Below are 133,927 nucleotides of genomic sequence, written 5' to 3'. Positions count from 1 at the left end.
TGTGCTATGTACTCCCTTGTATCATATAATGCCAATAAAGGTTTCTAAGAATGAATGAAGGTAGCCCATTAATAAGAATTCTCTCCCCAGAGCTCTGCAATAAAATATCTGTTTCTATAAGAAAGCACTGCACGACTCTTGCTTGTGGCAGATCAGAATTTTCTGTCACACTAGTTGCCATGGAGACAGAACCATTGTTACAGGTGCCTTCAGTGGGTTCCATTGGTTTTATGCAGTAAACCTCCATGTTCTGGCTATCATTTTTTCCATTTTTATTGTTATTGTTTTGCATACATTTTGACCAAACATCCAAATTCACTGCAATTATAGCATCATTTATAAGTTCTTTGATCATACTGAGGAAATCTATCAAACTTTTCCTCAGGATTCATTCGCTTCTGCGGAGTAGGCCCTGACAACTTAGGTGTGGTACTAAGCTGGCCAACTTTCCCTGACGTTTTACTGTGGTAATTTTTATTGAATGATTTCTTACTGTTGTCCTAGCTCTGCCTGTAAAATTTTACCTCAGAAAACTTAGATCCCACTGATAAAATCTGCGATTTCTGAAGCCTGTTGAATATTTTTAAGCTCTTTCTCTTTAACTAAATACCTCAGTTCTCCTGGTAACACAGAATAAAACTGTTCTAACCCAATTACATTCTTCATTTGCTCTCATGTGGTTACACATTCCTACTCCAACCACCTATTCAAAAACTGAGCCGTACATGCCCCTAATTGATCAAATGATTCATCAGATTTCTTATTAATTGACCTGAATTTTCTTCTGAGATGTTCAGCATCAATCCCAAATCTAGAGTGCACAAGCTTTTTATATGCATCAAAGTCTCTAGCTTCTTCTCTAGGCATTTAAGAATAAATTTCTTCAAGAGCACCCCCAATGAGATCTTAAAATTATCATTTTCTCATCTCTCCCTCCAAAGTCCCAGGAAGCTCTTTCAAATGAGATAAGAAAGGAATCTGGATTATCTCCCTGTTTGTACTGAGGGAATTTCATCAGATCTACTGTGGATGGAATAGTACCCTCATTAGAATTACTATTGTTATTATCATTTTGAGCAGCAAATTTCAGTTTTTTCATCTCTATTTGAAATTGCATTTCTCTTTGTCTGTTTTCTACTCTGGCCCTTTCTACATTTCAAGATCTATTTCCTTTTCTCTAAGCCTGAATTCCTGTTCCAACTTCCATTTTTCAAAATCCTGGGAGCCTAGAACATTTTGTCTTTCTGAGGCATCTTCATCCGTTTCCTCCTGCTCCACTAGAGCTAGAGGGTCTCTATTTCCCTCCACTTCCTGAGGCAAACTTTGTGCCTCCTGACTCCCTTTCTGGCTTTGTTTGGATGGCATGTTTAAGTTTGAGTGAATTAGTCTTTAATGTCTGTACTGCTTTTTAAAAGAACCTGTCTTTCTGCTGTTTATTCCAGTAACTATGTTGTTCTTGCTTCACTCAGCAGCTCTCTCTGCTGCTCCAGCTCACAACATTTCAGTTACTGTGTGTCTCTGAGCTATTCTTGCTCTCAGAAACCAAAATGATGTTATTTTCAAGCATCTGCTTTTATTTCCTCTCACCTCAGATCTGCACTGATTCTGGCTTCCACTCTTACTCACCACTGCTCCCTTTTCTCTCAGAGCCTTGGACTATTCACTCCTTAAACTCTCTCTCTGCCTCAAAACCCAAACTAACTACCTTTCTCTTCAAACCTTTCTTCCTTATCTGCTCTCAAAACTCTTATCTCTCTCACACTCTGCTACAGCCCTCCTTCTATATAGCTGGCTGCAACTCCCAACAGCTTCCTATTGGTTCATGCAAATGCAGTGCTGAATATGCATGTCAGGGTGACCACTACAGAGGGCAAAAATCTACCTTAGGAGAGCAGATTGAAAGAAATAGGTGGTTAAGCCTAGAAGCCTAGGAAAATAGGAATGCCTGTTTGATCAGGTTCTTGCTTAACTATTGCCTATTTCCCTTATCTTTTCCCCAATTACAGGCAAGAATGCATTCTGCCACAACAATTATTTTTAATTTCTGTAGGTCCAACATGACCATGCTCTGGCCCTCCTGGGCCAAATGTCTTTAAACTTGGGAGTGAGAAAAGAGTTCACCAATGTGGGTTCACCCCAAACCTCTCGTGATTCATTGGTTTCCTCAACAGTTCCCTTAGACTGTGGTAAATAGTCCCACAAGAGGGATGATGGGCCCATTCCCCTTCAGTGAGTGTCTTGGGATGGGAGGTTGGCTCCAGTTGCTCCTCCCTCTTCCAGAGACCTCCTTTCTTTGGATAAATGTATACAATCCATTCTATGGGCTCTGGTCCCTCTAACTAGACTGCTGTTCTCCCCCACTTTTTTGTTCCCTCTTCTCGTGATCCTCCCAGTATGATGGCTTACGAGCTGGCTCCCTGCTTTCCCTCCTCTCTATTTCATCCAAAGGGAGCTTCATCTTCACCCATTTGTGGGTCCAAGGGTCTTCCACCTCCAGCCACCCCCATCCTAATTGAATATCTTCTTCCTTAGCCTCTCTTTTCTTCTCCTCCCTCTCTCATTCTATCTCTTCTCTCCTTATCTCTTCCTCTATCACTACTCCCTCTCATCCTGTCATTAGATAGCCCTCTACTATTGGAGGATCCTCCTCGACCATTAGTTTCTTGCGCTTTTCCTTTCCACCTTTCCAACTCTCTTGTTCCTGCATTTTCATCTGAGCATTGCCTCATAACCCTCTGTAGCAGGCAATCAAAGGGACAGCTCCCTGCCATCTGCCTTAGCTATGGGCTGCTCCTTCTCACAGCCTAACAGTTTATCTATGGTAGCATATATGTTCCAGAACCTAGGAAATTATGAATTTATAGTGAACAAGTAATACTACTAGTGAACAGTAAGTATTTGTTTTTACTGATTTATTAACTTTTTAAAGACAGGTACTGTGCCCAAAGAATAGAATCGTCCAGGAATTATGCCATGTAAACCAGTAATCACATAACTTATTCTCATAACATGTTCGTTGCTTGTTGCACACACAGGAATGGCTGCGGTTGCACATTCAGTAGCCTACCAGATGGTCAAAAAAATACATAAAGCTCTTAATGCTGTTGCTGTTTATGCTCCTGGTATTTTGCAGTGGGATATGGGCCAGTATCCCTAATATCAATCAGATAAAATAATGGATGGATAAAATTGGCCTATTTTAGGAATATTACTTTGAATTTACCTTTCAGAGTTGAATGGGGAAACCTCCCAGTAGCCCCAAGGTAATTTGTCTGATGGCCAGATCCCAAGTGCATTGTAAGAATAGAAAGGTAGTTTAAATAGATGTTACCTAAGATAGGTAGGTAACATCCATAGGCCTGGCCCTATGGATTGCTGCCTTGTCGTGGCGAGGGGGCTTGAGTAACTCAGAGAAGCTATGGGCTATGCCATGCAGGGCCACCCAAGACAGACAGGTCATAGTGGAGAGTTCTGACTAAACGCAATCCACCTGGGGTAGGAACCGGCAATTCCACTCCAGTATCTTTGCCAAGAATGCCCCATGATCAGAAACAAAAGGCTAAAAGATATGACGCTGGAAGATGGGACCCTCAGGTCAAAAGGCGTCCAACATGCTACTGAGGAAGAGCGGAGGACAAGTACAAGTAGCTCCAGAGCTGATGAAGTGGATGGGCCAAAGCCGAAAGGACGCTCAGCTGTGGACGTGCCTGGAAGTGAAAGGAAAGTCCGATGCTGGAAAGAAAAATACTGCATAGGAACCTGGAATGTAAGATCTATGAACCTTGGGAAGCTGGAGGTGGTCAAACAGGAGATGGCAAGAATAAACATCGACATTCTGGGCATCAGTGAACTAAAATGGATGGGAATGGGTGATTTCAACTCAGATGATTATCATGTCTACTATTGTGGGCAAGAATCCCGTAGAAGGAATGGAGTAGCCCTCATAGTCAACAAAAGAGTGGGAAAAGCCGTAATGGGATATAATCTCAAAAATGATAGAATGATGTCAATACGTATCCAAGGCAGACCTTTCAACATCACAATAATCCAAGTTTATGCACCAACCTCCATTGCTGAGGAGACTGAAATTGAACAATTTTATGAAGATTTACAACACCTTCTAGAACTGACACCGAAGAAGGATGTTCTTCTCATTCTGGGGGACTGGAATGCTAAGGTAGGGAGTCAAGAGATAAAAGGAACAACAGGGAAGTTTGGCCTTGGAGTTCAAAACGAAGCAGGGCAAAGGCTAATAGAGTTTTGTCAAGAGAACAAGCTGGTCATCACAAACACCCTTTTCCAACAACACAAGAGGCGACTCTACACATGGAAATCACCAGATGTGCAACATCGAAATCAGATTGATTATATTCTCTGCAGCCAGAGATGGAGAAGCTCTATACAGTCAGCAAAAACAAGACCTGGAGCTGATTGTGGCTCTGATCATCAGCTTCTCATAGCAAAATTCAAGCTTAAACTGAAGAGAGTAGGAAAAACCACTGGGCCACTCAGGTATAATCTAAACCAAATCCCTTACGAATACACAGTAGAAGTGAAGAACAGATTTAAGGAACTAGATTTGGTGGACAGAGTGCCTGAAGAACTTTGGATAGAGGCTCATAACATTGTACAGGAGGCAGCAACAAAAACCATCCCAAAGAAAAGGAAATGCAAGAAAGCAAAGTGGCTGTCCAACGAGGCCTTACAAATAGCAGAAAAGAGAAGGGAAACAAAATGCAGGGGAGATAGGGAAAGTTACAGAAAATTGAATGCAGACTTCCAAAGAATAGCAAGGAGAGACAAGAGGGCCTTCTTAAATGAACAATGCAAAGAAATAGAGGAAAATAACAGAAAAGGAAAAACCAGAGATCTGTTCAGGAAAATTGGAGATATTAGAGGAAAATTTTGTGCAAAGATGGACATGATAAAAGACAAAAATGGAAGGGACCTCACAGAAGCAGAAGACATCAAGAAGAGGTGGCAAGAATACACAGAGGAATTATATCAGAAAGTTTTGGATATCCCAGACAACCCAGACAATATAGTTGCTGACCTAGAGCCAGACATCCTGGAGAGCGAGGTCAAGTGGGCCTTAGAAAGCCTGGCTAACAACAAGGCCAGTGGAGGTGATGGCATTCCAGTTGAACTATTTAAAATCTTAAAGGATGTTGCTGTTAAGGTGCTACATTCAATATGCCAACAAGTTTGGAAAACTCAACAGTGGCCAGAGGACTGGAAAAGATCAGTCTACATCCCAATCCCAAAGAAGGGCAGTGCCAAAGAATGCTCCAACTACCGTACAATTGCACTCATCTCACACGCCAGCAAGGTTATGCTCAAAATCATACAAGGTAGGCTTCAGCAGTATGTGGACCGAGAACTCCCAGAAGTACAAGCGGGATTCCGAAGGGGCAGAGGAACTCGAGACCAAATTGCCAACATGCGCTGAATTATGGAGAAAGCCAGAGAGTTCCAGAAAAACATCTACTTCTGCTTCATTGACTATGCAAAAGCCTTTGACTGTGTGGACCACAGCAAACTATGGCAAGTCCTAAAAGAAATGGGCGTGCCTGACCACCTTATCCATCTCCTGAGAAACCTATATGTGGGACAGGAAGCAACAGTTAGAACTGGTCATGGAACAACGGATTGGTTCAAAATTGGGAAAGGAGTACGACAAGGCTGTATATTGTCACCCTGCTTATTTAACTTATATGCAGAATACATCATGCGGAAGGCTGGACTGGAGGAATCCCAAACTGGAATTAAGATTGCCAGAAGAAATATCAACAACCTCCGATATGCAGATGATACCACTCTGATGGCGGAAAGTGAGGAGGAACTAAAGAACCTTGTAATGAGGGTGAAAGACGAGAGTGCAAAAAATGGTCTGAAACCCAACATCAAAAAAACTAAGATCATGGCCACTGGTCCCATCACCTCCTGGGAAATAGAAGGGGAAGATATGGAGGCAGTGACAGATTTTACTTTCCTGGGCTCCATGATCACTGCAGATGGAGACAGCAGCCCCAAAATTAAAAGACGCCTGCTTCTTGGGAGGAAAGCAATGACAAACCTTGACAGCATCTTAAAAAGCAGAGACATCACCTTGCCAACAAAAGTCCAAATAGTCAAAGCTATGTTTTTTCCTGTATGAAAGTGAGAGCTGGACCATAAAGAAAGCTGACCGCCGAAGAATTGATGCCTTTGAATTGTGGTGCTGGAGGAGACTCTTGAGAGTTCCCTGGACTGCAAAGAGAACAAACCTATCAATTCTAAAGGAAATCAACCCCGAGTGCTCATTGGAAGGACAGATCCTGAAGCTGAGGCTCCAGTACTTTGGCCATCTCATGAGAAGAGAAGACTCCTTGGAAAAGACTTTGATGTTGGGAAAGTGTGAAGGGGACGACCGAGGATGAGATGGTTGGACAATGTCATCGAAGCAACCAACATGAATTTGACACAACTCCGGGAGGCGGTGGAAGATAGGAGGGCTTGGCGTGTTCTGGTCCATGGGGTCACGAAGAGTCGGACACGACTAAACCACTGAACAAACAAACAAACAAGATATATTGAATACAGAGAACACAACAGATACAAAGCTGCCTTTGGGTATCTTAATATGTTTTTATTTTAACTCTTCATAGGAAGAAAAGCTTAAAGTTGAGTTAGTTTATTTATTTGATTGAGATTTAAGGCATCTTACATTTAAATGCAAAAATTAAAATATAAGAATTTTTTAAAAATTAAAGTGCAACATGAAAATTACATCAGCAAAAGGAAATTTTATATCCACCCAGTTAAAACCCCTTTTGCAGCAAGCAAGGTAAATTATCAAGGGATCAGTTGAATAAAAAGATTTTTGCCTGGTGGTTGAATGGATGCAAAGACCTAGGCATGGAAAGTTTTCTGTTCCTTTCAGAAAATGTAGGAATTAGTCACTCCCTTGTTCATAGTGCACATGCTGCTATCTTTTCCCAACCTTCTTGGAAAATAAATAAGGCATGCTTATGTTTAGAAGCAGTGTAGCTTTCAAGTATCACTTGTTTGGGAGAAGAAGGCAGGCAGGGTATGCATGACTAAACATGACTGTTTTGTCTACATTGTATATAGGATATAAATCAATCCTGCTTTACAGCAATCATCTATTATAACAAAACAATGGCCAGCTTAATTATAACTTCCAGACTGTCAGGAAACTATAGCTTCTCAAATTTGTGCTTCGTTAGCCCTTCACATAATGCTGTATGTCTAAAAGCTAAAATAGAGCTCTACACCTGCTCAGAGGCATAGTTGTTTTTATTAAATCAACCAGGACTGATCTGTGGTATTTGGATATTCTTGGTCTGAGCCTTGGGGGAATGCTAGCTCAAATTAAGGCTATTCACATAAAAGGATTGTTTTTTTTAAAAAAAAGTGACACCTTCTGGTGGAAATCCAATTGGTGTGATCTGGATACAAGGTGATGGGACACATCTTGGCTGTGCAGTTGGGTATATGGCCAGGCACATAAATGAGATGTGCCTGAGAATTTAGCTGCAGCAAGTTATGCAAACGAAGTGGATTCTGGCTTTTCCTACTGAGGTGACTGATTCTGCATAGTATCAGAGGAATAAAAGAAGCTCTGTTGCAGAACTGACAATGCCAACAAATCTCCAATAATATTTTATATTCAGAATTCCAGCAAAAATCAGAAAGGAAACAAACTCTCATGGGAAATAGAAAAACTGCATACACATGCAATTAAATCACTGAACATAAGTGCACCCAAGGGCAATTAGATCTAACGCTGATAGTACAAAAAAGTTATTTGGTTTGCTGAAAAGGGAAATAAGACTAATGAACTCCTTGTATACCGATTGAGGGGAAATGTCAACTGTTACCAGTGAAGAATACAGCGGGAAAGTTCCCATTTCAACGTGAAAATCACAAGACTTCCTACCCATATATAATGTGTACAAAATTTGATTTGGGGGTCACAGGCTAGAGGAGAGATAGGGCAGCTATAACCAGTAAGCAAAAGTTTCTTAGTTCAATTTGGTATGGAAAATAATTCTTTAGGCTGAGAATGTGCTCAAAAGCACTCTGTTCTTTAATTATAGTTGTGTTTTTAGCAGTTTGCTCTGGAAGGTCGATCCCGTGGAACTAGCAAGAGACCGGTTGATTGAAGAAGCCTGAATTTTGTTCACCACAATCTATAGCATTTCCTGGTTGTTATTAATGCTGGGCTCTAGGCATTTAACTTACTCAATCTTGCTGCTTTAGTTCTGAGCGGTGGGATCTGGAGATAGACTGAAGTTGTTGCTCTTTTCTGCTCTGCCTCTTGACAGTCAGACATGTCTTCACTGATGTCTGGGACATCATGCCCAAGTGTCCCATTAGAATGAATCTCCCGCTGCTCTTGTCTGCTTTTATATTTAGCCTTTGACATCTGTTTCCCTTGTCTTCCCTCTTCATCAGTCTTTCAGCCACTGCTGTCATCCCATATGAGGAACCTGGCCAGTCAGTCGTCAGAGCAAAGATTTCACTACCTTGACGCTGACCCAGGATGTTGCACACAATGCTGTTTCTCTCCAAAATGGAAGAATATGAAGGGGGAAAAACTGCTTCAAAAAGAAGCTAAAATGTGTCAGTTCTCTCTTTAGGAGCTGACAGATCAGTAGACATTTATGAATAAATTGTTTATAAAACAGTATATATATCCAAGATAAGTCATATCCTTGTACAACGGATAGACCCATTTCCCTGGTCGAATCTTGACACAACAAAGCTTTGGGATAAGAGTATGAAGCAGAAGCAGCAGGAGCTGTTTCATTCTTGATTGGTATTTATACAGAGCAGGAGGCAAATGTTATGCTTTTGGACCTCCCAAGGCCACACAGACCGTTCCCCCGTGCCCCGAAACGCAATAAACAAAATTCGGCATGTCTGGAAGTCCACTCCCCATTTTTTGGGGGAAAAAGATGTTTGTTTGTCTGTTTGTTTTAAAACAGTACAGCAGGTGGGGTTCTGAAACATTTGGAAGGTTAATGACAGCTCCTGGAGGCTTTTGACTTTATTTGCCAGAAAGGGAGTTGCAAAAACAGCGGTGAGGGACACGTGATGGCAGGGATCACATTGCCCACCCCCGATCTAAAGAAATAAAGAAGAGGGGTTAAGGAGACAAAGCCTCCCAGTGCACAGTTCTGTGGCACCATGTTTAAACAACTGCAAATTGAAATAGTATCTTTGCGTTCCAATACTGTACAGTTACAAATAAGCTGTAAAGGGAGTACTTCAGAAACTGCTGAACAGAAATTTCATGCCATGGACCACAACATGTGATTGGAATTTTAAGTCAATTTATATTCAATGATTTTGCAAGTGCTGATTTCCCCAGACAGTGAACGAAGTAGATATAAAAACAATACTAAAGGTACAAAAAAGGCAAAGTTATTTCACAGCTAAGGCTCCGTGCCTTGAAAGTATGTAAGAACACTCACATACATCACTCGGAGACATTCTTGCTCCAGGAGTAGACTGGATCCATTGGCTTGCATTGTATGGGTATTCTGTGGACTTGTGTGCAAATAATTTTCTCCAGTTTCCTGCCTTAGCAGCTCCCAGGTTAAGAGCATAAAGTAAAGCAGAGGCATGGCAGATGGGTGGAGTGGGTTTGTTTTTAACTACATGTGTAGGCTTTTGAAAGGGAACACCATGATTTGTAGGGATCTGACAGTATGGAGAAGAATTTGGTAAACAGGAGATCTACTGCTGCTGAGTTAATAAATGCATCTGTGCCTCACAAAATGGAAGTTAGTCAGAGAATCCAGACAATGGAGAGCTGGTCAGGCATTGCGGTTAAAACACTGAATGATGGATTGGGAAGCATCTGGTTTGAATATCACCATGAAATTATTGAGTGGTTCGCTTCCTCAGCTCCCGTCTGCAACATGAGGATACAAATGCTGACCATTCTGATACAGTTGTAAGAATTAAGACAGATTGTATATGTGAAATCTTCAAGAGTATAAATATTATAGTATTAAATGCTAGGTATAATTTTAATTTGTCTCTCAATTTAAAAAAAAAAACCTTGACTCCACAAAATAGATTAAAGCAAAGTACAAACTCCTAATTGTTTGTTTAATATACAGTACCACCCCATTAGTGACACAATGGGCTGTTTACAGGTTAAAACATGAGCCCTACAAATCCCACATAATACATCCAACAATATGGTGATCTAACAGTGCAGGTCTAAAATTCATACAATTATTTTTAACACTGACATTAATAGGATCCAGGAGAATCAGTTCTTGAAAGCAGCTTCGAATAATTCTGTTTTCACCTGTTTTCTGAACATAAGGATGGAAGGAGCCTGGCATATCTCTGTTGGTAAGTTTAGGGGCCAACACTGAAAAGGTCTGATTCCTTGTCATTGCCTTTTTGGCTTCACTCGATGTTGCCATTTTAGAATCATGAACAGAGAGGAGTGAGTGACAAAGGTAGCTGATTTCTGGGAGAGACGTTCCAACAAATATCAAAGTTCTAAACCATTAAGGACTTTATAGGTCCTAACCAGCACCTTGCATTGTGCACAGGAACTAACGGAGCCAATGAAGGCATGCCAAGACTCTGGATATATAACTGAATTTACTAGTCCAGAAATCTGTCTGGATGTTGTATTTTGGATCTGCTGAAGTTTCTGTGCTGTTTTCAAGGGCATCCCTATGTAGAGAGCGTTACCGTAGCCTGTTTTTGAGATCGCCAATGCATAAACCACTGTTACTAAGACTTTTTTATCCAGGTAGGGGCACAACTGTTCAATCAACAAGACTTGACAAAAGACATTCTTGGCCACAGTCTATGTTTGAGCTTCCATGAAAAGTGCCAAGTCCAGGAGTACCCCCAACTATGGACTCAGCTCCTCAGGGGGAGTGTAACCCCTCAAGGCCAGGTAAGTTCCTCCTAACCAGTCCAATGATCCTCCTAACCGTATGATCTCCATCTTATCTTGATTCACTTTCAATGTATTGGCCCTCATCCAGTCCATTACTGATGCTAGGCAGTGTTCAAGGACCTGTACATCATCACCTGCAAATGAAGCAAAGGAGAGATAGAGCTGCGTGTCATCAGCATACTGGTGACAGTGAAACCCAAACTACTGTATGACATCTCCCCCAGCAGTTTCATGTAGCTGTTAGAAAGCATTGGGGAAAGCAGGATCACAGGGCTGGAGACAGCATCCCCAAGCTGTAACATCTGGAATGACCCCCAAAGAAGTACTGGAATCAGTGAAGAATGGAGCTCCTGCTCCTTAAATTCTATTACCAGAAGAGTACCGTAGTTAATGGTATCAAAGGCCACAGAGAAATCCAGGAGGACCAGTACAATGCTGTTACCATTTTCATACAAGCAACTGACAGAACAAGTCTATTAAATCCATCTAGGAAGCAAATTCCAGAAGATGATGGCCACAACTGGAAATGCTCTCTGCATCTGTGTTCTGAGTTTCACAGGGGGAAAATGAGTACATCCAAACTTCTGCCTGTGTGAGCAATAACCACATCTGTGGGAAGGAGTCCACATACGGCTTAAGCGCTTCCCTTGGTCTATAGAAAACTGTGTATAAGGCTATGTGGACTGCAGTATGCCTTGCTTTTACCCCTTGTGTGGTTTGTAATCAGACTGAACCAACTTACCCTGATGTACAAGTGGTAATCACACAGACAAGGCCTCCAGAAGTCACAGAATGTTTTGGCAAACTTCCCACTCCAGGAAAGAATGAAATTTGCTGCTGTGTAACTCAGCACTGCTTGTATGTAGTTGACAAGAAATTACAGGGTTTAATTAAATTTAAGAGATTATATATTTCGAATACTAAGATAACTGCTGGAAAAATTATAGGCAACTGGAATGTTTTGTATATACAGCAGGCTCTGTCCAAATAATATGCACCATAAGGAAAGGATTCAAATTGACTTTTCAAATCACACACATTACTTGACTGATAGAACTAAATGTGTTGCTACAGAATCCCTACAAATCATAAAAAGAGCCAGTTATATCTTGTCCTAGTGGAATAATATATTACAGTGTCTAGGAAAAGAAGGGATTCCAGCTCATATAGCTTGGAGGCATAAAATGTGGCCGATCATTTTAGTGGAAAAGTTAGTAGCTGCAAAGGGGTCCAGACAATTTTAATTTCTCACTGCCAAGTTGTACATTCAAATACATGGAAAATTACACTACTTGATTTTCTCAACCTTATGCACTGCCGTTAATTGGAATGAACAGTCTTTTAAAATGCCAGACATTGGACTGAGGGTGTGACCTAAGCTTTGGTCTATTTTATTCCCTGGTTTTCATCAACATTTGGCCAACATTTTGCACATTTCGAGCAGGTTCTAACTCTGCTTCCTTATCACATCTTTGAGAAGAGGGGCATTGTGTGACTTTGTTTTCACTGTTCTTCTGAAAGCATCACTTGTTTCTTTGCTTGTTTTACCCCACCTTTCTCCTTGAAAAGGACCCAATACCATGGCATAAGATTTTGAGGAGTGATTTTCAAAAAAGCCAAAATCATATGGCTATCTATACTGAACAATCAGAATTTTCTGCTAGGGCAGAGTATGGGGAAACAGAATCATTTCCTATAGGCAAAGGTGTCAGACAAGGGTGCATTTTATCTCCTTATTTGTTCAATGTGTATGCATAACATTTATGGAAAGCCAGACTAGAGTCAGAAGAAGGAGAAGTCAAAATTGGTGGAAGAAACATCGATAATTTAAGATATGCAGATGATACCATCTTACTGGCAGAAAGCAGCAGTGAGTTGAAACAACTTCAGATGAAAGTGAAAGAAGTGCAAAAGCAGGGCTGCAGCTGAACATGGAGAACTACACAACTTTAATGTTCACAATGAAGAAATTGAAATAGAGGTTTTTCTATAATTTGGTTCAATAATCAATCCAAATGGAGACTGCAGCCATGACATCAGAAGACTGAGATGTAGAAGGGCAACAATGAAGAAATTAGAAAAGATCATCAAGTGTAAGGATGTGTCATTGAAGATGAAGATCAAGATCCTCTACCCTCTTGTATTTCTAATCACCAGGTATGGGTGTGAAAGCTGGATAGGAAAAAAAAGCTGAAAGGGAAAAAATTACTCATTTGAAATGTGCGGCTGGAGGAAAACTTTGCAGATACCCCGAACCTCCAGAAGGATGAATCAGTTGGTCCTAAATCAAATCAAGCCTGAACTGTCTCTGGAGGCAAAATATTGAAACTGAGGTTTGGGCACATCATGAGAAGGAGGAGTTCTCTGAAAAAAAAACCAATAATGCTGGGAAAGATGGAAGTCAACAGGAAAAGGGGAAGACCAAATAAGAGAGAAATTTTACTTCTTAAAGGAAGCTATAGGCTTGAGTTTCCAAGAGCTGAGCAGGGCTGTTGAGGACAGGACATTTTAGAGATTGCTCATTTGTGAAGTTGCCATTGGTCAGTGGCAACTTGACAGCACATAATAATGTTACACATACAAGCATTAAAAATTACAGAAGAGATGGAAGAATTGTTGGCCCTTTTATATTTACATATTTAGTATGTACCATTTTTTTCAAACTAACTGAAATAAAGACAATATTTAAAATAGGCATGACCTTTGTGAAGCAATAACAAGTAAGCAAGTTTTCTAAGGTTTCATGTGATGAGTGGGTTCTAGGGTTTAGGACAAGAAGAGTAAAGAATCCTGCCTTTGAGCCATTTTTATTGTCCTCCTGACCAGTAGTCAAGACAGCATTGGCAAGGGTGTCTGCTAACTTGACCTCAGCAAACTCATACAGGAAGAGGTGGGCTTTGAGGAATGAAGTTTGCTGGCTGTGAAAAGCTTTAAGGACTTCAGTGTTCTTTCTGATCCAAAATGGAATAACTAACCACTCATAGGCACTTCTTTTTAAAGACTGTGAAATTAGATATAAATTTTAGGCTCTTATGTGTTTAAATGTTGGCTGCTCTGCACTGATCGTAAATACATAAACCACCATTCCAGTAAGGCCCCCTGAGGCCCTTCAGCACAAAATCTCTGGCTGAAGGGCCATGTTCTGTTTGGCTTCCTTCCTTTGAGTATTTCTCCTGAAACAGATTTTTGTGAGGCATTGATTCATAACATTCTCATTTTTTAGAGTGGCTGTTACCTGTCCCTTTCATAAGGGTGATCTCTTCTTTTGCAGGCTTCCCTCAAATGGTGACATCTGGGATGAAGAGAATCCTGTAAGATCTAATTTCAGTCTCACTGAAGAAAGCCTAGGGGAAAGTACCTTCAGAAGATGTGTTTGCTATGTGACGATGACAGGCAGAGATTATTTTGTATGTCAAAAATGGATAGGAGGCTTGGACTGTAATCTCTTCAGACTGGAAGAGAGGCGGAGTGCTCTGAAGAAAATTGCTTTCTCCCTCCCCACATTTTGGTACTGTTGTTTTCAAAAATAATATGTATAGTCTGTTTTCTTCAGATTTCAGACTCATCTGGTAAAGTAATTATCTGTGAGGCAGACGAGAGAGGAAGAAATCACATCTGGACAAGACAGGATGACCGGGACAGTACAGTGGGAGGAACTGTGGAGGCAATCCCCATGAGAATCGCGGCTGCCCACCATACATAGGGACAGAGGTTGCTAAGAATATTCAAGCTGATTTAGGGGGGAAAGTCTGAGGAAGCCATTTAGCTTCCAATAACTTGGATTCGTTTAAAAACTGGAGGACAGAAATTTAAAATGGACAGGGCTCTAAACAATATGTCATTCAATTTATTTTATGTCACTCCAACAGCTGTAACAAATTAGTTTCCTGTCATGGTAGTACCTGCTGGCGCTTTTATTAAAAAGGATCAAGGGAATGGATCACAAAACATCATTTAGATTAGCCACTCTCAACCTTTTTTTTTTTTTTTTTGGCCACAGCCCTGTTAGGAACTCTCCTGCCTTTCCAGGACCCCCTGTCAAACAAGGAAAGGGATACAAATACAACACAAACAGATGAATCTATGCCCCTCTTCAAATGTGCAAAGGCTCCCATTAAGAATGGCCGATTTAGTTGGTCTAGGGATAGTGTGACCAGACAGGACTCTGGGAGGTTATGGGGAGCATATGACTCCACTAGCCTATCAGTCTGTATTTCATCACAATGAAGTCTGGATCTTTATCCACAAAGTCTTACACTACTTGGCACCTGGCTATTGGAATGGCTGGATCCTTCCACATGAGCCTCTGCACAACTCTTTCTTCAGTCATGCTCTTTTCAGAGGCCTGTTTGGTGTGGATGTGCTGTTTCCCCTACTCTGGAACTCCCTGCCAAGGGGGAGTAGGTTGTTTCCTTCCCTGTTGTCCTGCCAGTAGGCAGAAATGTTTCTGTGCGCGCACACATGTGCACACACACACACACATGTGCATGTATGCACGCACACACATACACACAGAGAGAGGCATACATACGTAGCAACAGGGCTGCAAACATAATGAAAGATCCATATATTGAAAGACTAATTGCCTGTAATGGGAATTGCTGCATTTGTGGGGCAATGTCATGGGACAGATACACAGCAGCTGTGGGTTACTCAAGCAGCAGCTAATTTAGCAAGCTGAACTTAAAACATATTTCCCAGAACAACAAAAGAATGAATAGCAGCATTGTTTAAGATCACTGTGCAGGGTTTACATCCTTCTCTGAGTGGAGGCAGAGGGAAGAGGGCTTTTTCTGTCCTTCTGGGGCAAAAGTGCATGATTCCTGGCTAGTCTATCAGAGGCAGTCCCCAGCGGGAAGGAGCAGAGGACTGAGGGAGGGAGGGAGGGAGGAAGGAAGGATAGACAGAAAAAGTGCCTCAGGAAAGCATTTCAGATGGGTAGAGGAGGCAAAGAAGGCAACATTAACCAGTTTTAAAAAGAAATAATAACTAAAAAAAACGTAAGCAGGCCAGTCTAGTCTAAAAGTATTTCCCAAATATGCTGGCTTTATAGTCTATATATTTAAAGGAAATGTTAATTGTGTTGATTATAGATAGAATGTTTGCAGAGCATGTGGATTCAGGCTTCGTTTATCAATGCTTAATCAGTGTTAAAAGTTTAGAAGAGAAAGATGTGATGGAAACCTAAGAGGCCTTGGAGAGCTGGTGCAATGTACCGTAGTGACTAAATGTGTGAGTTGAGGCAGGAAGCCCTTGGTTTGAATCTCACTTCAACCATTAACTCACTAGGTAGTCATAGTCATGCTGCCGTTTATTACAGCCACAAACAGATCATTTGGTCAGGTTTGGAGGCCAATTCATGGCTTCAGAATGTATCCCAGTTTTGTCTAGAGTGATTTGGGCTCCATCTTATTCAGTTTAGAACCTGGATTTTGTAAATCTGTAAAGTCAATGCAAAACCAAGACAGCTATAAAATGTGGTTTTGCACTGGCGTAACATGAAATTTGGAGACATGACAGAACACCAAGAGGAAAATAAAACTGCCATATTTCAAACAGGTAGCTTTGGAAAAGTGTAGACCATGCATCTTTAAAAAATGATACTTTAAAGCAACCCCCGCCTCAAAAAAACCTAGGAGGCTGAAACAATGTGTGCCCCATCTAATTTGATTTGAGCCTTCGATCTGAACAAATCTGTACATTCCCTTTTGTACATTGTACATCTGTACGTTGCCCTGGAACTGACTCTAGCCATCCAAACCTTGTATAAACAAACATCAATCAATTAGGTTTGGAATGTACAGGTTCGTACAGACACCCCCCCACACACACATACAATATTAAGGTTGTGATTAAATGTTGTGTTTGTACATTATTGATTTTATTGGGATGCACTCTGGTGTAGGGTGCAAAAGAATGAATGAATGAATGAATGAATGAATGAATGAATGAATGAATGAATGAATGAATGAATGAATGAATGAATGAATGAATGAATGAATGAATGAATGTTGTGTAGGATTTGTGAAAATCCAGTGCACAGCCCCAGCAGGTATATCTTACTAATTTTTTTTTCTTGAGAACTGAAGTAGGAAAGCATTCCTGTCAACGTGATAGTTATTTGAGGATGAGAGGATTTCCTGCCCATACAATACATGCCACTTGTAGTGTAGGGGGTCTAAACACATGCTCATCTTAAATCCCACACATTGCAATTCACTTTCTGGCTCCTCACATTTCAGGGTGTTGAGGTGGGAGTTGGGGCAAGGCCATGGTAGGCAGCCTAATGTGATACAAGCTGGCAGACTGTCAGCTGCCACTTCTGGCTCCCACCCAATATCCAGTCTGCACAGGACACAAGGATGTTTGCTCTCTTGGCAACAAGACCAATGTCAACGTGGGACACAGTCACTAGGCCCTTCAGCTGTAGGAGGCTCTGCAGTCTGAACAAAAAGAAGGTCCCCAAGTCATAACTAGGACTGTAATAGGAGGTGAGTGGCAGGCCTATGACAGAAGGCTCTAGATATTCTCATAGTCCAGGCAAGGAATGCTCATTCAAGTTCCAACTTGGTCCTCACAAACTTCCCTTTATGGTTAACCCAATGGTGAGAGAAATTACTGCACAGTTGAGCTGTGAAGTTGTAATTGCACGGGGGGGGGGGGCTAATGTATGTCGAACACAAATGGCTCCAGTGAGCAACCGTTGTTCTCTTCCTTTCTAATCCTTTTAAATACGAGAAAGCTGGAAATCTGAGACAATGTCTGCAAAACATCAACCAGTGCTCTTTAGACTCCAAGATTCCACATAAGAACATAAAATATGCAGAGTTTTGATATCTGTCCCACAGTCCAGTCAGAGCAGCTTGTGGAGGAGGAGGGGGAGGACACCTCCTGCTCTGGCTACGAGCCATTCCTGAGTCCGGTGTTCTCAGATTCTCAGATTTTCTTTCTTTTCTTTTTAAATAATGTCTCAATCTTCTGACTGCGAAGAGGAACTTTCAAGTTTGTGCATAATAAGAAGTGGACTCTTTAACACCTTCAGTTCCCTGTGCAGCGCCTTGTCGAGAATTAGCAAACTAGCGGAATCATACCATATGGAAACATGTAAACGCATGTTGGTTTTGCATAATCCGCAGCAGCAGGGAAGGAGTCCTGGGGCTCTTGGGGCTCTCAGTCAAGCAACCCTGGGTTCCCACAATGACCTTGAACCTTTCTACCCGAGACCTTATTTGGTGGTTCAGGATTCCCAGCTTTCGTATTATTTTCTCCCCATTCTTAAAGGTGCAAATGCCATGCTACTGGCAATAATTTTATAGACTTGCAGATTTTTTTTGGGGGGGGTAATTTCTTCTTAGGACAGTATATAGTTTTCTTTTAAACAATTCGGTATTGACAGAAATACAGTGCTATTTCCCAGCTTATCTTAGTGTGAAATTGGCCAAGTGCTAATCAATTAAAGGGCACGGTGCCATTTTTGCACATCTTTCTGCAACTTTTCCTGTGCATCATGGAAATGGCTACTAACTGGCATTGCACCCACGTTTGTTGTAGGCTTTGTATGTGCAAACAAGAGAGGGTTGGCAGACAATTAAATCAGTTCCAAATATCTCCTTTGGATGTTAGCTCTAAAATAAAACAAACAGGAAAGCAGAACACGGGTATTTTAAACGCGTGCTGCTTTCAGTGTAATTAAGGACAGACTGTAAAAACAATATTGTTGCCGACATGGGAGTGAGTTGTTTTAGAGGCTTTCCAACTTTCCTCCTCTGCCTCTCTTCCTGTAAATACTGTATGGTTCTTCATTACTGTGCAGGTGAGATCATGTCAGAGCCTCTGTGGCACATTGGTTAGAACAACAGGCATGTACAGGGGAGACAAATCATCTTCCATGGGGAAGGGCAAGCTACAGTTTTCCAGCTTAGCCTATCTCATAGCACTGTCACAAGGAGAAAACAGAGCAGCCCCAGAGAACATTGTCTGGAACAAGTCCAGAACACGTGCGGGATAAATAAATGAAAATAACGGACAAATTCCCAAGAGGTTGCTGTGTAAGTAAACACAATTTTTTTTTAAAAAAAAAATCTCCACACCTTAAAGACAAATTTATTGGGGCATATGTTTAGTAACTAATATCTGACTTGGTCTGACACCTTAAGTAGAATCCTCAGTTGGGAGATATGAAGAGACATAATGTATGCATGCTTAAGCATCTGTGTCTTCTCTTTTCACCACAACAGGAAAACAGTGTCTAGCTCTTTTAATTCCTCCTCCCCCTCCCCCCAGCAAAACTGGACAAGACTTGCATGTATTGTAGCTTCTTCTGGTGAGCTAAATCCTGCCAAATTTTAGACAAAAAGATAGAAGGAGTTTTGCTCTATAGGCCTTTAAAATGTAAGATTTCTTTTTGATGTCCTTTCTGTGGTTGTGTAGTGAATCTGCATGAATGTAACTTACGATATCCAGTTACCATTTTGGCAGGTTTGTTTCTGAGGTTAGAAAGGGAGAAATAAACACCAACTATAGTATCTGAAGTTTCAATAAAGTTGATATATTATTTTAAGATTAGATTGTGTATGTGTGTGTGTATCCGCTGATAGACATGCTGTAATTATGTACTTTCATTTGTTGATTTATTTTTTATATACAGAATAACATAAAGTAGTATCTAGTGCAGCTAGTATACATGCGACTGCAATAGCGTGATACTGAGCATTTATATTTTTAGAATAAATGTACATTTGTCAGATGTTTCGTCCCTATCCAGTCTGATAACAAAACAGAACTGAAGCATGTGTCTTTATTATTTATAAAATTATTTATATAATTTGCACAATGTTATGTCTAGAATACTTTGCAGCTGGGAATTCCAAAATAGTGTGTACATCAACCATATAAAGAGGGGGAAATGTATTGAAACCAGTAACTACAGTAGGTATTCTTCAGTCTCGAGAGACTATGGTAACGTGCTCTGAATAAAGGTCTTGGAACAGCATCTAGTGTGGCTGAGAATGCCAGTTCAAGAGTGACAATCCCTTCCACACTGAAGACAAATACAATCTGTCCCCTGTGCAGCTCCCTGATTTTGCTGGGTTTGGGACTGCCTCTTTGTCTCGGCCTGCTGAACAAGTGTCTCTTAAAATTGGGAGAGGTCATTCTGCACTGCCTGCCTCCAGGCGGAACACTCAGATGTCAAGTTTACCCATCTGTTGATGTTCATTCCTAAGGCCTTCAGATCCCGCTTATATCCTTGTATCGCAGCTATGATCTCCCTCTGGGGATCTTTCCCTGCACTAATTCTCCATACAGAAGATTTTTTGGAATCAAACTGTCAGCCATTCTCACAATGGGCCCAAGTCAACGTAAACGTCACTGTTTCAGTAATGTATACATTCTAAAAATTCCAATTCCTTCTTTGTTGTTGTTTAGTCGTTAAGTTGTGTCTGACTCTTTGTGACCCCATGGACAAGAGCACACCAGGCACTCCTGTCTTCCACTGCCTCCAGGAGTTGGGTCAAATTCATGCTGGTAGCTTCGGTGACACTGTCCATCCATCTCATCCTCGGTTGTCCCCTTCTCCTCTTGCCTTCACACTTTCCCAACATCAGGATCTTTTCCAGGGAGTCTTCTCTTCTCATGAGATGGCCAAAGTTTTGGAGCCTCAGCTTCAGGATCTGTCCTTCCAGTGAGCACTCAGGGTTGATTTCCTTCAGAATGGATAGGTTTGTTCTCCTTGCAGTCCAGGGGACTCTCAGCAGTATCCTCCAACACCACAATTCAAAAGCATCAATTCTTTGGCCTTCTTTATGGTCCAGCTGTCCCTTCCATACATCACTACTGGAAAAACCATAACTTTGACTATGCGGACCTTTGGCGGCAAGGTGATGTCTCTGCTTTTTAAGATGCTGTCTAGGTTTGTTATCGCTTTCCTCCTAAGAAGCAGGCATCTTTTAGTTTCGTGGCTGCTGTCACCATCTGCAGTGATCATGGAGTCCAAGAAAGTAAAATCTGTTACTGCCTCCATATCCTACCCTTCTATTTACCAGGCGGTGATGGGATCAGTGGCCATGATCTTAGTTTTTTTACGTTGAGCTTCAGACCATTTTTTGCACATTTTTGGACCAACTTTTGCTGTGGTCCACACAGTCAAAGGCTTTTGCGTAGTCAATGAAGCAGAAGTAGATGTTTTTCTGGAACTCTTTTGCTTTCTCCATAATCCAGCACATGTTAACAATTTGGTCTCTAGTTTTTCTGCCCCTTTGAAATCCAGCTTGCACTTCTGGGAGTTCTCGGTCCACATACTGCTGAAGCCTACCTTGGAGGATTTTGAGCATAACCTTGCTAGGGTGTGAAATGAGTGCAATTGTATGGTAGTTGGAGCACTCTTTGGCACTGCCCTTCTTTGGGATTGGGATATAGACTGATCTTATCCAGTCTTCTGGCCACTGTTGAGTTTTCCAAACTTGCTGGCATATTGAATGTAGCACCTTAACAGCATCATCTTTTAAGATTTTAAATAGTTCCACTGGAATGCCATCACCTCCACTGGCCTTGTCGTTAGCCATGCTTTCTAAGGCCCACTTGACTTCACTCTCCAGGACATCTGGGTCAAGGTCAGCAAACACACTATCTGGGTTGTCTGGGACATCCAGATCTTTCTGGTATAATTCCTTTGTGTATTCTTGCCCCCTCTTCTTGATGTCTTCTGCTTCTGTAAGGTCCCTACCATTTTTGTCCTTTATCATGTCCATCTTTGCACAAAATGTTCCTTTAATATCTCCAATTTCTGGTTTTTCCCTTTCTATTGTTTTCCTCTATTTCTTTGCACTGTTCATTTAAGAAGGCCATCTTGTCTTTCCTTGCTATTCTGTGGAAGACTCCATTCAATTTTCTGTATATTTCCCTATTTTCTTTGCATTTTGTCTCCCTTCTCTTCTCTGCTATTTGTAAGGCCTTGTTGGACAGCCACTTTGCTTTCTTGCATTTCCTTTTCTTTGGGATGGTTTTTGTTGCTGCCTCCTGTACAATGTTATGAGCCTCTATCCAAAGTTCTTCAGGCACTCTGTCCACCAAATCTAGTTCCTTAAATCTGTTCTTCACTTCCACTGTGTATTCATAAGGGATACGGTTCAGGTTATACCTGACTAGCCTAGTGGTTTTTCCTACTTTCTTCAGTTTAAGCTTGAGTTTTGGTATAAGAAGCTGATGATCAGAGCCACAATCAGCTCCAGGTCTTGTTTTTGCTGACTGTATAGAGCTTCTCCATCTTTGGCTGCAGAGAACATAATCAATCTGATTTCGGTATTGCCCATCCGGTTATGTCTATGTGTTGAGTCACTTCTTGTGTTGTTGGAAAAGAGTGTTTGTGATGACCAGCTTGTTCTCTTGACAAAACTCTATTAGCCTTTGTCCTGCTTCGTTTTGAACTCCAAGGCCAAACTTACCTGTTGTCCCTTTTATCTCTTGACTCCCTGCTTTAGCATTCCAATCCTCTAGAATGAGAAGAACATCTTTCTTTGGTGACAGTTCTAGAAGATGTTGTAAGTCTTCATAGAATTGGTCAATTTCAGCCTCTTCAGCATCGGTGGTTGGTGCTTAAACCTGGATTACTGTGATGTTGAAAGGTCTGCCTTGGATTCATACTGAAATCATTCTATCATTTTTTAGATTGTATCACAGTACAGCTTTTCCCACTCTTTTGTTGACTATGAGAGCTACTCCATTTCTTCTACGGGATTCTTGCCCACAATAGTAGATATAATTGTCTGAATTGAATTCGCCCATTCCCATCCATTTTAATTTATTCTTGCCATCTCCTGTTTGACCATGGCCAGCTTCCCAAGGTTATAGATCTTACCTTCCAGGTTCCTATGCAGTATTTTTCTTTGCAGCATCGCACTTTCCTTTCACTTCCAGGCACGTCCGCAGCTGAATGTCCTTCCGGTTTTGGCCCAACCACTTCATTAGCTTTGGAGCTACTTGTCCTTGTCCTCCGCTCTTCCTCAGTAGCATGTTGAACTCCTTCCGACCTGAGGGGCTCGTCTTCGAGCATCATATCTTTTAGCCTTTTGTTTTTGTCCATGGAGTTTTCTTGGCAAAGATACTGGAGTGGCTTGCTAGTTCCTCCTCCAGGTGGATCGCGTTTAGTCAGAACTCTCCACTATGACCTGTCTGTCTTGGGTGTTCCTGCATGGCATAGCCCATAGCTTTTCTGAATTACTCAAGCCTCTTCGTAACCGTGAAGGGTCCAGTTCATTCTAGAACTTCTCTATTTGGAACGTTGTCCTGCCAGGTGATACCAAAAATGTATTAGAGATAACACACATGGAATGTGTTCAGCTTCCTCTCCTGCACTGCAGTACAGGAGTGTAACTGCGCAATAAGAAACTAATATTCCTGTTGGCGTTAAAACATCTAGCACACTACCAATAGCAGCAGGGCATGGGAGGGAGCAATCTTGAAAACAAGTCCACAAAATACTTCCCTGTCTCACTTGCATTTACCTGTCTTAGATATTACAGAGAGATTCAAATTAACCTTTGTCACCTCTTGTTTCAAAGTAATAAAAATGTCAATAGTTTACAGTAGATACGTTAGTATAGGTGTGGTCTCCACTTGATGAATAATAGGTACAAAACTAGATACCAATATGTACAATTTGTGGTCCCCCCCCTTAATTTATTCATTCTGAGGACTATCCATAAAGGAAGCATTGGTTGTTTGACCTCAGCAAGGCTAAAATAAATCCAACATTTCTGAGAGCAGGAATCTTGAAGCAGAAAATGGGTGCCGTTGATGATCGATAAGCCAAATCAGCCTGTTGTGATATGAACTGCATAGCAAAGGGCAGATTATGACTTAGTTTCACAGGCAGCTATTTTGCAGTCAGCGTAAGGAGTAACCACAAATAGAAAATAGCAGACAAGACACAAATTACAGCATTGACTAACAGAAGAATGCAGATCATGTGGTCCTTAAAAAGGCAGAACAGATGTCTTGAGAGATGTATTCGGTAGTTTACTCAGTTTTTTTTTTTTCACCAGAGTGGGGATTGCAATGGGATACACTTTCAAGACAGCTTCATGTTGACATTACGTAGCTAAATGAAAGGAGTGTGGGTGAGATCTGACACCCAGTGAATGTTTGTGGCACCACTGGGCTGATAGGGAACCTTTTAATTGTTTGGACTACAGATCCTATCTTGCCTGGCAGTTTGTCACTGTAGTTGGTTCTGAAAGCAATTATATTCCAAAAACCATCCAGAGGTCACCATATTGACCGGTCGGTGTTTGGTACGATGTTTCTGTGGGTACATGCCATGGCATAGCATTCACATTATAGTTTTGCAACTGAGGCTGAAAGGGGCAGGAGATGTGGATGGGAGTGCCCATAGTCTCATATCCATAGCTCCATATGATGGTGAGCACCTTGGCCAGATCTTATTAGATAGATGTCAGAGAAATTAATAGGAGCTTTTCGTCAGATTGAGCCTGCTTGTTGGCAGAGGGGAGCAGGGAGGGAAGGAGTCCTGGAACTACCAGTGCTCTTTCCCGCTTTCTAGAGGGAGACTGTAAAAAACCTAGCAGATCTCTCCTCTGCTCCAGATCTTCACAGCCACCCTCTTTGAGGGGGAATAGAAGTTGGAATGGAGCAACTGCAACAACTCTGGGTGAAGAAGCACTATTTCTCTCAGAAATACTGGCTGCTGAGCTGAAAACTGGCAGGAATTTCTAGGAAAGAGCCATTTTGTTCATTAATTCTGTGTTCTTTCTCCTACTTCCTCTCACTAAGTTTAATAAATCTACTGTTCATCTTAACTAGTGGCTCATAGAGGTGGCAGAAAGCATGCAGCTTTCACTTGTCTTCCCAATAGAAGGATACACCCATTTCTGCTTGAAAATTTAGGTATCCAGGATTTGCCAAAGTAGCAGGCCATCAAAAAGTCAGCAGTTTTGAAGTTTCCTGGTCTCAAGGCACCAGCTGAAGTCTCAAAGAATTGGTGTACTTCCCTGGGACTCCAGGTGGGGCAGCAAATCTCAAGGTGAGTGGGAGTTCACAAGGAGAAACTTGGATCTATTGCTTGATTCTATTGCTTGGTTAACCCGATGATTTACAGAGCTCAGAATATTATGTTTTAGGATTGATTAGTTAAACCTTGCAAATCAGGGAAATTGACAAGTTGGTACTAATATTTAAAATGCTAAAATATAACTTGTTAATCTGGCATTCTTGATGAATTAATTTAGCCATTAGTTTAATGGATTCTTTGTAGAGAGTATATGTTATTCACACATCCTCTCCTGAAAGGGGAGAACACCTATGCATTCTGTTAGAAATTGGCTTATATTGGTGAAATTAAAAAGAAGAAAAGAGGAGAAGAGAGAGAGAGAGAAAACAAACTATTTTAGCGCTTTAAGGACTAGCAGATTTATTTCAGTGTGAATTTTCTTGGGCCAATCTTCACTTCTTCAGACATGGGGAAGTGCCTATACATATCCTCTATATTTGCAGATATCCCCATGACCAAGTGAGGATATGTGTGATAGACAAAGTGACAATGGTTCACACAGGCTTGGTCTGCTAATGCAAGTAATTAACAGCTTGGCAGCCCAATTGGTATGTTAATGAATGTTGACTTGGACCATTGAACAGCTGCTTCCCTTTGCTCCCCCTTGGCCCTGCCAGACTGGTATGCCTGTGATTGACACCTTGACTGGAAAACGGAGTTGTGTGTGCTGCCCAACCTCCTGCTACCCTCAGACTTTGCCTCCTGCTTGCCTTGGCGGTGGGGGTGGTTGATTCAGTCAGCTGGAGTGGGGAGGGGCTGCCATCTTGCCTTTCCTCTTACAGGCAGAGATAAGATATGGCAGGCATAGCATATGATAGAAATGTCATTTCGTATTGAATGAAAGAGGCAGTGATAACCGCTGGGAAGAAAACTGTCAATAATTATTGAAATGTTTAAGCATAAACTAATGCTGTCTTAGTCAGTAAAAATTTCAGTGGCATATTTATGGTAGGTATAAATCCTAAAATAAAAAAAAACACCAGAGGCCTCTGAATTCACTCTTGTCATTCAGAGAACTCTCTGATGGCCTAAGAATATATTTTACCTCACTCACCAAACCATCTAATCAACATTCCAAAGGTTTAGGGCTCTGTGGGAATTCCTGGTATCCCAACAACAGCAAGCTTAAGGAGAGGGCTTATTCCTCTTTCCTCAAGAACATTTTCAATTCAATAGGATAAAGTGCTTCATGAAGAGCACACTGCTTGGTACTGTACCCAGTGTGGTGTAGTAAAAAAGAATGATGGACTAGGGCTCAGGAGACCAAGTTCAAAGACCTGCTTGGATGTGGAATTTCAGGACGTCATGGTGGGCTGCCACGGGTAAAGCTGCCCCTTAAATATTTTGCTTGCCTTGAAAACCTTGTTAGGGACACTATAAGTTAGTTCTGATTCGATATGCACTTCACAAACAGTACCTGGCTACCTTTTACAGCTGGACTGAACAAACATCAGGCTTGCGTGATCAACTTTCGTTCCCCTAGAACCATGAGATTGGCCAACCAGAGCCACATGCAAGAGACAGAAGCAGTATTCAAGCTATGGGTTTATTTGCAAGAAATCATGGTTGGGGTGGTGGGCCATATTAAAATAGGATACAGAAAATAATTTTATTATTAAAACTGGGCATAAATATTCAAAAGGTTGGTTTGCCTAAACATCCTAGCAATTATAGTCACTTACTCTGAATCTTTATGAACAGCATTAATAATACAATTGTCATTTTCTGTACAGTATCTCATTTTGTATCCCCTTCCCCTCCGTCCTATCCCTGTAACTGTAACTTCCTGAAGGTTGGATAGTGTGCTCCATGTCTTTGAAGGGGGTGAAAAGTAATCCACCTGATAACTATTATTATGTGCCAACACATGTGCTAAAGAGCATGGGAAGTGGTGAAACTGGTGAATATCACCTTCTCCCCTGTTTAGATGGTGGAGAAGATCTGATGGATCACAGTTCTCTACCTCAGTGGTTCTTAACCTTTGTTACTCGGGTGCTTTTGAACTGCAACTCCCAGAAACCCCAGTCAGGACAGCTGGTGGTGAAGGCTTCTGGGAGTTGCAGTCCAAAACCCCTGAGTAACCCAAGGTTAAGAACCAGTGCTCTACCTAATGGAGGGAACCCTTCCATTCACAGAGGTCTGGTAGCATCCAACCCACCATCACCACTGCAGATGGGGTTTTCATGAACGTTATCACTGCTCGATATTCCGGTTTATCCAAGTCTAGTATATTAGAAGCGGATTATAGGATTTTTGGCTGCCTCAGGCTGATAAATAGGTCAACATGGATAAATGGTGGCTAGCTCTTGTATTTGCTCAGCATAGTATTGGCTCTTGGATAAAAACTGAGGGTGTCCCACCCAAAATGCACTTTTAATAAGGCGAGTATGATGAAGCAATTCTGGAGATGGAATCTGCTTTGCCAATGAGATGTGGCACACTAAAAAACATGTACAAGGACATCAGTATCACTTATATCAAGGTATTGTTAACCCAGTTGTGATGTTCCATTTGTCATGATACCTCTTCAATGGATTGCTACAACTTGGATAGAAACACTCTGGGAGGTCAATATAAGAGGGTGGAACCAGGCAAGAGGCAGACAGACGGGAGCAAGAACCAAGCGGGAGAAAAAGAAGGAGAGAACTTTTCTGTCGAGTCTAGGTTAATCTTTCATATGTATGAAGAATTATTTGTTAAGCAACCTATCACATGGGAACAGGAGTATGGAGGCTGCAGAACAACTTAACCCCAGCTTTAAAATAAGAAGCTGCAACTAAAAAGAGTGGAGCATTTAATACTATTTCCAGCTGTGGACTATATGTAGTAATGTAGCACAAAGCAGGAGAACAAGGCAGAACACCTTAAAGCAAGTCTTTGACCTCTACTCAATGGCTGGTGGAGAAGCAGAAATGGAAGATGGACAAAGAGGTTCCATTTTTTCTTTCTTTCTTGGCACCTCATCAGCTTGCTGCAGTAGCTTCTGTCGTTCATGTCCTCAGCATTCTGTGCATTGAACAGGATACTGGCTTGCGTTTATATTTATGTGAGGCCAGTTTTGGCGAAAACAAATAATAAGCTCATAGTCTTGAATGCACTAAAGGGCTTGGCGGATAGGTTTTCCCCCTGCCTGCTGCCCTCCCATGTTACAAAGCCTATTTCTGTTCCTTTTGGAGGAATAAATTCATCTAAAAAAAGTAAATGACCTAAAATTTGGAAGGAAACCCCCATACTAAAGCCCTCCATAGCATTTTTGCTCCTCAAAAGGAATGAAGAATATTATTTGTAATGCATTACTTTTGAACTCTGGCTCTGCTTTGGGAAGGTGAAATGGCACACATTCTGCAGTATAGCCAACCGGTCTTTGTGTTTACACAAAGACTAGGGTGATACCAATGTGTGGCTGCGGAGTATGTGTCAGCTTTCAAGTATCAGTAACTCCACTCTTTCTTTTCTAAATTAAATACTTTGCTTTTCCTTGTTTGATTTATTAAGGTCACCTCTCTCAACACTTGGTCATCAGGCACAAGGTTTCTCAACTGTAGAAGAGTCTTTTCAAAGCAAGATGCTCTGAGAGATACAGGTCATGCTATGAAGCAAAAAATGGGAAGAATGGAAGGTGACTGAGAGAGGAAGTAGGAGCTGTGGCATGGAAATGATAGTTGCTGGATGCTCATTCCAACTTGGAAAAGAGTGTGTTTTAAACACCCAGTGCCACCAAGCTTATTTTTGAAACCTGCAGTACTGTGAAATTATTAATTAGACTGTAATCTAAATTAATTTACTTCATTAAACAACACTGTGCATTTAAATAAAACAATCACTTTCAGATCTGTGCTCCTATATGCTTTGAACAAGAGTTGATCATTGCATTACAAACTGAAATAGTATTTTAGCATGTATACGACCCCCCCAATGTATAAAATGACCCCCTAATTTTGACCCTTTATGGAGGCGGAGGAGCAGCTAATGGGCAATGCTCCTCCACCTCTGTCTCCTCCTCCTGCTGCTGCATCCACTGCCTGCCCGATCACCTTCTCCAGTGCGACTGCTGGGGCTCACCTCCAGCTCACATCACTGCCTTGTCCCTTGCCCTAAGGAGATCGTGGGAGGAGGTGATATGGCGGCGGCGGCAGGAAGAGGCACCAGAGCGCACACGAATGCTTGTTTGCCTGTGCGTCCTCCTGCCTCCACCACCGGATGGGACAAGGCAGCAACATGAGCTGAGTGGGCCAGTCCCAGTGGAGGTGGTGATCGGGCGGGCGGGGAAGGCAGGAGCAAGAGGCGCCCGAGCCCGTGTGAATGCTTCTCTACCTCAGCCTCCTGCTGCTGCCGCCTCGGGACCAGCAGAGGGGACCAGTGTGAGGTCTGGAAGAGGCAATTGGGCAGCGGCAGTGGCAGCAAGAGGCGCCCAAGTGCGTGCCTAACTGCTTCCTTCCGTGTATAAAATGACACTCAATTTTTCCTCTAATTATTTTGGGGGAAAGTGTCATTTTATACACAGAATAATACGGTAATAAGAGATAGCCATTGGGCTATCTGTTGATAGAGAAGATGACGGATATCAGCCCAAGTACTGAGATCTCCTGCTGGACCCTCCTTTATTTTGCACCAAGGGAAGTAATAAAATACGTGGCGCCATGAGAGTGGGCCTTCTCAGCTGTGGCACCATAATTGTTGACCGCCACCACCCAGTTGAGCCTCCCAGTGATTAGCACATTTGCCTTATACATTTTTAAATGATCTTAAAATATTAAGTTAATATATTTTAAACTGTTTTCTGATGCTTCTTGTTGTAACCTGTGCTGCAATATAATTCCGTGCCCCCCCCCTTTGAACATAAACAGAACACTTTCAGAAGTCCCCACACCACAAGAGAAAACTGCTTTAAAGGACTTCAGCCAGCCTTGGATGGCAATCTTGCAGTAATTATTAGTCCTTTTGGAGCCGTGGTTCCCAATCTTGGGTCCCCAGATGTCCTTAGATGGAAACTTCCAGAAATCCTGGCCAGTGCAGCTGGTGGTGAAGGCTTCTGGGAGTTGTACAGTAATCTCAGAACATCTAGGGGCCCAGGTTGGGAACCACTGTTTTGGAGGAAAGGTTTGTCTGTGGAAGGGGAGGCATATATTTTTCTTCATTCTGAGGCCTTTCCCCAGCCATATTATAGATAGCACTGGGGAACTCAGGTCTGGGGCTCTTATATAGTGTGTGGGATGTTCTAGAGATTGGGAAAAGGTCCTTCCTTCTTTCCTGAAACGTCTCTGTGAAGGGTGATGGGACTTTGGTAAGTTACTCTACAATATACTATATCCTCAACATTGTGTTAAGAACCAGGAAGCTGACTGGGGATTTCATTTTAATTACAAACATCTCTCTTTCTGCTTGTTTAGGAAGTTGTCTGTGCATGTGGAAATCACTTTTTTCTATCCTCTTCCAAAGACATTTGATTCCCCTCCCACCCAGTTTTCCAGTTAGAAGGAAAATAATAAAGAAACATAAACTTGATGGAAACAAGAGCAAAGGTAATTAGGTTGACTACAAGAACCCTGGGTGGGTTTTGTTTTCAGAAGGTGTAGAACACCTCAAAGTACAGATATGCAATCCCTGTGGTGAAATGTTTGCCACGTAAAAGTGATAGAAAGGAAAGCAGATTACAGGCCTCATTTTACAAAAGAAAGTCTAAATGGCTTGCCCATAGTTTCACAATGTGATCTATTAACGAATTTAGTTGTTCCATCTTTGGAATCACAGTGATGGTGTCTGAGAGTCAGTCCGGCCAGGCTTTGCCATTTTGTTCAAAAGCTCATATGCAAGCAAGGACTGACAAAATCAGATGAGTGGTGGCGCCTTAATGTCCAGCAATGCAGGGTGCGGAAGGTCTAAAAATTCTGAGAGATGCAAAGCCAGCGCACCAGAAATACACACAGAGCTTTCACCCTTTAGACTATCTTGCTCCTGGTCAGAGGCCAAGCATTTTTATATTTATTTTCCCTCGTGCCATCAAGGCAATTATGAAACATGATGGCATCACAGCTGAGATATGTTTATGTTATGGTTTCCCAATGTTAATCAGAGGTAAGGAGAGTTATGCTAACTTTTTAATTGTCATGTGCTAAGTTGCGCAGAATGGCTGGTGGTGCCACTGTCTTTCTCTTTAGGAGCAAGGTCTGCTAGCTACATGGTTTGCAAGAAAGTCGTCAAAAATACAGAAGATCTTGAAGTGAGGTTTAATGGACAGCTCAGGAGAACAAGACATTTGCTTAACTTGCCAGTGTCAGAGACCTTAAACCCTACATGTGAGGACATGTGATCTGGCTTTTTTACCTTACCTTCTTAATTTTTGCTCTGTATCCAGAGAATTGGCCATCAGGAGCATATTTTCATTATTTCCCTCCCACAATGCTTGACTTTGGAAATGTCAAAATTAAAGTTAAGATTAATTTAAGGCTGACTAGATAATTTAGCTGGCTATATAGCCAAGGATTGGGAGTTTGATATCCCACTCTGCGTCTCAGAAGAGCCAACCTGTGTGGCCTTGGGAATGCAAGAAAGGAATGGTAAACCACTCCTGATTACTCTCCTTAGAAAACCCTGAAAAGAGTTTGACTTGATTGCACATTTATTATTATTATTATTATTATTATTATTATTATTATTATTATTATTATTATTATTATTATTATTATTATTATTATTATTATTATTATTATTATTATTATTATTATAAACACCAGGCACAGTCAATCAACATTATTAAAACACTGACCGGTATTATATATGAGATATATATTTTAACCAAAAAACTAAGTATTTGTTAAATATTGGTGTAGTATGTGTGCTGTTCCTAATATTGCAGTTTTTTGTTGCTCTGATTGTTACTTTTGAGATCTGCAACTGCTTTTAGTACTGTGTGAAATTTCTTGATATTGTTCCCAAAGCCCTGATGATGACAGGAGCCACCAAAGTGTGTTTCATTCACAAGTGAGATGATGATGACTGAGAATTGACTTGATGGAACATCATCATCATCATACCAGAGTCCTTATTATATAGCAGTGTTGCAGATACTTTATAAGCAACAGTAATTATTTCTCCACCATACATAAAGGCTCTTGATTAAATGTTGAAGTACTGTGGTTCTCTGTGTTCTTCTCTGTACAGTGTATAGTGAAGCTGTTGACGTAACAGGTCAGGAAGAAAATGTATCTAATTATACACTTGAATCCTGGCTCACTACTTATTTAATAGTTCCCAGTGGAAACATGTTTAATTTTAGTGATAGAGACATGTGCACAGGGAAAAGGACTTTCCTAACTTCTGCTACCACACCACTGAACTCAGGCCCTTGAATTCAACCACTATATATTCAAATAACAGACCAAAGACTGCAGAATGCCATCTTAGAATGCAGCTGTCACAGCCCATATGTTAACTAAAATGTGGTTATATATTGCCTGAAATCCTGTTGCCTAGTGTACTAAGTTACAACTAGAATAAACCAATTCGAATGAATGAAACTTGAAGTTGGTTCACCAAATCCCCACAGAGCAAATTGGTCTACTCTTGTGCAACTTGCTATGCTAAGCACCAGAATTTTCTGCAAGCATGATCCCCGCCAGGACACCTGTGCTGCCTGCAACCGCATCTGTACCAGCAAGAACATCTACGCAGAGGAAGCACAGAGATCTCTCCACCTTCTGACCAAACAGTCAAGTTCACTGGTGTGACCAAAACTGAACAATTGTCTGGCTTAAAAAGAAGGCTGCTGGGGGGAGGGTCTATAACCTTCATTTCCTTCTACCCCCCCCCCCCAAAAAAAAGAAAAGAAAAAGAAACAGGAAAGGTATCAACCTATATCTGAGAGTTATATGAAGACAAAGGAGGACCACAGAAGAGTATCTGATATTAAAACTGAAATCCTAAAGAGCACATTTGATAAGCTCATCCTTTTGAATTTAAACAACTATCATATGGCCATTTGAAAACCAGCAACTATATCTTGTCATAAGCTTCAAAAGATGCTGTCTAAATCATCAGATACAATGTATTAACCTGATTTAGGCATATTTATACAGTATACATGTTATATTGCAGTGAGGAAGGATTGTGAACACTGAAGTCAGAAGGAATTGAAATAAAGGCAATAAAGATAGTGATATATGTTCCTTCTCACTACAAAACTTAGGTGGGCAATAACATTGATATTGCATGCATGAACTGATTAAATGATTAAGGTATAAATCTTGGTTCTTGTTTAGGTTACATGAGATTCAAATCACGCAGGCCAGTGTCCTGTTGGGCATTTCAGTTAACCCTGTGCAGTGTATTTGTGCAGGCAGCTTTTGCATTGTGTACCATCAATTGCGCAAGGCATCTCACCACATAGAGCAATTGCCTGCACAATGGTAGTTGTGCATACGAAGTCCCCAACAGGATATTGCCATTGATAAACAGGAATTACTCATGTTGCATTCATATCCACCTTTGACGTTTCCTTTGTTGAAGGCCATCTTAAGGTTCAACACTGTTTCTGGGAGATTGAAGGGTTCTCCATGGATGTTTGAATACAGTCATTTCTAATACAGTGGTGCCCCGCATAGCGACGTTAATCTGTTCCAGGAAAAACGTCGCTATCCGGAAACAAACCCTAAACGGAACGTAAAACCCCATAGGAACGCATTAAACTCCATTTAATGCGTTCCTATGGGGGGAAAACTCACCAGTAAGCGAAGATTCTCAATCTGGCCGCCATTTTCGCCGCCTTGGTGAGGGCAGGGCGTGAAAACGCTGCGGGTGGCCATTTTCTTGATCCAGCAGCCATTTTGGAACCGCCAATCAGCTGTTTCCCTAACATCGCAAAAAACGCGTCGCTATGCGGATTCATCGTTAAACGGTGCACTCGTTATGCGAGGCACCACTGTATCAGATTTATGTCTCTATGCTATTTTCCAGACGGCCTTGCATGTTCTACATAGAAGATGGTTGGCAAAATATCACACTGGAAGAGGAGGTGTATGAACCTCCCTGATCATGGCAATAACATTACAGGGTCCTGTAATAGTGCTGCTAGAGTAGATCAGGAGACAAATTTGACCTTCAGGCTAACAATTTCAAGCTAACCAAGCATCACTGTACCACTCATATCAAAGGCCACTATGATAAACAGAAACCAAACGCCTCTGTATTGGAAACCTTTCTCTTAATTTTCCTAGCCTTAGAGACATACTATACTTTCAAACTCTGGTAATAATTTGAGGTGCTAATTTTTTTTTTAAATAATGAAAATGGGTTTTAAAAGAGCATGGTGCTCTGATACTAGAAATGTGGAAACAGTTTCCTTCTTGCAACATGAAACTTCAAAAGATCAGACTGGTGTCTGATGAAGTAGACTTGTCCATAAAAGCTCACATTAAAAAAGTATAAAAGTTATTTTTAAGGTGCCACCATGTTTTTTTGTTTGTGTCTTTTTCTTTATTTCTATTTTGTGTTTATCTATCATGCTTGCACCGACTAACATGACTGCCCCTTCTACAACTTCAAAAGATCAGATACTGTGGATGAAGTCTGTGTTGTTCACTCAAGAAATTAAAACTAACTTCTTGGCCATCAGAAGACTCTTCATCTAGACTCTTCAGAATTCAGCCTACTGTGAAAGTATTTAATAATTGGGGGGGGGGGAAAGGATCCTTAGAACTCAAGAACAGAAAATAAACAGAATAGGAAATCTGTTCAAAAAAGTACAAGGGGTAGTGTTCTTCAGAATGTAAAACTTTTTACCAGAGACGAATTGAAAATAAGCAATTAACAAGATCAGAATAGTTTTTGAGACTTCAGTTCTATAATGAAGTCTCAGTAAGCAATTTTTTTCCAAAACAAAAAATTACCATCATTATAGTTGAATGTTGTTTCTTCCCATTGGACAGAGAATGCCAACACTAGATGTGTCAGTTTTAACACACGAGCAGCCTGACCCTGTCGTTTATTAAAATGTAAGTCCAACAATACTCCCTGGGACTTCCCATGTAATTGTGCATAAAACTTGACCAATGATGCTTATGCAACCACCACGTCACACAGTACTCACAAAAGCAAGTGAAAAATAGTGAAAAATTACAGGCATGTTACTCTTTAAATATTGGGAGTCTGTGTTACTCACTAATGAAGCACAGCCTTGATTTTAAAAAAATCAAATTTTCATGAATTAGAGTATACACAATACATGCCCACGCCCCCCGCTTTTGCACCTGCTTCAGTCAAAGTAGGCTGAAAGCATCCCGGTGGACTTGTTTGTGCGGTTGCCTAGAAATTTTTAGATCTTTGTACATTGAAGCCCCCCACAAACTCTAACATTTCTGAGGTGACCTTGAAGCCACTCATTCCCATCCTGGGGACACTGTGAGGATCAAGTGGGAAAAAGAGCCACCACAAGTTCAGTGGAGGAAAGGTGGGATATATATAAAATTAATGAAATAAAGGGATAGGTCATGGCTACACCTCCCACCTGTTTCACAGTAAGATTCATTTGCACTGCAAAATGACTGCAGAAATTGTATGTGGGGGACCATTTAGCAACCAGGTACATAGCATATGGGCTAATCACTCAGCTTTGAGTTTTAAGACTACCGAAGCATGCAACACAATTTTGTTTTGATATGATGTATTTCTATTTACATGGTACATTTTTAAAGCAATAGCTACACTGATCATACATATTAGAAACAATAAAAAAGAAGTTAAGAACTAAAATGTACATCATACACTTGTATATATATTCTTTACACAGAGGTAAAAAGGCTTATAAAAATCAATACAACAGAGTTTTTAACTTTTAGTATACAGATACATAATGGAAGTCTGCTTCAGGCACTTAAATCTGTTAATGTGAGCAACAGCTTGAAAATAAAGTCACGACTGGAAAAAAGAAACGCCACGTTTTGGTTACTGGATTGTTACCACAGATACAAAAATAAAATCTGGAATAATTTCTCAGATGATTAATGTCAGTACTGAAAAGCTGACGGGGGTGGGGGAGAAATGTCACACACTGTTCATCTGCAGTGTGGAGATCCATGGGAAATATTTACAAATTAATTTCCCCCTCTCAATCCCCAATTTCTCCCTTGTGCCCGTTTTGCTGCTCCTTTCATAAACAAACAAGCAAGCGAACAAACAAACAAAACATCCCAACCACTCACACGCAGGGAAAGAGAAGAACAAATGCAGAAGAACTTAACAATGAAATTCAAACAAAGCCGGGGGGGGGGGAGAGAAGGGGAATTTAGAGAAGAAGACATACAATAAGGCTTGAAATACGTCTGCTTTAACAAAATAAATATGGGCACCTGAACGGAGAAGCTTGACAATCCGGAGAAGCTTGACAATCATTAAGATCTCTTCTGTAGTGTTGTGCTTTGTCAAGGGTAAATCTTAGAGGAATTCAGAGAGTGGAACAAACAGACAAACACACAAACGAACATTGTTCCATCACTTTTTGAGGCTGGGTTGCTGTTTGCTAGTCACCCTTTTAGAGATTTGTCATTTGCTATCAGGCACAAAAATATTTTTTTCCCATGAGTCTATCAAAACATTTAAACGAAACAAAGCAAAATTAAGAGTTTCCCTTACCTTTTAGCATTGTTTTCACAAATGCTGAACCTAACAATGGCTATAATATTAAAGTCTACATTATATAGGTGTATGCACCTTACAGACAAATCCCAGATCTTGAATATCAAAGATGAAAAATAAACATGATCGATCCAGTCTGCTCATCATGTAGAATTCTGGAGTGCTATCACTGTAAACTGCAGCAGGGGGGAATGCTATTTTTAATGCTTAATATACAGCATACTAGCACACCAATGCTTCCGATTTACTTGCCTACTTCAAGTGAGCCTGGAACTTCTTAGACAGGGGAGATCTACTTGGCTTCTTATTGGAACCCTGAGATCTACTTGCTGAAGGCAGTGCAAAACAATGACTCAGCTGTATGGACGTATGTATGCTCAGTTACATAACAGGTTGCTTGTCCAGCATGTGTTTGGCCCAGAAGCACCAGATCCCAAACACACAAGACAAAAATCCACTCTTGGTTTTCCTCCAAGTGTTCTTCAGCAACCCTACTTTAGGAGGAATGGGGAAAGCGTTGTTTCTTTGTTTGTTTTAAGGAAAATTGGGAGGAAGAAACATTTCTCAGCGTTCTACAGATCACCCAGAGATCCACCAGATCTGGATCTGTCTTCTGCTGAACCTGGTGTAAATGGGTTGGGTCTAGCTCTCTCTCTCTCTGCTTTATCCTTTGGACATGGGAGTACTGAAAGGTTTTCTCCAGCTACTCCCAGACGGAACAATAATAATACTGGCATGGGACAAAGCTTCAGCACAGATCCTTCTCTGCTGCCCTGAAGATGATGACAGTCTCTCTCTGCAATGTGGGCATGGGCCACGCTGCAGCAGCTCCTATGATACAGGAGCAGAATGAGGAGGGATCCACAATGGACCTTCTGTGGAGTGTGAATGTGTTTTCATTGCAGGTTTTCCTGCTCTGTACCTTCAAAGACTACTCCCAAAGGTTCCAGAGTTTCAAGAGCTGTCAGTTGTGGGTTCTGCTTCTGGAAGCAGGTCTCAAGAACCGTTTACTGCCAGCCAGCTAAAACCTTGTTCTTTCTGGATTGGCCTGTACCTCTGGTAATGGGCCCGGAAGGGGGGGGGGAGAGAGTTACAAAAAAGGAAGGGTGATGGTGGATGTGCTCCAATGACTCATAAAACCAATGCCTGAGCATAACTGGAAGTACTCAAGTTCTAGGATTTGACTCTAATTTCATACACGCACTTTCTTTCATACACTGTGTTGCATATGTAGTCAAATGTCACAAAAGCTATGAGATTCCCCGAAGGAGCTTGCTGGCCCACTTCACATGGAAGAGGGGTGACAAGCCTGTCACTATCTGTTATCTCTATTTGGCAAAAAATAAAAAATGCAGTTCCTTTTTTCCTTTTAAGACTCATGTCAATGTGCAAGAAGGAGGGAGGAGGGGGCAAGGGCATGGACTCACTGGCAGTCGACTGCAGAAAAGAAAACTATGGCAGGAACAGCAATGCCAGTTCTCACAAGCCAGTGCCTAGCTGCCTCGGAATATTCAGATTGTACTATGCTATATTATAGCTAAACGGCTCTACATTATTCCTTTGAATAAAAACTCATTTTGCTATTCCATGTCATATATTAGAAAAATATTTTTCCCCAGCTAATTACAAGCCTTGGACACAAGACATGGCTTATTTTTAAAAAACAAAACAAAACAAGAAAACCAAAACTCAAACCTACACCAAACCATTTCACCCCACGGTATGCATTTCAGAGCAAAATAAAGAGGCCTGTTCGGTACAGAGCCTGCAAAGCCTACACATCGACACACTGCCATGTTTCGACTGAAATCAACTTTGTTGTCCCGAATGTTAATGTACCCTGTGATCTCTGCTATTTCTTCCCACAGGGTTGGAAAAATACTTCCCATGTTCCTAGTGTCCTGGTTTCAAGGCAGGAGGGTGACCAGGCGCCTGGGGTTTACCCAGCTCTGATCCAAGGCATGTTGACTCTGGATTCTCTGCAGATCCTGAATAGGTTGGTTCAGTGCATTTGAGAGTGGGCAATACCCCACAAGACCCTACGCAGGCCTCTAGTGGATCCTGTAGTCTGGATGGGGCCAGTTCATGCCACACAACAGAAAGCCATGGAAAACCAGAGTACATTCCCCCCCCCCCTTTGCTGCTTCCTATCTGTGCGTTTCACACCAGTGAACTGGGAACATGGGAAGTTGTAATATTTATTTATTTATTTATTTAACTTATATGCCGCCCACTCTATGGTCTTAACCTCGCTAGTAAGTATGCATGTTTACAGTGCAAGAGCATCTGCTTTGCAGGTCCTAGGACTTGGAGAGGAAAGGAAGAGATTTGCTTGCTACCCAGATTTTTTTTGGGGGAGGGGGGAGTTTTATCAGTCAATTAAGCTCATCAATCGAACCCACCCACAGTGGGTGAGTCAGAGATGCCGGAAGTGCTCATTATCATTAAAAGCACTGGGGAAATGGGACTTGCCCCTCCCACTCCACATATTTTTGTAGCAGGTCTAAAGAGGACCTGGACTAATGGCTGGCTTGGAGTCTTGGCTAGTCCCACTATCATCCTCTCGTGGAGAGGGAGGGACACCAGAGCAGTCAAGTTCACTGGTACATTAAACATAATATTGTGCACTTCTGCAAAGGGAAAGGCAATAATATTTTTTTAAAAAGAAAAGGCTGTGCTCTTCCTGCCTACAGCCAAGCAACTATCAAAGGCTGTGCTGACGGGTTACCTTTAGCCCAACCCTGCTGGTGTGGCGGGCTCAGACTGACATCTGCCAGTCTGAGAGGAAAGCAGTGGCACTATCTGTGGAGGGGAAAAAAAAAAAGAAAGTTCAAAGCACTCTCACATGTTCAAAGGCCTTCAAGGCAGGGAGAATTGTAGGCAAAAAAATGAAAACAACCTCCCGAAAACAGGCAAAAAAAGAAAAAAAAAGAAATACACCTCCTGGCAATGGAGGCTTCCCTGTATTTCTGGATTGATCTGGAATGCACCTGAACGCTTAAGGCCCCTGGATCCATTCCAGAAATGCTCCCACCCTGGACTGGGTTGGGGGAAAAATTCTCCCCTTCCTTTGTATACACACTGGGGTCATGATTTTTTTAAAGTTCCCTCTTTTATTTTTCAAGATAACACCACAAGTACATGGGTATACATGTTAATGTAGTAACATGTAAAATCCCCCTGTTTCAGATCAAAACACTGCAGGTCACATCTGTTTTGACTCTGAGGAGCATTAATACCAACACTGTATAGTTTAATATCATTTGGAGGAGAAAAGACATTTGGAAAGTGGGATGGGGGGATGAGGGAGAGAAGACACTTGTTTAAAATTTCCCTTTTCCATGAAAAATAGAAACAAGAATTCTCACATTCTCAGTGATACTAAGGCTTGTTTCCCACATTCCACTTAAAATGTTCGAAGGTCAGAGACATCATTCAAAGTGGCTTTCAAAAGAAACTGTGGACCCTTAAGAAACTGCAGTTCACATGGATTCATTCAATAAAGATTGTCAGCAATACTGGGTCATGGTGCACATCTGTAACCAGCACACTTTCTGTGTGTACACACATGCACGCACACACACATACTGACTGACCAACGTACACACGCACGCACACACACACACACACACTCTGCAACTGGCTGCAAGCTGAAGCCACTCAAAAGTGGGATTTCATTCCACTATACTGTACTTCCACATTATTCTTATAGTTAGTTTAAATACAGACACAACTGTGAGATGTCCTGAATTCCACCACACTCAACTGTTCCTATCACAGTCTCCTTTTGAGGGGAGGATTGGAGAGGGAAGATGTCAACATGTACAAGACATTCTGTCTGATTACAGATCAATAATACAAAAGTCTATGCTGCACATTAGTCTGTTAGCACGTAATGAGCCATCGATGCATAGCAGCAGAGTGGGAGGGGAAAATACCACGCCGATGGGTTTCTGGATTCCACCAGGCTCCCTTGGCCACGTGAAGAAGGTACATACAATCCGAGAATGCTCCAGGACCAAGTTGCTCCTTGGCCAAAGGGGAAAGGCAGAAGAGTCCTTCGCAGGTTTTGAGCGCTATCATCCAGCTGCTTTGTGTTTCCCGCCACAGCATCGGCACATGACCCCACAGTGATAACAAGCCCGGAGGGGCAAGTAACAGCACATACAAGGAGCAATAAAAGACAAGGCGATAAGGGCCAACCACCGGAGGCAAAACTTTTCGTCACTGGTATCGCAAGAACAAGGGTCTGTATAATCTCCTTCAGGATCAGACATGCAGTGGTAGAGCATACTGTCCGCGCACCACATGCAGCTGACTCGGCGGATGCAGCTTCGTACTCTATCTGGAGCATCCTGGCACTGCCCTCGCCTATTTTCCTCGTGGTTAAAGATGTCCCTGCAATAGACACACCGTGACCTCTCCCCGTCTTCTTTCCGCCGCCGAGATTTGCACCTGGAGGGTTGAGTCTTTATCACAGGGCTCTTGATGTTTTCACCCGGATCGAAGTCAGAGTTGCCTACGTAAGGGTAATTGTAATCATGCTTCGAGCCCACACTTTTGGCAAACCGCACATACGAATCCCCGTCGTCTGGATCAATGTACTTTCCCCGCATAGGGGTGTGGCGGTAGTCCTCGTAGCCTGTCACCCAGATCTTTTCCCGTGGATTAATCCGCACAATTTCCTCATCATCGTCAGGGAAGCTAACATGTCGATATGGCCGTGTAATTGACTGTTGGAGGAAGATTATAAGAAGCACACATTTTTCAGCAGGTAGAGAGTACACAGAATTTTAATACAATGTATGATAACATATGGATTTGCAACTTGGTTTTCTAGTTAATAAAGCTGTAAAGGGCATCTGTAGGTGCATCTACAAAAAATCCTTTATGCATTTGAAAAGCTAAAAACATGCTATAAAATGAAATATAGCCAACAATCTGTTGTCATTTCTCTCTCATACTGCCTGACTCTCTCTCTCTCTCTCTCTCTCTCTCTCTCTGCATCTGTCTGGGGAGCCAGAGGTTGGGAGTTCGATTCAATGATCCATACGTTCCCTTCCAGCTCTGTAGTTCTAAGATTATTATTATTACTACTCAATCTCCCCACTCTGTCCAGAAAGAGATGTAATGTGAACAAGACTGTAACTGGATACAGCTAGCAGTCATTCCCACGATTGCTGCAGATGAACTAAAGAATGTGCCAGTGCAATTTTTGGTGGTTACTGGCTGTATTCTGATAGAGAGAGAGAGAGGTCTCTGTTGATGCTACTCCTGACAACTCTTACTGCAGAAACACATAGGAAATGCACACAGGAAGTACAGTGTTGGAAAGCTGCTGATTTGTGTGTGTAAACCTTTGCTTCAAATGTATAATCACAGAAAGGTAAATGACACACACCTATCTTGTATAAGTCATGAACTATTTGCTGAAGACCAGCTGAACACACTCATCCTTGGAAGACCTAGATGACTAAGCATTCTCATCAAAGGAGCCCCTACCCATCCTCTCCTGCTGGTAACATACATATGGACAATTCGTTATGGTAATCTACTGCCAAAGCGAGGTGAGTTTGACACATCCAGCCTCCTGAAGACTTAAGCATGTCAAAATAGAACTCTGAAATAAAAAGAGGACTCACTTGTTCTAGATGGTAGTGGTCAGGACTTAACTGGTCATGCATGTGACCTTGGGTGCAAATCCTGTGATGCTCGCAGGATGGAGGAGATGCTAGTGTTCGCAAAGGCTGTTCCCTCTTCTGGGAAGAATTGGAGGAACTGTCTGTAGCATTCTGTTAGGAACAACAAAGAAAAGCCAAGGTCAATGCTACAAATGCTATTTCTGCAAAACCCCAGACATACAGTATGCCACAAATGTCTTTCAGAGCAGGACTATGGTATCTTCCCCTCTACATGCTGAACTCTCCATATCTTTGAAAATTAAGATTCACAGAGCTAAACATTAGTTTAATAATTAATTTAATGTCCTAATGGTGGAATAGTTGTGCTGTTCTTCCAGTGTTGTCCCTCTCATTCAACACCACCTCCCCCCCCACAGCATTTTCCAATGTGCATAGCCCCATAAACTGACATACTCTTTCTTATTATGTTGAGATACACATCTTAGAATGATCACTTAAGATACTTTGCCCTTGGTTGAAGTTCTCATCTTTTCCCCATAATGTTTTGGGTCACATAAACTATTCTCCAACTCCAGGTGCACACCCACAACCCATGCACACCTCCCCAAAGGCAAATCTATAGGACTCAGATCCCTATATGCCATAAGATCAAACCATACCCATTGCTTAACATTTGCATCCTGACTTCCTCCAAGCTGCTCGCACTGATGTCAGAGTTTCTCAGTACTGCCATTAGGCTCAGAGGCAGTGATCTGATTTTCTGATGAAGTTTTCCCAAGCAAAGATTATGCCTCTGAGCCTAATTTCTACAGAACATAATCACCATCTAAACTTGTTCCCTCACTTCAACTTTAACTGATCTACAATGCTGAGAACCACAATAAGAGTTCCTAGGTTACTACATGCGCTGTCAACAAACAACTACGCTGTGGATGCCATTCTTAATTTCCAAAGCAGTTCTAAATTTCCTTTCCTTCTATTAAAGGGTTGGTTTTTCATGAGAATTTTTAGCATGAAGTACTTAATACAACACATACCATGGTGCACAATAGAAAAGGGTGCTGCACATGTTTAGCCCAGTTTTGAAACAAACAGAATGCGATCTGTGCCTGACCACAGCTTCCATGAGAGAGCCTCATGGCACAGTGGTTAAGTGCGGTACTGCAGTCAAGATGTTGCTCATGATGTGAGTTCATTCCCAACTGATTCAGGTAGGATTTCCATCCTTCTGGAGTTGGTAAATTGAGTGCCTAGACTGGGGTTGGGGAAGCAATGTGTAGCCTGCATAATTAAATTGCAATCAGCAGAGAGAGTGCGTTAAGAGAGTCCATTACTATGGGGCGGTATACCAGCAGTATACTTTTGCTTTCCTTGTTGCCATAAAATGTAAAATGGGGATAAAAAGACATCTTTGCTTCCTCATTTGATGCTGTGTGATTATCTTGTATTCACGTCCAACTTCAGCAGCCCTTAGAACTTGAACAAAATACACCTCCTATGTAGTTTTGCATGACAAACATGAAGACAAAGATGCTACGCGGACACAATCAAGCCATGGTTTTAAATCTTGGTGTGTCATGTGCTGTATGCCAGCCTGAACTTTGAGGCAGCATCCCTTCAGGAGAAAAAAAAAGCATCTTTACCTGTCTCAGGCCAGAGACCTAACACTTCTGTGAACCACCTGCCCTCTGAAATGAACCCCTTTCTTGCCCTCTGGCCCTGCACACAACCAGGAATGCGATAAGGCACAGTTCTGATGGAACGTTCTAAAATAATTCATGCATAGCTTCATTTGGCTCTGTTCTCTTCCTCTCAGCCTTCTTCTGCAAAAGGAGAAACTGGAGATGGACAGACATTATATTACTTTTATACAAAGCCTGACATATTTTGTAAGAATATTTTGAACGTTTTAGTTGCATCAGCTGTTGGGGTCTATTCTGGGGGCAGATACAAACCAAAATAAATATGGACGGTCATAACTGCAAATAAGTGACCCCATCTGACTTCTTAAAATATCATTTGTCTGCTCTAAGAAGTCTCTGCTTGCCATAACCTTCCTTTTAACTCTTAAGCATAAGCTTATGAATGCGCAGCTGAAGTCGGGAGGAATCTTTAAAAGCTGTAAATAGCAAAGTATGAATGCAGAGCATGTAGTTCTGCACAAAATATTTCCAATGCAGATTTTGAACTCAAAATGATTCTGTTTCCAACAAATATAAATGTTTCACCTGTCATCTTATTCATCTCTGTATATAAATGGAGGAGGGTGGGAACAGGACAGACATCTGTTCCTGAAAACATTCACCCTGGCTTTCCTTTTTCAAGGCTGCCCTTCATCCCCTGCACCACCTCCCCCTTCTTGCATTTATTTAAATATAACAAGGATATAACAATGTCCCAGGATTTTATAGAGCTGTGCGAACAAACCATTGCTTAAAGGGCCAGAACTGTTGCGATTCCCTACATCTAGTAAAAAAATGGCTGGTTATCTCCTGTTACCAAGCTCGCGCCACCTTACACCATACGAACCATGCTTGCTGGGAATACTGAAAGTTCTCAGGATGGCAAGAGGCTGGGAAACCCTCTGCTATATAAGCCTGGGCAACCTTATCCAGAGTCCCTCACAGTCAAGCGGCCTACCTCCAGGAAGACTGCAGGAACATTAACCAAGTAGGCGAGGGACCCTGTCACTTGAAGGATCCTACGCCTGGGACCTCCAGTAGAGAAAGAGGCGGCTTCTCCTTCCTTAGCCCTCCATTTTGCCACTGTTCCAGTCTGCCTGTCGCAGGGCCGACTATTGCCTTTTTGTTTCAAATGTAATGAGGTGAGAAAGAACTTTAATAAAACATATTACACTAACTTAGCATGCTTCCTACATTTTTCCAATATACTAGAATAGGAAAGAGCTCAAAACCAGAACTGAGTGCATCTAAACAGTGTTAAGGAATTTACAGATTAGTAATTTGGCACTGACTTGCCCTTTGGCCTTGTATCAGCCCCCCATCCACATCAGTCCTGGGAAGAAATTTCTCACCCTTTAAGGGGACAGAGAAGCCAGAAACAACTTCAGATATTTGCTCCAGATCCTCTTTCCCCTCAGGATTCCCACCAGCCTGGCTAATGTCTGGCATCATAGGCTGCAAGGCAATTTTCTAATCCTGCTTTATGTTGTTTAACAGGAAGTTGACAATCATCTCCTTGTCTGGCTGCCAAGGAGCTCTTTCTCCAGCTATGTTTACATGCCAGGCATGGCCTGTCCAGAGTGTCACCACTTTCAAAGGCAAAATACAACACTGTTCAGGGTTTTCCCCATCACTTCTTGTGACCCCCATAAATCCCCCCCATGGCCATTATTGAATAAAGTCCCTTTCTCATCTCTAGCCAAATCACCGGTTGATTGATTGATTGCCACAGATTGGTGGACTGCCATTCTGCAAAAACACAAACTATCTCCATCATACTAGCTGCAGGCATCATGATTGTGAAGCTCAAAGACACTGAGCTGCAACTGTGACCAGGAATGTTTACATGTACAGTGGTGCCTCGCACAACGAGTGCCTCACACAACGATGAATTCACACAACGATGCCTTTTTCTGTTAAATTTGCTGCCTCACACAGCGATGTTTCCTATGGGGGATTTTCACACAACGATCTCCATTTTCGCTCCTGTAAAAGTGTCTTACAATGTTTGGACGCTGTTTTAAATGATTGCAATGGTTAGTCCACCTCCTGAAACCTATGCAAACTGATTTTGGTGTTGTTCTGACACTTCGTTAATTTATGATGATTTTTTGTTTTTTCCATTGGAAACCATTAGACAGACCATCCAATGGTTTCCTATGGAGAAAAAACAAAAAATCATCATAAATTAACGAAGTGTCAGAACAACACCAAAATCAGTTTTGCATAGGTTTCAGGAGGTGGACTAACCATTGCAATCATTTAAAACAGCGTCCAAACATTGTAAGACACTTTTACAGGAGCGAAAAAGGACTTCGCAAAGGCATTGAGTCGGCTTCAATACATTCCAATATAGGAAACATCGTTTCACTCAATGATGTTTCCTATGGGGATTTTCACTGAACGATGGCAATCCGTTCCAATTGGAACGGATTAACCGGTTTTCAATGCATTCCTATGTGAAATGGTGTTTCACAGAACGATGTTTCACACAACGTTGATTTTTTTGGAACCAATTAACATCGTTGTGTGAGGCACCACTGTATATTTAAGTGACTGTATAAAGCCAATGGTAAATTCCCCTTCACGGATTGCTGCCTTGTCGTTGTGAAGGGGCTTGAGTAATTCAGAGAAGCTATGGGCTATGCCATGCAGGGACACCCAAGATGGACAGGTCATAGTGGAGAGTTCTGACTAAACGCGATCCACCTGGAGCAGGAATTGGCAAGTTTCTGCACCAACCACCAATGCTGAAGAGGCTGAAGGCAAAGGCTAATAGAGTTTTGTCAAGAGAACAAGCTGGTCATCACAAACACTCTCTTCCAACAATACAAGAGGCGACTCTACACATGGAGATCACCAGATGGGCAATACCGAAATCAGATTGATGATGTTCTCTGCAGCCAAAAACAAGACCTGGATCTGATAGTGGCTCTGATCATCACCTTCTTATAGCAAAATTCAAGCTTAAACTGAAGAAAGTAGGAAAAACCACTGGACTAGTCAGGTATAATCTAAACTAAATTCCTTATGAATACACAGTGGAAGTGAACAGATTTAAGGAACTAGATTTGGTGGGCCTTAGAAAGCATGGCTAACAAAAAGGCCAGTGGAGGTGATGGCATTCCAGTTGAACTATTTAAAATCTTAAAAGATGATGCTGCTACACTCAATATGCCAGCAAGTTTGGAAAAGTCAGCAGTGGCCAGAGGATTGGAAAAGATCACTCTACAACCCAATCCCAAAGAAGGGCAGTCCCAAAGAATGTTCCAACTACCGTACAAATGCACTCATTTCACAGGCTAGCAAGGTTATGTTCAAAATCTTACAAGGTAGGCTTCAGTAGTATGTGGACTGAGAATTCCCAGAAGTACAAGCTGGATTTCAAAGGCGCAGAGGAACTAGAGACCAAATTGCTAACATGCGCTGGATTATGGAGAAATCCAAAGAGCTCCAGAAAAACATCTACTTCTGCTTCATTGACTATGCAAAAGCCTTTGACTATGCGGACCACGACAAACTATGGCACGTTCTTAAAGAAATGGGAGTGCCTGACCACCTTATCTATCTCCTGAGAAATTTATATGTGGAACAGAAAGCAACAGTTAGAACTGGATATGGAACAACTGATTGGTTCAAAATTGGGAAAGGAGTATGACAAGGCTGTATATTGTCCCCCAGCTTATTTAACTTATATGCAGAATCCATCATGCGAAAGGCCGGACTGGAGGAATCCCAAGCTGGAATTAAGACTGCCGGAATAAATATCAACAACCTCAGATATGCAGACGATACCTCTCTGATGGCAGAAAGTGAGGAGGAATTAAAGAACCTCTTAATGAGGGTGAAAGAGGAGAATGCAAAAAATGGTCTGAAGCTCAACACCAAACAAACTAAGATCATGGCCACTGATCCCATCACCTCCTGGCAAATAGAAGGGAAAGATATGGAGGCAGTGACAGATTTTACTTTCTTTGGCTCAGATTGATCACTTCAGATGGTGACAGCAGTCACGAAATTAAAAGACGCCTGTTTCTTGGGAGGAAAGTGATGACAAACCTAGACAGCATCTTAAAAAGCAGAGACATCACCTTGCCAACAAAGGTCCGTATAGTCAAAGCTATGGTTTTTCCAGTAGCAATGTATGGAAGTGAGAGTTGGACCATAAAGAAAGCTAACTGCCAAAGAATTGATGCTTTTGAATTGTGGTGCTGGAGGAGGCTCCTGAGAGTCCCCTGGACTGCAAGGAGAACAAACCTAACCATCTTGAAGGAAATCAACCTTGAGTGCTCACTGGAAGGACAGATCCTGAACTGAGGCTTAACGACTAAACAACAACATAACCCCAAGCTTGTATGGTTAAGTAACAGAGCACAATGATTCATTATAAAATTAAATTGCATCAGTAAACTTACTGAGGCAGTGTACAGACGGGAAAGTAAAGCATCTCCAAAGAACAGACAAAGGAATTACTTGGAACATTTGTGGGAAACTAGAAAGAGAGATGGTACATATTTACACCTGAAAGTTATCTCTTGATATTGCATTTAAAAATAATGCACGTAGCTTACAGACATGTGGTACTTAGCCCAGTCGCAGAAACTAAGGCATCAGAGGATAAATAGAAGATAAATACTATCAATATCCAAGCCGTGTGCTACAAGGAAATCTAAAAGTGAAAACTGCATTGAAACATAGTTTGCTACCGTACTGGATCCATCCAGAATTCTTTTTAAAATTAGTGGGGACCCTTCATGTGCAGCACAGATAAATGCCTCTCTCCCAAATGATGAGCAGTAGGATCTCTTGCAGAATAGGAAGATGCATCCCAGCTGTCCCAATGTGTGCTATGGCTGAGTGGTACAAACTGATCTCTGAAAAATAACCATGGTCAAAAACTGTGGTTTCTTGCAAACAGTACTGGCATTCCTGCTGATCTGCTGAAGAACAGTACAATTTATGAACATGCAGAAGTGGCAAACCTACTTTTCTGGACTTCAAGTCCCAGAATCCCATGGCCAGCGAAGCCATTCAGATTCCGGCAACTGTAGTCCAAAGAAAGAATGTTTCCTGTCTCTGGGAATGAGCACTTGCTCCAGCTCAGCCATATTCTTCATAGAAGCGCTGCGTGAAGGGTAAAGCCCAGACAGAATTAACTTTCAGCAAAACCAAACTAAATGCTAATAGAAAATAGGCCCCATCCCCAGATCATAAATCCGTTTGATTTGGTAATAACACAATTTTGCAGGCAAGTACAATAGCTCAGTGAGTTAGGTTTCTGGTTGTGGAGCCAGAGATTGAAAGTTTAATTCCCTACTGTGCATCCTAGAGGAGCCAGCTTGCATGGCCTCGAGCAAGCTGCACAGTTCCAGGGTGCTCCCAGAAGAAGAAGAATCATAAACCACTTCAGAGTATTCTCTACCTGTAAAACCCTGAAGAGGGTCTTCATATATCAGCACTGATCTGATTGCACATAACAACAACAAAGTAAATGTATTACTTTATTACTACTACTCATTTTTCAGTGCTCCCAGCACTGAAAAATGCAGCCTGCCAAAGATCAATGAACTCTAACCAGCCACAAGGACCGGTGATCATTGCACACAAAAGACCAGCTAACGACACCCATCAATCACAGTGACAGATGATCTCTCTCCCTTATCACAACAATACAGTTGTGCCTCAACTTATGTACGTCCATTCTTACCACCATTTCGACTTATGACCAGCTCCAGCAGAAAAATTTTGCTTCGACTTGTGGCCGGAGCTTCCACTTACGAACAGAAAAAGGCAGGGGGAAAAGGCAGGGAATTCAAATTGTTAACCGTTGGTGGCGAAGAGGCTGCTTCTTTGTACATTGGCTCTTTCGCCCCAACAGTTAGAGGAGGAGTTAGGGAACTTTTTTAGGATCGACATTACCCCCTTGATCTGAAAGGAAAGGAGCGGCCGCCGCAGCCCCAGGCTAGGTTCAGCCTCCCGGTGCCGGGATGCCACTGCCTCACGCCCCGTCCCCGTTTGGTGTGTGAGAGAAAGAGAGAAAGACTAGATGACGGCCCAAGAAAAGATGGCGCAGGGAGAGGAATAACCTAGATATGGATTATTATTATTTTTTGGTTAAAGCTTGGTGAGTTCTTTGGAGGGAAAACTGAATTTGTATCAATCAAAACTGAATAATATATATATTTTTAAACTTCTAGAAGAGGGAAGGAAGAACTTGGAGGAAAGAAAGCGGGAAGTTTTTTTAAATTTTTTTGGTAAATCCATATATGTTAACAAGCATCTGCTCCCCCACAGTGCACTGAGGTGGAGAAAGCAGCTGGGAAAAACCCCTCGTGATTTTTGCTAGTGTAAAAATAAAAAGGGACCGCTTGCTTGCGACTGTGTGCTCTTCTGAAGAAATGGGGGTGAGGTGGGGTTGAGTGCAGAGAGCGTCTTTTGAAAATGGGAACCTTCTCTATCTGGATTTCTTGGCCTGGGCAGACGTTAGGGTTTCAGTGCGGACCTCACATTTAACTGTTCTCCCCCCCCCCACCCAGTGAACCTAGTTTTCATTTGGGGTAGTGGTTTCATGAGGTTTTTTCTTTTCTTTTTTGGAGGGGGTGGCTCTCTGCCTTACACCCTTTTTGTTTTAACACTTGCAACCATGTACACGGCAGAGTTTCCGAATGTAAATAAAATATGTGATTTGAAAGGAAGGGAACGGCTGCTGCAGTCCCGGGCCAGACTCAGCCTCCCGGCGACGGGCTGCTCCCGCTGCCCCATGCCCTGTCCCCGGAGGAGCTTCCTTTGGTGCCTCTTCCTGCTCCGGCACTGGCTCCGGTGGTGAGAGGCTCCGCCAGGCCTGACTGGCTGGTGCGGAAGTGACGCCGAAGGAAGCCGCACCACTGCTGCCTGATGGGCTCCAACAGGGACAGGGCATGGGGTGACAGCGGCGGCAGCCTGGTGCCGGGAGGCTGAGTCTGGCCCGGGACTGCAGCAGCCGTTCCCTTCCTTTCCTACCATGGTTGCGCCCGTCCCCCTCTGCCGTGATCAACCTCTCCAGAAGCTGGAAGGAGAGGCTCCTCCTGGCTGGGGCGCTCCGGCCGCTCGCCCTGGCCTTGCCCAGCCCTGCCGCCTTGGCTGCAGCTGGGGAGTGAGTGCGATTGGAAGAGGCTTGGGACTGCCTGGTAAGGTAAAGTGTAGCTTTTTGCTTTTAAAAAAACTGTTCTGGGTGGGGTTTGCAGGGTGGGTTTGGGCTGGGGGGGTTATGTTTCTGTGCTGTGTTGTTTTGTTTTTTGGTGATTTTTTTTGCAGTCGCAGTGTGGGGCTTGCTCCAATGTTTATTTTGGGGTTCTGGTTTTTTTTCCAGTGCCTTTGGGGCTTGCTCTGTTTATTTTGTTTGTTTGTTTGTTTTTCGCAGCCCCTGTGCGTTCCTATTGGACTTGCAGTGTTTTATTTTTATTCTATTTTTGGAGGCTTTTTTTTTTTTTGCTGGAATAGGTTAATTATGTTCCAATGCATTCCTGTGGGAAATGGTGCTTCGACTTACGACCATTTCGAGTTACGTCCATCTTCTGGAACGGATTATGGTCATAAGTCGAGGCACCACTGTATATCCGTGGCGATTCAGGTGTTTGTATTTCTAATCGCTCAGCATTCTCCTCAGCTACAGTTAGCCCTTCAGGTTCCAGATATTCGGCTACACTCATGACACCCACAAAACTGCACCAGAGCACAGACAAGAGTTCTGACTCCTGTCCTCTGAAGATGCCAGCCACAGAGACTGGTTGCTAGGAAGAACAACCTTCAGAACACAGCCAAACAGCCTGAAAAACCTACAAGAACCATTGGATGCCAGCCGTGAAAGCCTTCAAGAATACATTAAATCTATTAGATTCAGTTATTGCTCTTCACACTGCTATCAAAATTCTTCCAAACAAGGAAACTAAATGTAGAATAGATTTAATTCTTTGTAACTCTAATGTACCAAAAAAACAAAAACCACACAAAACAAAACTAAAAAAATCCACACCCTTTTTTTTAAAAGCAATGTCTTGCAGTTAGCTATTCAGAATCCTGAGGTGAGAGAGGAAAGAAATATACTTGTTCCGTCACTTAAGCCTCTAGCATAAGCAAGAGTATTAGTAAACAGCTTGTCTTCGCCTGCAGTACACTTGCAGGCAAAGACAAGCTGTTAACTAATGCTCTTCTACAAGACAGGCATTCAGAAATGGGTACACTTTGGCTTGATATTCAGAGAAGCCAAATTAAGGAAGCATATGATAAAATCCATTCAAATCTGCAGCTATTCTAAGTGAGCAATTTTGCACCAACATTTTCAACCGAAGTTTCAGGAGACTTCCAGTAAGTTGCTAATTCAATCATTAGCAACCTATTTTTTAGAATGCAAGTACCACTTCAAAGTAACTGACACTATTATGTCAAGACAGCCTTTTGCTGAGATCTCAGTCCTTAAAGCTTCTTTTTTAAAGGCAGGAAGTTTATCTGTATGAAAGTTGCTGCTTTGAAAGACACATCAGTGGGGGACGATTTCCCATCTTCCGTAGTGCTGTACAGAAATGGACAAAGCTTGTGATGGCCTGCCAACTGTCCTGATAGAAAAGCAAACAGAATGTCACTGATGCATTCTGGATTTTTTGGGGGGAGAGAAAAAGGCATCTTTCCCCTCTTTCCAGGCTTAGGTACAAACATGAAACAAAGTGACTAAATTAATAGTTTTTAAGGAGTTAATTTACATGTTTAGAACTGTCAAAACACAGCTGTGGGTCCACATCTTTGTACAATGCACTTATACTTAGTATAAGTATAAGTGAGAAGAAGAGTTTTAAGGCAAATGAATGCTAGTGGAGCTACAAAACTAGCAAACAAAATACGTCAACTACTTTTTCTTTTCTGTAACTTTTTTTTACTGCAGCATCTGAAAAAAAGAGAACCAATTGCTGATTAGGTGTTATGAACTTTCCTTACTCCCATTCCATACTAATTACACCTAACTTGAACTAAATACATCAACTGAGTCCTGAGAAAAAATGGGGGCCAGAACATCTCAAGCTCAGTCTTGTAGCCAGATTTAATGAGAATGGTTCTGAAGTCTACAAGTACTTGGAATGTCACGTTGGACTGTCATGTCGTAGTCCTTCCCCGGAACAGCAAAAACTACATCGCATTTTAGCTAAAAGTGTGAGAAGTGATCTAGATTCAACCAAATATTAATCCCAATGGATCAGCTTCTGTGATTCTATCAGATAATTACCCCTCGGACTGGGTGGCAGCCATTAAAGATAAATTTTTAACTTATGGCTTCAGACTGCCAGTTCTGCTAAAACACGGGCTCTTGAAAGCGAATGAAAACCTTAAACAATGGACACTGAATGTTGGGTCTCCAGATGGACAAAGCTCAAGTCCTGCATTATCCAGTGGCTAGGAATCATAGTGAAATCTTTGTTCTGGAAGATTATCTTGAAATACCAACAACCAAGAGACTGAAACTTTGCATCTAGGAAGCTTTCATGGACTGCAGCTAACTTCACCCAGATGTACTCCATGCATCAGAAGAAGTCAACTACAGCCCAAGAAAGCTTATGCCAAATAAAACTTGCTACTCTTGCTACAAAACTCTCCACAGCTATTTCTACCTCTCAAGAAATTCTGCTGAGCTTTTAAGGAATGCTGGAACACAGAATGAATGCCGCTAATACAGGAGAAGCCACAAAGTGATCTTTGCCTTCAGACCTGGGGAACTAGACAAGACTTACTCAAAATAAGTAATGTCCCCAAGTTCCACCTTATCCACCACTTCTGGCACACCAGCAGAGGAAAAAACCAGCATGGACAATTTTCTTACCCGTTGTTCTATCAAGAGATTTTGCAGCTTTCAACATTAAGTTATCGGAGTGTCTTTTTTTTTAAGTAGGCGTTAAAAGTCTTTTATTATTTTATTACAATGCTTGTCCTACTCTGGCCAATCTGCCTTGACTTGCCAGCACATTACAATTAAAATGTCTTCGAGAACCTGGCCAAAGTTGTTGTTTAGCAAGAAAAGAAAAAGTGGCAAAGAGGGGCAGGAATGAGATGTAAACTGGCCAATAACAAGGAAAAAAAATCAAATGGCAGACTCTCTCATGCACACATTTTAACAGTGTGACTGTTAACATACTTGACATCCACTGGGGAGTCAAAAGTAGGCCAAAGGTTTCATGCAGAAATCAGTGGGAAGAGATCTGGTTTCTCAGTTTTTGTTTGTAGGGGGGGATGGAAAGGGAAGAAAGAGAACACCGGGCATGTCTCTGCCTTTTACATTATTTACACCAACTGTGCAGACAAAGGAGCTTGATTTTGTTAACAGGATCCAAATGTCAAGATAAATCTTACCCACATGCTCTATACGAGACCAAGCAATTAGGCATATATAAAGTGAATGGGAAAACAATCATTCAAGATATACCTATGGCTGACTTAACTAAGTGTTCTATTTGCTGACCGAAAGCCATATATAAAGCTAGGAAGAACTTCTTTTAAACAAGGCTAGATTTTGCAAAACTTCACAACCTTGTATCCATCTTGCACATGGGGACAAGGAGAGGCATAGTCCAGCAGTCTCAGAAAAGGGAGCATTCTTAGATCAGTTTTACCCATGTCCTGCAGAAACACTCTCCATCTAAGTAGAGATGGGCATGAACTGCCAGGGGCAACACTTGGAGGAGGAAGCCAGGACACTGCCTCCCGAGTAGGTGCCTGCTGGATGGGGTGGGGCACTGAACTGCAAACACCTGTTGTGGCAGTAAATGAACCAGGCTAAATGACCAAACCAGTGGTTCATGCCCATCTCTATATCTGAGTAATGAGTATGGCAATATCCCTACATCAAAGGATTGTAGTATTGTGGACAGTCATTACGCCCCAACCGTTCTGGCATGCCCCAAGCTGGATATGCCCCACCCTCTTTTCCTTAGCCCATATTAAGCTTCTAGTGCCCACCCTCCCTTGGTCTCTGCAGCCTTCTTCTCCTTGATGACTCCTTTGAGCCCCACTCTCCACTTGTCTTTTTTCAGGCTTCCTCTACGTTTGTTATGGGCCATCAAATGAGAACTGAGTCACAGTGACCCTAACAGGGGTTTTCAAGATAAGTGAGATATTTAAGGGGTGGTCTTAACAGTTCCATAACACCAGTGAGTTTCCATGAATGAGGAGGAGTTTGACCCCAGGCCAGTCAACTCGATCCACTGTATCATAGTATCTATCAAGCAGGCTCTACTGTCTAAGAAGTATTGTGTGCATTTCCTGAGTGCATTAGATTGCTCTTCAAATGGGATTTTTTAAAAAAGATTGCAGTTTTAATGCTAGTATTTATAGCAATGTCAGAGAACTGTATCTCTATAGAAGGCTCAGCTGCAGTGCCTTTGCGCAAAATATTGCAATGTTTCCAGACGTCAACTTGCACCCTGACACAATTGTAATTATGTGGATCTAAGGGGCTGTCCACAGGTGCCTTGCCTGCCATGTTACTGTAATGAGCATTTTTTAAAAATCGTTTGGAATTGTGCATGTATTAGAATGAACTCCCTGTTGGCCATCTGGAACTATGACAGTTTGTAAGTGTAAAACAGCCTGGATGCTAGCCAGGGGATGAAGACTCTGATGCAGCTGCAAAATGATGATGACAATGTTATAAACCTAGGTTGCTTCAAAAGAAGGGCAACACACAGATCACGTGGAGCAATAGTTTCTAGTCTGCTCTGTAATACTGGAGTATTGTATCCAATTCTGGGCACTGTATTTTGAAAAATGTCAGCAAATGGAGCCCCCCCCCCCAAGCAGAGTGTGACCAAGGTGGTGAGGAGTCTGAAACCAAGTCCTGTGAGGAACAGTTAAGAGAACACCAATGGGAGACCTGAGAGCTTTCTAATATTCAAAGGGGAGTATAGCTGTTTCTTCCAGAAAGCAAGACTAGAATCAGTGGATGGAAAAGCAGATTTTACCTGTAGAGCAGACATTTCCTTGTCTATCACTGAGAAGGAAGTGATGCCGGTGTTAGGCATTCCTTATGTCAGTCATTCCAACTGACAGGTCTCTCCCTCTGTTACCTGCCTGCTGAATCTCCTTTGGTGGAGACAGGAGCACCTCCGAAAGTAACTTAGTACTCCAGGCAGGCACAGGTGGACACAAAGTATCCTTGAGATACTTGTTGTTATGTGCTGTCAACTGAAAACTGATTTATATCATCTCTAAAAGGGTTTTTCAAGGTAAGTGAGGTATTTAAGGAGTGGTTTTACCAGTTCTTCCCTCCCCCAGTGAGGTTCCATGACAGAGCCTGGGAATCAAACCCAGGTCTCCGGAGTCCTTAGTTCATTACTCTGCCCACTGCACCACACTGGGTACCCCTGGGATACTCTGGCCACAGGCATTTAAATATGCTGAATGGGACCCATTTTAGATTGAAACAAGCAAATCATATTAGGAATGTCCTAGGAAAAGCAACTGGGAATGGATTGTAGATCTGTAAATGGAGACCTAGATATAGAGAAGTAGATACGTCCTTGGATTTTTCTGTCCATCTTTACCTTTTTCTCACGACAGTGGTTAATGAATCACCTGTCCTAAAAAACTTTCATATCCACAGGGGGCATAACGCAACAGCATTGATCAATATCAATGCATTCCAAGTATGGGTCCAGGAAGAAAAATGCTACTTGCCAAAAAACTACTCTGGATGGGGTCACCCAGAGAACTGCAACGTACAGACCTGTTCCATTTTCCCTTCTGGCTCTTGCAGAGTGTGGGCGGCATACAAATTGAATGGATAGATAAATTTTCTGCATTCTTCCTTCCAGTTCTTCCTAGTATAGTTGCTGCACCACATTGTAATTGTCTACTCTACTGACTGAAAATTTAGTGTATTCAGGGTGGCAAAGTTACTGAAAAAATGTTTTTTAATGGCTCAAGAAGGATACTTCAAGTACTAGAGGATGCAACTATGATAAAGACTATTTTTATAGGCATTTTGTCTTATGGTGGAAGAAGTTACCATTCAAACAGATATGGAGTTCGTTCACAACAGATCAGGCAACATCCAAAGAAACAAAACAAGCCAAAATCATGTGGCACCTTAAAGACTATTTAATTTTAATGTACGCTTTTGTCCACTTTGTCAAACATGGAAACAGAATGAAAAGTTGGATGAAATATCAGTTTAACAAGTAAAAGATTCTCAATATTCATTGGCTCTTGGTATAGTACAACTACATAGAGTAATTTATGGCCCGTGTTGTTTTAGGGTACTGTTGTAAATGGAGATGGGATATTCGTATTTGTCTCCCTCGGGAGACAAATACAAATACTGCCACCATAGGCTGTGCGTGCTGCAAGTGGTAAGTGGACCGTCCGGTTCTGGGGGTGGTGGTGGGTCTAAAGGGCTTGACTATTTGTGGTGGCGATATGCATATTTCCCATCAATACAAATATTCCATCACTAGTTGTAAACTATCCTTCAGGAGACAGAAAACAGACATCAAACTGAGCAAAGATGAGGACATAACATTTTCTCATTGGGTTTGCTCCATTCTTTGCATTATTTCCATGATCTAACATCTCAATGCTTTGAGAAATAATAGTTACAGTTTTCTAAAATATCACCAAGAAGTATGCAATCCACTGGCCTGCTAAAATCAGTGCCTGTATATTTCTGCAAAGCATTATATTCCATATTGTCAGGTTTTTCTTTGCTTCTAGAGACCAATTTCTAGCAGGTCATCTTGAAAAGGTTTTGGGCAGGAACTATTCTAAATTCTAACACTTGCGATTTATGAATATATTACAACAACAACCGCACATGTGATCATTGCAAGCTTCTTCTGCCAGAGCCCTCCTTCACAGGTGCACAGCAGGAATGAGCGGCTGTGGATGACTGGAACGTGTCATGTCATGACTCAGTATTACTTCTCAGTGGATGTACATTTACCCAGAAGGGATAGTATCTGAGTGAAGAAAGTAGATCAACTAAATGGAGGTAAAGCCCAATTTCAGGTGGCTGGCAAGCTGATACAGTCTCAACAGAGGTCCTCCCCCCGCCTCAAATGTCTGACATTATTCAGGCTGTCTTGAGAGAAGCAAGAACTAGCATTCTGTGTCCAGACGCTGGAGAAATTTATTTCCAACCATATGGAAAACATTCAGAGAATATAATGGGGCTCTGGAGTTACAGTAATGGTACATTACACAGCAGAGACACCTCCTAATGGGAAGTTTCTTCTTTGGAAAAATAAAAGTACCTAATGCAGCCATAGTGAAGCCTTACTCGTCCCTTTGATTTTACACTGGGAAAAAGAAAAATATTAAATACATCCCTAACTTTTCTACAGAAATTAATAGGACTTTAAAATACACTCCTCTTACTGTCTTTCAACAATAGATTTGCTGCCCTTTCTGAGGTGACTGGACTTGTCCATTTGGGACAGCAGAAAAGAGCTTGACCTAGATTAATAAGGCAATGGCACCACACCACACATATTGCTATTTTTGTTACTAGGTATGTTTCACAGGACAAATACATGCCAAGGTATTTAATGTTCAAAAGCACCACCAATCAGGACACAGATCTGTAAATGGGTGTATATATACAGAGATTCTCTCAAGGCACATCACAGCTTACGTAGTTGCTTTGCCAGATCAGGGAATTCTGGGAACTGCAGCCCAAAATACAACTTTTTAAAGCGTTGAGGCACATTGCTGGGAAACTGCTACAGATGAGTAAGTCATTCCAGCTCCAGTCCAGCCTTCCCTGCCTCCCTCCCTCCCCTGGCCCCACCTTTTCCCTCTCCCTCACGGAACCTATAAATCAGTTCTGTCAGGTAGCTGGGAAGCAGCTGCTAATGATAGTTTTGCTCTGGAGGAGAGGAAGTCACCTTTTAACCCTGCCTGCTGTTGTTTGTCTTATAACTATGACAAGAGAACAGACGAAAACAACATGCCAACTGTCACAAGAGGCTCTGGTCACAATTGTGCAGGAAACCCATCTCAGACCTACAGCCTCTCAGGTGACAGTTAATGAAAAGAGGGGACTGGGTCCATTGTTTTCCCATTGCTTTTCCCAAGCAGCTTCTCTTTATGTAAAAAAATATAAATAAACAAAATGCTCCATGAAAAATCACTAAACAAAGAATGTTGTGCATTGCAGCTATTTCCTTTAAAAAAAAAAAAAAGAGAAAGAGAGAGAATTATGACATTTTCACTGTGCGGTGCAGCCCATGCGTATTTATGATCATACAAAAGTTCTTACAAATAAGAGTTTCTTGCTCACACATTCACACTGTGCCAATGCGCACATTCCAATTTTGTTTTTATCCATTCTCAATGCAGAGATTCAACAACCCATACTGAACAGCATTTGCTCCACCTACTTCATCCATTTTGTAATCTTTGAAATGATTTTAAAAATATACTACTACTACTACTACAGTACTACAGTACTACTACTACTACTACTGAGTCCTTGCCCCAAGGAGCTTAAAATCAAAAGTTCAGCATAGGGAACAGAAGAGAAGAGACATGGGGGGGGGGAAGAAACAGCTAAACAGTTTTGGGTGTTTTTCCCCAGTTGCATGTGCTTCTGTTTTGTTTCAACAGGATTGGGCTAGCAATTTCCAGAGATGAAGGAGCTGCCCCTAGACTCCAAGCTCTTAGAGAGCTGTACCTCCCATTTTCCCCCGAAATCCCCTGTGCCGCCCTTCTCCCCAATGTTTTGGCCCTTTAAAAAAAAAAGCCAACTATACTTCTCTCTCAGAAGCCCCTGGCTTTGGGCGAAAGGACCAAATTTGTTTTTGTCCCCTTCAAACAGAAGAGATATTCTAAAACTGGGCTTCATTTTTCCTATCTCTGTAGTAGGATGCAAGAAGAAACAAGATAGAACAAATTGTAAGCGAAAACTACGAGATGTTGGGTTTTTAAACAGTCTGAAAACAGCCTGAGGGTTATATGTAAAAGGGAGGATATTTTGTATGCTGTTTTAGCCTCCTTGGAGAAAACATGGGATATAAATGCAATAATAAAGGGCTCCAAGCACTGCAGAAAGCATAGGGTTATGGGAACGATATGTGTATCAATTAAAAGAATTATATAAGACACTGTAACAGAATCCGGTAGTCACGAAGTCAGTTTTTACAGATGCATGCCCGTTTCTGAATCCTGGGGATGCAGACAAGATCTCTGGTATGATAAAGTCTCTCAAGTGCTCTTTGGACCCATGCCTGACACAGCTGATTAAATCTGCCAGGGCAGAGTTGAGTGAGGAGGGTCAATGAGGTGGGAGATGCCTGCATGAAAGAATGTGAGGCTCTGGTTCCTCCTAAGGAGGCTGTCGTGAAAAACCTTCTAAAGAAAACATCACTTAACTAAGATGTGGGTCTTTAAAGCCAAATGGCTCTCTCATCTAGAGGGACCTGCTGAATTAATAGGGTTTGTACAAGCACTGACTTGCTATTCAGCAACTGGTCAATGGGTTTAACTTTTGTTCATCTGAACTACAGCTGGCCTACTGAATCAGTGAGATTGACAAGAGCACTGATTTACCTTTGAATGATTAATAATTATTAATTCAACTGGTCCAACTTTAATTAATTCAGCTGGTCTAAATTGAGGTAAAACTTAGTAACAGGATTTAGGCCAGACTTTTAAAATGTGACAATGAACATTTCTGATAGATTCTGATACATTTTGTTGTAAGCCGCCTAGAGTGGTCTTAATTGACTAGATAGGCGGGATATAAATAAAATTAATAAAATTAATAATAATAATAATAATAATAATAATAATAATAATAATAATAATAATAATAATAATAATAATAATAATAATAATAATAATAATAATAATAATAATAATAATAAGAAGAAGAAGAAGAAGAAGAAGAAGAAGAAGAAGAATAAGAATAATAAGAATAAGAATAAGAACACGACTGTCGAGCATATGGTGGCCAGTTACATGAGGTTTTGGGTAAACTATATTACGATAATGAGCTCCACCCTTTCATAAGCAAAAATGTTGGTTGCAATTGAAACTACAGTACTGCCTGTGAAGTTAGTTGTAAGTAGGCCTTTTTCTTTTATTTTAGTTAGAGCCTCTGCTAATCTATTTAACACCCTGCTTTTTATGAGGCTTCTACATGTGTTGCCTTTATATTGTTCTGGTGCTGTTTCATTGCTGCTCTTTGTATTTTTGTAGTGTGATTTTATAAGCCACTTTGAGTATGAATTTTTCACAAGCCCTGACATTAACATTAATATCAAAACAATTATTTTCACATATAGATTGCCACATAAGTTTAGATTCTTTGGATGCTTTTGCTCAGACGGATTATAACCAGAATTAAAATGCACCACAGTGTTTGTCAAAAACAAGTCACCCAGAAGGCACAAAGAGCAATTCCCAGTAAAAGATACTTACTGTAAAGACATCATCATCTCCAACTTCAGTCTCATTGTGGATTGTTGAGGATGAAGTTGTAGATCCTGTAAAGATATTTAAAATGCATGCCATTTCAGTACAAATCACCACAATCTAGCAAGCCTTCCACCTGGGTGCAAGTACACATTTGGGACGTCAGTTTCTGACAGTGTGTCTCATAAGCCACACTTTTAAGGTTGCCTGCACTTCAAAAGCCAACTGGTGACAGGAGGGGGTTGTACACGGGGGAGGGAAAAATACCTAAACAATGAGCCGAGCTGCATGCTTAGAACTGACGTATACACTATTCTGGACTGTAGCCCACATTTTTTTTTGTTTTTTGTTTTTTTGTTTTTACAGAAGCAATGAATTTGGTCTTAATATTGGGATGAGCTCCTAAACAGATCTTTCAAAATAGGAAAGAGTCATCTTAGATAGGTTAGAAAAAGTGACTACAAAAGCTGTTTAACATTTCAAAGTTTAACTTGGTCTCTATTTTAAAGTATTTTATTTTATTTCATTTATTTAATTTATACCCCACCTATCTGGTGGGTGAGGAAGGATTGTTTTTAAAAATGAAAGGACAAGGGATTTTTAAAAATAATATATATAACTGCTTAATGCCGGGGTGTAAAATTCAAGGGGAAAAAAAAACAATCACGGGAAAAATTCGCAGAATGCAAATAGAGATGGGCACTAACCGCAGGTTCATGCCAGTTCAAACTTCATCCAAACAGGTGTTTGGCATTTCCCAGCCCTGCCTCCTCTGGCGGGTGCCCAATCAGAGGCACTGCCTGGAGGATGTGGGGCAGGGAAGCCAGGGCACTGCTTCTGAGTGGGTGCTTTCAGTTTGTGCTCATCTCTAAATGCAAATAAAGGACACTGTTGCTTCAAACCTATCAATATGAGAATGGAAAGTTAAGCAATGTTGTGCTGCACTTGGACTCCAACTCCCAGAAATCCTGGCCAGTATTAGTGGTGAAGGTTTCTGGGAGGTTTAGTCCAGTGCTGTAGAGAGGTGGTCCCCAACCTTGGGCCTCCAGATGTTCTTAGACTACAACTCCCAGAAGCCTTCACCACCTCTGCTGGCCAGAATTTCTGGGACGAAGTTCAAGAACATCTGGAGGCCCACAGTTGGGGACCACTGCTGTAGAGGACTTAAACTGCATTCTCCTAATATATGGCAAGTCTGAGCCTTTGATTGAAGGAATAGCCAATTTGAGTGAAAGGTGTGCAGAAATTAGCTTTCAAGTTCTCACCCCCCCAAAACAGAGCCAGCTGGGTAAAAAAAAAAAAAAAGGAAACTGCTAATTACTGTTCAGTACCTTCCATGAGGTCTTCAATGGCTTTCCTCACACCCCTATCAAATGCACGTGCATCTGCAGGGCTTAAAAAAGTGAGTCCAAACTTTCTGTTGTCAACTTTCCAGTGGTGAAATGTAGGGTTTGCTTTAGTGTAGACAAGGTCCTTCTTCACATAGCATTCCAATACCACCTGTGGTTTAAAAGTGAAAAGACATGAAATGATATTCATTATGTGAAGAACATTGGGTTTTTTTTTCATATGGTTCACCGCTTCCTTTCTCACACTAAAAAAAACTAAAGAAGACATTTATATCTGTTTTCTTTGCCACTGCTCTCTCTCTCTCTCTCTTCACGTAGGGAGTTATTGGAAATAGCCAGTGAGTGAAACCAAAAGTTTTTTCTTCTTGACTGAGGAACACATTCCAGATCATACACAACATTGCATTTCAGTCCACAACAGAGCTTCAAATTCTCCGCACAAAGTATATTCTTAATGTGTTCACTGTAACAGGGACCTGTTTGTTTTCACAAATGCTGACTCTAAAATAAAATAAAATAAATCGTAACATATAGTTTTACTGCCTTTCTATTCTCAACAAAATTAAATGTACACAGCAGGAGACAGACATTCCTTGCTCCAATGGCAAACTGATTAAACCATCCAGTCCATGTAGAACAAAACCTGGTCCATTTTTCTTCTCAGTTAACTAGAGATATCTGAAGAATACACTGATTTGTTGGGTAGTGTCTAAAACTTGGAGAGTTCTGCTCAACAGAAGGATTCAGCAAAGGCACTTGGTGAGTCTGAGCTAGGGATGCAGTCAAACTTAACCTGTAAGGTTTTTATGAGGATGAAATGGCCTAATCCCATGTAGAATACTCAAGAGATTCTTGGAAGAAGGAGCTCATCTTAAAACAGGTGACATCTATTCTTCAAACATCTTGGTAGTAGAGTACATTTCATTATTTCTGCTAATGACATGTTTTATAGTCACTCTATAGGTCATTGCAAAGACAGTCAGTGTCTCTATTCTCAATAGCCATGTACTGAACAAAGTGATCCAAGGAGTGTACTTCCCCTATCTCCCCTCCCCCCCCACGGTATAATCAAGGAGGACAAGGCTGGCAGGCAGCTGGACAGGAACACTTCACATGGCTCTGTTCCCTATTGGAGCACCTCCCCCCCCCCGTCCAAACCACTCCTCTAAGGCCACATTACTGGGGGTGCCTACCCTGAGACAAAAGAAATATAATACTAGGACTTGGACTTTTTCAGCAGTGGAACCCTCACTGTGGCATAAACTTCCACCAGAAACTAGAAAGACCTCCTCCCTAAAAGTCTTTAGAACATTCATTAAAAACAGAACTGTTTAAGGAGGCCTTTGGCAACATCTTAGGCTAATTTTCAAGACCTGTACACCACTGTCACCGCTGATTATTTTTTATTGTACTACTGTATATTTTGTTTATTATGTTACAATTTATGTAACTTGGTTTACTTTAAGTTACAGTATCAGGAGTCAATATTACGTTGCCATTCCTGTTTTAGTTTGTGGTGTCTTGCATTCTGATTTCTTTTTATCATATTAGTTGTATGTTTTGCCTAGTTATGTAAACTGCACCTGAGTAGTGTTCTCACTAAGTTGTGCAGTCTATAAGCAAGCAAGCAAGCAAGCAAGCAAGCAAGCAAGCAAGCAAGCAAGCAAGCAAGCAAGCAAGCAAGCAAGCAAGCAAGCAAGCAAGCAAGCAAGCAAACGTTTTGTAGCAATTTATCACTTGAAACACATGAAACCCAAAGCGTCAACATTCAGGTGTGCTCTATGAAACTCCCCAATTATCCTTTTAGCATGTTTTGATTTTTTTGGGGTGGTGGTGGAATATAGTTCAGTGCTGTCCATCCACAGGTTATTTTGTTGGCGGGTCCCCATCTGTAGATGAAACCTCTATTTGGCAGGGAGCTGCCTCCTTCAGTGTCACGATTTACAAACCTCTCTTCTCTTCCCTTCCCTTCTGGTTTTATTTTGTGCAAAGAAGCAGGAACTCTAGGTTCTATAAACAGCAATGGTAAAGGAGGCCAGTGTCAATCTGCAAGACAAATGACCCTGGCCTTTTTCACTCCGCCAGCCTATATACATCAAACAGGAGGCAGCATCAATAATTCATTGCTGTTTTAAAAGCTTGAATTACTCCAGGCAATGTGACTGGCTTTGTCAATTCTTTAGCTTTAACTTGCTATGCTACAGGATTTGGAGGTGTGTGGGTGGGTGGGGAGTGTCAGTTTCCTTTCTTCAAGAAATAACTAAATAAACTATATGAAAATACTTGGTGCATCTTATATTTTGGGGAGGTGATAGATAATGCTCTTGTGAATTGGGAGGACTTTTTCTTTCTTTCTTTCTTGTTCTTTTTCCTCTTTGGAAAAAGGTGTCACAAATGGTCTAAAGAAATGTGAGGAAAGAGACTGTTCTGGTGGCAGCAGGAAAATGAATGGGAAGCAGATTCTGCAAGAGATTTAAGTTACCAGTTTGTCTTTCTGCCGTTCTCCATGGATCAGAAACCCGCTTCTTCCATTGCCCTCTGGGCACATGACCTTGCAGACACCAACTCTACTAAGACCGCCTCCTTCTTGTGGCAACCATCCTCCACTGGAGTCATCTCGGGTCATAACCACAGCTTTGACTCTCACAATATAGCTGTCACTGTAACAGACAACAAGAACAAGAGGCCATTACATCAGAGAGCACGTTTCACAGATTGCAACATCTCCTTATCTAAATGTAGAGGAAAAACCAGCCGGGTCCCTGCAGATGGGGAGAGAAAGGTAGCAATAGTTTCTCTACTGTCATACAAACAAAACACGGCTGATAATAATAAGAGATATTAGTGTTGTTCCAAACAGCCCGAGGAACCAGACATAAAACCACATTAGGAAAGTCTGAGATAGCCAGTGTGAGGCTGTAGGCTACACTCAGGACAGATGGGTTCAAATCCTCTCCAAACCACAAAGCTCACTGGTGTCCTTGGGCCAGTCATAGTCTCTCAGCCCAATAGTTCTTACAGAGCTATTGTGAGAACACAGTGTGGTGGGAGAACCATGGACACCACCTTGCCTTCACTGAGGATCTAAATGAATGCAATCAATCAATCAATCAATCAATCAATCAATCAGAAAGATAGTTTTTATTCTGAACACAAAACCTACTAAAATTCTTTAAGTTAACACAAGAATTCATACACAGAAGGTGTATTTGTGTGTTTGTCAGAAATGTTTTGTGGCTTTGGAAACATAAGTTGGAAGTGATTATGAAAACCTGATGTTGTGATGGAAGCCTGAGCTAAAACAACAAGATGATGGTGTCCAGTTTTATCTCTGTCTAGTGTACACCAAGTTAAAAAAATGGGACTCGTTAGTCAACAATAATGCAAGACTGATTTTCTTGTGTCTACTCTATTTGGGATGAAAAATAGATTTAGCCCAAGGTGCACAAGCACAACACAGGAGACCTTTGGCATAAATGGTTTGATCAAGAAAAGACAAGGATAACAGGTCCTAATTCTGTGCCTGCTGTCTAACATTTTGCTATGTCCTGAATCCTGGAGTCTCATCTGCCTTTATGGTTTTTATATAGAGAAAAATTTACAGCCGGTTTCTCTCTGCCACAATTTATACAAGCAAACAGTGCCCTTTGCACTCCGTTTTCTTTCTTTCAAAGACCCAACCATGAGACCACTGGGAGATATTGCTTTTAACCCTATTTCACACAGGCTTCAGACTTGTAAGGGAAACAGTTTAAATTCTTTGCAGACTGGCACCAGCCTTCCTGACTGAAGATGTGTGACTTCAGCTATGATGTGTTTAAGAATTTCCATCAGTACGATGAACATTTCCCTGTGTATCACAGCAAATCAACCAGCTTGGACCAAAGAAAAAAACAAGGAACATTCAGAAACCACTCTACTCTCAGTCACTAAACATTCAGACTCAGGTAATGCTCAACATCTGTATCTGTAATGGCCAACCAGGCAACTTGAGACCAAATGAACAGCTGACCAAGATTATTTTTCTAAAAGCTAGCAAGTATTCTGGCAAAGCCAACAAATCAACAACCCCTGGTTTTCCAGGGTTCCAACTCATGTGGGGAACCTCCATGGTCAATGGAAGCTTTCCATTTGAACCTTCCAGCTTCTAAATGGGAAATAACAATGGAAACATGTTGGGCTAGCAAGCTTCTCCTTCTCACATTTATGCTACATGCGAAACATATGCTCACATGGAGCTTCACTCAGTCTCAGATTTGCAACATGGAGAGGTTCATGCTGTTTCGAACCCCCTACTGCATTCATGCATGAACCTTCTGCAACTTCACACAGCATTAAAATGTGTTTCTTCTTCAAAATATATTTTTGAATATATTTACACTGATGCAAGTCCGGTACTCAACTGCTTCAACAAATATGAGCAAGGTATTACAAGGGTACACAAATATTTTCTACCTGTTTTCTGGGCTCACAGTTTTCTAGAATGTTCTTCTCTACCTGCAGAGGCACAACAGGAAAATGCAGTTCAAATTTCTTGAATTTTGACACCTGAAACAGGTGTTAAACTATTGGTAGAATTACTGCAGGGAAGGTACATTTACATTACTCACTACTGATTCTCTGTAAGAACTGAACTACGGGTGTGAAACTACTTCAGAATGAAAGCAGCTGTTGAGTGCCTCAAAATAACACAACCATTGTACTGTACTGTAACCAATCAAGGGAAGTTCTCCACGGTGTCTCAAATGGGCTAACGGAACAACTTAGCAATGACCAAGGCCAGAAATGGATATTAGAGGAAGCCCGTAATTAGCGCTCAAGGGGCATTAAAGGAGTGTATCGGAGTGACTGAAGCAATCTTGCCACATTTGTGCAAGCAGATGTAAAGAAATCCCATGCTTAAATCCTGAAGACCAAGCAGCAAACAAAGCAAACTGATCTGCACAATCTTAAAGGCAAGAGAAAGATGTTCACATCAGTTAAGAATTGCCCTCTTTCAACTCTCGAACATCTGTCTCTTGCCTGAGATGGCCACGTGTGCCATGTTACTCCTCAAAATGAAAAGACACAAAACTACATCAAAACAGACAGCAGGGTCCAGTTCTATACTGAAGTGACAGGACGCAGGATGCTTCTGCTGATCGTTTCATGCACCCTCTCTTCTGACACAAGAGAACTACCAGGGTTATAAAGACCCTTGAATGTGTCAACTTCTTGACTTTGCTACTTTTGCTCAACTGATAGTTCAGCAAAAGTGGCAAGAGCTTTGGGAAAATGCAAAGTAAGTGAGGAACGTGCTTTTGGCAAAAAATATGCGAGGCACAGAAGAAATAAATCATCCTAAACTCATCATGATGTTATAAAAAGTGTGCATTTCATAAGCCCCCCTCAGTAATTTCTTAACCCAATAAGCTTACCACGCATAGAGGGAAGTAAATGGATCCTCCCCTCTACACTGTCCCCTTCTCCATGGGGAAAGCCACATGTCTGCAAGGGAACCTTTCTGAGAACAGGGTAGCCTCTACAGGTGAGCAAGGCCCATGGTTATCCCTTCCTCACTCTCTCCACTCTTCCCCAGGAGAAGCAAAAAGCAAGGAGTGCAGAGAGTTGAGGGGACATGCTCTCAGGGACAAAACTGGCTTGTTACAAATCTACAAGAGAAACCATTGCTTTTAACTGCAATATGGGTAGCCTCATGTTCACCAGAAGAAAATGAAACAGGACTTCCCTGTAGTTAAGTTTACAGTATTTCTGGGGGCAAAATGTGAGAGAAAGAAAGCCATATGAATATCTCCAGCTCTATGCACCTCTTCATGAACACCCACCAAGAACATCTTCTCAATATAGCATTCTGTGATGGTAGTCTGAGGAAAGCTCTCATAAATGCCAGATAACGATCTATCGAGTAACACAAAATACATTTTATCTCATATTACTGTGGAGCCATCTTTACTCCCCAAAAAAGGCAGGATATAAATCAAAATAAATAAACAGATATTTATACTGAATTTGTAAGGCTTCAAGCAAGAACAGTTCCACAGAGCACAATACTACAGATGCTGGAATCAAACATATGTCTGAAGACCCAATAATGAGAGTATGGGTGGGAAGAGGGAAGGACAGAAATATTTCCTTTCTCTTCCATGTTCTAAGGTGAAAACAGTGGCTTGCAAAACTGTATATTCACTGTGCAATGAAGACACAGATGGATTTCCATTGAAGCCACACATTTCTACACAATGGTTCAATATTTTTTTTTCTAAATTTACTATTTAGACATCCAAGACTGAGGATGTATTTCCATTCATAGTTACCCAATATAGTATTTGCTATTGTTGTCCAACACAGTCAGAAAAAAAAACAGATTTTAAAAATTAATTTGCACTGTCGTATCTGACTCTGTCTCAAACATTGAACTATTCTTCTGAAGGGTCTAAAATCCTCAAATACTTTGTCCAGACGGATACTGCATATTTGCAGCAGCCTACAGTGTTTAACTGACAAGGTATTGGGCATATGCAAAGCCTGTACAGTACTAGATGTGTAGTCTGGCATGTCACTGACATGCAACTGGCATCTAGTCAATGAGTCGCTTTGGACATTCATTGTTACTCTTTCACACATGTACATAACATATCCAATGGTGTTTGGCCTTTTTGAAACATTTAGGTAAATTTTTAGGTATTCCTTGGCACTCACAGGATGTTTTAAAAGAGCAAGGCATATACTTTAATAGAGAAAACTGCTGCTTCTAAACACATATGTAGTTAACATTCCTCTAACCCTTCAAGTGTTAGCTGTGTTTTCGTTTTACTTGCAAAGAAACAAAGGAGATGGCTCCAATTCAGCAGACAAAGGAGAGCTAAAGAAGAATAATTTTAAAATTCCCTGCTGACATGATTAAACGATGCCTAAATTTCTACACCCAAGAGTACTGCTCATATTTAGAATCTACACAGCATTTCCAAGGGGTTCAGAATTTACACGCATTGCTCTTATACCGGATGTTAGCAATATTTTATTTCCACACTGTCTTATACTTATATCCTACTATTTATGTATGTATGTATGTATGTATGTATGTATGTATGTATGTATGTATGTATGTATGTATGTATGTATGTATGTATGTATGTATTGCATTTATATCCCACCCATCTAGACATAGTCTACTCTGGGCGGCTCACAACATACAAGATACAAACAATTCAAAATATATATTAACAGTTTTTCAACAGTACTATACACTACAATATACAATATGATACACGCCCACTCTGAAGCAAGTCCCACTGAGTTCAATAAGACTTACTCCAAATTAAGTATTGGACTAAGACTCCAGAGAGCAGGGTTCAAATCTCTACTTGGGTATGGAAACGCACCTCTTGATAAAACCATTCCTTATCTTGAAAACTCTATTAAGGTCACTGTAAGTTTGTTTCAACATGAGGACATGTAACAAAAACCAAGTGAGTACAGGGCTGTGGCCTGAAGCAGGGATGAGACGGGTATAGGTTTACACTGCTAATGAGCTAATGGCAAGCCAAAATCTCAAATCTGGGCTAAAGCTCCCAACTAGGTTTACCTTTACTATGAATTAGTCCTACCAAGGTTAACGGGGCTTGCAACCAAAAGTATAGGAAACCATAAATGACAAAATCCAACAATTCGTAAAACAAATCACTAGTCTATTTTAAATAACGTAATTAATCCAGGTGAACATTTTAAGATATGAGATATTATCTATAAAGCTATTATGGTGGGAACAGAATCAAAATTATTCTTCAAAGGAATTGATCTATCTAAAGCTTGAGGAAGAGGCTAACCAAACACAGGCAAGAGTGATTGATCACGCTCACTTCTGCTGGGTACAGTGTGAAAATATTCTGAGCTCCATCTTCTCCCATTTGCCATTCCCTTCTTAAAGTTAAAACAACTGCAGTGAAACACTGGCATCTTAACAAGACTCAGAGATATGTTGTGGCACATGCTTACCATAGCCACCAGTAAACACACCAAAAGAAAAATATATATATATATATACAGGTATTGCAGGAAAAAAATTAAAATGTAACTTGATTCTCAGATCAAACTACTTTGAAATAGCTTAAGACAAACAAGAATTAAAAAGAAAAGAAAATGAGAAACACACCAAGGTTGGTGGTGTAAGAACACTGGGTTGCAACAAGCAACCATCTATCTCAGAAACAGCAGTTCAGAGTGGCTCAAATAAAACTGCCTTACTTGCATCCAGACATTTCCAATGTGAGAGCGGATCATACTTTTAAATTATTAACAGTGGGTTTAAAGGCCAGCAAAAATAATAGGTAGAACCCCAGTATGGTGAACATTTTCAAAAGCAGCAATAGGCAATACTGCAATCTTCCTAGCTTTGCTACTATCTGCAGTAAAAGAGAAAGCTTGATCTGTGTTGAGTCCTAAATGAACAAATCTAAATACAGTATACTGATAAATCCTAGCTGAATGTAGCCATTTCATCCTTAACATTTTCTGCTGAATAACGGTGATTGTCAGATGGGCAGCAGAGCATCCTGGAAAACTTAAATGATGTCATATTGATTTCTGAACATAATCTTTTCTCTGTATCCATTTAACTTTTGGTAAAGATTAAACTGTCTGACTTGGGAAAACAGCAGAGAGCCATTAAAAGTAGGTGTGTGTTGGAACCCCATTGGCATTATTGGCAACATCCTGGACTAATAAGACAAGACATCCTGAAATCTGAAATATTGGAGGGAATGAACAAAGGAGCAAAGAATCAGAAATGGCTTGCAATCTAAGGATGGACAGAATCAGACTACTGATTTACTCCAGTTTTTAAGGAAAATTGTTTTGTGAGGGATGTAACCTGAACTTGCCATCAAGACCTATGCCATTTTCCTTACATATGCATGGGTCAGCAGTAGGATTCTGGCCACCACACAGACCCTCCATGCCCCTGACTGTAAGAATGGTATCTTTGAAAAAAAATCCAGGAGATTGCAGTTTATTCAGGCAAGCTCTGGTACAGTGCAAGTAAGAAAGGGCTGTGCTGTGATTGTGCGTGCATGCAAAACAACAATGGTTGGCCTGGTCTGTAAACTCTGGGTAACTGAAGGAAGGCCCCAGTTATAGGGCTGCTGGAAGATAACTGTGCACAGATTTCCTGTCGGAAATTCTTCCGCTGTATGTAATTTTGCAATTTCCCAGTGAAAAAATATGCATGTAACATTAGCCTCCAAGTATGTAGTGTTAGAGAGTTGTCACAAAGAAATTACAGTGGTGCCTCACTTAGCGATCGCTCCGTTGACCGACAAAATCGCTTAGCGACTAACTTTTTGCGATGGTCCCTATGGGGTTTTTTCGCTTTGCGATGATCGCGGGGAAGCGATCATGGCAAAGCAACCCTTTTTAAACAGCTGATTGGCGGTTTCAAAATGGCCACTGGTAAAACAAAATGGCCACCTGCTGTTTTTCCTTGCTTAAGAGGCAGCGAAAATGGCGGCACTATGGAGGATTTTCGCTTTAAGGTGAGTTTTTAAGTCCATAGGAACGCATTAATTGTGTTTTAATGTGTTTCTATGGGCTTTTTAATTTCGCTTAGTGATGAAATCACTTAGCAAGGTTTTTTCCGGAACGGATTAACGTTGCTAAGCGAGGCACCACTGTACACAGAAGAGGCTAAGGAAGAGCAAACCTTCCCTCTGTCAGAAGATACATCTGCCAATGATACCATCAGAAATACTCTGTGGCTGTGGATGATCTTCAGATCTGAATGCCCCAAACTGTGTGGAAAGTGAAGCTGCTTGTTGATTACCTCAGCTCTAGCAGCAAATCCACTCTATTTTTTAAAAAAGGGTTCTGATATTGCAATCAACAGAAGAAACCTATTCAACCCTCAATACAAAATTAAAATGTATTTGGCAGTGGCACAGAGAATTTCTCTCCTGTGAATTCAGAAAAATGTATTTGGCCATCAGTAGACACGAATGGATAGCTGGAAACTAGAGATGGGGATGAATATAAAAAATGGATCGGCTTTTTCGATGAAAATAGCCGATTCGTTAAATATTTGTCCCTTCATATTTGTGGGTTCCAGAGACCCCCACGAATATGAAGCGATGAATATTTGCCCATTTTTGACCTTTGTATTAAAAAACACAAAACAAGAAAACTATTCTGCCCACAGGCCACTGATCAGCTGATGGGTGGCTGATAGGCAGCCCACCCCCCACAGCCTACCCCCACCCCTTCCTCTCCCTACCTAAGCCCAACCCCATTCCCACCGACACCCCCTTCCTATTAAAAAAACCCCACTATTCTGCCTACCGGCCATCAATCACCTGATCAGCAGCAGACAGGCAGCCACCCCCCCACAGCCACCCAACTCCACAATCTACCCCACCCCCTTCCTCTCCCTACCTCTGCCCCCGCCACCGCCACCCCTTACCTTAATTGCCACTGCCGAGGTCTCCTTCTGGCCTCCCAGCCACAGCATATAAAAAGGGAGACTAGCTGCCCCTGGCAAAGATGGTGGCTGCAGCTTCATTTGGGGTAGGGAAGCTGCAGCTGCCATCTTTGCAAAGGGCAGCCTGAATTCCCTTAAGGCAGGCTAAGTTTTTTTAAAAAAATACACCCCCCCCCCCGGTTATTCATCACTTCATGGGAGCAACTTCATGCTTCGTGAGTAGTCAACTTTTGATGACTCACGAAGCGGCACGACTCATCAAAATGGTGAGTCATCCCATCTCTACTAGTAACCTTCAAGAGGAGAAGGGGGTACCAAAAAGGGCAACCGAAATTACTGTGAGGAATTAAATTGCTGACCCCAGCTTCCACAATCATTATTCTAATCCAATTTGGCTGGGGGGCGGGGGGGGGAGGAGAAGTACCTTTCAAAATGAGTATCAAAGATAGAGAAAAGTTTGAATGAATTATCACAAGTAAAACCTATGATACTTGTGCTTCAGTTACTTAGAAGGCAACCAAGGTCTGTGTGTGAAATCTTTTGTTACTCATGGTACAATAATCTCTATGATAGTGCATGATGTTCCCAGATTTCTACAATTAAACACCAGGATATGTCGTATAGCTTTTAGCTGTGATATTTATACTGTTTTATAGTTTCTCATTTTACCTGTTGTGAGCCACTTTAGATCCCCTATGGGGAGAAAGGTAGTAAGTAAACAAACAAACAAACAAGCTAAGTCCTACAAGGGCTGTTTCAAATCACAAATGTGGGCAAGCCAGGAAAGCTGCAGAATCATGAGGAAATATCTAATAATCACCATAATCATCATGACAGAAACCTCTTCCCTGTGGAAATAAAACGTAGGAAACTGGAGAACAATTTTGATGCGGCACCAATTTCACCTCTTCCCTAAGCCTGTTAAGAGAAACAGACTTTTCATCTTGTTCCCACATTTTTTGGGGGTGGCTCTTTCCCTGTCACCCCACACCGCCCCACAAAAATGCCAGGTGAAGGGTTTTGTGGAGGATGCAACATGATGACCAAAACAACAACAACAACAACAAAAAACCCATACCTCAAAAAAACAAAAACAAAACCTTGGTGTCTGGGAAGAATAAAGTTGTGGTGTAACCACAATTAATGGTAAGCTCCAACTCTGAGAAACTCTTTGAGAACAACTTTTGTTCTTGGAAAAATCTAGTGAGGTGATGCCCCACAATTTGCCTACTCAAAAATGGAGTGAAGAATTTTAAAAGGCCATTTGCACACAACTATACTGAATTATGTTGCATTTGGATTGAATGAAATAGCACAGGCCTACATTTTGCATTATGACAAAACTGAGTTCACCGAGCACAAACACCCTTATTTTTCTCCAGAAATATCAAGCATAGAACAAACCATTTGGCAGTGCAATAAGCTTTAAGAATGGAGTGCTCTTAACGACTTCACAATTTACAATGGAATAATCATCTGGCTCTAAAGCACCCATTCAGCAAAAGAACATTATAGTGTCAGAGGTCAAAGGTGGAGGTTGTTAAATAGGAACAGGCAAAAGGAAAGGGCGGAATCCAATAAAGAGGCAAATTAATGGCTGAAACTCTATTCAGAATCTGCACTAATTCCATTCAGCTTCTCATTCAGCATCTGCATTCACATGATGTAATGGTCAAAAGGAGTGAACCAGACTGATCCAATTACTTAAGAAATAACAGATTTTACTAGATGACTGGTAGGTGTATTTATATATATTTACCTTCTTTGAGGACTAACATTTTCTCAACAGCACAGCAGAACTCTATAATCTTAAACTAGGAGGCAGCATTTCACTCCTCCTCCCTATTACTACAAAACTTTAAAACAACAACTCTAATTTTAAACAGCTTCATTTTTTTCATTGTCATCTTCATACTTTCCCACATGCACTGAAGATCAGCTTTCAAACAAGACGAAAAGCCAAACTTTTCAGCAACACAACTTTTCTATAAAAGGCATACAGTAATTGTATTTTTAAGTGCAAATATCTAAGACACATGCGTTTTTCAGACCAATCCTTATCAATTCATTATCAGATTAAAGGAACAACATTCCTGGCTGGGCTATTTCAGATTCCAGGGTGAAGAAGGATGTCATATGTTGGGGTGCTCTTTATATAAAAATCTCCCAGGAGAAGTAAAGCAACAAACTAGAGAGTAAGAATTAATGCTGCTTTCTTCCTGACAGTCTAAGTCACAGTGAGGGCAAACTTTTTCGGGCCTGAGTGCCCAAACCGAAAAACAAACCAAAACACAACTCCAGCGGGCTGCCACCGTGGTGGAACCGGAAGTGGCAGCAGAAGCAGGAATCCCGGGTACGGAGCTGCCTCAAGACCCCACTCCGGATCCACCACCAGCGCCAGCTGCTCCGGATCCTGGCCTGACGCCTGTTGAAGCTCCAGCACTGTGGCTGTACAGTGGACCCTTGACTTACAGACGGCTTGACTTACAGACTTTTTGAGTTACAGACTTCTCTGGCCGCAAAATTTAGGTTTGACTTGCAGCCTGAGATTTGACTTACAGACCAGAAAAAAACCAAAATGGAACAAAAACGGCCTGTTATGGATCGGCTTTTTCGGTTTTCAATGCACTGTAGGTCAATGGAGACTTGACCTACAGACTTTTTGACTTGAGAACCTCCTTCCAACACGGATTAAGTTCTCAAGTCAAGACCCCACTGTAGCTGCTTCCATAGGTTTGGCTGCGTGGGTGGGTGGGGGGAGATCCAGCAAATTATAGTTTGAACACCTGCAGAGAGGGCTCTGCATGCCAGCTGTGGCACGCATGCCACAGGTTTGCCATCGCTGGTCTAAGTTTACAGAATACAGGTTCAAGCCTATCCTCTCATTCTGAATGCAGTGTAGAATGAGATAGGTTTATTATAGTAGCATTTAAAATATGACTCAAAGTCCCAACTTGTTTTGCACTGAAGTAGAGTTACCATTGCCTCTAAAAACCGAAATTATTCTGCAAGAGTGATCAATCAATCAATCAATCAATCAATCAATCAATCAATCAATCAATCAATCAATCAATAAAAAGTTACTAAACGCCCAGCTGCTATGCTCGCCAGGAAAGCTGTACCTGTTGAGATATTCAACCTAAGAAGTGAAACTCTGTAACACAAGGTAGTTTTGGAGAAGTGAAATGTTTTACTTTTAATGACTATAGATAAATCTCTTAACATCACAAAATATTCATTTTACGGAATTACAGTTGAACATTAAGAGGATGTAAATAATGAATGGAAAAGACCTTGATGTTAGGAAAGTGTGACGGCAAGAGGAGAAGGGGACGACCGAGGATGAGATGGCTGGACAGTGTCTGCGAAGCAACCAACATGAATTTGACCCAACTCCGGAAAGCAGTGGAAGATAGGAGGGCCTGGCGTGCTCTGGTCCATGGGGTCACGAAGAGTCGGACACGACTAAACGACTAAACAACGACGACGAAATAATGAATACAAAAAATCAGATAACAAATGCTAACAATGAAGACACTGAAATTGTTGAAGATTTTCCAAACCCTGGTTCAATCATCAATCCAAATGGAGGCGGCAGCCAAGAAATGAGAAGACTGAGACTCAGAAGGGCAGCAATGAAGGAATTAGAAAAGATTCTCATATGTAAAGAGTTGTTGCTGGAGACCAAGAGCAAGATCATCCACACTATAGTGTTCCTAATTACTACTTACAGTTGGACAGTGAAGAAAGCTGACAGGAAAAACATCCGTTTATTCAAAATGGCTGCCTGAAACCTACCCCCATTGAAAAGGACTATTATTTGGCTCACATTGCCCCTCCAGAAGTATGTCGAGAGATGCTAACAAATAATGAATAGAAGAAGGTAACACAGCACCAAACCCATCCCCTTCAAGGGCACCAACATGCTAGCTGACAACTGAAATCAAGGAAAAGTTTTCAGCACACATCTCCGGCTCTAAATATTAAACCAGAAGAAATTCAATCGATGCAGCACTTACGTGTACAAAAGACAATATAGCAAATGGCTGAGATAATACTACTGAAGTAGCCCACTTCTGGTAAAAAACAGTCTAATTATCTTAATGTATTTTTAAACTATCTGTATTTTATATGCATCCATAATTTTAAATTATGTAGTGCTCTAATCTGAATAAAGAACTTTCAAAATGTAGCACTGAACAGCAATTTTACAGATGCCATGGAATGCCAGAAACACAAGTAATTAGGTTCCAGATAAAACCAAACTTGAAATCTCATTAGAAGCTTAACATGACTAAACCGAGGCTGTCATACTTTGGGCATATCATGAAAAGCCAAGATTTGGTGGAAAACATAATTATGTCAGGAAAAGTGGAAGGCTGTAAGAGAAGAACAACAACTAACTTCAGATGGAATGCCTCAATAAAAGAAGCTCTAACTTTTATTTTGCAAGGCCTCAGCAGAATGACAGGACATTTGGGACATCACTAATTCACAGCAAGACCCTAAATCAGAAATTAAATAAGAGCACATGACAGACAACAACCTATAATATGCTACACATCAATGAATGTCCCTCTATAACCGAGACACCCTTTTATTATTTATTTATTCATTTGATTTCTATACCACCCGTCTGGCAGCCAAAGCCACTCTGGGCAGTTTACAACAACTAAACAATAACTATAACATAATGACAAAGAACTCAACAACATAAAATATAAAGGTGCAAAATAAATTTACCGTAAAATACAAGGAAAGAACACAATAAAATAAAATAAAGCATACACTGGCCAAAAACCTCCCACATAGTTATGGTGGCAAAATGCTATTGTCATAATTTTCAGTGGCAAATTGCCTAAAATTAAGAACTCACCATGGGATGAGTTCTTATTTATTTGGCAGGAGACAGGTAAAGTCTTCAGTGATTTTTTTTTTAGCTTTAAACAATTTGCTCCCAAAACTTGTCTTGCTAATGTAACTACTCAGGAGGATTTTCGCCTTCATTGTATAAAAATGGTTGGGCAATTTTTTTTTTTACAACTCTGAGAATCCCCCTAACTAACATGGTAATTTTCCAAGTTCCATTTGTAATATAATGCAGATTTTTGGCTGGATATAGTGAGTTAGGTATCTAGTTGGAGAGCCAGAGGTTGGTAGTTCAAGTACCCACTCTGCCCCCAGGTAGAAGAGCCAGCCTGTGTGTACAGTCCCAGGGTGCCGCTAGAAGAAGGAACAGCAAACCACTTCTAAGTAATCGCTGTCTAGAAAACCCTGAAGAGGGTTGCCATAAGTCAGAATTGACTTGACGGCCTATTATTATTAATAATATGCAATGCAGAACTTACGAATCACAAAAGCAGAATTCCTGGCTTAAGTCATTGAAGCATTTTGCTTCAATATCTACAAAGCAGGAATATTGGCTGAAAAAGAAAAAATACTGGAGTACTGCACCTTGATCTCCTTGATAAGAATGCTTTTTTCCTTCAATGGACAGGTACACTCACACAACGTATCCTGATGCTGGTTGTTTAGAGATAGTCCTTTTGCATGCCTGCCAAAGTGAGACTAGCAAATACGCACCTGCATGAATAGATGCACGCACAACGCATGCGTCTCTTCACTCATTCTGAATACCGGAAGGCTTTCTAGCCTCCTTTATTACAAAGGTAACCTGAGAAACTGGAATATTATAATGAGCCAGGAAACTCCCCTAGAATGAATTGTTAAAAGAAAGAAAGCAATTCTCTAGCTGGTCACAAAGGGGAAAGACATTATGCCATCTATCACACTTTTCCTAGCATGAGGTAATGAGCTGGCAATTAGTCTCTTATCTGGGTTATACAAAACTAACCCAGTCTCAGGAGGGAACATTTATGCAGGAAGTGTTGGGAGATCTTAATTCTTCCCTTATCTCTTGCTGAGAAGAGATACTGACTAATGAAGTTCACCCTGGTCAGGCTAAATCCCTAACCTTCTGCCTCTTCAATTGTAATACAACATCAGGCAGGAATAGGCTAACCTCTGTCTTACATACACTACTTTTTATATATATAATCCTCATACCAGTTGTATTTTAAATTAGTCATTAAGGCGTAATCAAAACTGTTAAATGGCTCTGAATATGTACTTCTAGCTTTCTTCCCCACTGTGCCTTCTGGGAAAAGAGCCAGCCTGGGTAGCCTTGGGCAAGCCACACAGTTCCAGGGTGCCCGTAAAAGAAACAACAGAGCACTCTAGACCCAAAAAGCCCTGGGGGGGGGGGTTGCTTTAAGTTCCAATCTACTTGACAGCATGAAGTTATTATTAAGAAAAATATATCAGAACAAGATCTACTGGCTAGCATCTTTACGGTCTATCAACAAGCAAGTGTTACGATGGTCTGTTAAGAGATTTGTCAAGAGTTCACGGCTAGACATTCTCAAAACTCTCCCAAGCCAAATTATACAAAATATTTATCAATGCCTCTATCCTGGAGCCGAATCATTCCCCGTACTTATAGATCTGCTATTGACATTGTAGGGAAAAAAGAAAGAAACCATGCTTGCGTTTCACTTGACTGTGAGAAGGTTGTCCAGGTGGTCATCTTTGTGCAGTTGCAGAAACATTGCCTGCTTCTCAAAGTCTTGGCTATCACTGTGACTGCCGTCAGCTCCTAGCAGGACACCATTCCCTGTTCTTGTGTGGCATTGAACAGAATCACTCAAGTGGTTCCATGCTGTTTCTCACGGTACAGATACAAAAGGTAACTTCTATTCAACAGAAAAAGGACTGTCCATATAGGTCCCATTTGCATTTTTTACTTCCAGCTATTCGAGGGCGGAGAAGGATCTATAAATGCTGTTCCTGCCCCCACTCACTCAAGGACATGATTTTAATCTAAACAACCCTTTAAAAGCGGGAGACAACCCTTCCCCAAACTTTGAAAGGCTGCCTCCTCCTTTGCATCCCATTAAATTTACTACATAATTCTTTTAGAAAAGTACCTGGGCAAAATACAAAATAAGAAAATAAAAGTAGCAGTGTGATTCCTGAGTGTAATCAAAGTCCTGGGTACTCAGTCACTGCGTCTGCAAAAAGGTACGAACAAGGAAGATTTTCTGGGGAAGTTAAAGTCTCACCTCATTTGAAACATCTTTAATTTAATAAAGGTATTAATCAACTCAGAATTTTGTCTCTGCAAGGAACCAAAGGGATTGCACCAAAGGTCCAGACTACCGAAGCTCTATAAACCTCCATAGCCCCTTACCCACAGATTTGCCCGAGCATCTATACATAGATTTACAACCTTCTAAGATGATAGAACGAGTATTCAGTCTCTTACTATTGTTTGGTGTTCTCTGGAGCGATGGATACAGGATGAAGGCAGGTCTTTGGAATTCATGAAGAGACAATGATAGTTTGCAGAAGCTGATCAGCTTCAATGTCAGAAACATATCTTGTCATATTTTACCAAAAAGCAGCAGCCTGGATTGTTGATCACTATTCTCTCTGCTGCCCCCCTCCAAAAAAACATTCCTTGGCCTCTACACTACTGACTTCATAGTTTTTCCCCCCTTATGGATCTAGAGTCCTGTTGTTTCAGTTTCTCAAAATATTCACGGAGATTGCCACCACCCAAACACCTTAAAGTTCAAAATGTTGACCCTGGACTCAAGGTAAAATCCTAGCTCTTTAACCATTCTTTGCCAGGGTAAGATCCTACTATGAGATTTAAGAAATGCTAACCTGTATCGTCTCTAAAGCACTTAAATCACCAAAGGCATTTCTCAGAAGCTGTAGGTATTTCCTTGACCAAATACCTATTACTGGGCACTGAACTAAAACATCCGCTTCCTTCCCCCCATCACCCCATCAAAAATCCTCCCTCTTGCCTCCTTGGACTCTACCTTGCTCATGCGATCACCCCTACACCTTGCCTCCTTTCTTCGCACTCCGATGATCTGAGCACAACATCTCTGCAGTGGTAACAAGCGGTGTGAAAATGCTCCTATTAAGGAGCAGCAAGCAACAGCCAGTGAGCTATTACACTCTCCAGAGTGGAGCAGGAGCAGAAGCTGGTGCAGAAATCTGTTGCTGGGACCAGCCCAGTTCTCATGGTGGGCAGGAGGAACTCAGAAAGGAACCAATAGCGATGCAACAAGGTCCTGGCTCCCTGAGGAGCACAGAGATGATGTCCACCTAGATGCTGGCAACACTACAACCTGTTTTGCAGCATTTCCTGTATTTACTTGATGATTATGGCTGTTTGTTGTGGTGACTAGGCTTGTGTTTTCTTCCAGGTATGTACATATTCTTATGTTGTCATCAGAAGAGGGTGAGTTTAATGAACCTAAAGTTAAAACTGAATTCCTAGTGTGATGTAGTGCATAGAGTGACAGACTAGCACTCTGGAGAACAGGGTTCAAATCCCCACTTGGCGATGGAAGCCGACTGGGGAAGTGGAACTAGTAAAACCACTCCTTAAATATATCACTTATGTTGAAAGCCCTATTTGGATTGCTATAAGTTGGTTCCAACTTGACAGCACAGAACACACAAAGGTAAAGATAAACTTTAGCCACTTCTTTGATTTTTTAAAAAAAATTAAAATCATACAAGAAAATTGCAGGTGATGAGTGATATGAGTCTGAATCATTTGGATTAAAAGAAGGGTGGATAAAACTCAATCATTTTTTAAAAATTTCAATTGTGATTTCAATCAAATCCACCCTGAGAAAAAGGCTACTCATATCTTTTGAATAAATTCCTGAAGTTTTTGAGTGAAGCATTATTTCTTCAGGAGCTACCACCAAAAGGAAATCTGAAATGCAGCAGGCCACACTTACCGGTTTGCTATGTGTAGTAACAGATGCAATACCAAACATTTACTGGGTTTTGTTTTGTTTTTCTCTTCAGGTGTTGCAAAGCACAAATCATGTTCTTAAAATGGTAAGTATGATCAATCCCAAACCTAAAATGATTTGATTTTCCCCCAGCAGGGACGTCTGGTCTTAAGATAGACAATGTCAGCCTGAGAGGGAAAAGTGGAGAGGGGACTCTTACTGAAATGTAACTTGGATGACCATCTATGCTAGTAAGCAATCTTCCAGGGGCCTCCACATCCTTTCCTCCTCTTCATTCGTTTTAATGAAATCAGCTAAAATACCTCTATCAGACAAAGAGTTATAGACTGGGAACGTGTGCTATGTTTCAGGATCAGTATAGATCAGGAAAACCTCTAGCGTTTTACTAGAGCAGCTTCAGACAATTATTTTGCTACTTGAAGAATAAAACTTAAATTGCTATTAGGATCTAATAAATGAATTAATTTATGCCATTAAAATAAATTAATCAGGCTATCTCGTCACAGACAGACCACTGCTGTACTTTGTCAGTTTTTCCATACACCTAACCTCCCAAACAGACACCTGGAAAATCAGTCCGTAGCTAGGATGGCCATATGCTCTAACAATTTCAGTCAGTACTTATTCAGAGGAGCTACTGTCCTTTGCCAGACAGGACAGCAGAGTAGACCAGGAGAAAGCATCCATTCAAGTCAAAATTTCAGCCAAACAGATTTCCGTTTATTGGCAAGATTCACCATGAATATGGAAGAACACACAATCTCTTACGACCAACACTATAAAATTAAAGACCGTATGAAAAGTAGTAAATTATTGAGAAGCAGTTTCACCGCTGGGTTTTTTACAAGATGAACTGTTGCTACTGCAGTCTATTTAAAATCTTGGGGCAGCCTGACCAAGACAGCCTTGGGACAGCTGACTTACAATACGATTCTAAACACATCCACCAGCAACCTTGGCCAGCATCGCACTGTTCTTTATTATGCTTTATTGGCACAGTTGTTAATACAGCTACAAACCTGGTTCAGCAATTATAATCACCAGGCTGTTAGTGAAACACAAATATCTCCTTATAGTTCTACAAGTGACCCTCTGCCTGCATATTAATTTATTGTCTTTTGCATTCACGGTTTGTTGTTGTTTTTAAATTGCTTCACAGAGCAAAGAAAAACAGAGGGCAGGAAAAAATAGCACCACACAGTTTCATAAAGTATAAAACAAAGGTCATCTTAAAATTTGGTCAAATGCAGGACACTGAAAAAAAATCTTCCTGTTCTTAAACCATACATCCTGTTGTGACAGTATGTATTTTGGGGCAAAGGCTATTTTATCATAACCTCAATCTGGTTGACATTTTAAACCATTCGAATAGAGGGACCTGTAATTCAGAGACCATTAATTGCCTGCCAGCTAATAACAGATAAAGAGCAGCACACCCAAACGGCAAGTATGGCTATCTAGAAAATTGTCCTTTTCTTCCCATGAACACGTAGCCTTCCTCTCGGCTACTTCATTTTGGTTACAAAGGATCATGCAAGCCCACATGACTCTCCTTAATGTAACACAGAAACATGAAAACATTGAAGCACATCTCCATTTCCAAAAACAACACAGCTCTGCAGGATTGACACGTTTATTTTAAAAGAAGACTAGAAGAGAAGAAAAAGAAGAAAAAAAGGGAGGGGGGGAGAAGATGCAACTACGTGAACACTCTCACACACATAGTGTCTAAAAGGGGAATGCACATACCTGCCAGCAGATGCCATTTCCTCTACATTTTATACCCCGGTGTGCACCGTTTGGCCATTATTGCCACCATAAACCGTACAGTAAAATGGATTGCTTTGCTGACTCGAATACCAGCTGGTTAGTAGAAAAGTGGCTTCCCCCATGCATGATTCAGTCTCCTTGACAAATATACTGCATTGTACTAGATGAGTCATCAGAGGACTATTCTGCATTTTATAGGCGAGTTGCGTAGTTCCTCATATTTCAGCATCCTGATTCCCACAATGAATTACACCAAGAACTGGCCGAAGATACCTCCTATTCATTCTTTAACTCCTTGGTGGTTTTTTTTTCTTGCTTATGTCAAGGTATTGTTTCTAACAGAAGCAGGCAAGCTGCGGCATTGACATTTTTTCCTTAAGGTTCTGCAAAGTCAAGGTTGCACGGTGCTAGCACTCCAGGGCAATTTGTCATTGATATATTGGTGAATGGGCCATGATGTTTGCCTAATATCTGCCTCCACAAAGCAAACACAGGCCACGCAGCCCCTTGTAGGGTAGCCTACAGGGCTTCTGCGTACAAGGGGAAACAATTCACTCAGTTTCCCTGGGAAAGAGCAGGTGAGTTTGAAGGACACTGAAATCATTTCAGTGCATCCTTTGAATCTTTTCGTGAAAGCAGGAGAAAGAGAGAATCTTTTTGTGGAAGGGCAAGAGAGGATCGCTCATTCCAGGTTCATTCACAGCGTGATGAACTGTGGTTTGAGCAAGGCTCCAACTCACATCAGTCAGAAACCATTTTCCTCTTAGAACCAGGTCCTGGTGTGAGAAAGAAAGATGAAAAGGTGCCAAATAACGTGACTGTGGGGAACAATGAAGTACACTCCTTTTTACCCACTAGTCTCCCCTCCAATCAGTGCCTTCCTGAACTCTCTCTGAATGTGTAATTCTGCTTCAAAAGCAAGAGCTGCCTACCACAGTCCCATGGCTAGCTCTAACTAATAAAACTTAATATTTACTAAGCATTTCCTGAAAGTGGGAGCTAACACTATGTGAGAAGCAGCCAGGAGAATGGCCAGAAGAGATCCTAGGCTAAATACAGTTGTTAGTTTCAACAGGGGCAGCCCCACTAAATCAATGGGATCTGTACATTGATTCTGTAGGTTGCATGAGTCGGCTGCATGAGTCCCTTGCAGCCACGACCTATGAATTTCTTCAAACCAGGTAGACTTTTGAGTTTTGCACATTTGGACCACCCACCGGAAGTGGTTGTAGGTATATTTATATAAGCTATGGAAAAATATATAACTTATATAAGCTATCCTGGCAAATAGAAGGGGAGGATATGGAGGCAGTGACAGATTTTACTTTCTTGGACTCCCTGATCACTGTAGATGGTGACAGCAGCCACGAAATTAAAAGACCCCTGCTTCTTGGGAGGAAAGCGATGACGAACCTAGACAGCACCTTAAAGAGCAGAGACATCACCTTGCCAACAAAAGTCCGAAGAGTCAAAGCTATGGTTTTTCTAGAGCGATGTATGGAAGTGAGAGTTGGACCATAAAGAAGGCTGACCGCCAAAGAATTGATGCTTTTGAATTGTGGTGCTGGAGGAGACTCTTGAGAGAACAAACCAATCCATCTTGAAGGAAATCAACCCTAAGTGCTCACTGGAAGGACAGATCCTGAAGCTGGGGCTCCAATACTTTGGCCATCTCGTGAGAAGATAAATATCCCTGGAAAAGACCCTGATGTTGGGAAACTGTGAAGGCAAGAGGAGAAGGGGACGACAGAAGACAAGATGGTTGGACATCTCATCATCGAAGCGACCAACATGAATTTGATCAAACTCCAGGAGGCAGTGGAAGACAGGAGGGCCTGGCGTGCTCTGGTCTATGGGGTCACGGAGAGTCAGACATGACTTAACGAATAAGCAACAACAACAAATGGGAAAAAGGTGTGTAAAAAGAATTTTAATTATAATGGTTACGATGGTTCTCCATAGCTGGGAAGAAAATCTGAAGAGCCTGCAACAAAGCAGATATTGCTGCATACTTAGGTAAATATAGCTATCTATGCAACCCAGCCTAATGTTGATCTAATCCTGTATTAACTGTACAGCCCACAGAGTGCAAAGCAAAGTGAGGTAGCAGAAGTTGTTGGTGAAGACAATGACAGGTGTTGGTGAAAAGTACAAGTGAGTCAGATCAAAAAGAGCACAGAGCACTCTGATGTAAAAAAGAAAGAAAGCGGCAGTTTATTTATATAATCGTTCTAAAGGCTTTAGTTATCAACACAGAAGAAAACTGGAAGTGATCCAGGCTACCATTTGCAAAAGCATGGAATACTCATGGAAAAAGCTGCATGGGTAGTGGGGGGATGGTACTATTTTTAAATGCAACTGGCTTTGAACCTCTTAATTATGCTTAATTTACTTGGATTTCTTGAGGAGGAAAAGAAGAATTTATGAAGTACCTTTGAAGCAGTTTCAAGAGCACAGCTGGGCAAAAATGAACAAGGTGGTTGAAAGAGTTATTTTTCATTCAAGGGATCAGAAATGGAAATGTGTCTGATGTTTATTTAAAGAGCTTCCTTCCTTCCCCCAATATATATATATTTTACAACCAACACGTCTGCTTATCATCCTGAGGTAGGTAGGAGGTGGACTTCAAAACAAACCAAGTATTAGCTTCCAGATTATCTCTCCATTAAAGGGATGGCCAAAAAGGAAAGAAAGTGACCCTACTGATCCAAATGGGTCTACAAAATCCAAATGAGTCGATGGGGGGCGGGGGAAGCTAACGAGCTGCGCTGAAACCATGGAATAGATGTAGCCCTGTTAAAAGTTTACCATTATTTTATGTAGCTTTCTTGAACTTATTTTTATTATATTTTATCTGATTTTTATTTGTTCTTTTGACCAGCTTGGATGGCCAAGGCTAGACTCATTCCTTCTAATAAGATTGCGTATCTTGATAAATCATTCCCAGGTCCCTCTCAACATGCTTCTCCCAAAATCAAAAGCAAGCGGCAAAAGATTGGCGGGATGGCAGAGGCAGCTGGGAAATTACTATATATCTGAAGTCCTATGGTAGGGTAGTGCTGGACCCAAAACTTTTTTTAAAGTTCCTTTTTTTAAACATCTTATTTTCATTTTTCTCAGTAGAAAAATCGGAAATTTTGGGGAACCCAGATGAACACTAATCTAGGTCCAGTGATGGGGGAAGAATACTAGAGGGCTGTCTACTGACTATGACAGAACTGGATGAAGAACATTCAACCAATAGAGCCAGAAGCCAGCCAGGATACTTTGGGGCAGAAAGAAAAGCACTGAGTGAGCCAGACAACATGCCTTTAGGTGGGAAAGAAGAATCACACATTTTAAAAATGTGCTCCCGAATCCTTGGATTCGGAGGGGTGGGTGGGAGGGGGAGACCTCCAGAAGAGGGGAACCATGCTGGGGAACCATCTCGGTATGCCACCATGAGAAGACTCAGACATTTTTTATTGAAGGGGAAGATTGTCTTCGTTCTTCCTCACAGTCACACTGTTTGGCACCTTTTCATCTTTTGTTCCCACTCATGCTGTCACACCAAGACCTGGTCCTAAGAAGAAATTCTGATAGATGTGGGTTGGAGCCTTCTTCAAATCACAGTTTATCAAGTTGGGTAAATGTGGAGAGGAGACTCTTTTTGAACTGTAACTTGGATGACCATCTAAGCCGGTAAGCAATCTTCCAGGGGCCTCCACATTCTTTCCTCCCCAGGCCCTTTTCATTCATTTTAATGGAATGAGCTAAATACCTCTAACATAGTGGTCCCCAACCTTTTTGGGGCCGTGGACCGGCTGGGGGGGAGCAAGCTCCATGTGTGTGGAGGGGGCCAGGGGCACGACATGCTTGTGCGATGGGCGTGTTGTGCTTGTGCGCATGCATGCAAGTGTCACACACACCCCTGCGCGAGCGTGACACACCACCGCGTGAACGTGCCACATCCCCACGCGAAGATCCGTATCCACGGCCCAGTTCCAGCAAGCCCACAGACCGGCACTGGGCTGCGGACTAGGGGTCGACGACCCCTGCTCTAACAGACAAAGAGTTATAGACTGGGAATGTGTGATTCAGAAGCACATCTTAAAAACATGTGATTCTTCACATTTCAGTATAAATTATTAAACTTCTATTAAATCAAAAGTTGCTTGATTCCCAAATTTTCTTGTTAGCTGTGACTCTTACCTAGGCTCAGCTTTCCACAAGAAGACTTGAACATGTCTGTTAGCTCCAACAGCATACAACCCACACAACCCACTCTGGTTGTGCCGTCCTTCAAGTTAGACTAAGGAGGAGAGGCATTCTTTTCTTCTGGTAGCTCACAGAAGATCCTATGGCAGTGACATTCCTTGCCATGGCTCTCAGTTATCTTCTTGCTGCTGCTGCAGCACAGTTGTTTTTTCCAAACTAGACTCATTCCCAGCTTTGCTGTTGGTCCCAGGAGTAGAAAAGCTTGGAAATGGAAACAACCAAACACCATTGTTTCTTTATTTTGGAGGCTTCTACATGTCCTACCATGTAGTCTCTGTTTTCTGCTCTTAACTTCAACAAGGTGGATGTATTCCATGAAAGCCTACGTTAAAATATAGCAGTTTAATGTTTCAAGGTGCCCCACTGGTTTTTTGTTTGTTTTGCTTTTGTTTTGTGTTTCTTGTCAAAATGCTTGGAAATGGTGACTGTTTTCCATTTCTGCTCAACTTCCCTTCTCAAGTATCTTGGGCTCTTTCCTACGAGCTGAGACAGTGTGGGAAGCACCATCAATGCCTCCAGCAACTGCACAACTGCCTGACCACACTCATTTCCAGTTGAGTTAAGGAGGCTGAGGGCTGCATGAGATAGCTTCTGTAGCTCTGTCACTCTACATCAGGGGTGTCCAACCTTTCACCTTCCTTGGGCCACATTAGAAGATGAAAAGTTGGTTTGGGCCGCACATAAACTTGGTTTGGGCCGCATGGGGGGCAGCCCTAGCCTCCCTCTGCAGCCCCGCTCCAAGTGTGCTTACCGGCAGCTGCGATCTCAGACAGCAGAGGCTGCCAGCTTTGACTCCGTTGGCTTTATGGGGATGGGAGGGGGTCCACCTATTGACGAGGACGGTGCATTGCATTCATACATCATCCCTCTCCCCTCCTCTCCCTCTCCTTCCTTCCTTCCCTCTCCCCCCCTACCGTTGTGACATGCCCCGGCCACATTCCGGCCGCAAGCGCCGGCAGTGTAACTTGAAACTTTGGAATTTCTTTTAAAATAAAAAATTGCACTGGGCTGCATTACATGCCGACCTGGGCCGCATGCGGCCCACGGGCCACAGGTTGGACAAGCCTGCTCTACACAAACCTAGTCCAGCAGCTTTCCACAGGATTATCTGTCCTTCTATATCCATTTGTGTAAACCTCATAATGCTCAGGAGAAAACTATTATGAAGAACACCGGCAGTCCTATGGTCCATGTGTGGTGGATGGGAAGGCTCACTCCACATTTCTGAGGAAAGGTACCTACCCCTCTCCACTTGGGTCATAAGTTACCCCAACGCAGCCCTTCTATGCTTTATGATCAATAAGGTATTTTCCTAACTTCTAGATATTCACTCTGGTGCTATTTCATGTTACTTCCATTTCATTCTGCACCCATATCAGAACTCTGTTTTTCCAGAGAACTTTCAGTAAATTCCTGCATCCTTACCTGGAAAGAGGTCCCACACCCTTGAAACATTTTGTAACTTTCAACAAAATTCCAGGGGAAATAGCTACTGAAGAGGGAATTTTGAGTTCTGATACACACTGGGCACTTAAAACACTACAGACACTCAGATTTCATATCTCCTTGATTTTTTCTTTCTTTGTTCTTTTGGTAGACAACAGAGGCACTCTATCTCAGCTTTAAACCTGTTGATTCTTAATCAATCCAACAATAAATTTTTCATTCTTAGTAGTGTCCCATAGATAAAAATTCCTCACCAAACACAGCTCCTCCCCTTCTGAAAGTCAGTATTATACTACTTTTACACATACAATACCTCGTTAGGCTAAGTTTTTTAAAAAAGAGGGTGTGTGGGGAGGGGAGAGGGCACATTTAGCATAAAGATCCCCCAAAGCATATTTTGACAAGCAAAAGAAACTGTCTCAATTTCTGGACTCTGTTCATCCTAAAGATAACATGCACTGGCAAGCACTTCCTCATTTTTAATTAAAACTTCTAATTCCCTTATAGAGTGGAGTATTTGAAGCAAAAGTATTAAAAAATAGGTAGCATTTGCTTAATCATTTCTTCTATTTTAACAAACCGTTTGGCTACAGTGGGGTCTCTACTTAAGAACGTCTCTACTTAAGAACAATCCAACTTAAGAACAGCTCCATTTGCTAAATTCTGCTTCTACTTGAGAACAGAAATCCAAGATAAGAACAGGAAAAAAAAACTTTCCTGCTCTTTTTTTAACCTTAGGTCATCTTAGGTTAAAAAAAATTCTCCCCCTAGTGGTAGAGTACGTATTAACCAGCTTTGCATTAGTTCCTATGGGAACTAATGCTTCAATGTACGAACGCACCTCTACATAACAACAACAACAAAAAAAAAAAACAGCCAGAACGGATTAATTGGTTTTCAGTCCATTCCTGTGGGAAATTTTGCTTCAACTTAAGAATGTTTCAGCTTAAGAACACCATTCCAAAACGGATTAAGTTCTTAAGTAGAGGTTCCACTGTAGTTTCTATGGACGGAAAAGAGCAGATACGGATTAAATGGTTTTCAATGCATTCCTATGGGAAATGCAGATTCAACATAAGAACTTTTCAACTTGAGAACCACCTTCCAATACGGATTAAGTTCTTAAGTAGAGACCCCACTGTAGTTCACTTTGGTCACTTTGGTCACGGGCTGAGCAAAAAGTTCCTCTGATACCAATTTTTCGTGTGTTTCTTTTTAAAGCATTTGTTTAAAACTTGACATACAATTATTTCAATGCACGCCCCAAAAGTCCCAATCTTTCCTGCTTTATTAAACCATGTTAATTGTCTGACTTATTTTTTCATACAGGCTATATAATAACCCCAAAAGTTTAGAAACACACTTTAAAATAAGTTCATTATCATCGTCATGATGTGCCAGCAAGTCAATTCTGATTTACGGTGATTCTTTTTCAGGGTTTTCCGAGAAGAAAACACTCAGAAGTGGTTTACTATTCTTTTCTTCTGGAGTTGGGGCCCCGGGACTACAGTGGTGCCTCGCTTAACGATTGCCCTGCTTTAGGACGAATCCCCTTTATGATGATCTTTTTGCGATGATCTTTTTGCAATCATGATGGTCTAAATGGGGGAATTTCGCTTAGCGATGATTGGTTCCCTGCTTCGGGAACCGATTTTCGCTTTACAATGATCAAAAACAGCTGATCGTTGGGTTTTCAAAATGGCCACCGGGTGCTTAAAATGGCTCCCCACTGTGCTTAGGGACGGATTCCTCACTATACAGGCAGCGAAAATGGCTGCCGTGTGGAGGATCTTCGCTGGATGGTGAGTTTTTACCCCATTGGAACGCATTGAACGGGTTTCAATGCGTTTCAATGGGGTTTTTAATTTCGCTTTACGATGTTTTTGCTTAACGGTGATTTTCCTGGAAGGGATTTTCGTTGTCAAGCGAGGCACCACTGTATGTAACTTGCCTAAGGCCACACAGGCTGGCTCTTGCAGGAGGCACAGTGGGGAATCAAACTCCCAAACTCTGGCTCTGCAGCCAGTTACTTAGCTAACTCAATGATCCAGCCAGCTAAAAATGTAAATTTTAGGCCCTTAAAATTATATATACTCTGCAAAATTCTGAGCCTTTTCTTACCTCATACTGAGCCTTCTATCTAAATCAGTAACCCCAAAGGAATTATTATGGTAAATTCTTTTCAAATGACAAGAACCAACGACTTACTAATTACCCTTTGCCCATCTGATGGAAGTACAACACTACGATTTTTTGAAGGCAGTAGATTTTTCTTCAAACACTAACAGATGAGTTACTTTTGGAACAAAATAATGGCCCAAGCTAGATATTGCAGGCCACACAAACACCAGCAGCTGGCAAAAGCAGCCACTTCCATGCTTCAGGACATTCAGCCAACAGAGCTGTGCAGTGCCAGGTTTCCAATGTCTGTAATCTATTCCCTGTGCTGTGCAGTAGGAAAAGCTAAGATGCATTAGGCCAGCAATGGCTCAGGACAAGGATTTATATCCCTGTAGACAAGCTCTAGCTCTTCCTCAGCTGGACAACAATGCCCATTTGGCCTGCCCTTTTTCTGAGTAAAGTCTTTCTGCTGAGGAGGGCACTCAGTTCCTAGAGTCTAGTGGGATGGAGGGAGTTGGAGGCTGATGCTTCATAGTGGAAAGTCCCCATGGCCTCTTGGCCAGCTATTCTTAGGCCTGGGTTAACTCTTCAGAAAACCGACTGTGTTATGGCTTTCCATAGGGCTCTAGGCATTCCTTCTTGAAAGAGTGCTTTCTAGGATCACAACTGGGCTGAAGCTGGCCCAAGTGTTGTATCCAAATGGGCATCTGAGCACTGCACTTCAGCCATGGTCTCAATTGTGTCAGAAGCAAAACACTGGGCGATCAAAGTCAAGATATGTAGCGCTCCATACAGCAAGATTTGTTATGAAATGTAGGCAGGAGGAGAGCTCAAGGAACGGAGAGCACAGGCTGTGGAGGGTGGGTCTCAATGAACTCATCCTTTCTTCTATTGTTTCTCTAACCAGACATGCAACAATCCAACCTGGCAATTTTTATTGCAGGGAAGGCACACATTTTTATAATGCCTTTGAACAAAGCTCGAAGTAAGCCCATTAAGTTTAACAGGGCCTTATTCCCAAGTAAGACGGTTTTAAAAAAATCAAAGTATGAAGAGCTACAGCTCCCTATTCCAGTCCAATAAGCTTTAAACCTATGAATTATGCTGGGTTGTAGAGCAGATTCAAATTATTTCTAGTTTTTCTAGGTAAAGGAGGTACCTCTTGAATCAAAGAATATAAATACAGATAAACCATGGCATTTGCAAGGGGAAACTCATTTTGGAATGAATGATGAGTCTAAAAAACTAAAGACACAGTTTTAGTCAGGGCTAAGGGAGAGCTCACTTTCAATACTCTTCGTAAAATGCATATTATAGATAAGGTTTCAGGAAGACAGAATATAAAGTCAGCCATATCAGAAATGAACCTAAAAATATCATTCTAATAATACTTTTAACACAACAGGAAGAGAAATGCCACAGATAAGGGTAGAGTAGAGTTTTACCTAGATCATTTTACAAACAGTGCTACTATGGCTAAACGGGGCACTCAGGATAACTCAGTGATCCCATTACAAAACAAAACAAAAAAAACCCCTTACTTCTTTTTAAGGATGTAAGCTCTTTAAAGGCTATCCCGTAAACACAGATGCCGTAAGGGGTTATCTTTAATGAATGAAGAACAGACGGCTGGAGTTCAAAATCTCTACTTCTCTGTGGAGCTTCACTAGGAAGGCAGCTAACAGGGGTGAAGTCTGAAACCTCACTCTCAATGATGTTTGACAGTTACACTTTCTGAATTCATTTCTGAGAACCATACAGGCACAAACAACTGTCAGGAATTTTGGGGATTCTCATATATATGCACTGTTCACAATATTTTGCTTCATAGAGTGTGAGGAAGACAGATTTAATGTTGAAAGCATTCATTCAGTTTTTTCAGTGGTCCTATAAAGGTATATGTCCTGCCCTTTGAATCACACAAGGCTTTGTTTAGTTTTTCCCCCCTAAATCTTTCATAATTGATCTATCCAATTCTGCTGGAAAGTTCTCTGAATCTTCACTCTTAGAAATGTTCTTAGGAGGCTGTGGTGAACCTAGCATCTAAAAATTAGAGTTAAAATGGCTTAACTCAAAAGATATGCCACTTTCTCTTTTTAAGCAGTTACTGTAAACAGTGTGGGTGATGATTTTAAGGAGAAAGAGGAGGAAATTAAACTTCAACCTTTGCAGGAAAACAGATGAGACAATCCTCTGATGGATTTTGATAAAGCAGTTTCCTTTCATGAAATGCAAAATCAGTAAAATGTTGGCCAAAAAATTCATGTAAGTGGGAAAGCAAGTGGAGGGCTGGACTGGCAGTTCCATATGTACAAAAGACTGTATTGTTTTCAATGTGTCAATACTGTACGATCACAGGTTTAAAGCAGAAGGCACCTGTACCAATTCCCAAGATTTCAGAACAGCTTTAGAACATGAAATTTCATTGTATTTCCCAAGGGTATTAGAGTACCAATTGGCATATACCCAATTTATGACCAAGAAACTGGGGCTGAGGATTCAAAATTTTAACTTTAGGTGTTGTCAATCAAGGGATTAAAATTAAGTCCTACAGTGTACAATACACCAACATCTTAAATATTTCTAAACTCTATTGAAAGTAGAGATACTTGGACCAGTATTTTAGACTGAGTCTTCTTGATGCTTTATACTTAACTTAAACTGAAATCTTTAGAAATTTACCTGATCCCAATCTTAATGGCAACCATGAACTGAAGATATAGCTTCTGGACGTATCTGCAGAGTTATTTGATGTATATTTCTTTCAACATGCACCATGCCTTAATGTCCTGCTTGTTTAGGCTTTTAGTGGTAATCTAGATTTTTCAATGTTATGCGAGCTTTTTACAGTAATACATGAGGGTTTTTTAAAAATAGGTCTTTCTGCTGAAATCCTGTTGCCATCTCGTATACTGCATAAGGCCAATGACATCAGCAGCACTGATATTTTGGAACTTAAACATTTTTGACTTCTTTACCAAAACTCCTGAGGCTCCGACATAATCCTGTTAATTGCTAGTGAAGCTGTGAGGGCTATAGGGCATGAGAGAGAAGAATATAATTAATGAAAATTGCCACCACTGGTACAAGTCTTCCTGGTGGTGATGATTTTTAGTTAAAAAAAAAGTCCTTCCTGCAGCTCCCACAGGTTCCTGACGATGAAACAAATTACCCAGGAGGTTCAGAAGAAAAGTCAGAAATACTTAATTTCCAAAAACCAAACCAAACCACTATTGCTGCTGATACAATTAGACTTAGGCCACATAAGTTACAGGTATACATGATTTCAGCCTCTCTCTCTTGGTTTTCTACCTTACCTGTCCATCTATCAATCTGTTGTTTTGCCTTTGAATCTTAACTGTGGCACAGTGGCATTGTGCTTTGGTACTATAAGCCGCCACCTCATGATCTTTTCAGAGCACCATAAGCACGATGCAAATGTCAATGAGTTTTTCAGGCAGAACTCCTATAAAGCATTAAACCTCCTTCCATCCTAGCAGCCACTCACTGACAGTAAATGTCACCTGCATCCTGCTCTTGTAGTCCACCACTGCAAGCAGCACAGTTAGGGACAAACAAATTATAAAAGGCCAGCCAGCTCTGCAGAGGGCAGACCATGCTGGCTGGGAGATTTTAGAATTGTAGAAATGAAACAAAAACAAACAAAACACCCTACTTTTCCAGTTTTTGCTTTCTGCCAAGAAAATCCACATTGCTCTGCCTTTTTCTTCTTTAGCCTTGTGACATTTCTTAACCTTTTTGAAAGAAATGTCCCTTTGAGCCACTGAGGAAGTTATCATCGCCCCCCCTCCCTGCTACGGGGAAGGGGGTGATGATAACTCCCACAATGGCGGCACTGCCACCGGCAGTGGCACCACATCCGCTACCAGCACCAGCTACTCTGAATCCAGTGGTGCGGGGAGGGGGGCGCTAACTTCCTCAATGGCACTGCAGCGGCTCCATCATCCCCTATCGCCCCCTTCTGTTCCTTCTCCCCCGCGTCGCCTGTTTTTGTTCCTTTGCCCCCCCCCCGAAAAATGAAATCGTCCCCTGGGGGGGGGTGATATCATCCAGGTTAAGAACCACTGATCTAGAACACACTCACCACTGGTTGGGAATGACTGGACTTGCAGCCCAACATACACATACAATGTCCAATTAGAGAAGGGTGGTCCAAAACTGCATTTATTAACTGCAGGCATGTCTCCCCACCCCTTGTTGCAGACTACATTTAGAGCAGTCCCGGAATACTATGTCAGATCTTTTAAAAATTGTACACACGTTGCTCACCTTCTACTTGGAGCAATCAACAACAACAAAATTATTCCCATATCCATTGACAACTAGATTAACTTGACAGCCAGTGAGGAGGTTGTAGAAATAAAACAGAAGGGGTCCTGCAACAGCAACAAAAAGGGGGAAAAGGTTCTCCACAAGATGCCAATTTGGCTGCAATGAACCAAGCATTAGGAAGCTGCCAGATAGTAACATACTGTATATCTGAGAGATTTGTGCACCCAATGCATGTATCATAAATATGCTTACATATCAGAATAAAATCACCCTGGAAGTTCATCAGACTTCTAAAAACATTTTTGCTGGGGTTGGGGATGCTATACGCGGGGTGAATATCTGATTGGGAATGTTAACCACTGTACTTTCAATGGTCTTCATACATGTGTCTCTTTCATATACAGTATGAAGAACTGAAGGGTTTCACCTGTAAAAAGGACTTCTGCCACTGGCTCTACACGCAATGTCCACATATTCATTGTGGACACTTGCAGGCCTACCCATGTACATTTTCTGCAGGGATCTGAACCCAAATCATGCAAATAATGACTTATCATTAACAACCGAGCTCAGTTCCTGCAAATTCAAGGCCAGGACTTCTTTTACCAAGTCAATTCATCTCATAATTAGCTATCCTCTTTTCCTGCTGCCTACAGTTTCTCCTACCATTATTATCTTGTCCAGAGAGCTTTCTCTTCTCAGGATGTACCCAAAGTATCACAGCCTCAGTTTAATCATTTCTGCTTCTAGAAAGATTTCAGGCTTCATTCGATCTAGTACCCACTTATTTGTCTTTCTGGTAATCCATGGTATCCACAGATGCACAGACCTAATGGATAAATACTGAGTATAGGACCAAGAAACTGCCCGACTTCAAGGGCAGACATATTCTCCCAGCTGATTTTTAAAAAATCTAGTATAGTAGTATTGCCATCATATCCATATTGCAGATGGGGAAAGAGGAGGTAAGGTTAACACATAATAGTTTTCCTAAGGCCACGGACTGGTCTGGCAGAATATTTGAATTTGCATTGCCAGTACCTGCTTACACTTAGTCATGACACTGATCTAGCTTTCACATATAGCAGCTGTAATGGCCTCTTTCCTAGCTCGACAAACCGAATGCCCAGTTTCTGCCCCATCGCGTTCCTGCAGTTCATGGCTTGTGGTTTAGACTTCCCATCCACAAATGAGGAAAACACTTATAAGACAGGGCAACTTTTCATGTATTTGGCATTTAGCAGGAATGTTACAATTTGAGGAACTGTGATCAGTTTTGTCTGTGCTATGTGCACCTGATAGACAACTCTGGAGGTACCCACTGAATACCTGCTACAAAAATCCAACTGAAATGCTGTCACCATCCCTTCATCTGCCTTTTCACATACTCGTGGCTAGTTTCGAGGAAAGAAAAGGTAGACCTTTTCAGAACCCTGATTGTACAGCAATTTGTGATGTTGTTTTAAAAGTCTGGCTGTTTTGGTGTTTTCAGTTCTTTTATATTATGCTGGGTTTCCCCCCCACTATGTCATAAACCTTGACAATAAGCCAGAATAAATAAGAATAAAATAAATAGAAGATCCATATTTGATCTGCTGCCAATGTTGAGAGCACTGTGTCCTTAAGTGTTGATCTGACACAAAGGCAATTCCTTATGTTCACAATATCCAGTATGCGAACAGGCAAGTGATTCCATGGACTAGTATTTGCAGAGTGCGGTACTGTCCAAACACAATCAAGAACCAAAGTGAAAAGCAGCAAGATGAGCAAGCAAACATGCTCTAGGAATTTCAAGTGAGGTCAGTGCCAACTTCAAATCCGGGACATTACACAAGAGGTGAATCTCAGTAACAATCAAATGCACATGATTTTGTCACTTAGAAATTCATTACATGCCCCAGCACTGTCTAAACTGAAATATGTATACATATTATATCTGTGTTGGAATGCTAGGGGAAAAAAACCCAACTACTTTGGATGCTAGAAAATACTGTACCAAAACCCACTTACAAAAACATAGTTATTGACTATATTAGAAAGCAGAACTTTTTGCACCTTTCCCAAAATGCTAGTATTGTTTTCTCCATTTTATATCCTTCAATAACTGAAGCAGAAACCTGTGGCTCTGAAACCAACCAGGGCTATCTCATGATTACTCAGACTTTACAAAGGCAGAAAACTGGGAGGTAAGACTTGATGCTTTCAACATTGTGTCCTGTGAGCAATACTGATGTTGTACAATGTTTCGAATTGTGCTTAATTCCTAGCTAGGTAAAGGTAAAGGTTCCCCTTGACAAATGCCCAGTCGTGTCCGACTCTAGGGGGCGGTACTCATCCCCATTTCCAAGCCGTAGAGCGAACGTTTGTCCACAGACAGTTTCCGTGGTCATGTGGCCAACGCGACTAGACACAGAACGCTGTTACCTTCCCACCGTGGTGGTACTTATTTATCTACTTGCATTTTTACATGCTTTCGAACTGCTAGGTTGGCAGGAGCTGGGACAAGTGATGGGAGCTCACTCCGTCGCGTGGATTTGATCTTACAACTGCTGGTCTTCTGACCTTGCAGCACAGAGGCTTCTGCGGTTTAACCTGCAGCACTACCATGTCCCACTGTTTGATCCCACAGGACATCTTAAAACAGAAATAAGATTACCATCAATCATGTCTAATTTTCATTAATTGTCTAAAGCAAAAAAAGCAAGTGCGTGCTGCTTATATACCACCCTATAGTGCTTAAAGCACTCTCTGGGTGGTTCACAAGTTCTTTATGCAGGCTACACATCCATACACACACCCCTGCTAGCTGGGTACTCATTTTAGCAACCCCAGAAGGATGGAGGGTTGAGTCAACCTTGAGATGGATACCTGGGATTGAACCCCAGTTCATGAACACAGTTTTGGTTGCAGTATAGCAATTTTAACCGCTGTGCCATGAGGCTCCTACTACCCTAATATTAGGGACATTTTTCTTCCAATATAATCATTATTGGCTGGATAGCTCAGTGAGTTAGGCATCTGTTTGTGGAGTCAGCAGCTGGGGATTCAATTCCCCACTGTGCCTTCTAAAACAGCCAGCCTATGTGACCTTGGGCAAGCTGCACAGCCCCAGAATACACCCGGGAGAAGGGAAGGATAAACCACTTCTGAGTATTCTCTACCTAGAAAACCCTGGAGAGGGTTGCTGTAAGTCAGAATAGACTTGACGGCACACAATTATTATTAATATAGTCATTAAAATCCCCTCCATCCCTCTGAGTTCTCTGATAATTGTAGAGATTTGGGACCAATCCCTCCCACCTGTCTGACATACAGGACTTTGTGGGAGGAGTCAGAAAGGTCCCATTGGGCAAAGCTCTGGCAAAGAGAAAAGGGGTGAGACCAACTCCACACTGGGCACTGGAGAAAGGAAACGACAATAGTCCCTAAAATAAACTAGAGACCTTGGAAATGAGACGCATGATAGCATCAACAATGGCTGTGTCTACACCAAGCCAACATCTGTGAACTCTTCTTCTCTCACCAATTTTTTACCCTCCCTGTTACTTTTACCTAATGAACTGAGGTCTGTCTTTTGAGTCTATCTCTCAAGTTACATTCAGAGAGATTATCCAGAGCATATTTAATTATTTAAAAAAATTAATTATTTAATTATTTAAAAATAATTTTTAAAAAGCACAAACAAGTATTTAGATATTCTAATTTTAAAAATAATTATTTACTTTCTTACATTTTGTCCTAACAGCAATCTCTGACTGGTGCATAAAAAACAAATACGAAATGTAATTTTCAAAGTGGTAACTGTGTTAGCCTGTGCAAGTGTAACAGACAAGAAACAAAACATAAAGAAACAAATTAAGAAGACAAAAACATTGTGGCACCTTAAAGACTGTTGCTTTCATGGATCAAGTCTACTTTCCAAGACATGAGCGAGAGAGACTCCATGGCAAATATTTATTTTAGACCTTTATGCACAATATTTTTATCTTTCTTATTTTTTGTTTCTGTCTTGTTTTTTGTCTGATATAAAATGTAATATAAAATGACAAAAAGCTATATTCCTCAGCTGGCATTTCCTTATAGCAACAGGAATTTTTACTATGGATAGTCAGAAACAAGGGTCATGTGTGTGTGTGTGTGTGTGTTTGTGTGTCTGTGTGTGTGTGTTTCTGTGTGTGTGTTTACTGGATCAAAAGAAAAGGTCACCTGAGTCCTAATAAAGTGAGGGCATTTGCAGATTAGAACTGGCCAAATGTGTTATTGAGTAGCAGGAAATGACTCACACCCACTCAATTTAGAATGCATCAGGGGGGAAAAAGCACTATCATGACCTGAGAAAAAGCCGAGACCACCCTGACAGCTGCAGAGCGAGTAAAACACACCATTCATGCTCTGCTCTGCTGGAGGCTTTAAAACCTGTGCAAAGTTTATCACATTTAAGAATTTCAAATCATATCATAAACAAATATTGAGTCTCACCAGATTTCTTGTATCATATTATTTGTAAGTGCAAAAGATCTTTTTTGGAATTATCTGCAGATTGAAGAGCATCATAACCACATGATAATGACAAATAAGAATACAATTCTCATTCAACACCTCCCCAAAGTGCTGTATGCTAGTATTTGACTTAGCCCCTAGTAATCTTCCAAATGCAAGGCATAAAACTGGGTTGTTTATTGATGGGATGTGGGGGGGAGGGTCTTTAGAGACTGATGTTTCAAGCTACACAGTGCTATGGATTCATATGTCTTATTACACTGTGAAATGGAAGGACTGATAAATAATCACATGCATCATTATTACTATTCAGCAAGTGAATACATGTTAGCACTACTATTCATATATGAATACAACATATGCTAAGCTAATCAATGTTCTGTGCCTGTATGCTAGTATTCTGGCTTGATGCGTATCTCTCTCACCAGCACTACATCTATTCTAATAATAATCAACTGTCAATTCAATTCTAACTTATGGCGATCCTTTCCAGGGCTTTCCAGTAGAGACAACTCAAAAATGGTTTATTGTTCCCTTCTTCTGGGGTCATCCTGAAGCTACCCTGGAATTGTGCAGCTTCCCCCATGTCCACACAAGCTGGCTTTACTCACAGCAGACACAGTGAGGAATCAAACTTGCAACCTCTGGCTCCACAGCTATATACCTAAACCACTAAGCTATTCATCTATTCTGGATCACTGAAAGTATACTTCATTATCTAACTTTTTTCTTAAATACTTGATTTTAGAAGAAACGCAGGTTCAAGAAATTTGCATGCCTTTTCTAGGTATTGCATGAATGTTGAAAAACAGTGGCTATTACTATTTGACTATTTATACATTTATCTGGATAGATAAAATTAGAGAAATAATAATGCAACTGACTAATAGGAAACACACTCATAGTGAATTGGATCAAACAACATGGAAACCAAGGAACATGCATCATGCACTACATCCCAAAAGCGATGTGGACAGATTATATTTATCACGAAAAATTGGAGGCTGTGGATTGCTGCAAGTACAGCAGGTAGTAGAGGAGGAAAAAAGAAGCCTACATGATTATATATTAGCAGAAATAGAGAAAAATTACTTAAGGCGGTGAAAATGGAGAATATTTTGAAAACAACAGAAACAAAGGCTCAGAAGAAGAAACAAGCAATGTTGATTGTGTATCTTTGCCCTGTTTATTTCCTGTCCACACTGTTCAATGCCAATAAAGGTTTATTGTATCGTATCGCATAGGAAACAACAATCTGAAAATAAATTGAACAGTTGGAAAAATAAGCCACTACATGGGCAGCACCTGAGAAATACCGATGGAAAGCATGACAATGATTCAACATGGGCATGACTATAACTGAGGACCTTTAAGAAAAAACCCAAAGGCTTGGTTTTCACTGCACAAGAACAAGCACTCCAAACCAAGCGATGAAAGCTAAGATCCAAGGAATTAGTGCTAACAGCTAATGTTGACTGCCAAGAAAAAGATGAAATTGTGTCACACCTCATCTGCGAATGTCTAAAGATTGCCCAAACAGATTACAAAATTAGACATGATAGAGTGGCAAAATTAGTGCAGTGGTCATTATGCAACAACAACAACAACAACAACAACAACAACAACAACAACAACAACAACAACAATAATAATAACTTGCCAGCCTCCAAAAACCCTTGGGAACATCAGGTACAGAAGGTGTCAGAAAATGATGTAGTCAAGATCTTGTGTGATTTCCAGATCCAAATGGATAGACACCACGAACATAACACACCAGACATGGTAGTAAGAGAACAAAGAAATGTCTGGATCACTGACATTGCAGTTCCAAAGTATGCCATAGTTGAAAATAAAGAATTGTAAAAACTAACTAAATGCAGACCTGGCAATCGAAACATCTCGCCTCTGGAAGAAACACACTTCAGTGGTCCCCGTAGTCATTGGGGCTTTGGGAACAATATCAAGAAATTTCACACAGTATTACATTACGTTACATAAACCTTTATTGGCATTTGATTATATTTAAGAAGTAAACAGTGTGACCAAGAAATTAAAGGGAACAAATTAGAACTGAAGTTGGGAAGGATGGGGGTTGTGGTTTCTCATAAGAATGGTTAACAGAAATTCCGCCACGAGATAGGTAGTAGTTGGAAGGGAGTCACTAAGGAGGATTGGGAGGGGATCAGAAAGGGCAGGAGGGAGGGTTAGGAGAAAGGGGTTTAGTAGGGAAGATCTAAGGGCACAGTGAGAGGGGCAACGAAGTAGGACGTGGGCTACTGTGTCTGGTTCACGGGAGCAGAATGTGCATAGTCTGTTTGGTCGGGGAGTATTGGAATATCTACCAAGATGGTAAGCAGACGGGAAGATGTTTAAACGAGCAAGAAGGAAGGCCCTCCTTTTCCTTGGGTCTGTCAGGTGAAAAAGGTAACTAGCTGGGCGGCCCATTAAGGGGGGGGAGCCCGAAGTAGGATGGTGAACAGGTGGGATTGAGGTTTGATAGGAGGGTTCGAGTTTCTTGTTCCAATAATTTGGACTTAATGATGAGGTAGGCTTTTGAAAGGTCGAGGTCAGCCAAGATTTCAGGGGATAGGTCAAGGGTGGAAAGTTTGGCGTCTACTAGTTTAAACCAGTTTGATATGTGAGAGTCTTGGATAAGGTCGTATAGAATGGAGGTTGGGTGAGAACTGAGATGGAGTTTCAACCAAAATTTGAAGGTGGAAATCCAGGCAGAAGTGGAGGGAAGATGGATACCTAGTTCTGAAACGATCGTAGACAGTCTAATTAGGTTGGGAATCCCCAGGATCTTACGGAGAAATCTAGAGATTGAGCGGTCCAGTTCGGAATTGGCGACTTCGATCCAAACGGGTGCTCCATACAGTAGTTGAGGAATGGATTTGAGTTTAAATGCCTGAAGAGCAGCAGGGATGACACACAGTATTATAAGCAGTTGCATATCTCAGAAATAACACCATCCCGGCCACAAAGCCCAGCAATATTAGGAACAGCATACACCCTATGCTGATATTTAACAGATATTTATATTTTTGGTTAAAACCTGTATTTGTTGTGTAATACCAATCAATGTTTTTATAATTTTGATTGGCTGTGTCTGATATTTTTGAATAATAATCGCAATAATCTTAGCACTGCAGAGTTGCAAGGGACTCTACAGATCCTTAAGTCCAGCCCTGTCAAGGAGGCACAGCAGGGAATCAAATTCCCAACCTCTTATACCTAAACCACTGAGAGAGCCAGCATTTTCCAGACTTGAAAAAAAACATTTGACTCAACAACACAAATATGAAAAATTGAAATTGGCCTTCGGGTGTGCGTAGGCACTCATATGCAAAACTATGTAAATGGTGTTGTACTAAACTTAATTATGAGTGTCTTCATCCACATGCTATCATGATGTCTTTGATTAATTGTTTTGACCCATTTTTAAAGTGTAGCTTACAACTGGAAATGCATTTTGTTGACAGAATGTAAAATTGTTTGGTCTCATAGGCAGTCTGCAGGCACGGCACCTTTTAATGTTTCAGAAGAGCAGAGTTTTTGAAGTATGCTGGTAAAGGCTAATCTGAATGGTGTGGAAGAAATATAAACCTACTGGATGGAAGAGGAATGAAGTTTATGTAAGGTTATACTCACATGCCATTTATCAGAAGAGATAGGCAAGTATGTGTGTAACTTTAGCCTAAGTAGTTGCATCCCAAGAATCTGACCTGTAGTCTAAGATGTCTTAGTGAAATGATTTGGCCAGCAGGGGTTATAGACTGTTGTACTAACCCTTGGATCCAAAGACACTGCTGTGTGTGAGGAAAAGGTTTTTAAGCCTGCTGCTAGCTTAGGTTTTCAGCGAAAATATTTCTATGGCTTCCCCCCCCCAAAAAAAAAACCATTAAAGAAGCCTGTACTTCCAAGTAACTTTCTGTGTAGCTGACAACAAGTTACTTTCTCATTCTGCCAGAATAAGAGGTACATACTGTATATTTCAATATTACATTAGGTTGGCTGCCGATCCATTTCCAGGCTGAATTTTTGGTTCTAACCTATAAAGCCCTAAATGGCTTGGGCCCAAATTATCTCAAGGACCACATCTCCATTTATGAGCCTGCTTGAATGTTAAGATCATCAGGGGAGGCCTTTCTCTCAGTGCATGTGGTGGGGACTCGGGAGAGGGCTTCCTCTGTTTCTGCTAACAGACTTTGGAACTCCCTCCCAGAGGCGGCCAGGCTGGCCCCATCTTTGCTGTCCTTCTGCAAGCAGGCAAAGAACTTTCTCTTCTGGCATGCTTTCACTCAATGACTGACTGTCTGAGTGGGTTTTTTTAATTAATGGGCTGTTGTACCTTACTACTTTGAATGAGTTTTGGCATTGCTAATGTGTGTGTGTGTTTTTTGTATCATATTTGTTTGATTCTTTTTAGTATTGTTGTGAGAATGGCTGATGATTGGATTCCAAAGGATCTCCTGTATGGAGAATTAGTGCAGGGAAATTGCCCGAGAGGGAGATCCCAGCTGCGATACAAGGATATCTGGAAGTGGGATCTGAAGGCCTTAGGAATGGACCTCAACAGATGGGAAACCTTGACGTCAGCCTGGAGACAGGCGGTGCAGCATGGCCTCTCCCAATTTGAAGAGACCCTTGTCCAGCAGGCCGAGGCAAAGAGGCAGTCCTGAAACCAGCAAAATCAAGGAGCTGGACAGGGGACAGATTGTATTTGTCTTCAGTGTGGAAAGGATTGCCACTCTCGAATTGGCCTGCTTACTCATACTAGACGCTGTTCCAAGACCTCCATGCAGAGCACGTTACCATAGTCTCTCGAGACTGAAGGATGCCTACTAATCTTAGTATTTGTATGCTCATTGTTGTTAGCTTTTATGTTATCTTTTAATGATCTAAACCACTGGTTCTTAACCTTGGGTTACTCAGGAGTTTTGGACTGCAACTCCCAGAAGCCTTCACCACCAGCTGTCCTGACTGGGGTTTCTGGGAGTTGCAATTCAAAAGCATCCGAGTAACAAAGGTTAAGAAGCACTGATCTAAACCACCTTGGGTTCTTTTAAGGAGAAAGGCGAAGTAAAAATGTTTTAAATAAATAGTCACTTTAGAATAAATAAATAGTTTAAAACAAATAAATAAACAGGTTTTCAACAGGAGAAGCTGATCTGAATGCATATTATGTCTTAAACAGAACTTCTAGTTTTCAAAATTAATTTCAATGTGCAAAACTGTAATCTCTTTGGAATAGCAAGAAGGCTGACTATGAAACTCTTGACTGTAAATTGACTAATACAAAAATTCCATAGATACAAGCTAAGAACTTGCAAAAGCATAGGCTGATTTGACTAACGGCTCTGAAAAAGCTGCTGAAGATCCGTAGAATAACAGGTGTGTGGAAAGCCACAGTAAAAATATGCAGATTTGCCAGAAAAGCTTGTACCTCTGTCTTACTGTGAACAGTGGCATGGCAATCAGTCCCTTCATCAATGATACACATGGGTCCTGAGAATGAAGCCACACTAGAGAAAAGCTTGTTTGATCCTATGTAAAAAAGGGAGATACCAGGCTTAAATGCTTACATATCTTCTATCAGAAAGGCATTCATAAGAAGTGCAACAGGGCTTCTTTGATGAGGCATTAGACAGATCAACAGCAGCTTGCGATAACTAGATCAGTAGCTAAATGCCACTAAACAATATTTCTCTATCAAGTTACTGTTAGAGGTAGAGACACAGAAACATGTTTTTTTTTTAAAAAAAAGTTGGTCAGCACAAAGCAAGATATGTACAGGATTCTTGCAAGCAATTATTGTTGAAGGAAATAATACAGTGGTGCCCCGCATAGCGACGATAATCCGTGCAGCCAAAATCGTCGCTATACGGATTCATCGCTATGCGAAATAAAAAAGCCCATAGGAATGCATTAAAACCCGTTTAATGCGTTCCTATGGGCAAAAAAAGAGAAATTTATGCGAAAATCCTCCATACGGCCGCCATTTTCGCTGCCCGGTAAGGGAGGAATCCAGGTGAAAACACAGTGGGTGGCCATTTTTTTAACCCAGCGGCCATTTTGGAACCACCGATCAGCTGTTGGGAAATCATCATTATGCAAAAATCGGTAAGCAAAACAGCTTACCGGTCATCGCAAAGTGATTTTTCCCATTAGAAACATTGCAATGGGATCGCAAAAATGATCGCAAAAAATTCATCGCTATGCGGATTCGTCGTTAAACGGGGTGCCGATTAAGCGAGGCACCACTGTATATGCACCAGAGATTTTCATTCCTCTTCCAACATTAGATCACCCAGCTCAAAATGTGCCCCAGTGTCAAGTCTTCTTCAAGTGTCATCAACAGCCTATAGTAACTTTTGCCTTCCAACCACAAAGTATTTTGCAGTGTGCCTCTCCTGCCCATAACAGCTTTGGAGTTTTTCACTTTCCATCAGCTCAGTGCCTTCTGGATTTAAGGACAAAAAGAATAAAATGAACCACAAAATCAGCCACATTTGCAGTCCTGTGCCATGGAAACACACAGCATTGCCATGGTGACTGCCTGTTCCAGTGGCACATGGTTGGCAGGAGGAGGAGGAGAGGCTGAGCAGCACTGTGGTAGAATTTAATGTCCCTTTCCCTAAACAGGTGGAAGGCAGGTCTAGGCCAGCACTAACAATGGGGAAAGGTGGAAGCAATATGGGATCCAAGCAACAAGCAAACTAGTCGACTTGGAGTACAGTGTAGGAACATAACTATTTCAAGGAAAAAATAAAACACATTTCGAACCCCTTGGAATACTATATTGTATTTGTAAAATAAGCTAAATGGTACCCCATAGTAACTGCCAACTGCATTCTAGGGCATATGCTGCTGCAAATTCCATGTCCAGGGTTAAACGGGGGGGGGGGGAAGAGACCTCAGTAACCATGACACCAGCATGCACAGGCTTTACAGAAGCCTTTGGATGCAAGACCATTCCTGAGCTATTGTTCTCTTCAAGCACAGAAAAAGTTGTCACTGCCACCAAAGGGAAGAGAAGCACTAATCACAACTGCTTCCAGTGTAGTGAGGACCTTCTCATTCCAAAAATGGCATCTCTCGCCTTCTCATGCAGTAATGGGCAAGGACACATGCTCTGGAAATTCATATTCCTAGTGCACTGCTGCTTCCACATATATAAGACTTGGAAAGTTTGGAAAGAACTTGGGTACATCTCTTTATGTGGCTCCATCCCTGATTTTAAAAGCCTGATGATTCCACATAACAGAACAAATCTCACATGTTCTAATCTTTCCCACAACAATTCTGAGAATCCACTGATGTGTTTTATATGTACACAGCAAGTGTACACATACTCAAGACCTCAGCAATGACAGCTGAATCAACCCCTGTTAAGTCATTCCAAGTACTCACTCTTCCCAAACCAAGGTCAGTATTACTTGCAGAAACCTCAGAAGCAGGTGGCTTACCAGAAACCACCATCTGTCTATGAAGCTGTTGTAATCTACCTTTTAGCAATTTTAAGGTAGCTTACTTGCTCACACCACTCCTTTTTCTATACCCCCGAAAGAAACTCAAAGTCTTGTTTTGGCCTTGTATAAATAAGATCATAAAATGGTGGTGAGGGCAGCCTCACTAGGGTTATGCATGCCAATTTTCACTATGGACTGAATTATGTAGATCAGACAACAAATCCTGCAAGATAAACTTTCCACTATTAAGTCCCAATGTAAAAATGCAAGAGCATGCAGCCATAAAATATTTGCTTCTTTTACACAGGTACTCTGCGTTGACAAACACACCTAGAATACCATCACTAAGCACTAAAGTTTCAAACCTTGCAGTGAGAAAAGAATGCAAAGACCTTCTCAATTGTTAGTTTTGTTTCCAGGTATGTTCAAAGGGAAATCGTTTCCCAAACACTTAACATTGTTTGAAGTGCTCAACGGTGGCTTTAAAAAAGTACAAACATTGCATAATCAGTAAGTCCACTCCATATAAGCAGCACCTGATGCATGAGAATCCTAAGAATGGTGCAGGAGAAAGAGATTCATGCAATTCCTTCCAATGTTCAGGACACTAGCACAAGAGTTAGAATGGGGTGGACAACAAACACCTCCTGGCTCCATTTGCCCCTTCCTCAACCATGAAACTGTGACAGCCAGTTTTCAGTCTCCATCCTCACCTCCCCGGTAAAGGTAAAGGTTCCCCTTGACAATTTTTGTCCACGCGTGTTCGACTCTAGGGGGCGGTGCTCATCCCCGTTTCCAAGCCATAGAGCCAGCGTTTGTCCAAAGACAATCTTCCGTGGTCACATGGCCAGTACGACTTAGACACGGAACGCTGTTACCTTCCCACCGAGGTGGTCCCTATTGATCTACTTGCATTTGCATGCTTTTGAACCGCTAGGTTGGCGGGAGCTGGGACAAGCGACCGGCGCTCACTCCGTCGCGTGGATTCGATCTTACGACTGCTTGGTCTTCTGACCCTGCAGCACAGGCTTCTGCGGTTTAGCCCACAGCACCACCACGTCCCTCCACAGCGCCACCACGTCCCTACCTCCCAATGAGCCATAAATTCACTAGGTTTCCTCGGGCCTGTCGTCCTCTCTCAGCCTGACCTACATTACAATATAGTTGTGAAGATAAGCTAGCCTTGTATGTTGTCCTGAGTTCATGAGCAGAAAGACAAAATGTAAGTGCAACAAACAAACAAAGAAACGTCTGCAGAAAGGAGTATAATAAATTTTGGAAACAGTGGTATTTTACTTGCTTTTTACTACAATTGATCTTAGCCAAAAGACTGAGAAGCTTTTTTACATCCGGCACAGAATGCCTGTATGAATATTTCTGTGCTGAGTCTAAAGATTTGTCTAGAGATGAACAATCATTACCCTCGCCATACCCATTTTGAGCTCTTTGACAGTATCATGAGAAAGCATCATATTTCGTCTCACAATGTAGTACTATATATGGGGTGGAGAACACTGTTGTGTCTGAAAAGCGTTTGGATAATATTAGGAAGGCATTTTCATCCATCTGGTAGACAGAATATTTGCCATTCCAGGATCTTACACCCAGATACAAAATGGCTTCCATACGCAGCAAATCAAAACCACATCAATATTTTACTATATCCAGATTTAAAAGAACATGCTGCCATTGATTTCCCCCAAACACTGTACTTCCTGTTGCTGGAAGGAGAACTGTAATGACTGCACTCTGAAGCGCAAAACAGCCGTTTAGTCACAGATACGACGAGAAGAAAGTCACCAGAGTCCCTTAAAGCCACTCCCAGCTTAAATTTGTACACTTCCTGCTTTTCAGAATAGGGCTGCGTTTCAGCTCCACTGAAAACCCGAGACATAAATTATAATCTGTGACTAAAGATATCACTGACTGAAGCTTGCAGCCCTGGCAAAAATGAATGTTCAAACAGATATGGACTTTAAGTGGGACGTATAGAAATGCAGCCTATGCCACTCCACTAGTCAGATCAGCACATGGATTCCAATACTTACACTGTAAAATATATCACATCTCCCTGCAGTGCTCAGCAAAATAACAACATGCAGTTCAAAATGCCTAATGTCCTGGTTCTACGTTTGATTTTCCTTTGAAATATTTTAAGATGGGTCAAAACAAATCAAACTTTAAATTAAGAGAAACTGGTCCTGTTCAACATCAGAAGAACAAGACAATCCCTGTCTTTTCGGGAAGTCTGTCATACTCTTTAAAACAATGTATGCTTGCAAAGCCTACTAACATGTTTAGAATATACTTAAATACTCTGTTTTGCTTCAAAGTATGGTAACACCCCTAGATACACCTTAGTGAACAAACAGAAACTTTGAATGTGCCTGCCATATATCTATTCTCATTTTCTCAACTTTGCTGTTCCTCAGTGTCAAAAAAAGAGCCTTAGATTTCAAAGCCAGGAAGTGACGCTTCAATGTACAGTATTCTCCTTTTCCAACAATTAGCCAGTATGAAAATGCTACGATGGTTAAGATTATCAGTCTATTGTCCTCCCTGGTTTTCCTACAAAGGAATGAGTTTAGCAAATTCTTAATTCTACAGGTTGCACAAATACACTGAGATTTTTTCTTAACCACTTAAAAACTTTTCTTACTTAAAATAGAAACAACAAAAACTATAATATAAGTGGCCTGACAAGTATATGGAGTCATATTGTAAAATACAGACTTAAGCGCAATGACATAATTCTTAGAAGAATTTCCCAACGATACGGAATGAAGAACCAGAAAAAAAATGACTGTAATAATTTTGCATTTTCCAAATAAGTTTGAAAACCCAAAGTTTCAGGCTTTTCCCCACTACTTCATTAAATATCAGGTCCACTGCCAAAGGATAGGGATAAGAAGAACAAACATACCTGGGTCTCATCCATCTTGTATCTAAGCATTAATGTATTCATAGCCTTCATGCGCTTTGCCTGAGCTTCAGACTCATGCATGTACCTGTGCACACACATACACTCCTTTATATGTTCCAACTTGAATTCTTAATAACTTTATATCTGCTTTGGGGCATAACTTTTTAGTCACAGCCTATACAAACACATAGGTTGTTTTTTTAAAGCAAGTGTTAAAATACAAAATACTAACAGTGAATTTTCCCCTTATCCCCACTCACAGCCTCATTATAAGCTCTAAAATTACACTTTTAAAACATGCTGATGGGGAATAGAGGCTGAAACAGGATACAAGTTCTACAGTTTTTGCTTTGTTTTTAAACGGTCATTTCTCTTTGCATTTAAAAGAAAGAAAAAACAAGAGGGAAGACAGAGGAGTTACAAAAAGAATTCCTCACTTTCAAAAGTTATTTTTAAATGCCTTTATGTGAGAGCACGACTTTGGCTTTCCTCCTGTCCTGCTTCCCGTTATCCACTGTGCTCCCAGACGCAGTGCCAAATGCACAAAACCATCTTGGGAGATGATACTGGATATGGCCATCCTTTATGAGACTGGATCCAACACAGTGAAGACTGGAAATAAATGTGCAACGTGAGTGACGACTGTGATTTGCATGACAATGGCCTTACAGGTTACAGTACAGGCCATCATCCCACTACTACCCGCATTTATGAACCCATTCCACAAACAGAAGCACATGCACAGCTGGCAAAGAGACTGACAGGCCTTTTCCTTACCACATAGTCAGTACCTCTGTTAGTAAACGAAAGGATTCCTTGAAAGAGGATGGGGAAGAATGCACAAGATACTTGTTCAGAAAAACATGACCCTCAGCACAATCCATCTGCACAAGGAACATCTCTCTAAACTACATCAAGAGATTTGCACATACTATGTATGTTACTCAGTCCTCACTAGAAGAGATGTCAACCTGACCTTCCATTCACAGCAAACAAATTCTCCTTTATTTGCTTGCTTGTTTGATTTATGAATATCTGGAAACTACCTAGACCTGAACATATCAAAGGGATATATCACACAAGACAGAACTGAGATACAATTCTTTACATTGCCCATGAAACAGACAATGGGCAGGCGGCCAACACAAAAAAGGCTTGCAAAAACAGTTAAGTTTCCAACAAGCATTGAAAAAGTTAAACTGCTGAAGTGTGTCAAATTTCAGAGGTAAAAGTATCCTATGTAGTGGGTGCCATAATACTAGACGTCCTGCTCAGGAACTGAAAACATGCCACCACTCGCCATACCAGATTGGACAGGATTATACCTGAGAACCCCATAGCCCACTATTCAGTTCTACTTGAAGGAGCTGGGAGTCCAAATCAGGAAAGCAGATGTTGTAGGTAGTGCTGCTCATAGAGTAGCAATGGAAAGCTACTAGTTACATCAGTATAAAATGAATATTTCAGCTACTAACTAAAAAGTTTCACAGGTTAAGTTTCCCTCTTCCTTATGCAGTTACTGTATCTGAATTACCTGGTGAAAACATGACCTCAAGGACAGCTATATAGATTCAACTAATCAGTCACAGAGGAATCCTCAACACTCATATGCCCCAAATGTGTGAGAAGAAAATATTATAAAACAATGTTCTTACAACTGAGTTTTTTAAAGGGATTATCTTGCATGTAAGCACGAAAGATTTTTTTTAAAAAAATTACAATATTTACAAATGAAGCCTTAGTGCTTGACAATTAAGAAATTTTGCACTGAACTAACTAGAGATCAAGCTGGGTTCTCAAATAGGCAAGGAATATTCTCAAACTATTTCAAATTGTTGCATATATTTTCTTCCCATCATGATTATGCGATATGCTGTTGTGTATTTTGAAGCTCTAGCTTGTATTAAAAAGCTGTATATGTATTCAGATTGTCAAGAGCTCTGGTTATATGACAAAAATAATATTTCATTCAGTTGTATTATTATTCTCCCCTCCACCTAATTTACTTGTGCATAGTTTATAGATGTGGCCTAACAAATCAAAACCCAGTTAAATGCAGTAGTACATAGAACTGCTCCAGTGTAGTCCCTCAAAAACATACTTAAATATAAACTTAACTGGATCAGGTTTTTATTTCACCGTGACTGCAAGTCCTGTGGCTCCAGTATCTAACTCTGCATTTAATTTTGTTCATGTACAGTTATTTGAGTTCACTAAAATTTTAAGAAGATTAGCGTCTTCTAGAACAGTGGTCCCCAACTTTGGTCCTCCAGATGTTCTTAGACTTCAACTCCCAGAAATCCTGGCCAGCAGAAGCGGTGGTGAAGGCTTCTGGGAGTTGTAGTCTAAGAACATCTGGAGGCCCAAGGTTGGGGACCACTGTTCTAGCACAACGGTTCCCAAGTTTGGGTAACCCAGGTGTTCATGGACTGTAATTCCTAAGAACCCCAGTCAGCATGTGTGGTGGTGAAGGCTTCTGGGAATTGCAGTCCAAGAAAACCTGGATTATCCAAGGTTGGGAACCACTGTTGTATCACCATGTAATGGGGTATGATCAAGAGAAAAAAAAAAACATGGCTTTGTACAGCTTTTGCTTTTCCCACTCTCCAAAAATTCCCTTCTACATGTTAGCTACAATGTAACATTAACATTTTACAAATACTGATATTCACCATGATGGGCAACTTTAAATCGGACTATGGGAAATCATGACCAGTATTCAAGTTCACTAGAGCTTTAATTCTATACTATCAGCTCTGAAAGAGGCATGGAGGAATACTGAGAGCAAGAAATAGGAGAAGGGAGTGTGGGAGTCCCTCAAAGCCCAGGTGTTTAGCCACGGTTAAAAAGCATTAGGAGATGTTACTGTTTCATTAGATCTACAAGAAGGGATCTAGAACATCAAAGGTTTATTTCAGCATAATCTTGCTAGTTGGTCCTTAAAAAATTTAAGTGGCCTTATCCATCAGCATTCTGCCAACAATACTGGGATAATAGTGGTCTATACTAGAATTGTTGTAAGGATTATTAGGATAACACCTGTAAAGTACTGGCAACACTGAATCAGTACACAGTACTGTAAGAAGTACACAGTGCACAGGTCGTTTAAATTTCATTTTGGAAATACAGACTGAAAAAAGTAGAAGGAGGAGAAGGAAAAAAAAGCACACATGCTTTTAAAACATTAATATAATCTCCTTTAAATAATTATGCATCATAAAGCTACCAGAAAGGGAGTGGCAACTTGGAGGGCTTCAGTGTGCCGCCAGCCAGCATCTCTTGTGTGACTGTTGCTTAAGATGCGCAGATTACATGGTGTGTTGATTAGGCAGATGAGATCAACACGGGACATCTCCCAATGGCTCAGCTTTGCCCAGACTCTTTCACTGGAATATGTCCCTGGCAGTGGGGAATACACCCCAGTTCCTGAAAGTACAGTGGTGCCTCGCTAGACGATGATAATCCGTTCCACTGAAATCGCTGTTTAGCGAAATCATCATCTACCAAAAAGCATTTCCCCATTGGAATGTATTGAAACCTGTTTAATGCTTTCCAATGGGGAAGAATCGTCATTGTCTAGTGAAGATCGGCCATAGGAAAGCCACTTTGCGAACCGCCGATCAGCTGTTTAAATCGCTGTCTTGCGAAGCTTAGGACCCGAAAACACCCGTTTTGCGAGCACGAAGGGAGCTGTCAAAATCGTCATCTAAGCGAAAATCGGTTTGCAAAGCAGGGACCAAACATTGTCCAGCGAAAATTCCCCCATAGGAATCACTGTTTTGCGAATTGCTATAGCAATCTCAAAAAGTCAACGTCTAGCAAAAAAACTGTCATGAGAGGTAACTGTCTAGCGAGGCACCACTGTATGTGATTAAGGGCTCCACCAGGCAGCCATTCATTCCCAAATAGCCCAAGGGTCTAGTGATTCAAACCAAGATTTCGCAGCCTGCTACTGTACTTTGAAGGCAATGCAGGCAGACAAGAACCATGCCTGTCCTCAACCATCTGCTTACAAAATGAAGAATAGGAACTCCACCAGTTTATGCAGAATCCAAAGACTTCTAACTTAAAAGTTAAATCGAAGTTGAATCATCTCCCCGCGTACTGCTCACTGTTTAAACTGTAACGAGCTGGATTTTTGTTTTGCATACAAGGCACTAGATCAATTATCACGCTTATGTTTCCCAGGACTGCATTTCCTGCCTTAAAAGCACACCCTGATGTCATGACAGAGGAACACAGCAGGGGCCCATCTCTCACAGCAAGTACTCATGATGACAAATACAGTCGGGGGAGCTCTTGCGACTCCAAAGCCATTGATAATATTTCACAAGAAAGAGCCGCCTGTGAAAGGGAGATAGAAACGCCTGCTGCTGAACAATCTCTGAGAATCATCTTCCGGAGCAAAATAATGTATTCGGATTTGTTGCGCTTGTTCTTCTTGCTGTACGTGGACGAGTGCTGGAACGAAGGAACAAAGCAGCATATGAAATGTTCTCTTGCTCAGGAAGAAGTGAAATAGAAACAAAGAACAATCTTTGAGAAGCAACTGCGGAAGTCCGTGTCCTTTCCACCCACATAATACTAGATTCATGCATTAAAAGGATATTAATGTTTGGTTTCGAAGTGCTTCGGAAGCACTGGTAGATAGTGTCCTGGCCAAGCACAGGAGCTATGAGGCAGCAGAGTCCCCTGCTCAAACTTTACCTCAGCCAAGAACTCCCTCAGATGACCTTGGGTGAGCCACTCTTCCCTCAGTTTCTTATCCCAGAATCATAGAATAATGGAGTTGGAAGGGGCCTATAATGCCATCAAGTCTGACCGCAGCTCAATGCAATATGGGAGTAGAAGTGGTATATGTCTTTGAGGAGCTCTGAGACAGGGGACATGGCCATGTTCTATAGTACGGAAAAGGCTAAGTTACCTACATACTGTATGGGAAATAGTTTAAAACATTTCACAGACAGCCTGTTATGGACTAACTAACAGCTCTCAGGATATGTTCACTAACATTTATATCAAATTCTTAACTATTATTTGGGCTTAGTGGGACAACAAACAACCGCTGGCTGGGAGGCTGAGAAAAATATCTGAATATTTAGTATAACAAAAGGAATTACCAAGTGGTGAAGCAGGATTTTATTAACTAGCCATTCTGTTAACCATCATTTACAGTTCAGAGGACACACCAAACTGAAGTTAAGTAAAACTGAAGTAGAAGCTTCTGCTGTCTGCCCAAGCATTCTCGGATGGAGGAATGGGGAACAGGAAAACTGAGGAGGAGGGGTGGTAGGTCACTTCTACATCCAGTTATGGTCACTTCAACATCTTTTTAAAATTCAAACCTTTCTCATTATTACTTGTGGCTTGCTACTATATTAGCTGGCTGGATAGCTCAGTGGTTGAGGTATGTGGCCACAGAACCACAGGTTGGGAGTTTAGTTTCCCATTGTGCCTCCTGGGAGTACAGCCAGTCTGTGTGGCCCTGGCCAAGCTGCATAGTGCTGGGATGCCCCCAGACCACAAACCACTTCTGAGTATTCTCTACTTGGAAGATACCGAAAAAGGTTGCCGTAAGTCAGAATTGACTTGAAGGCACATGATGATGATGATGATGATGATGATGATGATGATGATGATGATGATGATGATGATGATGATCATTATCATTATCATTATTTGTTATTGTATTTCAATAGTCACCATCTGGAGGAGACATGTTCAAGCTACATTTATGCACCAACTATTTTAAAGGGGGAAAAAACCTTTAATAACTGCATTGGAACAAATGCACAAATACATTTGCACAATTCTGTCACTCACACTAATGGATACATGATCAAACTAACATTTTACACTTAACCAAGCTAGAGAGTTACTGACCAAAACCGTAGATATATTAGCTTAATGCCTCTGCAACTCAAACACAAGGAACAACAGAGCACACAGCTGTCTTTAGCAAATGAGAAATGGCATTTCCAAAGGAAAAGCCAACATTTAGAAAAGTTACATTTTTAACTTTCAAAATCCAAAAAGTAATATTTCCATGCTCTTTGAAGCTCCCATTTTTAATATCACAAGAAACCTTGGTCACTGCAGATTTGTTTATAAGAAAATGCTTTGAAAGGAGCAAGCAGAAATAATCTCACCATTAAGACTGTATCATTTCTTTCCCCAGTTCCTAACTATACTACATGGATGGTCAAGAGATCACATAGCCAGCTACATTAACATTATATCACGTTTCCATGACTATCCATTTATTTTATTCTAATAATTCTAATTCTCATTTGTTTAAAAAAAGGGGGGGAGGGAAAGAAAAACGACACCTTGAAATAGCCAAAGAGCATATAATTAAAAATAACATTATAAAACCACAAATACCAGAACTGCAATAGGCCCCATAAACATATAAAAAGCAACTTGGGGTCTATTTCACACATCATTCAGTAGCCAACTCTGATTTCCTTCTCAAATGCCGTCTACAAAAAACAATGGCTAATTCAGAATCCGTAAGAGGTACACCTGTATAATAGATGTCTCCAGACATATGTTTTTCACGCCAGCAGGCTGACTACACATTTAAGCACTATGTGGAACAGACCTCACAGTGACCAAAAATTAAACGCTGTGTTTTCTGGCAATTTACGGGGCTGCAGAAAAATCCCATTACATTCAGTGTATTCAGGTAGGACAGCAGTCGGCTTTGAGTTTTGTAGTTTCTATGGACTCCCAGTGTGGTGTAGTTGATAAGAGTGATGGACTAGAACTCTGGAGAAGAGGGTCTGAATCCCCATTTGGCCATGGAAACTCACTGGGAGAGTCGAAACACCCCTTAAATATCTCATACCTTGACAGCCCTATTAGGGTCAATATAAGTCAGTTCCAATTTGATGGCACAGAACACACCCCACTGCCTATCCTCTTCATTTACTTCCTGTTAGGATTGTGGACAAAGTCTGCAGAATTCTATACTTTGGCCAGACCACTCTAACAATCAGTCAGAAGCCTGCATCTCTCTTGTCAGTTTTTCAAAGTTCAATGCACAATTTTAATCTTCTAGACTGACCAAATTTTAAAAAGTAACTTTGGTAGACATATTTCATAGTAAGATACTATTCATTTAGGGCTGGCAACACAGTTTCTGGTGCAATGGGTTGCAAACTTAAAACCAGTTTCAGGGGTCCATGCTAATTGGTTGTTGTGGGTTTTTCGGGCTCTTTGGCCGTGTTTAAGGTTGTTCTTCCTAACAGTCTCTGTGGCCGGCATCTTCAGAGGACAGCACTCTGAAGATGCCGGCCACAGAGACTGGCGAAACGTTAGGAAGAACAACCTTCAGAACAAAAAAGCCCAAAAAAACCACAGCAACATTAGATCCTGGTCGTGAAAGCCTTCGCGAATCCATGACAATTCTTAACATCTTCAGGGCTACTTCCTTTGAGACATGAATCATGTAGCAAACTACACAACACTCTTTGACGATCCCTTAAAACACCTCACATACCTCAAAAACCTTATTAGGGTTGTCATAAATTGGATGTGACCTGATGGCACTTAAATCACATATGCACATGTTTTGAAGAAAAAATTATTAGGTGTGGTTTCAACAGGGATAACCAGTTGTGACTTTCAATTATTTGTTTATTTATTTCATTTAAAATACTTTTACCATGCCTTTCTCCTCAAAAAGAACCTATGGCAGCTTACATATTAAAAGACAATATTTAAAAACTAAAAAACAGTAAGAATACAAATATTTAAAAGAATGAAACAAATTCAAATCTAAGCAATGGTAAACAAAAGCAATACATATTCAAAGCAACAAGGTAAAACATTATTCAAAAAACCCGCTCAGACAGCCAGTCACTAAGGGAAAGCCTTTCTGAAGAGAAATGTCTTTGCTTGTGGAAGGACAGCAAAGATGGACCCAGACTGGCCTCCTGGGGGAAGGAGTTCCAGAGTCTGGGTGCAGTGACAGGGAAGGCCCTCTTCTGTGTCCCCACCAAATGCACCTGTGAAGGTGGTGGGACTGAGAGAAAGGCTGCCTCAATGACCTCAACAACCACACATAAAGGGAAATGTAGTCCTTGAGACAGTTTAGATCCAAGCCGTTTAGGGCTTCTTAGATTAAAAGCAGCACTTTGAATTATTAATGACCTGGATCAGGGGCTACAGGGAATGCTAATCAAATTTGCAGATGACACATAATTGGGTGGAATAGTTAGCTAACACCCTGGAAGACAGAAACAAGATCCAAAATGATCTAGATAGGCTTGGGCACTGGGTTGAAAGCAACAGAATGAAATTCAACAAGGATAAGTGCAAAGACCTGCACCTAGGAAAAAGAAGCCAAACACATAGTTACAAGATAGGGGATACCTGGCTCAGCAACACTATGAGTGAGCAGGATCTTGGAATCATCATAGATCACAAGCCAAATATGAGCCAACAGTGTGATGCGGCTACAAAAAAGGCAAATGCTGTTTTAGGCTGCATAAACAAAAGTATAGTCTCCATATCCCGTGAGCTGCTAGTTTCCCTCTATTCAGCACTGGTTAGGCCTTATCTTGAGTGCTGTGTCCAGTTCTGGAGACCACACATCAAGAAGGATACAGACAAATTGGAACAAGTTCAGAGGAGGGCAACAAGGATGATCAGGGGGCTGGAAACCACGCCTTATGAGGGAAGACCGAAAGAATTGGGCATGTGAGGAAAGAAGACTAAGGGGAGATATGACAGCAATCATACAGAGGAGGGTCAAGATCTGTTCTCAGTCATCTCTGATTGCAGGACACTCAACAATGGGCTCAGGTTACAGGAAGTCAGATTTCAGTTGAATATCAGGAAAAACTTCCTGTTAGGATATCCTTTGATCTGCATTCCTGCACTAAGCAGGGGGTTGGGCTCTACGGCTTTATAGAACCCTTCCACCTTCACTACTCTATGATTCTACGAACTAGGCCTGAAAATGGGCTGGCAGCTGGTGGAGCTGCTGTAACAGAGGGTTATGTGATCCCTGTAATCAGAGCAACCAGAATCAACGGGATTAGTATAAGTGTTCATCTAACAAGTCCCATTCATGCAACTGAATTCAGCCACCTTGGGTCCTTTTAAAGAGAAAGGCAGGTTAAAAATAGTTTAAATCAATCAATCAATCAATCAATCAATCAATCAATCAATCAATCAATCAATCAATCAATCAATCAATCAATCAATCAATCAATCAAATAAATAAATAAATAAATAAACAAACAAACAAACAAATAGAATAACTGACAGGAACAAATGGATTTAGCTTTGATAGTGTTAGTGGTGGTTCCCATTAGTGCACAGGCAATACAAAATCACAATGAAGGTCCAGAGAGAAATGAAGACATGTGAATCAATGACCAGTCCAGAGACACATGAAGAAATGTTTGTGAGTTTTGCTCCCAAACAACAAACCACTAGCAATCAGTATTATCTTGATCCTGTGCCAGTTTCAAAGAGATATTGCTTTTAAGCCAAGAATTCCTTCCTTGGTCCAAGAACCAGCAAAAATACCCAGCTTCGAATGGTTCAGAACACTTCATTTGATATATCAGCCCCTTCAAGCAAAGTGAACACAGCTGTCAGAACTCGATATATTGCACCTGCAGAGCCATGAGGGTAGGCGGCCTGCTGCCACAGCACACCCCATATCCTTCCCAAGAGGAGTCTCTGCCCATTTCATGCCTCTGGAGGAACCCTATCCCAGGGCAGATGGGGAAAAGACAGCCCTATATCAGTGGTCCCCAACCTTGGGCCTCCAGATGTTCTTGGACTTCAACTCCCAGAAATCCTGCCCAGCAGACGTGGTGGTGAAGGCTTCTGGGAGTTGTGGTCCAAGAACATCTGGAGGCCCAAGGTTGGGGACCATTCTTCTATATCACTGCCCCTCCTCTCTGGTTTCAGACTTTATCAATGGACTGCACAGTCAAGTGCTGGCTAGGAAAACAGGCACTATAAGCTTCCAACACAGAGGCGCATTAATGGTTAAAACTGATTAATACAACTTTTAAACACCAAATAACCCCAGGTGTAGGCCCCTAGGGTCCCTTGAGTAGGGGTGCCAAATATCTGGAATTTCATGACCTCTCAAAGCAAAGGTTCTGGCAGAGGTAGAAGTATCCTCTTTCATTTATGTACTTACCTGATGATGTCACACACTTGAACACACAAGCCTTAGCAAAGCAAGCCTCCTCACTAACGAAACCAAGTCAGTTACTATATTGCAATGTTATGCAGCCACTCTGTAAAGAACCTTAAGCATACTGTTCAGCAAGCTTACAGAGGGTGTTTCAGGTAAGCCAAAGAGAACTACTAAGGTGCCACTTGAGAAACTTTCTTAACAGTATTACTCTCCTTGTAAAAGGCATGTTGTAAGGGACATGCAATCATCAGCATGACAGGGTGGTCCAGGATATTTTAAAAACCCAGCATCAGTGTAAGAACTACAACGAGGAATTGGCTCAGTATGTACAGTGGTGCCTTGTATAACGAGTGCCCCGTTTAACGAAGAATCCGCATAGCGATGGCTTTTTTGCCATTGCTTTTGCGATCGTATTATGATGTTGCCTATGGGGAAAAATCGCTTTGCGATTTTTCCCCATAGGGGGCACCATTTTCCCCCAGCTGAGCGGCGGGAGCCTCAGAAGGACCACTCCCGCCGCTCAGCTGGGGGGGAAATGCAGGCAGTAGCCTCGGAAGGACCCTTCCGAAGGGTCCTTCTGAGGCCACCACCGGGATTCCCCTTCGGATGCCTGAAAGGTGTCCAGATCCCTCCCACCCTGCCCCCGCGGCCGTGATCCGCGTCCCGGCTGGCTACCCCCGCCATGGTCGGACTCTCGGGAGTCCGTCCATGGATGGGGTAGCCGGCCGCAATGTGGATCACGGCCGCCCTCCTCCCAACCATTCACCCCCTTCTTCGCTGCTGCCGGCGGGCTTTGGAAGCGGCTTCCGAAACCCAGCAGCGGCGTCGGAGAAAGGGGTGAGGGGTGGGTCGAGGAGGGCAAGGCTCGGGTATTCCGGCTAGCATTTTCAGGGCGGGCGCGTCGGAACGGCCGCGGGCAAGGTCTCTCCCGCGGCCGCTCTGAAGCGCCGGCCAGCCGGCCGGCATTTGCTCCTTTGGTTGCAAGCGTTGCTTGCAAGGAGGGAGACGATTCCTCCCTACCTGGCTGGCTGGCTTGCTTTTCCAAAGGAGAAGCAAGCCAGCCAGGCAGGGAGGAATCGTCTCCCTCCTAGCAAGCAATGCTGGGTCCTCTTCGCGCTGGGATGAGCTCAGCCCAGCGCTAGGAGGACCCAGCGTTGCTTGCAAGGAGGGAGACGATTCCTCTCTGGCCGCCGGCTTGCTTCTCCTTTGGAAAAGCAAGTCAGCCAGGCAGGGAGGAATCGTCTCCCTCCTTGCAAGCAACGCTGGATCCTCTTCCCGCTGGGCTGAGCTCAGCCCAGTGCGAGGAGGACCCAGTGTTGCTTGCAAGGAGGGAGATGATTCCCCGGCTTGCTTCCGAAGCCAAAAACACAGGGAGAAAGTGCAGGAAGTTCCAACTTCCCGCGTTTTCTCACTGCCTTTTTGGCTTCAGAGAGCTCCGAAGCCGCCCATCGTGGTGGTGGGGACCCCCAGGGAGGTCTCCCAGGGCTTGCACGCCACCTTGGGAGACCTCCCTGGGGGTCCTCGCCGCCGCAATCGGTGCCTTCAGAGGTTTCAAAGGGCTTTCCCCGACATTGGAGGAAGCCCTTTGAAAGCTCCAAAGGCAGCGGAGCGCCGGGCGGCTAGAGCAGGCTGGGGCCCTGGCTGCTCGCCCCCGGCCGTGCAGAACCAGCGGAGGGTCGGGCGGCTAGAGCAGGCTGGGGCCCTGGCCGCTCGCCCCCGGCCACGCGGAGCCAGCATAGCACCGGGAGGCTTTGGACTGGTAAGTCCTGTTTTTTTAAATTTTCGGTGTGGGTTTTGGAGGGTGGGGGTTATGTTTGTGGTTTGTGTCTGTGTGTGTGTGTTTTTTGCAGCATTTTTGCCGCGAGCGCTCCGGCTGTGTGAAAATGGGGGCTTTGCTCCTCCCAAAGGCCCCATTTTCACAAAGCTGATTGACGGTTCCAAAATGGCCACCGCAACCATTTTCGCTGCCCTCGCTTACCGAGGGTGCGAAAATGGCGGCGCTATGGAGGGACATCGCAGAATGGTGAGTTTAGGGCCCCATAGGAACGCATTAAACTAAGTTTAATGCGTTTCTATGGGGTTTTCCGTTCCGTTTAGCGATGTTTCCACATAGCGACGATTAATCCGGAACGGATTAACGTCGCTATGCGGGGCACCACTGTATTTGGCAATAAGGTTTCATTACACTTGCCTGCTTTTTGTTCTTTATCACCTTCTCTTATACCCATTATTGGTTTTATTCTATTTATTATTACACAATGAACTTTGATTAACCTGGGAGAATGAAATCCTAGGCATCTACAATTTTAATTTTAAAAACATATCAACAATTAAGTTTGGTGCTAAATACAAACAAGTATGAAAAAGTAAAATAGAGGGCAAAACAACAGCAAGTTGAAAATCAGTTCTAATAGCATCAGTTTTCTGCTCCAAACTTCCAATTTGCTCTTTAAACAAAACTTCTTCCTCAGTACAATTTGTGAAAGCAGAAAATCTAGGTTCCCTCTTTCTCTAAGTCACAACAATTCCAAATTTGCTATTATATTCAGAAGGGTAATTTTTTTGTAAACACCTGTAAATTTTTCCATAAAACTTCGGTTTCCCAGCCTGAAAATGCTTACATACATGGGAAACATTTGACCACAAACAGGACATGGTAGTCGACTCAGCTTTAAACCAGCCACTGATCTGCAGCTAAAATATAAAACAAAAATGCATGTACTATATATTATCCTAAAGAGATTTTTTTGTTTCTCATATGCATATTTTTGTCACACATATTCACCATACATATAGCTTTACATCTATATTTTTACCACACATAGTATGCTCTTCTTCCAGGGAACATTAAGAGGTTATATCTAATTTCTAAGAAGTCTCCTATCCAGACAAGCTTCAGGACCAAATGCAATAAAATTCAGCCTTCAACTAGTTTCTGGAAATCCTCCCAGCTTCCAAACTTCTTTCTAATCACACAGAAAATTCCCTTGGGCAAGAACGTACTTGTCATAAACAGAAGCTTCACATCTGTGACCCAGTTGAATTCAGCTTATTTTTACTATCAATCTATCATTCACTTTTTTGTATTATATTTATTTTGTCTTTCAACAAAAGTTACTGAAGTGGCATAAAACAAATCCGAAAAAAACGGCTAACAACCCAAAAGGGGAGGGTGGGCAAGCTGATTTCATTACTTCAATATTTAACTACAGCCCCAATTCACACCCACTGTGCTTCCTACAGCACCAAACTGAAATTGCCACTTCTGCCTTAAAATGGCAACTGACAGCAATGTTGCAGCTCCTCCCCAACCATATTTTTTCCACATGGTAAAGAACATCTCTTGTCTTTTACTGCCAGAAAATTACTTTATTCATTCAGCACTAAAGCCATAGCCAATACTATGGTCTAAGACTGGTGCTGATCAGGAGAAGGGGATGAGTGGGTCATAGAGATACTGTTGAACGACAGCTGCCGTAAGTCCTAAACAGAGCAAGCAATCATAAAAGTAAAATGGGAAGAACTGCAGGCTAACAACACCTGGAGGACTACACATTTCCTGTTCTTCTCTTTTATAGGATGTTTAGGCCAGCTGTTCCAGAGAACTGTCACTGGTTTTGCTGCAGTCATTCTGGATTAAGTGGCTGAATGGCTATGTGACACCTGGGTGGGCTGATGGAGACCCCAAACAAAATTCAGGAAACCATAACATTAAGAGTCAGCTACATACCATTTTTGAAAGTGTAAATGAGATTTATCACATGTATGCACAACAAAGGGCAATAGTTTAGTTACGCACTGCAAGAGACAGGTGAAGTGGACCCAATTTCCAACTGCATGGCTTATTTTACTCTACAGTTAGATACAGACTGGCTAGTATAGTGTTTAATATTTACAAAAGTGAAGCTCTAACTGCAGAAAGTGTTGCTGTGATCTGGTGAGGTGATGGTCAAATGATCAGGCATCTGACTGGCCCTGCAATTGGAGCTCCCCACACATAGAAATACTGAACAGGTTAGTGACTGTTCATTGATACTTATCCATCATCTTTTCGGGAGGCCCTTCCTAAAAACCTCAAGGAACCCCAGCATTATCTTGAACGTAGGTCAAGTCACCATATTGGCTTAGTTTTTCAAAGGAAAAGCTTCCTTCCAAAAAGCAATTATAGAAAAATATTATCAGAAGATAAATAAATCCTTAGTTTTGCTAATCATAAACTTTAAGCAGGAAAGCTGCGTTGCCTGGGACAGAACATCTGACTATGATTTTACAAAAATTTCCACAAATAAGGCACAAATGTTACAAGATCCAACTGACCAGCATCCTGCCAAAAACATGTCAATAGTGCATCTATGGATTTTTATTTTCTTAAGATACAGTAAGTGGTAGGCCTGCACATACTTAATGAAAGCAACTGAACTTAATGATACCTTTAGTTTAAGAGACACATGGTGATGATGATGATGTGTGGTTGATTCCTGTTTTTTGAGCGGTTTTCTTATGAACTAGCTATATTGCCTACATCAGAAGTATGGAAACTGGAGGGCCTAGGAACCATATTTTAGTCCCATCAGGGATCACACCTGCTGCAATAAGAAAAAAATACTGAAAATCCAGAAATGAACAGACATGGTCGGGGAGGGAAGAAAAAGCATAGGGTGACATGAGACCTGTTTTAAGGCAAAACTGTTTTTAGGAATTCTTATCACCATTTTCTGGATTATTTATTTATTTATTTGTAAGCTTCAAAAGGAGCCAGGGGCTGCAAAACATTATGCATTTGGTGGCACTACTGCACCAGCCCAGCTGGTTCTAATGCCACCAGCACAGTAGCGAGACAAAGGTTGCACTCCACTTAATGACACAAAAGGTATTTTTATCATGTGAAGGCTGTAAGATTAGCAATCTGCATGGCATAATTTATTTTTTAAAGATTGTCACTAATTGTTTTTGATTAGGAAATAAACCTGGAAGTTAACAGTAAGTCAGTTAATTGAACATTTACAAGAAAGTGCATTAAAATCATTTGAGAAGCTTAGTTTTTCCTACTCTACTGCTATTTAAGTGGTGTATTGGTAACAGAAAGCTCTGTGTTAAAGACTTAATGCTCCAGTTCCCATTCAACCTTGGTTAACATAATGCACCGAGGGGAAATGTCTTGCATACTTAATTGCCAATTAATGTACCAGGATACAGGAAACTGTACAGGTTAGTATGGAATCCCGTAACAAATATAAAAGTCAGAGATATGGAACTGCCCAATTATATTTAAATTATCAGTAATAAAACTGGCAAAATAAACATGCATAAACTGAAAGAGAATCTTTAGCTGACACATTTCCTCTTGCAATGCCATGAATCTATGTGAACATGATGAGATATAGTGGAAAGGTAACATTTGCTTTCTCACAAGCAACAGGATGTAGCCACAGGGATATATCACATAAAAATATTAAAGCACAAGTAGACAAGCTGTAACTTGTAGTTGCTTAATGGAACTTAGAGACCAGCTCTAAAAAATGACAGTAAAATATAAATATGGCTATGAAACAAAAAAGGAAAATAAACTCAAGTTTACTATTTTTAGAGCTTTTCATATTTAAAACCTACCTAACTCAAATTAATAAATTTGTGGAAACTAAAAATGAAAATACTGAAAGAAAAAAATCATTACACATTGTCTGTCCTGCAAGATTTGGCCATCCTGACTTATAACTGCATTTTTCCCCCGGCCTGCAATTATGCTTTAATGACTTCATGTTCTATAGTGCAAATGGATGCTAAAAAATTGTTGCTTAGAGCAGAACAATCCCCCAATCATCCCACTTCAACATGTAAACAGCTACAGTATTGCCATAAGTGGAAATGACTCAGCTATGGTTTCTAGCATCACCCTGCATCCATGCCAAATAAATTTGTATCTAAGTACTGTACCTCCAAAACTACTACTATGAGAGGGTCAGAGTGGTTTTGTCACTTCTGTATGTTCCAACCAGACAGTTTGGCTGAAACAGGAAGAAAATAGGAAACAGGTTTTTACAGGTATCCTATAGATAAGACATCTAGCAGAAGGCAAGCCACTGATTTCTGGCTTTATTGTAATTCTTTAATTGGGTTCATGTATCTATATGCAAGTGGATGGTGAACAATGTACCAAGGTGCATCGGGTGTGAGTGAGTTGAAAGACAGTGACAACCTGATAGGTTGACCTTTGCTGCAGTCCAAAGTACGCTTTCAATACAAAATCATTAACTGGAAACTCAGAACAGCCACTAAGAGAAACAGAAAGTGATCAAGTGCAAGTCTGCCATTACACCCTGGTTTTTCTGGTGAGACTGCAGTACTGAACTATGTCAAAGGGCTGTTCTCGACTTCACTCCTTCAACTCCACTCTCAAAACACAAATCATTTTTCTCTTAGCCTCACTGGCCATTCCCCCACTCTGCCATATGAAAATAATAGTGACAGACTTTCCCCCTCCTAACACAATTAGCACCGCAGATATTAAATTACTTTATTTTAAAAAAAATCAAAGTTCCCATTGCTCCTTCATGAACTCTTTACCTTTAAGAGTTGGAGGGACAAGAGGAGGAAGTCACACTGTTGGCCAGTCACTGCAAAACTGAGGATTCCCACAATATAAGAAATACTCAGTCTACGGCTCTAAGAAACTACAGTAGTTTCAAGTCTGGAAGACAAACCAGGAAATTCAGCCTGGGGTGGTGGGAGAAGGCTACTCTGGCCTTTTTCCATCTCTGTGGCAGCAGTTTGGTGTTGTGATGGCTTTACTGCTACCACAATAGTTTGGCCATGAAGACCGAAATGAAGACTGTACTGAAACGAATGGACTGATTGCACACTCAAATCAAAGCACAACCGATCTGCTTGCATTGAAGCAGCTGCTCTGGACATGTAGTAAGAGCAAAGTCACACTCCTCCACCTCTTTACAGGCCCAGGCCTTAGTCTTTGCAGCGTGCCAGGGAAGCCTTCATCATGGCCAAATCTTAGCCTTGCTTTCCCCCAAAGCAGGGCAGGGCACCCTAGGGCCCTCCAGAGGCCTGCCCCCCTCCCTCCCCATTGACTACGCTAAGCCCCCCCGTCCAACAACATCTGGAGGGCTATGGGCTTGCCCATCCCAGTTTCCAACAATCGGTAAACAACAGCAAGGCCATTTGAAATGGCACCCTGAGGTGCAGCAACCCCCCCCCCAAAGATCTGAGAGGTTCCTCAGAGGTCCCCATCTGCCAAACTCAGGTGCCAAAGGGCAAGGACACATGCTGTAAGACCTGATCTGTTTCCTCCTCTTCCCTATTTCCCCCAGAGCTGTATTAGCTGCTGCAGCAGCATCCTCCTTCCCCACAGATGTGTGTGCTTCAGACCACTCCCCATCCACACCGTTGGGTGGAAAAGGAAAGAGGGAGAAAATTCGCGAGTCACTTCCCATTTCCAGCATGGAAGGGAGGCCCTTCTGTCGCCAGCAAGGACTCCTTAAGAGTACAGTACGCCTATTTCCTCATCCTGCAGGGCTGCCTCTCTGTCCTTCCCTCTCCTCACCCCCAACACACACACACACACAAACACACACCTCTCTCTCTTTTCAAGTCTCTCTCTATTCAGGAGCGGAATGGGCAGGGCCCTAGCGACAGCCGGGCAAGTGAATGAAGAGAGGCTGAAGGTTACCGGATTTATGAATGTCGGCATCATGTGACAATAACGGGAACCCGTCTTATTCACAAAAAAATAATACTAATAATGCAGAAGCCCAACCGGATGCGGCGGGGCGCAGTGCTCCGTTGCCTCGAGCCGAGGCAGAGTTGGAGAAAGAGGCGGAAAGGTGGCCCTGCGGGCGAGGCAAGTCACCTTTCATCACCGCTCGCCCCCAAGGAGCCCCACCCCCCCCACCCCCGCGCCACCCAGGCGTGTTTTTTTCCCCCGACCAAAAACCGTGCCTTCCAGGAGGGGTGCGGTTGTGCAGGGATCGAGCGGGGATCGGAGGCACCCTCCGATGGGGTTGCCCAGAAAGGGATCAAGCTAGGGAGACGGCGTCAGTTCACTTGGGGGGGGGGCTCTCGGCCACGCCGCCTGCCGCCTCCCCTCGCCCCACGCTTGTCCAGGACACGCAAAGGCACCCCCCCCCCCGCGATCTGGCGTCCAGGCTGGCAAGGAACTCGCAGCAGCAGCAGCAGCAACAAAGCCAAGCAGCGCTTGTGTGTGTGTGCGTGTGTGTGTGTATACATGCCTGACATGCCCTGTGCTCTTGAGCTACTCCCCCCCCCCCCCAGCAGAGTTTCAGAGCTCAGGCCAGGCCCAGCCAGGGAAAGCAACCTTTCCGATCTGTTTCCTCGCCAGGGCGGTTTGTAGGAGAAGAAGAAAAAAGAAATCCGAAAGCCTAGATTCGCTCCAAACGCCCCGGATCTGTCTTGCAATTAAAGATCAAGTCTCTTCCCCCCCCCCCCCCCGTTTCTCTCTATCGCGCGCACACACACACACGCCCCCAGCGAGCGAGGTCCTGCGGCCATAACAAGACACCTGGCCTGAGAGGGTGTTTTTTATGAATGGAAATGTGGTATGCAAATAAGAGCGATTCAAGAAAAAAAAGAAAAGAAAAGAAATGGCGGATGCGAAGCCTGCACAGCAGCACCCCGAAGGCAGAGGAGAAGTGGGCGTGAGGGGCGAGAGACCCGAGCCTTAAACAAGATCGTTTCCACACACACACACCCCAGCCGAGTCCAGGAGCAGACGATGACCCCGGGGGACGCGGCGCAAGGAGGAAGCACGTCGCCGCCGCTCGCCCCGCTCTTCCCCCCCCCCCGCGCCGCGCACTGGTCCCACGGATTGCCCGAGAAAGCCCCTAAGGCTAGCCGCCACCTCCCGGATTTGGGGGGGGGGGCTTTGCAATCTTTGCCAGGCCCTCCGCCCGCCCCTGGCAACGCGCCGGGAGCCTGGAAAAGCAGGAGGCTGCACGCCTCGCACCGCCGCCCCCCGTCTCTCCCCCCCCCCCCAATTCCCGGTCCCCATGCCTGCAGGACCGAGCCCGGCGGTGGGTGGCGGAGAAGGGGACGCGCTCCCGGAGAGGCGCAGGCTGGGGAGAGCCGCAAAGGGGGGGCTGGCACCGCTCGCCAACCACCGGACTGGATTGGGGGGAGGTGGTGGGGGGGGAAAGGGGCGACAGGAAAAGTGGCCCAGCACCGCCAAGACCCGGCGGCTCCCTCTCCAGATGTGGCGCCCCCCAGATGTTTACATCCACTTCCTCCCTCCTCTCCTCCTCCTCCTCCTCCCCCCCAGCCCGCGTCCTCCTCGGCCGGCCACTTACTCGTCTGGGTGGGTGTCCTCGGTCATTTTCTCCTCCTGAAAGCTCATCCCCCGCCGCGGGCAGCCGGGCTGCGCCTCCTCATTTTTTCGGGACTTTACATTGCGGGGAGGGGGGCAGAGAGAGAGAGAGAGAGAGAGAGAGAGACGGAGAGGGGGGGGTTTCAAGAAACGTGGGGAGGCCGCCTCCGCTTTGCTGGAAGCTGGCTGTGTATGCGGGGGGGGAGGGAAAGTGGAGAGGGACAGGGATGGGGAGGGAAGAGGCAGGCAGGCGAAGATGGGGGGGGGGGTAATGCTGCTAAGGCCTCGCTGATTTGCAGGCAAGAAAGAGAAGGGGACGAGGAAGGGAAGGAGGAGCGGGCGGGCGGGCGGGCGCTCAGCGCGCGGGAAGGCAACGGGGCGCCGCGTTGGCCGGGAGGAGCAGCAGCAGCAGCAGCAGCCGGCGGCCCCCTCCGAGCCCCATCGCTGCCTTTACTCCATGTTGGATTCTTACCGCCGCCAACAGGAGGAGGAAGCTGGGCGGAAGCGATGACGTTATCCGTGCAGCCCAGCTGCTGGGGGGGGGAGAGAGCGAGCGAGGGCGAGAGAAAAGCAGGCCAGGAGCCAGCCAGCTCGCTTCCCTCCCTCCGACTCAAGATGGTCGGGAGCGAGCCCGCCTGCCCGTCCGCCAGCCATTCACTCACTCAACTAGGCAAGAGGCGGCTGTGAGTTTTGCAAGCGCGCCTCCTGCTCCTCCCTCCCGGCCCAGATCGCAAGCTGGAATCTCCATGGCCCCAGGAGATGCTTTTGGGAAAGCGCTGGGCCGCCGCCTCCTCGTTCTCCGGGCGCGGGCCCGCCACAGCCTTCTCCTCCGAGCCTGCGGGCGTTCGTGTGAACGCTGCAAAGGCATTCAGGCTCCGCTTTGAGTTCAGGGCCTTCGCGGAGGGAGCCCTTGGAACGGGCGATACGTGGGGTGGCGGTGGTGGTGGAGGAAGAGACGGTCCCTGAGCGTGTGCAGAGTATTCTTCAGCGTGAAGGGACACTCTCTGTCCGGATCAGTGGTTTTGGTTGAATTTTAAAACCAAGCAGTAGGGAGCTCTTCCTTCCCTTAAGCAGGAATATTTCCTTCTCACTTTCTTTTAATGAATGATGCTGGAGAAACCGTCAGGATCATTCCACAGAAGTATGACTGCCAGACCCGTCAAGACGTGAAAAATTGTAGCGCACATGGCATCTCTCAGTGCAACTTCGTCCAGTCCTTTCAGTCCTTATCATCGGCCTACTGCAGTCCAAACGTTATGTGACTCCGTTTTGTGTTGTGATAATGTAATGCCGTGGAAAAGTTTGAAACATAAGCCTTGCAAACACCAGATCTTAGGATCACGGCTGACATTTCCAGTTAACCAGGACTCTAGCAGGGAAGGCCCCAGAGACCATAAAGCGCTACTACTACTCTGAGTAGATGCTGCTAATGAAGTAGCTCGTACTAAATAAATGCCTTTATAATAAACACTATACAGCCCCCTAGCACACAGTTGGTGCTGAGTAAGTGTTTAATAATACCTATATTTTCAATAAAGGAATGTGTTGCCATCTCCAGTAGTAAGACAGAGACATCTCTGTTTGCAGTCCCTTTTTTATTTCTCCCCCTCTGCCCCCCCAGCTTATTTTCATAAATCACTTTATTGCCCACTTATATAAAGTACTTTCCCCAAAGGCACGCTGTAAACAGAATCCCATGCCGGGTAATAAGTCATGATTGCTATGTATTTTAAATGCACAGCATGCATACTTATTATCATATAATGCTTAACAGGCAATTCTGAAGAACCTCACATGAATGCACTGTGATACCAGCGATGACGAGTCCCATAGGATTCAATGACAGGGCCTAGTAAGTGTAGACAGCAAGCCTTGTGCATGTTTATGAGCTGTGGCAAAGCTGACTTTCGTGCCCAGAGATATTATATGAGTACTTTCATAGGTTTAGTAGTTCCCTAATTTGAGTCAGGTACGTATGACAGCACTGTGACTTATGCATTCAGATTTCTTTTGCATCTGGGCTCTAATAGTTGTCAAAAACAACCTGTGAAAGGAATGGACCCCTTTCTTTTCATAGAGTGCCGAGGAAGGGAATATGTTACCCTCCGGATATTACTGGGTGAGAATTCCTGTCGTCCCTAATCAGGAGGTAGGCAGATGACTGCAGTCCAGCAACATCTGGAGGACTGCATGTTATCGAACATGTTTTTTTCATGAAATGCATGGCAGATTGTGTTTGCATGGTGTAACCATAAAGATGCTCCCAATACCCATGGTTCCGTAAAGAAATAAAATGAATCTTGGCATCTGGATAGTTAAAAAGAGCAAAACGATAGCGACTGGTGCCCATTGTGGTTGGTGGGATGGAAGATACAGCAGAGAGGCATGATAAAAGTAGGCACCAGGCCTGATAAGAAATCGGACAAGAGTAGGCTGACTGGGACTGGACTGAGATTAGGACACTGCTCCATCTGCTTTAATGGACCAGCTGCCACTGCCAGGAAATAGATGCCTCCCAAGTCTTTGTGTGTTGTTGTGTTCGGGGCTTGGCAATCACTTCCATTTACTTTCTTGGCTTCTAATTACAACAAACAGCACTAAATGCAGGAGGGGAAGCCTCTAGTTCAGACATTACAATTTCCAAGTTAAAGTGAGATTCTCTTTAAGATGCAAAATGTATCAGAAAACAGAAGAAGAGCAGGACGTGATTTCTCATTTTCTCTTTCCCTCCTGTCAGTCTGCTCCTGTGAAGTCTGTTTCCTTCTGTGCCCATAATGCACAGAGGATGACTGCATGGATGCTTAGCCCATGGTTCGGAGTGCTGCAGGGGCGGGTTGGTGCACTCTTAAGGACAGCGATCAGAAGACATCTTTGCTAAAATGTACCAGCCTGCCCTCTACTTTTTTTGGTGTGGGTAAGATTATTTTGAACTGGAACTGATCCAGAACAAGCCTTCTAGCTGAGATTTACCAATATCGTGAAATAGCTTAGTAAGCAAGCCACTTCAGGCTATGGACAAATTAATCCCTTCCCCTGCAAGGCAGAGGGCAGGGGAAGTAGAAAAAAATGTTTGGACTCCATACAGACTGATGTGCTGCATCAGTTGGGGAGGGGGGAATCTCTGTTTTTTGCCTCATCATAAAGGGTTGGTAAAAAAAAAAACTGTCCATAGCCAAATCCGCAGCATTGGCTCTGCGGACAGAGAAGAAATTTTTTTTAATGATTGAGCATATCAGTGATACTCCAAGTACAGTCAAAAACTATTTGTTTCACTTCCGATGACATCTGCCGAGTTTTGCCAATATCCTGAAGTGGCTTGCTTATTAAGCTACTTCATAATATTGACAGGAACCATTTCCATGTGAACAGTCTAATCAAGCCCAACCACTCCAAAGCAGCCCAGATTAGCTACAGCAGTGTAGCTGCACCCTTAGTCTTGCCCCAGTCCACAACCACCTATCTTAGCACGCAAACCATTTTCCCAGTATTTGGGCCAGCTTTGTTCTTCCGACAAAGAAGCCAACTGTAAAATAGCAATGAACACAAACAAACTCAGACAGGGACCAAAGGGCCTTTCAAAAAAAAAAATTG

General features: G+C 42.1%; 1 protein-coding gene across 3 annotated transcripts; it reads right to left on the bottom strand.

Annotated features, from left to right (window-relative positions):
• Window positions 1-36,820: 36,820 nt before the first annotated feature.
• SPRED2 (sprouty related EVH1 domain containing 2) lies at window positions 36,821-130,696 on the bottom strand. 3 transcript variants are annotated; one of them, XM_073003636.2, is made up of 7 exons: window positions 130,320-130,510; window positions 67,194-67,235; window positions 65,221-65,398; window positions 62,721-62,889; window positions 61,396-61,460; window positions 42,278-42,427; window positions 36,821-41,368 (listed from the first exon to the last, which is right to left on the bottom strand). In XM_073003636.2, exons 3-7 carry the CDS (start codon window positions 65,362-65,364, stop codon window positions 40,715-40,717), a joined length of 1,182 nt encoding a protein of 393 aa, XP_072859737.1. In that variant the 5' UTR covers window positions 65,365-65,398; window positions 67,194-67,235; window positions 130,320-130,510; the 3' UTR covers window positions 36,821-40,714. The 3 variants fall into 3 exon arrangements, with proteins under 3 accessions (XP_072859737.1, XP_020659039.1, XP_020659040.1); XM_020803380.3 differs by lacking the exon at window positions 67,194-67,235 and having other exon boundaries at window positions 130,320-130,696; XM_020803381.3 differs by lacking the exons at window positions 67,194-67,235; window positions 130,320-130,510 and adding an exon at window positions 83,802-83,988.
• Between the last annotated feature and the right edge of the window lie 3,231 nt (window positions 130,697-133,927).

This window comes from Pogona vitticeps, chromosome 1 (assembly GCF_051106095.1).
Source record: "Pogona vitticeps strain Pit_001003342236 chromosome 1, PviZW2.1, whole genome shotgun sequence".
NCBI lineage: Eukaryota > Metazoa > Chordata > Lepidosauria > Squamata > Agamidae > Pogona > Pogona vitticeps.
Note: the sequence above shows the minus strand (reverse complement) of the source record. Positions and strands in the feature narration are given on the sequence as shown.

Excerpts from the sequence above, each read along its gene's own strand:
- SPRED2 (XM_020803380.3), bottom strand. The coding sequence starts at position 130,366 with ATGAGCTTTCAGGAGGAGAAAATGACCGAGGACACCCACCCAGACGA. Across the intron at positions 62,890-65,220 it reads AACGGCAGAAAGACAAACTG|GTGGTATTGGAATGCTATGT; the intron begins GTAACTTAAATC and ends TTTAAACCACAG. Across the intron at positions 42,428-61,395 it reads GAGATGATGATGTCTTTACA|AATGCTACAGACAGTTCCTC; the intron begins GTAAGTATCTTT and ends TGTTCCTAACAG.